This window comes from Mirounga leonina, unplaced genomic scaffold (assembly GCF_011800145.1).
Source record: "Mirounga leonina isolate KUSES-001 unplaced genomic scaffold, KU_Mleo_1.0 Mir_201, whole genome shotgun sequence".
Classification (NCBI taxonomy): domain Eukaryota; kingdom Metazoa; phylum Chordata; class Mammalia; order Carnivora; family Phocidae; genus Mirounga; species Mirounga leonina.
Genome location: NW_023270504.1, coordinates 22,640,902 through 22,770,592, shown reverse-complemented (window position 1 = coordinate 22,770,592; position 129,691 = coordinate 22,640,902). Strand labels below are relative to the sequence as shown.

The 129,691-nt window shown below is 37.2% G+C and overlaps 4 protein-coding genes and 2 pseudogenes across 6 annotated transcripts; 2 read left to right on the top strand and 4 right to left on the bottom strand.

Moving 5' to 3' along the window:
- Nucleotides 1–6,001: 6,001 nt before the first annotated feature.
- Nucleotides 6,002–6,483, bottom strand: LOC118025687 (annotated as a pseudogene).
- A 2,334-nt stretch (nt 6,484–8,817) lies between these two features.
- Nucleotides 8,818–9,500, top strand: LOC118025686 (annotated as a pseudogene).
- A 9,496-nt stretch (nt 9,501–18,996) lies between these two features.
- Nucleotides 18,997–62,683, top strand: LOC118025685. Of its 3 annotated transcripts, XR_004683379.1 has the most exons (6): nt 18,997–20,472; nt 21,143–21,195; nt 21,543–21,641; nt 27,365–27,477; nt 29,967–30,059; nt 34,430–34,464. XR_004683379.1 is itself a non-coding variant. In XM_035028256.1 (4 exons), the coding sequence occupies exon 4, from the start codon at nt 60,826–60,828 to the stop codon at nt 61,618–61,620; it is 795 nt and encodes a 264-aa protein (XP_034884147.1). In that variant the 5' UTR covers nt 26,587–27,477; nt 29,967–30,059; nt 58,993–59,074; nt 60,483–60,825; the 3' UTR covers nt 61,621–62,683. The 3 variants fall into 3 exon arrangements, 2 of the variants coding, with proteins under 2 accessions (XP_034884147.1, XP_034884148.1); XM_035028256.1 differs by lacking the exons at nt 18,997–20,472; nt 21,143–21,195; nt 21,543–21,641; nt 34,430–34,464 and adding exons at nt 58,993–59,074; nt 60,483–62,683 and having other exon boundaries at nt 26,587–27,477; XM_035028257.1 differs by lacking the exons at nt 18,997–20,472; nt 21,143–21,195; nt 21,543–21,641; ... (1 more) ...; nt 29,967–30,059; nt 34,430–34,464 and adding exons at nt 54,823–59,074; nt 60,483–62,683.
- LOC118025438 (C-type lectin domain family 2 member A-like) lies at nt 35,702–44,929 on the bottom strand. The gene is given in 6 exon segments (XM_035027844.1): nt 35,702–35,767; nt 36,846–36,918; nt 37,316–37,383; nt 39,494–39,663; nt 44,071–44,214; nt 44,881–44,929. Coding segments are annotated over 6 exon segments (570 nt in total).
- Nucleotides 62,684–68,571: 5,888 nt separating the features above from the next.
- CLECL1 (C-type lectin like 1) lies at nt 68,572–90,175 on the bottom strand. Its single transcript, XM_035028255.1, has 6 exons — nt 89,846–90,175; nt 84,538–84,624; nt 82,148–82,246; nt 77,079–77,248; nt 70,206–70,318; nt 68,572–69,622 (listed from the first exon to the last, which is right to left on the bottom strand). Exons 1-6 carry the CDS (start codon nt 89,925–89,927, stop codon nt 69,508–69,510), a joined length of 666 nt encoding a protein of 221 aa, XP_034884146.1. The 5' UTR covers nt 89,928–90,175; the 3' UTR covers nt 68,572–69,507.
- Nucleotides 90,176–118,409: 28,234 nt separating this feature from the next.
- Nucleotides 118,410–126,811, bottom strand: LOC118025682 (early activation antigen CD69-like). The gene is made up of 5 exons (XM_035028254.1): nt 126,631–126,811; nt 122,448–122,570; nt 121,317–121,516; nt 120,850–120,953; nt 118,410–119,539 (listed from the first exon to the last, which is right to left on the bottom strand). Exons 1-5 carry the CDS (start codon nt 126,692–126,694, stop codon nt 119,431–119,433), a joined length of 600 nt encoding a protein of 199 aa, XP_034884145.1. The 5' UTR covers nt 126,695–126,811; the 3' UTR covers nt 118,410–119,430.
- Nucleotides 126,812–129,691: the final 2,880 nt, after the last annotated feature.

Genomic DNA, 129,691 nt, shown 5'->3' with positions numbered 1-129,691 from the left:
AAGAAGAAGAAGAAGAAGAAGAAGAAGAAGAAGAAGAAGAAGAAGAAAAAGAAGAAGGAGGAGGAGGGAGGAGAGGAGATGGAGGAGGGGGAGGAGGGGGAGGAGGAGGCGGAAGAGAAAAGAAAAAGAAAGAAAGAAAGAACTAAAACATATAAAATCATAAATGAAAGAGGAGAAATAACAACCAGCATCACAAAAATACAAAAAATTATGAGAATATTATGAAAAGTTATTTGCCAACAAATTTGATAACCTAGAAGAAATGCATAAATTCCTAGACACATATAGCCTCCCAAAACTGAATAAAAAAGAAATGGAAAATTTGAACAGATTACCTGCAAAGTAATTGAGTCAGTAATCTAAAAACTCAACAAAAGTCCAGGACCAGACTTCTAGGTGACTTCTAGGTGACTTCTATCAAACATTTAAAGAAAAGTTAATACCTATACTTCTCAAACCATTCCAAAAATAGAAGAGGAAGGAAAGCTTCCAAGTTCATTCTGTGAGGCCAGCATTACCCTGATTACAGATTAAAATACTACAAAAGAAAGAGAACTACAGGCCAATATCTCTGATGAATATAGATGCAAAAATCCTTAACAAAATATTAGCAAACCAAATCAACAATACATTAAAAAAAAAATCATTCACCATGATCAAGTGGGATTTATTCCTGGGATCCAAGGATGGTTCAATATTCACAAATCAGTGAGTGTGATACATCACCTCAACAAGAGAAAGAGTAAAAACCATATGATCATTTCTAGATGCAGATAAATTACTTGACAAAGTACATATCCATTCATGTTAAAAACTCTCAACAAACTAGATTTAGAGGGAATCTACCTCAACATAATAAAGGTCATATGTGAAAAACCACAACAAACATCATACTCAATGTTGGAAAACTTTTCTTCTAAGATCAGGACCAAGACAAGGATGTCCACTCTCACCATTTTTATTCAGTACAGTACTGAAAGTCCCAGCAACAGCAATCAGGCAAGAAAAAGAAATAACAGGCATCCAAATTTATGGGGGGAAAAGTAAAACTTTTACTATTTGTAGGTGATATAACACTATATACAGAGAACCCTAAAGACTTTGCCAAAAAACTACTAGAACTGGTAAAAATTCAGTAAAGTCACAGGATAAAAAATCAACAGAGAGAAATCTGTAGCATTTCTGTACACTAACAATGATGTAGCAGAAAGAGAATTTAAGATAACAATCTCATTTACAATTACACCAAAAATAACAAAATACCTAGGAATAAACTTAACCAAAGAGGCGAAAGACCTATGCTCTGAAAATTACTAAACACTGATAAAAGAAATTGAAGATGACAAACAAATGGAAAGATATTCCATGCTCATGGGTTGGGAGGACAAATACTGCTAAAAAGATCCATATTACCCAGAGCAGTCTACAGATTAAATGCAATCCCTATCCAAATTCCAATAGCATTTTTTACAGAACTAGAACAAATAATCCTAAAATTTGTATGGAACCACAAAAGACCCCAAAAGGAAGAACAAACCTAGAGGTATCACAATCCCAGATTTCAAGATACAATACAAAGCTGTAGTAATCAAAACAGTATGGTGTCGGCACAAAAACAGACAGACCAATAGAACAGATTAGAGAGCCAGAAATAAACCCACAATTACATGGTCAATTAATCTATGACAAAGGAGGCAAGTATATACAATGGGAAGAAATCTTTTCAACAAATGATGTTTGTAAAACTGGACAGCTACATGCAAAAAAATGGAACTAGACCACTTTCTTACCCAGTACACAAAAATAAACTCAAGATGGATTAAGCACCTAAATGTGAGATTTGAAACCATAAAATTCCTAGAGGAAAATACAGGCACTAATCTTGACATCAGCTGTAGAAATGCTTTTCTAAATGTTTCTCCTTTGGCAAGGAAAACAAAAGGAAAATTGAATGATTGACTCTGTACACCAAAATAAAAAGCTTTTGCACAGAGAAAAAAACCATTAACAAAACAAAAAGACAACCCACTGAATGGGAGAAGATACTTGCAAATGATATATCCAATAAGGTGTTAATATTCAAAACATATAAAGAACTTATACAACTCAACACCAAAAAAACAAATAATCCAATTAAAAATGGGCAGAAGACATGAATAGACATTTTTCCAAAGAAGACATACAGATGGTCAATAAACACATGAAAAGATGCTTAATATCACTCATCATCAGGGAAAAGCAAATCAAAACTACAATGAGGTATCACCTCACACCAGTCAGAATGGCTATAATAAAAAATACAAGAAGTTGTGAGAAAAGGGATCCCCTGTGCCCTGTTGGTGGGAATATGAACTGGTGCAGCTATGGCAAGAAACAGTATGGAGGTTCCTCAAATATTAAAAATAGCATTATCATATGGTCCAGTAATTCTACTACTGGGTATTTTACCAAAGAAAACAAAAAACACTAATTAGAAAAGATACACACCCTGATGTTTATTGCACGTTATTTACAATAGCCAAGATATGGAAGCAACCCAAATGTCCATCAGTAGATGAATGGATAAAGAAGATGTGCTATATATATACAAAGGAATATTACTTGGCTACATAAAGAATGAAATCTTGGCATTTGCAACAACATGGATGGATCTAGAGGATATAATAATAACCAAGTGAAATAAGACAGAGAAAGACAAATACCGTATGATCCACTCATGTGCAGAATTTAAGAAACAAAACAAACAAAGAAAAAAAAGAGACAATTGAAAAAACAGAATCTTAACTCTAGAGAATAAACTGGTGGTTGCCAGACGGGGGGTGGGTGGGAGGATGAGTGAAATAGGTGATGGGGATTAAGAGCACACTTTTGATGATGAGCACCGAGTAATGCATAGAATTGTTGAATCATTATATTGTACACCTGAAACCAATATAACACTGTATGTTAATTATATTGTAAAGTAAAATAAACAAACAAAAATTTTTAAAAAATCAAAATCCACGGTGATCTGATTTCTTGGTTGTGATAAAGGTAAAATTTGGTAGTACCAAAATAAATCTGTTTAGTGAGATTAAAATGTGTTTAATGAGTTAGCTCTTGTTAATAATCATATATTTTCTTTTTTTTTAAAGATTTTATTTATTTATTTGAGAGAGAGAATGAGATAGAGAGAGCATGAGAGAGCATAGGGAGGGTCAGAAGGAGAAGCAGACTCCCCGCTGAGCAAGGAGCCCGATGTGGGACTTGATCCTGGGACTCCAGGATCATGACCTGAGCCGAAGGCAGTCACCCAACCAACTGAGCCACCCAGGTGCCCAATAATCATATATTTTCTGTTAAAAAAATTCCACATTTTAGCAGATAGATGGGGCTTCTAATTCTGTGTTGAACATTAAAATACCAAAGTTATGGTTTAGAAATATCTACTCAGGCACTTGAATTTTCTCAGCAGTCTCTTTGTGTTGTTTTTTGTTTTTTTTTGCATCAACATCTATTCCCAGGTAAGGGTTTACTTAAAAAAAATTCAGGGGGCTCCTGGGTGGCTCAGTTGTTAAGCGTCTGCCTTTGGCTCAGTTCATGATCCCAGGGTCCTGGGATCGAGCCCCACATCGGGCTCCCTGCTCGGTGAGCCTGTTACTCCTTCTCCCTCTGCCTGCTGCTCCCCCCGCTTGTGTTCTCTCTCTTTGTCGGATAAATAAATAAAATCTTTAAAAAAAAAAAGTTAACTTTAAAAAAAAATTCAGTAAGATCATCTTATATTGAACCTGACCAAGGCACTCTAATTTTCCTATATGCCCATTGTGATAGAACGCCTCCACACATTCATTTTGTCCTAGGATCTGATATTTCTTACAAGTGACTCAACATTATATTGTTTTAACAAAGCTTTATTTTAGCTCCATTTTACTTGTTTGTAGAAAACTAATGAGAGAAAAGAGAAGCACAATCATTTTGGGCTTTAGACCTTAGCCCCCTGCTGAAGAAATTATGGATTATTTGTGATACGGTGGTCAGTTATACAGCTTATGGACCAAAGATTTAGTTTCCATTTTCCCCTTCTGTGTATACTCTGTTCAACAGATGTGAATGGGGAATGCCTTCCTCCATTTCTCTCCAGTATCCCTCAGGTTACAGAAAACAACTATTTTCACCAATAATCTTAAGATGTGATGGTGGATTAGTATTTGAAGGAGTCAAATAAAGATTTACACTAGTCTACCTTTCACATTCTTAGTCAAATGGTAGAGACTTTCAAAGGAACCATACTACACGGAAGGTGCCAGAAGCTTAAAGGAGGCATTAGCAAGAGTGCTGGCTTGTAGTTGAGCCTGCTGCAATGGAGAGGGGTCAGCCATCCTGAAATTGCTTCATCAGAAAGTCATCTCATCCCAAGAAAGGAGTTCATATGCGAAATTTACCAAATGTATGAGGAAGATGAACAAAATTATTTGTATCTTAGAAATAGTGCAAATAGAAGAATTTGTAAAAACAAATGGAAAATAATCTCAACCTCCCCCCTTTTAAAATGATTATATTTTTATAATCGTTTAAAATGATTATATTTATTATTCCTGAGGAGATGAAGGAGTAGGGCATAAAATAGGCAAAACAGTCTAAGAAATCTGATCATAATCTTTTTTTTTTTTTTTCTGATAGAGAGAGACACAGCGAGAGAGGGAACAAAAGTAGGGGGAGTGGGAGAGGGAGAAGCAGGCCTCCCTCGGAGCAGGGAGCCCAATGCGGGGCTCGATCCTAGGACCCTGAGATCATGACCTGAGCTGAAGGCAGACGCTTAACCACTGAGCCACCCAGGGGCCCCAAAATCTGATCATAGTCTTGAAAACAAAATTTATTGTTGAAAATACTCAATAGAAAAGCTACATCTACGAAAGGACAAAACAGTGAAGGAGCAGATTGGGTTGAAGATATCACTGAAAAATCAGAATGAAGAGATGAAGAGTTGATGAATATGAAAAATTAAGAGACAGATATGATTCATGAAGAAACTCAAATATTGATCTACTAAGAATGTTAAAAGGGCAGAGCAGAGAAATGAGAACAGAACCATCTGAAGAGCTTACAAGATGCATGTAATACCATCACTGGGCCTGAACCATGGGGTTTTTTGACCAGTGTCGAGGCTCCCATATGACAAGCACAGGCAATATATTTGCTGTGATCCTCAGGAGCCTATTTGAGATAAAAGAAAAAAGGAAAAAAAAAAAAAAAAGAAGAAGAAAAAGAAAAAGTGCATACAATGGTTAGTTTTGTTTTCTGCTATAAATACCTTTGTTAGGTACAAACTGAATCATGGTGAAATAGTAACTTCTGTTTACAGTAGGGGTTTACATGTAGAAATTGAATAGAATAGTATGTAGCCTAAATTCAGAATCATCAGCTACATCCTCTGGAATATGAATGGCCAAGAAAAGATATGACTTCTATGGTTTCACCAGTTTCAAAACATGTACAATTTTATATTTTATGGTTGACTCTAATGGTATAGAAAGGGAATGAGAAACTAGCAAAAATCTTGAGCAATCCCTGATGAACTTGAAATGCTGCATTTTTAGCTTTTGTATACAGATTATAAAACCAGATTATAAAACAGCTAAAATCACATTCAAACTAATTCTGGATTTTCAATATTATATAAAGTGGCACATTGAGGCTGTCTGTATGATCACTAAGTTCAGGCAGTATGGAAGACTAGATATCCCTGATATTTTAGCTCATAATTAAAATATTTTCTTCTCATAGAAGTTTCTCCCTAACAGAGGGTAGTCACTCTCAGTCTGTGCCAGGTATCAGGTTAGTGTCCTATTTACAGTTCATGCTTTCATTACCTCCTCTGCTTTAATGGACTAGACTCTAAGCTTTTTCCTCTTGAAGGGGCACTGCAGCAGGATGGGGCTTCTTCTCTCTGTCTTTATTTATTTATTATTAATTAATTAATTTATTTATTTTATTTATTTTTAATGACTGAAACAAAACAGATCTATAACTGCAGCTTCTGGAAAAACCATTTGTCCTTGCCAGTCTTGTATCTCTCCTTGAACTTGATCTTGGCCTCTTGTTGGGCCTTGCATTTAAGAGCAGGGTCTCTGAAGATATCCTGTTGATGACAGTTTTGTCTAAGGGGATATCCACAGAGTACCTTGTGGGCATGAGGTGACTGTAGTTATAAATTTTCACAAAAGACTCAGTCTTTGACCTCTTGGTGACTTTCTCCTTGCCCATGGCAGCTGTCACTTTGCAGGAATAGTGGCCAATTCCAGCCACCAGAGCATGGCTGGAGGAATGGTCTGAGGTGTCATCATCAATGTTCTTCACAGTGACCACTTTGCATCCGGACTAGCATCCGGTCAGGACCAGCACCATCTTTCCAGGTTTCATGAACTTGCCCATCTTGACACCAGCCACTCGAGTCTACAGCAGAAAGGAAGCAATGGCCAGAGCTTCTCTTCTTGATTCTGATATTTCTGTTTTGTTCTCTTTTTGCTCTTGCTACTCTGGGGCATGAAACTGACACACACCAAAAATGATACTAAACCATCAACAACCCTGTGGTAAAAAACAGAGACAAATGCAAAATTATTTCTGAAGTTGGAATATTATTTAGACATAAAAAAATGAAGTATTGGGGCACCTGAGTGATTCAGTCGGTTAAGCATCTGACTCTTGGTTTCAACTCAGTTCATGATCTCAGCTTCGTGATATGGAGCCTTGCGAGATCGAGCCTCACATTGGGTTCTATGCTCAGTGTGGAGTCTGCTTCAGATTATCTCTCCCTCTGCCCCTCCCCCTGTTCATTCTCTCTCTCAAATAAATAAATAAGTAAATAAATAAATACAATCTTTTTTTAAAAAAATGAAGTATTGACACATGCTACAATGTGGATAATCTTTGAAAATATGATGCTAAGTAAAAGAAACCACACAAAAAAGATCACCCAGTGTGTGATTCCATGTATATGAAATATCCAGAATAGGTGAAAATATAGAAACAGATGCAGATTGGTTGTTGACAGGGGCTATGTGTGGTGATGAGGAATGGGGAACAACTGTTGAATGGGTATGGGAGTTTGTCTTGGATAATCAAAATGTCTCGAAACTAGATAGAGGTGGTGGTTGCACAATATTGTGAGTGTACTCAATGCCACCGAGTTATTCACTTTAAAAGAGTTAATTTTACATTACGCCAATTTTACCTCAATTAAATAAAAAAACTATTCTGGTGTGACACTTCCATGATGTGGGAAAATCCACACCAAAGTTTAGTTCAGAGTAGAAAACCAAAAACACTACCTGGGAGAGTCAACAGAAGTAACAAACAGAAAGATTAGAAAGAGAAGAACACAAAACCATGTAAGTAATGACATGAAACAGTATAGTAGGAAGTGAAGGAAATTATAAGGAAAGAACAAGACTCAAGAACAAGAACATTTTTTTTACATAACTACATAGAACTTTTAGAAATAAAAAAATAGTAATTTTTTTAATGAATTGGACAACTGATTAAGTTAAACTGAAGGGATAATTAATGTAATGGAACTTAGAGCTGGGGATAATAAAAATATTAAAAATATGTAAGACATTTAAAAACTCGGAAGATAGAATGAGAATATTCCAGAACATGTCTAATAAGAAGTCTAGGAAGAAACAAAATAAAAAAAAGAGGCAATATTTGAGGAATCAATGACCAATAATTTTCCATAATTCGCATTATTACCTAATAAAATATGTTATTACAATTACTTTTAAGAAAAATTTATCAATATGTAATAAAATTGAAGAATGTGTATATACTTGCAATCCTACTTGTACTTTTCTGTTGGGCAGAAGTTCTTAGAATACCCACCTGTGCAGTGATGTACCTTGCAGCCTTATTTGTAATAGGGAAAAGATAGAACCTTATTAACTGAATCTTTCCCAGGACGTCTTTGACTCTGCTTTTATACATTAGGAAATCTGCATTTAGTCACTAGAGACTATATACTACTCAAGAATTAAAACATTTGGCTAATTAAATTTTATCTGAGGAAAAAGTCCCGTAATTGAGTTTAAAATAAAATACATAAGGTAATAAATAGAGATGTAAACAGTTTATTAATTTATAAAGGTCTGCTGAAACAATGTGCTCAAAATAAGGCTAATATGTACTATTCAGAAGAGTGTCCCATTAAGATCCTGACTCAAAATCAGTTAGGTAGTTATATTATGCACAATTCTAATGGGTTTGATTATCTGATCAGTTCACAAATTATAAATAGTAGATGAGAAGCGAGGGATGAAAATATGCCTAGAGAGGAACATGAGACTGAGCAGCAAGGGATGCCAACTGGAAGGAAAAAACAGGCAATAAAAAGCAGATGTATTTAACACAAAAATCTTGTCACTTTGAGTCCCTTTTTTGGAGGTGTACAGCCCCATGTATATATTCTTCTTGGAGTCTTCATTATCATGGTATGGTTTTAAAATCCACGTTCAAAGTGGATCATTAGCACAACTTTAATTTTGTTCCATAGGCCCTCTTTAAGACGTAAGTTGAGAAGAATGGGATAGAGTGGGCAGACAATAAACACATGATTGAAGAAAGATAAGGGAGAAGGTTCTTAGTGGTTACACTGAGAGTGTGACCTCAAAGCGTGCTGCTGGGTAGGATAACTTCAGGAGCCATATGCCCTAAATGGGTTGTGATTCTCCCAGAGTAACAGGTACAGGGCAGGGGTGAGATAAAGGAAATTAGCGGTCTGCTCAGCTTTCAAGAAATAAGAAATGACACAGAGGTCAGTGGTGCTGGGAGCCTCGCGGGCGCAGCGCCGTCACGTTACTCGCAGTGGGGCGGCGGCCGCGGCACAGCGCTGAGTGCACATCACGCCTTAGCAGCGGCCCCGGAGGCGCCCCCGCCCTCACTCACAGCCCCTGCGCTGGCGCAGCCACCCTCGCTCCCTCTGCTCTTCTTCCCTTCGCTCGCACCAGCGCTGATCAGTTGACCGAAGAACAGATTGCTGAGTTCAAGGAAGCTTTCTCCCCATTTGACAAAGATGGCGATGGAACCATCACAACAAAGGAACTTGGAACTGTCATGAGGTCACTGGGTCAGAACCCAACAGAAGCCGAATGGCAGGATATGATCAACAAGGTGGATGCTGACGGAAATGGCACCATCGACTTCCCAGAATTTTTGACTGTGATGGCTAGAAAAATGAAAGATACAGACCGTGAAGAAGAAATTCGCGAGGCATTCTGAGTCTTTGACAAGGATGGCAACGGTGACGTCAGTGCGGCGGAGCTACGTCATGTCATGACCAACTTAGGAGAAAAACTAACAGATGAAGAAGTAGATGAAATGATCAGAGAAGCAGATATTGATGGAGTTGGGCAAGTCAACTATGAAGAATTCGTACAGATGATGACTATAAAATGAAGGCCTACTTTCAACTCCTTTCCCCCCTTGTAGAAGAATCAAATTGAATCTTCCTTCTACTTACCTCTTGCAAAAAAAAAAAAAAAAAAGTTCATTTACTCATTCTGTTTCTATATAGCAAAACTGAATGTCAAAAGTACCTTCTGTCCACACACACAAAATCTGCATGTATTGGTTGGTGGTCCTGTCCCCTAAAGATCAAGCTACACGTCAGTTTTACGATATAAATACTTGTACTACCTTAATGATAAGGAAGCACCTAATGGACTCCTTGCAGTTCCATTTGCTCATGATTAATACACTGTTTGGGCTGGCCAGTTTTTCATGCATGCAGCTTGACAGTGGAGCACAGTCAGGCATTTGTATTAAAAACAAAAAATGAAAAAAACAAATTTAAAACTTATTCAAATGGGTTCTAGTTCAATTTTTTAGTATAAATTGTCATAGCTGGTTTACTGAAAACAAAACATTTAAAATTGGTTTAGCTCAGGGTGCTGTGCAGAGAAATGGGTGAAGGATAAACTGTCTAGACGTTGCCCCACTTAGCAGGATGGCCCTCTCGTACTTCTGGGCACCCCCACCCATGGTGACCATGACACTCATCCCGGTGGCATGCCGTGTGTGTTGGTTTAGCATTGTTCCGTCTTGTCCTAGTGTGAAATGGGTGTCAAGCTGTCACCATTCACACAAATTTTTTTTTTTTTAAACAAGAAACCTTTACCAAGAGGGCATCTTGGGACTCTCCCTGAACCATGACTTGATGTATTTTTTTTAAATGGTGTATCCTATGCACTGTGAACCTCTCCTTTAATGAAGCTCCCTATAAATCTTCAGTAACACATGTGTTCTGCTAATGCTTTGGAATGAAGGATTTGTTATGGTGATGAGCCCTGACCAACATGTGGTGACAGTAAAAATTGCCTGCAGGTACAGCTAAGAGCCAAGTTCTGATTAATGCTTTGTCATGGAACTGAGGACATACAGATAGAAGCCCCGGCGTGAAGAGCAGGTCATAGTTCATTTGGGAAACAACAATGAAAAATCTCCTAAACTTGAAAAAAAAAAAAAAAGCAAAATTAAATTATCAGCATTTCCAAAATATATTTGAGCTATTTTCTGACAGTTTCTGAAAGAGAAAATCCTTTACTATCTCTGCTAATTCACCTCATGATGCCTACGAGATAATATTTTATTACAACCCTATCTAATAGATCCATGGAGATACAAAGCCTTTGGCATATATCGGATTTTCTGGAAATGTAAAGGAACAAAGAAGGAGCTATGGGGCAGGAAAAGAGGAATATGCGGGGTCAGGTTATTTGGAAAAGGAGATTATTTGGAAGCTACTTGACTTTTTTCTCCCTGAAAAACCACTTCTATACTCACTTTCTCAGATTTTCTTTCATTGTTATACAACAATAGCTACTTAGATCTGGCCTAGCAATGAGGGAGGTGACCGAAACATAGCTTCCACTACTCAGAAAACCCTCCTCCATTCCCTGCACACCTTCAACCCATCTCCAATTATGCTTTCTGGTTAATACTTCAATTTCATCTCAGGCTTTACCTCCTCAAAGTGGACTCATGCTTACCCACTGTGTGTAGAGGGACCTGTCATGTTTCCCAGGAACAAAAGATGGAGCAACCAGTAGTTGCTCAATGAATGACTCAAAACACCCTTCTGACAACGGGTTATTACTTGTGTTTTGTTATGTCACACAAAGGAATAACATAAAAATATAATTGCAGAGAAAAATTCCTTTTCTAATTAGCTAACTAAAAACTATGGACAGTCCCAGGCACTATTCAAGTCCTCACCTGTTTGTTTGGATCCTGGGTCATGACCACAGCAGTATTCTGTTTAATAATCAGCAGAGCAGATTATTCTGCTCTCCAGCCAGGAGTCATTTTTCTATGAGAACCATTAGCATGTTTCTCGGTAAGGTTTTCTCTCTGATGAACAGAGTAGAGATTTAGAGGCCTGCGGTGGCAAAATGTAAATAAGATAATGAGAAGATTGTCAGCATGGTGTGCCTTGGGAAAGCTCGTGATGAAGAACATTCTGTGGTTTTCTACTGCCGTTCAGCGCTATTCCTTCAGGGCTCTCCTTTCTGGTTCCTAGAATCCACGTGGAAACCTCGATGCTCCAGTCCTGCCTCCTTCATCTGCGACCAGGAATAAAACAATGGTTTTAAGCTAACTAACTGATTTAACTCCTAAATAAGTTAACATAAACCAGGGTCTAGAAAAGCGAAGGATCCTTTGGGGTTAAATGGCTTTAATCACGATTGCATTGTACTGATTACAATTCCCAGCTGTGCTGGTGCATAGCTCTTCAAAAGAATGTCTACAGTCCCCTCTTCACTTCTCTTCCGTTCTCTCTTGAACCCATTCGGGGAAGTCTGTTTGCTTTTTTCTTACCTCTTCACCCAAACTGGCCCTGACCAGGTCACCGGTGGCTTCCAGAGCCGGCATCTCCCTCCCTGGCCTCTAGCCTTCTCGCTGGTCTCGCCAGGCCAGCCCCTCGCTACTTCTGGGGGGCGGTCGGGAGGGCGTGGCACCGGGGCCGGAGCTCGGGGCAGGGAAAAAAGCTGAGGGCGAGCAGAGGCCTCGCAGCCCCCGCCCCCTCCGCCGAGAGCTCCGGGGACCCTGTCACTTCCTCCCCTCCTCCAGTCCCGGCTGCAGAGCGCCACCGCAAGCGCGCGGAACGCGCGGGAGGTCGGGCCAGCGGCGCGCGCCGCACGGCGGGGACACGCGAGCACACGGTGTCCTCGCGCAGCCCGCCCGCCCCCGCCCCCGCCCCCGCCCCCGCCCCCTGCTCCCTGTTCCCTGCAGCCCTTGCAGAGGGAAAAGTAAGTAGTGCACCTTCACCACTTCCTCTAGCTGAGACCGAAGGTGTTTCTTCCGCTGGTGCTGACGATTCTACAGAACCAACTAGTTTCATCATGGAACAGAAAGAAAACAAGATAGAACATAGATTTTTCTTCCTTCCTTCCTTCCTTCCTTCCTTCCTTCCTTCCTTCCTTCCTTCCTTCCTTCCTTCCTTCCTAACTTCCTTCCTTCCTTCCTTCCCTCCCTCCCTCCCTCCCTCCTTCCTTCCTTCCTTCCTTCCTTCCTTCCTTCCTTCCTTCCTTCCTTCCTTCCTTCCATCTTCCTTTCTTCCTCTCTCTCTCTTTCTTTTTTCTTTCACCAGGAATTATATCAAATCTCCCGCTAGTCCTGGCAGTAAGCGTGATGGACTTGTTGGTATTCCTGTATGCACAACAACATTTAATTTTTCCAGCGACACAGTCGATATGTTGTTGGCAGTTGTAAAGAATCTCATTATCTCTCAGGCAAAATACTTTATCTAGAATGTTTATGTGGCGAAGGTAATTTTAAAGCAAACAATTTTGGATTAAGAAAAATAAGCCTACATCTATAATAGGAGAAAACAGCGAGAGGAATGATAAATTATAAGAAAACCCAGAAGTCCTGCATCTGGGTGGGTTGTGGTGGTGGGGGTGGGGGTTGGGGGGGGTGGGGGTGTTACCTCAGGCCAGAAGGGGGCACCTTTTGTAATTCTTCAATTCAGAGGAGATACTTTCATGAAAAGTACCCCTACCCCCTCCATCCCCACCCCAGGGTGCTTTTTCTCCTGTATGTAAAAGATACCACATGGCTAGCAGTGGTTCTCTCAGCTCCTCAGAGTTCACAGGGATTAATCTTGCGGTTAAATTCTCTCCAGTCATATCTGACAAGATAGCTTCAAACCATGGGCTCCATGGGGCTTCCCTGAGGGAAATGCAGCAGCACCTCAAAACCAACCCGGAGGTGAGGGACTGTGGAACCTCAACCTCTTGGGACTGGGAGGGCTCCTCTCACTTTGTGCAGAAGGTGAGTAGCTTTGCCAAGAGCTCCACCATCTAGGCCCCAGATGGTAGTGGTTTGGGATTAGGTGAGTGTAGGAGCCAGGCTGCGTGTGGGAAGCCTTTCCTCTGTGACTCTGGGCAAGTTACTCAACTTCTTTGTAATTCAATTTTACCTTCTAGAGCCATCCTGGCTGAAGTCATAAACATTTAATGCATATTTGTAAAAAAGGTAAGAATCTCCCTGGAATCAGATTTGGCAAGGGGAACATTGTAAATGCTGATTTTCTCTGTAGAAAAGAGTTAGAGCTTGGAATAATTGTGATTTGGGCACTGAGGGAAAATATGACCTGGCATATGACCTAACTAGTGAAGATTGAGATATTTGGGGTAATAAAAATAATAAGATGCTCAATTTTACTTCTCTTTAAGCTATCAATTTCATTTTAGTCAAAGGACATTTATTGAAGTAAAAGGGTCACTTTTTAATAACATATGCAATAATTAATAGAGCAATATTGTATGATAAGAAGAATGCTGGAGGCAGACTCGGTTACACTGTGTACTAGCTTCTTTTTATCACAGTTATCTGGGTGACCAGTTAACACCTTCAGATTTTTTTTCTTTTCTTTTTCAAGAACGAACTATTAGTTTAGATCAATGGCTCCATATTATGATGTGTGTCACAATAATCTGGAGAGTTTTTTGTTTGAAATATATATCCCAGGAGTGCCTGGGTGGCTCAGTTGGTTAAGCGTCAGACTCTTGATTTTGGCTCAGGTCATGATCTCAGGGTCGTGAGATGGAGCCTGGTGTTGGGCTCCTTGCTGAGTGTGGAGCCTGTTTGGGATTCTCTCACTCTCCCTCTCTTCTGACTGCCCCCCCAACTCTCAAACGCTCTGTCTCTCTCTCAAAAAAAAAATTATCTATCTACCGATCTATCTATCTATCATCTATCTTTCTATCTATCTATCTAATCTATCTTCCTATGTACTATCCCAAGTCTGTTGGATTAGAATCTTTTGGGTTGGGGACCAGTAATCTGCACTTTTTAAAAGCTACAATGACAAATTTGGAGCAATGCTTATATCTATAGTTGATTTCAGTTACAAAGTTACAAATGTAGTCCATTTCATTATCTCGTCCCACAATCAAATTCTATGATTTCATTAGTTACAAAAATACTTTTTACAACACTGTAATTATTTCTACATTGTTTCAATCTATATTGCCATCTCAGGGTCAACAACTCAAATTTTTATGTTAACAGATTATTACCAGAGGAGTTATGAGACACAAGCCTAAAAACATGTTTTAGTTCTATTAGTTTAGGATTTATTTTCAATTGTCTTAAGCTTTCATCAACACAAAAAGAACAAAGGAAATTTTTACAATATATGATGAGTCGCTGTGACTAAATCCTGTATAGCTTGTGACTAAGCTCTGCTTTTTCTGACGATCAGGTAGAAATAACAGGTTACATGTGAACAGGAGATGCTATCTTTCCTTTTCACAGAAATTATACTTGACTCTCTGACTAGTGTTTCCTTTCTCTAATATTCCGAAATCAACTCTTTCATTCAGAATTCATATTATTTCAAAAATGGCCATGTCATTATTTTTCATAAATTATTCAGAATATGTAGTAATGAATAGAGAAAACAACTGAGAATATTTGCACTTGTTTGCTCAGAAAAAAACGTAAATTAATAGTTTAAGTACTCATTTCTCACTTGAGACTTATAGACCTTTTTTTTTCTTCAAAGTATAAGACATTGATGAAATGTGTCGAAATGTATCAAGAATCTGAACAAACGTTTTAAGTAAAAAAAAGTGCACATATTTCTGTCTCATCCTTTGTATTTCCTTAGTATAGTCCAGTAATTAAAAGCCGTCATTCTTTCTATTTGTGTGATGTGAGTTAAGATTCATCATGGAAAATAAGTAGCAATATTTTTTTAAAGATTTTATTTATTTGAGAGAGACAGACTGAGAGCATGAGCAGGGGGAGGGGCAGAGGGAGAAGGAGAAGCAGACTCCCCACTGAGCAGGGAACCCGATGCAGGGCTCGATCCCAGGACCCTGGGATCATGACCTGAGCCAAAGGCAGACACTTAACCGACTGAGCGACCCAGGTGCACCACCACACCGCCCCCCCCCGTAGCAAATATTTTTAATAATTTTATAAGAGGAAAGGCATTTCACTATTTCAACTGCTTTATTTATAAGGAATAAAACAATTTTAAGACATAAACAGGTATCAAACACTCTCATATCTGTTTAAAATTCTTAAAAATGAAATAAATGCATGGAACATAATCTCAATGTTGAAACAGTAGTATAATGAATTTTTCAGGTCTCAAATTATAGATAAACCATAATAGAGAGGAGCAATTGGAACTTTAACCTCTGGGTATTCTGACATCTAGTCCAAATTCAGTGATCATCTCAATAAATTTACATTGGCTCACCACATCTTTAATTGATCTGGGCTCCTATCCTATTACTTCTTCTACATAAGCCACCAGTAACAAATTTTGATTTTTGATTCAGAACTAAAACAGTTCGGGGGTATAGCTCAGTGGTAGAGCATTTGACTGCAGAACTAAAACAGTTCTCTAAAGACTTAGGTTATATATCCTTACATTCTGTAAGTCGTTTTTTTTAGTCTCAAGAGCAGCGGATTATTCCCTCCTAGCTTTGTTTTTCCTCCTCTGTGCAGCCGATTTTCCTCATCACAAATATAGACGGGTATCTTTCCCACACTTCTGTGACCTCAAAAAGCATTTATTAGGAGCTTTACTTTGATAGTTATTTCTTTTACGATCTTCTAGATTTGTTCACAGTGCTGACGTTTTCTGATTTTTAAATTGTAATTCAGATCCCACTTCCACTTAAGTTGGAGCAAGAGGAAACCCTCAGATCTAAAAAAAAAAAAAAAAAAAGAATTCAGAACACTATTTTTGAGAGTAAGCATGGTTGATGCACACTTGTTTCATATTATTAAGAGTTTTGACATTTTTTTTTGAACATCACAACTTGTTAATGGTGATGTTGTGTTTATCAAGTTATTTCCTAAAATAGCTGTAAGATTTGGGAATATTTCAAGTGTTCTTATTCAAGGATGAATCTTAAAAACTCTTTGACCTCATGACCTTCATTTTCCAACATGTCACTGATGTCCTCATTGCAGTGGTGTAGTATATTTTTATGTTATCCTACAGGAATGAAATTCCCTTTTGTCTAAGCATGGATGGGAATCAGTCTTGCATTTACAATTTTACTTGTGTGATACTTGGAAGAATTTTCCACAGACCAGGCTATGACTTTGTACATTTCAAATTTTGCCCCCCCCTTTCCTACTTGCTTCTGGTTCTGGGTTCCATAGGATCCAGTCATATCATGATATGACTTCTGGTCTTGCACCTTTATGTTATGATACAAGGTAAGTCTGTACCATGGCAGTTAAGAATATTCCTGGAAGCCAAACTTATGCCCGGAAGGCTAGAAAGAATATTTTTATACCTAAATATACTTAGATATGACAGAAAACTACATATATTCGAATATGCCACTTAACTAGGTTGAAAATGCCACCTCAACTTTCCTTTCAGAAGATTAAAAAAAAAATGTTGGCCACCCCTCCAATGACATCTACACACATGGAAGGAGATGTGATGTGATGGAAAGCAGATCAGAACAGAAAGAGACAGCATTGATTAGTTATATCTTAGGTTTACAAATTTGCAAAAACATACAGCCATGAAGACACACTGCCTACATTCATCCAAAAATGCCTTTGAAGGGACCCAGGCCAGAAAGGAGTTTGAAGCTTCAGCTTTACCAGCTTCGAAGAAGATCCACCTCTGGACACATTCCTGTGCTTTTCAGAGAGTAAGTGCTGAATGAATGGAAGACTTTTTCTCTAAATGTGAAGCCTAAGATGGAAGCTGAGATGACAGATCACTCCAAGAAAGTGGAAGACCTACAGGGGCTCTCTCCTTCATTTGTGCCCCATGTTGCCAGCTCCAGTTCAGAGCAATGCCCAGAACTGAGTGCACTATTCTAGGAGTGATCTAATTCATGCAAGGCAAGCAGAGTAGAAACATGACCTTGCTCATTCCAGACCATTTACCTCTATTAAGCCAGACTAAAGCTGCTTTGTTGTGTTTTTTCCTTTCCTTCTCTTTGGCAACCTTGTTATGACATTGAGGCATACTGAGCTTATAGTGCATGAAAAGCTTTTAATTTTTCACACTTGCTAGACCAGTTTTCTCTCAGGCTGTCACCAGGCAATTTAAGGTGCAGAGATACTTAATTTTGTATGTCAATTTGACTGGGCTAAGGGATGCCCCATAACTGTGTATTTCTGCGGGAGTCTGCAAAGATGTTTCTGGGAGAGGTTAGCATTCATTCTTTTATTTATTTTTGAATTTTATTTATTTATTTGAGAGAGAGAGAGTGAGAGCAATCACAGAGGGAGAGGGAGAAGCAGACTACCTGCTCAGCAGGGAGCCTGATGCGGGTCTCTATCCCAGGACCCTGAGATCATGACCTGAGCTGAAAGCAGATGTTCAATCGACTGAGCCACCCAGGCACACCAAGGTTGGCATTTGAATCAGTAGACTGAGTAAAGAAGATCACCCCCTCATCACTACAGGTGGACATCCAATCTGTTGAAGGACTGAATAGAGTAAAAGGCAGAGGAAGGGTGAATTTGCTCTTTGCTTGAGCTGGGGCATCCATCTTGTCCTGCCTTTAGACATCGGCATTCCTGTCTCTCAGGCCTTTGGACTCAGACTGAATTACACCACCAGCTTTCCTGGTTTTCCAGTTTGCAGATAGCAGATTGCAAGACTTTTTAGCCTCTGTAAATGAATGAGTCTATTGTTATAATAAACAAACAAACAAAGAAACAAACTTCTATTGGTTCTGCTCGTCCCATTTGAAACAACTAAAAAAACAGTCTTTGTAAAAATGGCTTTCAGGAACACTGCACATCAGCAGAGAGTGAGTCATCTCTGAGAAATGGGAAAACAAATGAGGTTTGCTCTGTGATTGTGCTAGCTTACTGACTTGAGGATGTTTCCAGGCTGCAGGGCAGTGTGACTCCAGAGCCCATCCTGGCAGTCTCCCTGAGTTGAAAAGGAGCCTAGAGACCAGAGAAACAAAGGCTGCTGGAATTTGCAGGACAACAAAGAAGAGTGCTGCTATTAAGTTTTTAATATCCACCTTCCTAAGTGGTATCCTAAGCACATCTTTTCGTGTGCTCATTAGCTACTGATAAAACTTCTTAGGTGAAATGTCTATTCCTGTATTTTGAGTATATTTAACTTAGGTTCCTTATTTTCTTATTATTGAACTGTAAGTGTTCTTTATACATTCTGAATAAAAGTCCTTTATCAAATAGATAGTTTACAAATATTTCCCCTAATCTATGATTTGCATTAATTGACATTTATGGAACATTCCACCTGCAGTATACATATGGTTTTCAAGTGCACACAGAATGCTTAACAGGATAGACTATATTCTGGGCCATAAAGCAGGACAAACCTTAATAGATGTAGAATTATTCAAGTTAAATAAAACACGCTGTTAGACCAAAATGGAAATAAATTAGAAATCAACAATGGAAAGATATCTAGGAAATTCCCAAATATTTGTAAACTAAATAATGCATTTATAAATAATCTGTGGATCAAATAATAAATCAGAAAAAAATTAGAACTGTCAAAGTTCCTCAAGGGACAGGACTCAGCCCCATGCAAGCACTTTATAGAGCTAATTCTGCTTCATGTATAGTTCTTTTTCCTGAGTTCCTGGTACAAATATCTGCCTGCCTATTTGACATTTCCCTTTGGATATCTAATAGGCATCTCAAACTTATGTCCAGAATCAGATCATTCTTTCTCCAATTATGTCTCCTCAATCCTTTATTCCCAAGTCTTCTTTATTTCAGTGAAGTACAAGGGATTTAAATTTTAGGACAGTGAATTTATTTGTATGATATTATAATGGTGGATTCATGACATTATGTTTTAGTCAAAACCCACTGAACTTTATGGCGGAAAGAGTGAACCTTAATGTATGCAAATTAAAAAAATAATTTTGGAGGCTATGAACTCATGGGGCCAACTGAAAGAGTTCCTGTGGCCAAAGCTGGAACAATGTGAGCAACAAAATAAAGTAGTATTGGATTGTAACGGAAAATATCAAATAAATACGAATGAGTTTTATTGACATAAATGGTTGATAAAGAAGTAAATGGGAGATTAGACAAAAATCACCTGCAGAAGATTTCTAAATAATTCATGTAGATACTCTGTTGTGAAAGAGAAATGGTATAACTCTCCACTTCTTAAGTGTGGGCTGCACATAGTAACTTCCTTTCAAAGGGTACAGTATGGAAATGGAGAAAAGAGAGTAACTTTTATACTCTTTATAAATTGTGGTAAGAATGGCAATTCATCTCTGTGATCTTCCTCCAAAAACCTTTAACCCAAGTGTAATGATGAGAAAAACATCAGACTACCCCAATTTGAGAATATTCTACAAAATATCTGACCCACTTTTCTCAAAACTGTAAAAAAACAAAAAACAAAACCAAACATCAAAAACAAGGAAAGAATGAGAAACTGTCAGCCAAGATTATCCTAAGAAGACGTGAAGAATAAAGGTACTGTGGTATCCTGAATGTGGTCCTTGCATAGCAAAATGTATTAAGTAAAAACTAAGAAAAGGTTTTAGATGAAAAATGAATTAAGTATAGACTTTAATTAATAATAATGCATGAATATTGATTCATTAATTTTGACTTACCATACTAGTGTAACATGGTAATGATAGGGGAAATTGGGTATGATGTATATGGGAACTTTCTGTACTACTTTCACAATTTTTCTGCCAATCTAAAACTATCTTAAAAGGAATGGTTTACTTAAAAAAAATGAAGTTCAACTCACTCTTAAATCACATCCTTTGTGGTTTTCAGCTATTGGGTTTATTTCAATGCCACAGTTTGTAGAGACTGACTCTGCTTTTGATCAGGTAATGTCTCTCTTTCCATCTCATTCAAATATGGATTATTCTATTTACAGGATGTTTGGACAGAGGCAAAACACAGAGAGATCAATGATGCAGAAGCCAAAAAAGCATCCCTATCATTGCCAACACAAGTGGGCATGCAAAGGTAAGAACCTATGACCCTCCATTAGACCACAGATTGTAATACAGTTAGAATTTTCTGTGTGTCTTTTAATCCTAGACTTTTAATGAGAACTTTTAAGAATTTGAACTAGAATCTGTTAATCAGAAAATGTTTTATCTTACTTTTATTTATTTATTTTATTTTTTATTTTTTTAAAGATTTTATTTATTTATTTGAGACAGAGAGAATGAGAGAGAGAGAGCACATGAGAGGGGGGAGGGTCAGAGGCAGAAGCAGGCTCCCTGCTGAGCAGGGAGCCCGATGCGGGACTCGATCCAGGGACTCCAGGATCATGACCTGAGCCGAAGGCAGTCGCTTAACCAACTGAGCCACCCAGGCGCCCTTTTATCTTACTTTTAAATAATATGTTTATGTAGATCTTATTAAATTGAATGTAATGGATCAGATTTTATTTGACCTGGGTTGAAGATTATGAAAGTGTTATAATGCTATTTTATTAAAGCAAAGTATGTAATTATAAAGGTTAGCATCTGAGATTTGTTTCATGAATTGATATAAATATAAAATTCTTATTTCAAACAACATTTGAGAAGATGGCTACAAAACTCAGTCTTGCTTATATTTCTCTTTTTGACATTCATTTTTATTATTATTCAATCATTCTGGTATTACTTATATTTTGCCTTTCCAGGCTTTAGTCCCACTGAATAATATCTGTGTGATTCAGAAAAGATGTAAATGAAGGTAAGATGACAAATTTTAGTGGCAGTGTTTTGACTAACCAGCTGATCAACTAATATCCACCAATTTGATTGTTTGTGAATTGTAGTTGTTGAATGGAAGTGTTACATAAGAAGGATATTTAATAAATAGTACATGAAACATATTGAACTCAAAATTTAGCATCAATAAACCCAAGTCTTTAAAGATAACTAAGTATGCGTTCATATCGAGATAATTTAAACAGATTGTATATTACGTTCCCTCTCCTTAAGACAATGTGCACCCTCAGAATTTTACATTTCTATGACACATTTTCAAGTTTGTCTTAAATGCCTAAATGTTTCAGAAAGAAAAAATATTTATTACAGATTACCCTAAATATCCCAAGTGGCATCGCACTGTTCTGAGACTGAGCAGCATTGTGCTGGTTATACTCATTGCCACAGTGACAGGACTAACTATTTGGGGTGAGTAAACTGAAAGCTGTATGTTCAACTATAGAGATTAATGTATTTCCTTTGGAGTTTCCCTTTATTTCTCTAACTTTTCCAGAATCATTTTTCACATTTACCTTACATATCCTCTCACTATTACTTAAACTACATTGGTATTAAATGACACAGTTGATAATTCCATTAATAATGAGTATTTTTGTCCCTATACAGAGAAGGCAACAAACTTGTAAATTTAGAAAGCCTATTCTGCTTATAATTTTAATTAATTGGTAAATTGTGTGGGTTTGGCAGTCATAATTCTATGAAGTGAAGTTTTATATTTTGGTAAAAGCACTTAGATTATTTGACCCTTTAAATAAAGCTTTTGGACTTTAGAAGTAGTTTGATATTTTGAAGTTTTGACAAAATTTATTGGCTGTTTGAAAATTTAAGACCAAGTTAAATTTAACTTGAATTATTCCTAAAATGAGCTCTACTTCAAGAAGAGCTATGGGTAATTATATCTGTTATTGTTTCTATTTGTTGTGACCTTCTTTTTTTCTTTTTTCTTTTTTCAAGGTGGGGGAGGTTCAGAGGGAGAGGGAGAGAGAGAATTTTAATCAGGCTCCACACCCAGCGCAAAGCTCTCTATGGGGCTTGATCTCACAACTCTGAGATCATGACCTGAGAGGAAATCAGGAGTCAGACACTTAACTGACTGAGCCACCCAGGTGTCCCTGTTGTGACCCTCTATGTGTTAGAAATTGTGATGAGCATTTTACCTACATCATTTTTTAGTCTTGAGACAGCTCTGTTTGTTAAGCATTTTCCCCTTTTTTATATATGAGTAAACTGAGAAACAGAAAAGCTATGTAAAATTTCAAGATCACACAACATTCTAACCTATCATGCCAAACAGACACAAATTTCAATATATTTTTAATTTTATTTAGATAATTTTTATTGTTTGTTTCTACTTACATTTTCATAAGTGGAAATCTCCTGAGTCTCTAAGTTTATTCATCCTTTGTCAAAATATAGGGTTGAAATACTATAGACAGGTTTCTTAGCCACCAGTGTGCATTCATTTGTAGTTTTGTTTTAACGGGTGATTAAAAGGCACAAGCTTATATTTGTAGAAATCTAATTAGTGTTACTCCTTTCCTTCATTTGTCAGTAAGTCACCTAAGTAGCGAGCACAGAATCAAAGATTGCGATTGTATGAATATTTCTCCCAGGAAACAGCAGGACAATACAAATTTCACAAGTGGTTATATTTCATTGTATTATAGAGGAGGAAAAAATTTCCTCTACCCTCTTAAGTTTGGTACCAGGGGGCCTGTGAATTAAACTGTCAAAAGACCAATTAACAGGAAGAAAAGGTTTATTTGCATTCATGGGAGAGGTAACAAAAGAAGTAGCTAGCTCTGCTCAGTTACAGTGAAAAGGTGTATATACCTAGCTTAGTAGGAGAAAGGTGGGGCAAGAAGTGGCTTCTCAGGGAAAAACAAATACATTTCTTTAGGAAACACAAATGGCCTTTGCAGGAGAACAAACTGGAGATAACAAAGTGAGTAATAGTGTCTGTATACACAAGTGTGTGTAGTCCTTACCTCTTCATAGTCACAAAATTCCTCCAGAAAGGGGATTTATGGTAGAGTTCTTAGTTGTTTTTTTCTGGGAGTAAACCACTCCAAAGAGGAATTTATGACAACCTCCTATCTCAGAAGTTTCTATTTTTAGCCGGATAAGGGAAGCTCAGAGGAGGCTTCTTCCTGCATCTGTTGATTATATTAGGCATATACAAAAGATAGAAAGTCACTAACTCCTAATACCTTCACCAGTTATGGGAGGTTTTCAGGCAAAGCACAGTAAACAGGATATGGTTGTTGTGAAGATTTAAATCCATGCCTTCTCCTTTGATAAGTTTCTAGAGATTTGGTCATCCTCTTCTTCCTGGTACAGAGTGGAAGGACACCCTTACAAATGGAGATTTCCCTTATAACTGTAAATGTCTCTTACAAAAGGATAATTTCTACTAGGTTTTCAGACCTTCTGTGTCTGCAGTTTCTTAAAAACAACCACCTCAGGATAAACCTTATGCCAAGGAAGCATGTTTCGGGGTGGTATATTTTGCTCCCCTTTAGCACTCTTGTGCTTCAGACTCTCTAGTGACTTTCTATAGTCTAAGGACTAAAATCTAAGGACTATAAGCCTAAGCACTTTAACATTGTTTCCCTCTGAGTCTTGATTTCCTACAATAGCAGTCTCATTTCTCATAATGTAACTTTCCTCTTTTCACTCTAGCCTCCAGCAAAACAAACCTCAGTATGGTAATAAAATGCAACATATTCTCTCAAACTCAAGTCTTTGTTCATTGATGATCCAATCCATTTCTTTTGGATATTTATCTCTCTGTTGCAACATCCTACCCTCTGAACCCTTCTAACACACACACACACACACACACACACAGTTCAGACTATAACACTGATATAATCTGATAAAAATACACATAGTTGGTTTTAGTTACATTTCTTATATAATAGGAAATTAAAAATAAAATCACATACATTGGATATTTATATGTTTTTACTCTGTAAACTTCCTGGTTCTCACTTTGTCTTTTTTTTTTTTTTTAAATTAGAGTGTTTATTTTTTTCTTACTCATCAATGCTTGTTGTAGAATAAGATAATTAACCTTTTCTCCCAAGTTACAACTATTTTCTAAGTAAAAAATCTACCCAAACTATAAACTTTTGCATCGTTTAAATATCATGATTTATACCAAAATGTATGTCTAGACCGTAAGTTAAGTTTGGGTAATTAATAAATGCATTCTAATTAAATATTGATGGTCATAGAGAGTGATGGAAAATAGTATGAAAAATATAACTAATGTGCATGTTTATGTTGGCACTTTTCCCTTAAGACTTTAGTCTATATATCACATCTCTGTAATAGGTCAACTCAGTGCTTCTCCATTATGGACATTTCTATAGTGCTCTCCATACATTACTCTTCTAGGCTTCTCTAGACCACTTGGAAGCCTTTCTACCATGGGGGTCTCAGCACTAAAGCACTCAAAAATTATTTGCTATTTTCATCACTTTGTCTTTGGCGTATCACTTGATCTTAAGCCAAAAGGCTGAGAAGCGATATCTTTGGCATATCAACAATAGTCTCTCACATTCTAAATAACTGTACTTTCCAATGGATGAATTTCTTTCCACTTTACCGCACTGACAAGACCCTGGGCTTCTTTATTGCTGTAGTATGTGACTTTTAGGCAAACAAATGGAAGAGTGAAGTGAATAATTCATGTTTTATTTTAGAGGCCAAATGCTACCATGGCAAAGGTCATATCACAGTAAACCTCTAAATAAGCACAAGAGCTTAAGGTCATTTATTTCTGTCAATAATTTACGATATTAAATTTCAGCAAAACCAAAATTTGTCCCCAGCTTTGGTCTGAAGTGTGTTTTGAGGTATTTTCCCTGGCCAGTGCAGTTAAAACCTAGTTCATTAATATACTATTTCAATGCCCATGTTGTTATGACTTATAAAATAAAATGTTCTGGGAAGAGTGTTGTGAAAATCAGGGTACTTTGCTGATTCAAAACAGAAACTTAGTATGTGATATTTTCTCCAAATAATGATTCCTCATACTATCTCTCAAAGAGCTTCACCAGCGATAGCTAACTTTTGTATTTTATAGTTTACATTTTCATGTTCAGCTCGTTTAATATATCAGGCAAGTTTGTACACAATTTGTGGATATTTAAAAAATATACAATACTTAAGATATACAACAGTTTCAATAGAATGCAATCAATACTTATGTACCTACCATGCGGCTTAAAATATAAGAAATTATTAATTTACTTGAAATCTGTGTGTACCTATTTTTGAAGATAGGTTTGTTTTAATACCTATTTCAAATTTTTCCCTTTCAGAGATATGTCTGGTGGTCATTGAGGTTATTGGGGTCATGGTGAAAAATTTGTTTTACAAAGTTACTGATAAAATATATCATGAAATATATATATTTTTTTGTACCAGCAAGGGACTCTGGAAAGGATATATATGTATTTTTTTTTTCCACAGCAGCTTTCACCTTATGCCTTTTAGACTCTGTTTTACTTTGTTTCCCTGTGTCCTACCACTTATTTTATTGGCTGTATTAGTTATAACCTTGAGTAAGTTCCTTAACATTTACATTCGTCTCCCCACTTTATACTTGTTTACTTCTCCTTAACTGTACTACCTTTATTTACAAAATGAGGAACATGAAATTAATAATTTTATGTATCTTATACATTTCTTGTAAGGAAAAACATTTCATATATTCGTGTGCATAAAAAGATAGGAAATTATTTGACATGTGATAATTACTCAATAATTATGAATATTTCTGGCATTTATCTCTTCTAAAGACTATTCATCAGTGGAAAGGGAGTTCTTTTCTTAAAAGTGGGACAAAATCTTTACTTTTAAGGGAAAAGTTTACAAAATTAGTGAAAACATTTTTCTGATATTCAAAACTTGCTCTTCTATTCTTCCTATTTTCCCATTTCAGCAAAACCGAGGCTAAACTTGTGCCCTAATAACTGGCTGCAGAAAAAAGGGAAATGCTATAATTTTTTAAAAACCTTTAAATCATGGACCGATAGTAAAAAATCCTGTTTAATAATGAAATCTCATCTCTTGATGATCCAAGACAAGGCTGAACTGTAAGAGCTAATTTGCCATGAAAATTAGCCCTCCTAAAGCTGCGAGAAATAAGTAGGTTTTTTTTTTAAAGATTTATTTTTTATTTGTTTGAGAAACAACTAGAGTGAGAGAGTGAGCAAGAGAGAGAGAGCTAGAGTGCATGAGCAGGGGGAAGGGCAGAAGGAGAGGAAGAAGCAGACTCCCCACTGAGCAGGGAGCCCAACACAGGGCTCAGTCCCAGGACCCTGGGATCATGACCTGAGCTGAAGGCAGAAGCTTAAGCGACTGAGCCACCCAGGTGCCCCAAAGTAGGTTTTATAATAAAAGAATTGTGGTGCTCATAATTACGGCCATTTATTGAATTCCTAGCAGATGCCAGGCACTGTGGTAGGCATGCTGCAAATGTTATCAAACTTAGTGCTCACAGCAACTTTATGAGATAGGCAATATTTTCCCTACTTCCAGAAGAATCTGCAGAACTTGACAGGTTGTAAAACTTGCCTATTTCACTCAGCATGTGAGTGACAAAGCTGACATATCAATGCGTCCTTCCACAAGACCTCTTGGAAAGAAAGATACGAGCTCTTGGAATATTATCACTATCTGGCAATATCCCTAGTATCTCGGGTAGGGAAGCTGGGCTCTTTAGTTTGGCTCGTGGGTAGTTTTACCATAGGCACAAGTTTTTCCCAATCTGCACAATGGCAACAGCGCTCTGAGAATAGTTCTTGCTCCTTTAAGCAGCCTTATTCATCCCTAGCTTTGTCCTCACATCCTCTTTGAGCCCCCTCAGCAGTCGCTGTTCACATCATCCCCAGGAATCCCCTTAAGCATCCCATGCCTGCACATAATATATATGTCATGTGTTTTGAAAACCTCCTTACATCAGTTTCCTTCCCTAAATATATAGGAAACTGCTTCAGACTTCTTAAGATTTTCCTGAATAGGGAGATCAATATCAAGACTTTCTTAAGTCTGGACAAAAGTCAGAAAATGTTATTTTAATAGGTTTAACTCTGTTTCCTCTGGATCCTTTTGCATAGGGTTTCATGCAGAGTAATATACAAGATGGAATTTACTTTTGGATTGGATTGAACATCACACACCCACAAAAGACATGGACCTGGCTGGATGGCACCCCTTTACATCTACAGCTGTGAGTATTTAGCATTTGAGTTTTTCAGCAGCCAGTCCCTACGGGGGGTTCCCTGAAACTCCAGATAGCCAAATGGTTCCCTAGACTGAAGACTTTGATCTTTGTTAGTAAGTGAGTGATTAGGAAATTTTCCTTAGAGAAATGAAGTCTTCTAAGCTAATTTATTTTCTTATTTGGGCTTTGAGTTTATCTATAATGCTAGAGGTAGACATGGAAAACTGTAGTTTACATAAAATTCTCTAAATTTCATTTCTTTTGAAGTATTTCTTAAAAGTTTACCAAATAATCCTTGTTTTGATTAGTAGGAAGACTTCAATTATTGGGAAATATTAAGGAGTATGTTATGCATAATACAACAAATAGCATTTGACTCTTTTTAAATAGTCTCACCCCAATCAACAATATGTGTGTCTACTTTGATGCACCTCGTTCATTTCTGCTTAAATTCCATGGGTAGAGAGTGCTAAAATCTTTAGACGTTAGACACTAATCCCCAAAACACAGACAGAAGCTCCTGGGAGTCCAGGGTGAAACTTTTTACTCTCAGCATCAAGGTTTCAGGTATCACCAAAGTTAATTACACTTCTTGAAAATGTGGAATTTTGTTGTGTCTCTTAAAGAGATGTGAAGTTAAGGGGATTTAGGAAGACCATAGATGTTCTGGAGTGATAGAGCAGGCCCACCAGACTTGCTGAGGGTAGGGAAAAAAAATGCTCTGAAACAGAGCAATTCACCCTACAAATGAATATTCTTATCCAGAGACTATTTACAATATTTCTTGTTAAAATTTACACTCCATACCTACCCATGCCATCATACTCTCTGTACATCAAACACTAAATTCATTTTAAAAACTTAACTTTGAGTCTTTTTTTTTTTTTTTAAGATTTTATTTATTTATTTGGCAGAGAGAGAGAGAGAGGGAGTGCACAAGCAGGGGGAGTGTCAGGCAGAGGGAGAGGGAGAAGCAGGTTCCCTGCTGAGCAGGACACCTGATGGGGGGCTTGACCCCAGGACCTTGGGATCATGACCTAAGCTGAAGGCAGACCATTAACGGACTGAGCCACCCAGGCACCCTTACCTTTGATTATTTCTAATAGAAATGTATCATCATGTTTTTAAAGTGATGCTCTATCAACCCACTTGCAAACTTGGTTAGAATTACTAATTTGCCAATCTTGTTTTTAAAATTGAGGGTTTTCTTTCTGATTTTTTAGATGCCTTTTGGCTTATTTGTTTAAGACAAGAAAAGTTGGCTTAAAATATCATGGAAGAACAGAACTTAGGGGAATTTTCCTTCTTTCGTGTAAAGGGTAAAGGATTTGGGGACACCCATATACACAGATGCACAGAAATTCCCTTGCTGAGGTGTCCATGTGAGTTTAAAACATTTAAAAGTGGGAAGGTCTTCTCCTCGATCGCTCACTCTTTCACTCCTCCCATTCTGTCTGGGGTTACTGTTGCCACATTTAACATGTAAAGTCTAGATATACCATTCTTTCTTAGGATCTCTTGTAGAAGTAAGGAGGCTTATTATAGGCAAACAGTGAGGCAAGATTTTTGAAAGGTGTGACAATTGGGATTTGGGTCAGGAGAATGACAAGGGTAATAGTTTAATTTTCTACAGAAAATTGGTTTAATACTTTTTGAAAAACATGCATATCTTTAGATGTGTTGATATTTCTAAATTTTAGAATGATAAATATGATACTGTCTGTTATAAAGTTGGTATCATTCCATTGTTGCAGATACTTAAAAAGTTGAATCAGGAATCTTTGGAGTAATAAAATGAATTTTTCTCCTAAAAGGGCAGGACTATCCCCTGTCTTAGTCCTTTTGGGCTACTGTGACAAAATACCACAGCCTGGGTAGCTTACAAGCAACAGAAATTTATTTCTCACTGCTCTGGAAAATGGGACTCCAAGATCAAGGTGTCAGCATGGTCATATTTTGGTGAAGGCCCTCTTCCTGGTTTGTAGCCATGTGAGGACATGGTGGAAGGGGCTAGGGATCTCTCTGGAGTCTTTTTTATAAGGAATGAATGAGGGTTCCACCTCATGAGTTAAGCACCTCCCAAAGGCCCCACTTCCTAATACATCACTTTTATGGGTTAAAATTTTAACATGAATTTTGGGGGGAACACAAGCATTCAGACCATAACAGATAACAGTCCTCTAAGATCTTTATTTTTAATTTTTTTGGTGTGATCACATGGAATTGGGAAACCAGTGCTTCTTATTCACATATTTATTTTAATTCCACATAGCCTTTCCATTTACAAATGACCATTTTTGGTTAAAAAACTATTTGGAGCAACTACCTTCATTAAAGAAGTCATTTTTTAACAGGCATTCCTTGTCTGAAAATTACAGTGTCTTAGATTTCCAGCTTGGAGAATACATCCCTCCTAAGGAGGGAGAAAACATACAAAATATGCACAGTTGTGTTTTTAGCCAAATGAGAACAGGATGTTGCTTTTTCCTCTACAGATTTCAAGTCCTGGGCCAGGATGAAGATAATGCCTGTGCTGTGATAACAAAGAAGGGTGTGTTTTCTGAAAAGTGTTGCAATCAGAGTTACTGGTATGTCAACACGTGATTTCTGCAGACAATGACCTCTAAACTTATCCCAGTTTATCCTTCCTCTTTCACAAGGACTTTTTAATTTATGTATTTTTGTCAAAACACATTATTTTTACAACAAATATTATGGTGATGATGATAATGGTGTTGATTTGTGTCACTCTCAATCCAGACAATCAGCCTCAACTCATCCCCCTGGCTCTATCTGGTCATCGGTGCTGTATTTCTATAGTTATCTCCTATTCATTAGGGTAGCCATTTTAGACAGAAATTGTCCCTTTGTCTGCTCACTAATTCTCTCCCGGGGCGCCTGGGTGGCTCAGCCATTTGTTTAAGCTCAGACTCCTGGTTTCAGCTCAGGTCACGGTATCGAGCCCCGTGCCAGGGGGAGTCTGCTTGGGATTCTTTTCTTTCTCTCTTCTCCCTCTGCCCCTCTTCCCACTATAAACAAACAAACAAACAAACAAACAAATAAATAAATAAATAAAATGTTAAAATAAATTCCCTATACCTCTCATTCACCATTGGGAAAGAAGCCTTTTCTATTTTTTAGCTTTTTTTTTTTTTTTAAAGATTTGATTTATTTGCGAGAGAGAGAACGAGAGACAGAGAGCATGAGAGGGGGAGAGGGTCAGAGGGAGAAGCAGGCTCCCCGCGGAGCAGGGAGCCCGATGCGGGACTCGATCCCGGGACTCCAGGATCATGACCTGAGCCGAAGGCAGTCGCTTAACCAACTGAGCCACCCAGGTGCCCGCCTTTTCTTTTTTTTAAGAGAAGCCATCAGATGATATATTCATGGACTTTCTACTACGGAGTCTACACAATTGTTTGCATCTTACTTATTTCTTTTTCCTCTCCTCCTATTTCCAAAAAAGGAGTATCCCTCCATCTGTCTAAATCAAATCTCTAAGTCTACAGTTGGGATTGTGTCTCTTCATTTTTTCAAGGAGATTCCTTCCTCCATCATCTCCATTCTAACCTCTCTCTTCTTCCACCGCCTTTTCTTTTAGCAATGAAACAGCAAGAGCACAAGAAAAATTTCCCTGAACCACATGTGGCTTCCAGTTTCTGCCCAGTTTCTTCCACATCTTTTAAGTCAAATTTCCTAGAAATTGTTTCTACTTGCTTTTTCCTCTTTTCACCTCCCACTCCAGGTTCTTCTAAAATCTGGTTTCTGCTTTTCCTATTTCACTAAAGTGTTCTCACTACATCACAAACATCTTTCTTCTGGCAAAACACAATGAAGATGTTTTAGCTTTCATTTTAACTCTCAGCAGTGTTGCTCATTATTGACCTATCCTTTCTTCTAGAAATATTCTCTAACCTCAGCATCTATGACCCAATGCTCTCTTAAACCTGTATCTATGTCTCCTGCCATTGCTCCTCAGTTTTTTTCTGAAGCATCTCTTCTCTCTTCTGATTTCTTCAATACTGACATTCCTCAGTGTTTTGGGTGAATTCTTAATCATACACAATTCTTGGCAAACTCAACCACATTGTAAGTTCGATTGTCATCAATTTATTGATAACTCCCAAACTCATATATATTTCTAACCCAGACCTTATTACAGGTGCTTGCCCACTGGACATCTCTATTTGGACATCTCAAAGCCCCTCAGCCTTCACATGTTAAAAATTAGACTCGTTAGCTTAGCAAATGGCAGCAACGTGCCCATTAGTCCAAGCCAGAGTCCCTGGAGTCAACCATGGCTTCTTTCTTTTCACCCTCGATATTCACTCATTTCAATCCCGTCAATTTTACCACATAATTATTTCTGAATCCATCTACATATCTTCAGACCCACCTTATGGTCCTGGATTCCTGCAACAGTTGTTTTGTCTGCTTCTAGCTTTGTCTTCCAAAGTCCATTCTCCATACCATGATCACAATGATTGTCTAAACGTCATATCAGGCCGCATTACTCACTACTTAATTCTTTTTCATTGCTTAAATCTTCGACCATCTCCTCCCAGACCCTTTGTGTCTTGGCTCGCCTTCATTCCTCCCACACCGCCATGCTTGTAATGATGCCGACAACCTAAATTTATTCAGTTTCTCAAACGTGCCATGCTTTCTCTTGCCTCAGATCTAATCATATATTTGCCTCAGCTTGATAGTCTTCCCTTTCATACTCTCCTGTTTAACTCTTGCTTATTTTTCAGATGACCAGTTAAATGCCACTTGGTGGAAATATTTCCTTAACCATTCTCCACTCCAGACTAAATTATATGCATTTGATGTATATTTTCATAGTGTCCTATACTTATTTTAACATTTAATACTCTATTTTTTGACCATCGTTTAATTATTTGTATTTATTAATATACTGTAAGTTCTGGAAGGACATGATCTTCATTATTGTATGGGAGAGACAAGGTGCCTGATGCATGATGGATGATAAATAAGTACTTGTTATGTTGTTAAGATTATTTGTAACATGTTTTATTGTTTCCCCAGCACAAATTTTCCTAGTTGCACAGAACTTCCCTTAGCCTAGATGATCATAATCTGCCTGCAGAGAAATAAACCACTCTGTTTAGTTTTTTTTCAGTAAACCACTCTGTTTAGTTTTGTTTTTTTCCAAGTGTTAGGTGTATGTGGGCTAATAAATGAAATTTTCCAGGTTTATTGTTTGTTTTTATTTTTGACCTAGAACCTACATTGAAACTTGGAGCAGAGACATTATTACATTAATGTTTGTCAGTTAAATATGAAATCACCAATGGGAAACCTACTTTAAAGTCTTAGATCCACTAAGAGAAAAACTTAAAGGTCATACATGAATTTAAAAAAAATCATTGCAAATTGATATGTGTGAACAGAAGTAATTATAGTTTACAAGGAATGAACTATAAGAGCTTCAACTCACTTAAAAAATTAAACACAGAGAACACAAATCCATGTTTATTTAGTATAATGAATGCAGACATATGTACTATTTTTTTAATGTGTACATTTGGGAAATGTGGGAAAAAATGTTAGGAGAGAAGTTGCAGTTAAGGAGAAGGGAGGGAAAAATGATGGAAGATTAAGAGGTCTGTGGATTTTAAAAAAAATTCTTGTTGAAGAATTATTCTTGAAATAATATTTCCCATTAAGTTAGAAAATTTGCATTTGCATCTAAGGAAATATTTTAGTGGTGCAATTTTGATACAAGAATTCTAAAAACTACTGTGAATTGAATTAGCCATGTCTAAAAATCCTTCTAGAAATCAAAGCTTGTCTTATTATCTCCACTATAGATCTACATATATGTATATTTTTAAGGGATTAGATTGCTTGAATCATAACAACTAAAGTTATTTTTAGATTACCCAGTTGTCCAAATTAATATTTTTAATTATACAGTGATTCTAACTGTTGGGAGGGGAGCATTTTAAATGATGTAAATTAGAAGATTCTCAGTGGAAAATCCTTTAGGAATAAATTTATAATTTATGACACTCAGAAGTTTTTATCCTTCAACTTTAGACTTCTTTTGGAATGTTTATAGGTTTATGTGTATGTATGTAGTTGGGGAAAACTATTACTTCATTATTGCTTCACTAAAGACTTTGATGAGACCACGTGCAACTTCCCATTTATACTCCTATTAAGTTGAGGGCTAAGTCTGCCTCCCCTCTCAGGGAAAGGAAGAACGGCTGAGATTCTTCTGCTCCTGAAGTCTTGTTATGTCATTTCCTGCTCCTATTGTTCCTTGGCCCCTTTTCACCTTCTTTGAAAATTTTTATACCATTTAACAATTTTTCACCTTATCTGGGGTATTAACTTTAATAACCAAAAAAGATCTAACATTAGGTAGATAGGAAATGTGGAAAAGAGAAAGGGACCAGTGGTACTGCCCACTTGCCCCCCTCAGCCCCTTTCTCTCTGACATTGTGTTAACACGGTAAGATGCACCTCAGTGCATGCCCCCTTCACACTGGTTTGCTGAGTAGCCAGTTCAGCAGGGTGGACTTGTTGGAACACCCTTAGCAAGGAACTCTTCATACTACTGTTCTTCACTCTTGAGGGCTCCCTTTCTGCCAGTATCATTATTTTCCCACTGAACTTTTTTAATTCCCATAAATCAGTTTATTTCCCAAAAACAAAGATGAAAAAATGGGATTATTTTAATAGTTAAGATGCCCGTTGGATGATATGGCAACTCAAAGGTGGTAGGTCTGAGATATAATGGGTGTGGCCTTAGACCAAACCCAAAGCAGAATTCTCAAGGAGCAAAAAGGGTTGTTCAATAAATGCTTAACAGTAAATTGTTCACATGTATTAAATTACTACCATGGAAACATGCCCATAGATACTGTATAGCTACTGAGTTAGTATTCCCACTTTCAAGTAAGCATTTTTCTTTTCTTTTTTTTTTTTAAAGATTTTATTTATTTATTTGAGAGAGAGAGAATGAGAGACAGAGAGCACGAGAGGGAAGAGGGCAGAGGGAGAAGCAGACCCCCTGCTGAGCAGGGAGCCCGATGCCGGACTCGATCCCGGGACTCCAGGATCATGACCTGAGCCGAAAGCAGTCGCTTAACCAACTGAGCCACCCAGGCGCCCCCAAGTAAGCATTTTTCAAGTCAAATGAAGTATCATATATTCACTCTTATGCAATGATAAGATTATATTCTTAAACATCTTTTTCCCCTCTATTTATCTTCAATTGTTTTGAACTCCCTGGCTTTTCCACTAATCACTGTATAAATTAACATGTTACTTTCATACTTTGTTTATACTTAGTAGATATATTATATATATCATATGTACACTATAAATATATACATACTAAAATATATACCTAGTGGGTCTGTATATATATACATAAAACATATATACATACTTATACTTAAGTGCATATATATTATAATTAAAAGTATAATAAAAATTTTAATCAAATATAAAAATGTTTTATAAGTTGTCTTTCAAAATTTTAGGGATATGCATTTCCAAGCATAATTAATTATTAATTATTTTCTTGCAAGAGAGATGTAAAAATATTTTGATTTTATTTAAAAAACACCAAGGGGCACCTTGATGGCTCAGTCGTTAAGCGTCTGCCTTCGGCTCAGGTCATGATCCCAGGGTCCTGCGATGGAGGCCCATGCTCTGTGTCAGGCTCCCTGCTCGGTGGGTGGCCTGCTTCTCCCTCTCCCACTCCCCCTGCTTGTGTTCCCCCTCTTGCTGTGTCTCTCTCTGTCAAATAAATAAATAAAATCTTAAAAAAAAGAAAAATAAATAAATAACATCAAAACTCTCAATTTGTTTCTAAAGTAACAAGTATTAATTAGTACACTTGAGGCAGACAACTTTAAAATCTATGTCATTAAGTATACTGTAGCCTTAGGTACCATAAAAGCAATGAGTCATTCAAAGGGATTCTTGACATTATTGCTCTATTATTAGAGAGGGCTGATATAATCATATAATTTTTAAAACTATACATTGGAAGGGCAAAGAAACAGTACATTTTTCTACTTGATCTCGGACATGATTCAGTGTTAGAAGTTTTTGCAGATTCAGTATTAGAAGTTCTACAGTTTTGCAGAGTATTTCAGCATCTGTCTTCTAAAAAATATGCCCTTGTCTCATTTAAGACTTCTGTAAATACACATGAACTAATTTATTTGTCTAAAGTTACACTATTGTTTTACTAGTGCTCTTCCGGGCACAGATTCAGCTCTGTGACCAAACCTAAACAACCTAAATTAAAGCTTACCTAAAAAATAAAATGAAAATCAGAAATAAGCACTTATAAGAGATTATTTTTTCATTAACCAAATAATCGCCTGCTCTTTGCTAACCAAGCACTTTGCTCCTTTTGTCATGTCAGCTCACCCCCTCAGACCTCTGCAGCTGTCCATGTCATATATCAGTGAGCATATACATACCCATAGGATGCAGATCACAGATTTCACTTTTAAGAAAAGGCTTATATTTAACAAAGTGATCTTGTTAACCTTCAGTAAACATGAAAATAATATTTCCTGAAAAGTTACACAAGTTACACATTCTGACACAGAACCTAATTTATCGTTTTCTCAACTAGAAGCTTGAGTCGCAAAGTTCAAATTGCTCCCTCACCCATGTGCTTCCCAATTTGTACCATTCATATTGTTCATTATGCAACAGGCTCCTGGCATTCACTACTAGAAAGCTGCTAGTTCAGACTATTCACTCAAAACCTTGATGCCCCTCGCACGATGGTCTGAACATGAAATTTGGTTTTATATTTTGCTGCGAGGTTGGTGTATGAAAGGGATTCATTTAGCTAGGAAATCAACACATTTAAACGCGATGCTGTGTTTAAATTACACTACTTTCATGAGTGGATCTCATAAATCTTGCAAAACTGAAAGAAAATCAACGACTAGTATTGATAATAAAAGTAAGGAGATGGGGCAAAATATTATTAGAGCTCTTAAAAAAACAACTAATTTTAAATGACATTAGTCTGAAATTCATATGAGTAAGTGTCTTAAAATGTCATTTAAATTTTTCATTCATATTTTAATGTATCAGAAATTTTATTCTATAAGAGGTTTGGGGACATATCTTGGGCATATATTTCTTGAATACTAAGAACTTAATAGATGTATAAAAGTGGATTTAGAGATTTGGGAATAAAAAACACCAATGAAAATTTCTAAACATGAATTTCATGTACTTTTACATTAATATAATATATTTCTTTTAAGAGGAATAAAAACTACATTTTGTGTAAAATACCTTAGATCTATGATGTCTTAACTTCTGGGTATACATGTGTCTGGTTTGCTGCAAATCCATTTTCTAACCAAGTGCATACTGGCACTGCGAATCCCAATTTTGTGTAGATAGGCGCATTCTCCGATTCCAATGATTTTAAACCTGAAACAAAACACAGAAGGAAAAATAAAAGGCAACAAATTGGTGAGCACTGATTGGAAGAATTAGAGAAAAAAATTTCTTCTGCTTTGAGTTTTTACTCTAACCCAACATCTTTGAACAGCAAGTAAAGTGGCAATAAATACACCTACTTCCCACAGTTGTTGTGCAGGTCAAATGAGATCATGATTATGAAGCATTGTTTGGAATACTGTAGGTATTAAATACTTTGTACAATAATATTTACATTACCACTTTTTCTCTGGGCTCATTTTATTTTCCACCACAAAGGAAACTTCCAGGAGAATGGTGTGGATGGATTGTAACTCAGATTTCTCTGTGGTGGCAAAGGGCTCAGAGCCCCGGCTTTAGGTGTATAAATTATATACCCAGGACTTACCAACCACTGTATATGGTTCCATCTATCCATTTCCAGGTCTGTCCTGGTTCTCAACTCAGTCCAATCCAATATTGAGAATGGTCAGAATATCATTTCAGGAAATCCTTTAATAGAGTATATTTACAGGATGAATGGCAAATGCTTTATTCGGTTGGATTTTCTTTTGTCTCATTATACTCTTTATAGAAGGGGACAGCATCCTTATCTGGTTCACAGGTTAGTTCATGGGTTGGGTTACTTCTGTAACAATACCATACTAAATTGCATTGGGTAGCTTTCTTTTCTATTTTCCAAAGAGTTTTTATAAGACAGAAATTATCTGTTCTGTGATGGCTTGCTCTAATTTGCCAGTAAATCCTAGGTTTGGTGTCTTTTAGGATGGGAGAATCTTAGCAGTAAAATATATTGAAGAGTTGGTTCGTCCAGGTTTTATATATTTTCATAATTTATTCTGATACATTATATTTTCTGATCTTGTTACCACTAACTAGCTTTTTTGTTTTGTTTGGATTTGGTTAGTTATTGCTTTGCATAACTTTTCCTTTCATTTTCCAACTTGTGTGTGTGTGTGTGTGTGTGTGTGTGTACGCACTTAGGTATGTCTCTGTAAGTAGCACGTTACTGGACTTTGTTGCTTTTTTTTTAAAACCAATCTGATAATTTTTGTTGTTTAAGAAACAAATGAAAACATTCACATTTTATCATGATCACTGTTGTATTTGGATTTATCAATGTTGTGTTTTCTGACTACTAGTTTTTCTTTGTTCTTTTACCTTTTCTGAATTCTATTGGATTGATACTTTTTCTATGTCTTTAATTTATTTGAACACCTTAATTTGTCCAAACATTTTTTTACTCTTTGATACTTACCATTTAATTTTTTTAAAAAACATGCCTGTCTATAAATATCCCAATATAGGTTGTCTAAACAATTGTTTAAATAATTGTTTAGGCAATTATCCATTTCTTCAAAGTTTTCAAATTTATCAACATAAAATTATTTGTAAGATTTTATGCTTTTAAATTGCTACTGTTTGTAATTGTATTTATTAGATGCATATGTCTTTTTCCCTTTTCTGTGATCAATCCTGCCTATGCATAGAACCAGTTTTGCTTTTGTGTATCCTCGTTGTTTTGTTGGACTCTTTTATGTTTATTCCAAAAATTATTCCAATGACTATGCTTTTTAGTTAAAATATTTCTTTTGTTTTGTTTTAATAGTCATAATTTCTCATTTTTTCCCTGCTTTAGTTTTTCTTGATTTATTATTCTATAGAATGGGCTGTATGACTTCATTTATATTTTTCAGCCATCCAAATGTACTTATCTAAAAATCTTTGTCAGAATGATCTACTAAATTAATATCAGTTTGGGACAATCCCTCTTCTGTCATTTCCTGATAGAGTATGTGGTCAATAAATGTTAAATATATCCCTATGCTCCTTGAGGTCTTAACTCTTCTGTCTCTTACCACCTCTGTTGTTTTACATCTCTATTATTTCAGGTTTGGGGAAGTTTGTACTGTGTGATTGGTTTCTCCATTGATCTTTTTCTGTGCCTGAAGCTCCCAGACCTTCTTGGTTATACTGACTCATTTATTAATCCTTTCCAGTATCTCTGACAACAGGTTTGCCATGACTTTCTGTTTATTATTTTTTTTGAATATAGTTCCCCCACAGGCAACTTTAATTTGGTGTAAAATGGTAGGTAATAATAGTTCATTACCAAGGGCTTTATTGGGTCTGAACTTCGTGGGAAGTGGTTTTGGGTTTTCCCTGGATTTTGGTGCTGTATTCCAACTTGAAAATGTAGAGCTGGGTAATATGTAGTTGAACTTCTTTGGACAATAGTTGGGGTCTTTCTGGTGGGTAGTAGTATATAAGTTGCTCTATACTGGGCATAGGGAAAATGCCTATTATGTAGCTTATTTCTAAATACTTTTTACTCCCAGTTGAAAAGTCAAGTGGGGAAGTCATCTCCTAAATGTTGCCTAATAATTTGTACTCTAAGGGTTGCTCTGACCTGATGTGAGCTCTTTCTATGATTAAATTGATGTGGAAAAAAAGGGCTTCTAGGCTGGGTGAGAGGCTCTTTTCTGGCTCTTTTAATTTCCAGTGCCTTCTCCACATCATCTATGACCTCTGAAAACATAACTATAATTCAAAAGAATTGGCTTACCAGTTCTTTTGTGGTGTTGAAGACAGCAAGAGTGGCTGCATGAGATGCACAGAAGTTCTGGCTTGCTGCCCAGGTTCTTGTATTTTCAGAAAAATAGCAACACTTTCCCAGGTAACCAATCCAGCCATTCAACCATGGCATACGTTCAGTGGAAGATTTGTGTTTTTCGACTGAAAAGAATTTAATAATATATTAACTACTGAGGAGGTGGCATGCCCTGAATGTCTGCTCTGAGATACAATAGAATTTAATTTGTTTTAAAACAGTTTTCTTATCCATATAAATGAAATTCACCAAATTAGCTTTGGCCCTTCAATCTGAAGGTTTTGGACTTCATTAATCATTCTTTGTTTTTCTCCAAATGAAGTCAGCTCCTAAATTTTTGTATTTATTTTTCTTGATAAGTTGAAAGAAATCCTTGGCAGATGCCACTCATGTAGATGTTGGTATTGCTCAGATTCAAGGGTTGGTGCTCTTCTCCAGTGACACACTCCACCTAGGAGAACATACTCATTCTCATGGTGTAACTATCATGTTTATACAGATAATTATTAAAGTGATATGTCCCACCCAGGCCTCTCATCAGAAATCTCCCATATACAACTACCTAATGGACACCCATTCATTGAATAACAAAATATTTGTGAGTACATACTATGCTAAGCACTGTTGTTTATGTTTATTAGAGACAAAGTCCCTGCCGTCATTGTGCTAAGAGTATAGTGGGGCAGATAGATATTGAACAAATAATTACAAATTCAAGGAATGGTACAAGAGGAATAGCCATAGGTACTAAGAGAACATAAGTTGAGGGGAGCTGGTCTAGCTCAAGGATGGGGATTGCAGTAGACATTTCAGCTGACACTTTAAGGATGCAGAGAGCTAGCTCGCCAGATGAAGAATGAGGAAAGCACGTTCTCAGCAAAGAGGAAGTGAACGTGTAAAGGCCCTGGAGTGAGTGATCTTTTCACTTAAGAAAGGAAGATCAGTCTGAGTGGAGTATAGAGAGAAAGAAGAGGCATGACAAGAACTGAGGCCAGAAGAATGAACAGGAAGTAGGCGTTACTTACGTACACAGTGAAGATTTTGCACCTTATACTAAAAGGATTGTCTCAAAATTAGAGATAGATGATGATGTATGGACTGGATGGATGGCATGTTGATTCATAAAAATAATTGTCAGAAAAAATCAGATTGGGGGGAAAAAACCAGTGTTCAATTTAAAGTGTATGAAACAACTAAGTGGAATATATCTGATCCAGTTCCACCTATGCTTCCACTATGCTTAGACCATGTTTAAAGTCTAGCTTTTTTTTTATTATTGTTCTAATTTTTAAAAAAGACTTTATTTATTTGAGAGAGAACACAGAAGAAGAGAACACAGAGGGAGAGGGAGAAGCAGAATTCCCATTGAGCAGAGAGCCCAATGGGAGGTTCGATCCCAGGACCCTGAGATCACGACCTGAGCCAAAGGCAGCCACTTAACTGACTGAGCCACCCAGGCACCCCTAACTTTTTTTTTAAACTGTAATGAAAAGTGCATCAGGATTTGATCTTTGTTTACATCTGTAGCTTCATTTCCTCTTATTTTTCTGTAGGCACTTTGTTTCTCTCTTCATTTTCTTGTATACCAAGCTTCTTGTAGTTCCTTATACATGTCATGTTACTTTTAGGTAATATTTGGGCCTTTGTTCATGCTGACCTGTGTTCCCCAATGCCATAGTCCCGCCCTAACTTGCAATAAAAAAATTCCATCCCTGTCCAACTAGAAAGTATCTACTTGTCTTTCAATAATCTATTATGTTAAAGCATAATTTCCTCTATGAATTTCCTCTACTTTATCCCAGTGGAATTGCTCATATTCTCCTTTCCATGCTCTTGGCTTCTAATAGACTATCAGATTTAATACATTATAGTAATGACTATAAATATTGCCTCTTTTTTCTCTATCCCAGCACCTGGAAGTTATGTCACGCCTGTTTGCTGTATAAATAAACAAAATATATGACTGTCATACGCCTCTGAGAAAAATGTATGTAACCATTCTCAAGTATACCTAAGAGAAAGTATGATTTTTACTCTAGACATGATTAGATCTTTGACTTACTGTATTGCAGACTTTTTTTTTTAAAGATTTTATTTATTTGACAGAGAGAGACACAGCGAGAGAGGGAACACAAGCAGGGGGAGTGGGAGAGGGAGAAGGAGGCTTCCCGCGGAGCAGGGAGCCCGATGTGGGGCTCGATCCCAGGACCCCAAGATCATGACCTGAGCTGAAGGCAGACGCTTAACGACTGAGCCACCCAGGCGCCCCGTATTGCAGACTATTTTAACCTAAGTATTAATATCTATTAGGTAGGAGAAGCCTATTTTTATGCCAAAGCACAGAATCAGTCATCTGATCTGGGTCATAGGAGTTTAACATGCTTATCTCCCCTCTCCTAGATTTTGTCAAATAACCCTTATTTTTGCTTAATAACTTTAGGAAATCAGAGAGTTTTAGCATCACAAGCTGCACTAAAAATTATCCAGTCCAGTCCTACGTTGTATAGATAGGGAAGCTGAGATGTTAGACATTGGATGACTTATAACTGATGACAAAACCTGGAGATGGAATGGTCCCACATTGAAATGGTCCCACATTCCAATATCACTGCAGGATTAAAGCATATTAACCTTTATAAACTGTGTATAGTGTTATGTGATCCAGTTTATAAAATAGTCTTTTGAACATAGCTTGAATCAGAGAACAAAATGAAGATCCTTAGGAATTCCATTGAATAAATTCCACTGAGTGAAAATTAGGAGCACCTGGTAAGAATGGCCTGCACGGACTTCAGTAGGTGGCCTGAAAGAAACTGCCTTTCTAAGAACAGGTTGAACATATTTCATCTCCTTTAACAAATTACTGGGTGTTTATTTTATATAGACCCCATAGGAAATAAGCTCATTTAGGAAGAGACAACATTGTAGATATGGTAAAGAACAATATATAAAATTCAGAAGACTTAGATTCAGGTTATAACTTTACTTAGCTGTGTTTAGATAGTCAGCTACTATCTCTGAAGTTCAAAGTCCTTGTGTACAACAAAAGGCAATAAGGAAAATAATACTTCACTACTGCTCTGGGTCACTCAAAAATGCAAATAAAATGTTGTGTATTAAAATATCTTATGAAGCATAAAGTGCTTTGTAAATATATACTTTTATCAAAAAACCTTTTCCTCTTCCTCTTCCTCCAACTTCTCCTCCTCCTCCACCTCTTCATCCTCCTTCCTTTTTCTCCAGTTGAGTAAATTCCATGAGGACAGGAACCATACTTGTCTTGTTTTTCTAGCATAATGCCTAGTTCATATAATAGTTTCTATCTCCATCTCCTTATCTATCTATCTATCATCTATCTATCTATCTATCATCTATCTATCTATCATCTATCTATCATCTATCAATCTTCTATCTATCCATCCATTTATATACATACAGTATATTCACATATTTATATATACATTTCTATCCATATGTAAATATAGTCAAGTATATACACATAATCATGTATATATACAAGGCATAATGCCTACTTGATAGAATACGCTTGATCAATATATCTATACTATATAAACTCATTTATACATACTTATGTGCACATTTATGTATACATGTATGTATAATATATATGCACATTAATTTCTACAAATGACTTTAGACATCCATATATAATATATCCACTTATAATAAATATCCTCATGTGTAAATCATATACATATTTATATATGCACATCTATATGAATATATACTTATGTATATATTTTCAAACATCTTGTTAAAATTGCTTCAAGTTATTTTTAGAATATATGTATATAGTTTACCATCGTAAAGGGGAGATATATCATTCTCAACTTACTTTTAGAGGCTAGGAGTAATCTATAGTTTGGGTAAAAATTATGGTCTTTAGGATGGCAACATTTTTTCTTGTCCAATTCTCTATAACCCATATGTATAGTTGTGAATTATGATTGGGACTTGTAAATCTGACCGTATCATGGGCAGCTGCACAACCAGACAGAGATCAATTGTTTTGCGCCTTGAACTCAGTTTCCTTTCTTGTAAACGATAGTCATTAGCTAGAAGCAGCTTAGAAAAAGATACTGATATTTATGTAAAAGTATAGGGTTTAGTCCATATGTAGATAATGTTCCATAAACTGCCACCAGTCCGCAGGAAGATAAGGATCTCGTGGCACATTGTTAACTAACTGTGTCACCAAATATATTGTGCAGTTCTTTTGATATTTCTTCATAAGGAGACTTTCTTCATGAAGGAATCAGTATAGTGATTTACATTTTACCATGAGCCCCTTACCTTGTAAGGACTATAAGTAATACTGATTTAGAAGGAAGTTTCATATGCATTAAGTTATTATTATCCCCATTTTATAGAAGAAGAAATGTACATTCATCCCATATACAAAGATTTCTGAAATTACCCTTTATCTTGAGCCACTGTATGAAAAGCACACAGATGATGTAATATTTTGTGGAAGAGTTAACATGAGCATATTTGGGAGGTGGGCAACTCACCTGCTAAAATTGTGGCCAGTGTAGTTATCAAAATCACCAGGAAGAAGATGACAGTGGTGATAATTTTAGAGATACAAAGTCTCTTTTTATTCCTTTTTGAGGGTCCTTGTGACTTTCCAGTAAGGTCGAAAGTGATAACATCTCCTATAAAGAAATCAATCAGTTTTTAGTTTCTAGTAAGTGAGTTTAGAATGTTGTAGGAACAAGGTCAGTATATACAAACTGATTATATTTCTTATATGCTAGCAGTGATCAATACAAAATTCAAATATACCACTTACAATAACATAAAATATTGAATGCTTATGGATAAATCTGACAAAAGACATGCAAAACTTGTACACTGAAGGCAAGAAAACATTGTTGAAATAAATTACAGACATAAATACATGGAGAAAGATACCATTTTTGTGAGTCAGAAGACACAATTTTTGTGAAGATATCAATTCAACTCAAATTAATTTATAGCTTCATCACAATCCCAAACAAAATACCCAGCAGGCACTTTGCAGGGAAGGTAGAAATTGGCAGCTGTTTCTAAGCGTTTTAAAGTATGTCAATTTTATCTAATAAAGCTGTTAAAAATTATACAAAAATTAGTTATCCTTTATCCACACAGAGTGGATCTTTATAATATACTTTGGAGAGATAGCTGAAAATAATATGACACAGATAGAAGAAATGAAGAGCACAGAGATACCGCCTCTCTCAGGAAGGTTAGCACTCAGAATTGATAGCAAGTGCCCACCAAATGTAAATTCGTTTACTTTACAAATAGCGCCTAAAGCTTGTCATACATGTACTTCTTACCTGAAGACTGGGAATCTACTGAGTTCGTCAGTGTTGTTTCATCATCCATGTCTCCTTTTCAGCAAAGCGAAAATACAGATTGGTTGTAGGGAATGCACGGGATTCAATATCCCTGCCCACAGCTGGATTTAGTGTCAGTAATATGAAGACAGTCTAAAATGAGAATATAAAGTTAAGGCGATCTAAAATGAGAATATAAAGTTAAAGACAGTCTAAAATGAGAATACAATGTTACAACATCCTAAATTGAGAATACCACATTAATATAAGAATTATGACGAATCGCCTCAGAAGTCTGACCAGTGACATAACTCCTGCCCTTTTGCTACATTGCTGTCCAGAAATCATTCTATCTCACTGCAGTTTGAGGAGCCACTGGAGGTGGTGGGAGACTCTGAAATGATTCTTCGTGGAAAGGAAGTGAGGACCAGTAGTTTATGAAGCCAACAAACTGAGTCTTCACACTATCACCCTGACCTACCAATATTTTTAGTTAATTTTGGCCATTATGGATCCCAGCCATGAGCCAATTCGAAAGGATTTGAGCATAAAATAGCAACTTAGATTGCAGTGAAAAGAACGTCAATTGTCTTTAATAGTAATAATAATAATAGGAACAATCATATCTCCTATTTATTGTGTGCCTACTCTATGGTAGGCCTAGTTCTGAGCTTTTAACTTTTATGATTCAATTTACTCTCATAATCACATGAAATAGGAGTTTATTATTATCTTTAATTTGCAGATGAGACAAATTCCTTAAAGTAACAGAGAGGTAAAAAGCTTTTTCTTAAAGTAACATAGCTAATACGTGGCTGAGCTTAGATATTAGTTGGCTCTGATCATTTAACCACACTGCTCTATTGTCCTGCTTCTGTCCGTTTGGGACCTTGCCGTGAGTGTTCTCATATGCTGAACTCCTACTTCCAGATGTAGAAAGCAGATCTCAAGTTCAACCACAGCAAAAAAAGTATTGTGCTATTAGTGTTGTGCTAAGATCATTGTAGTCATCTATAATCATTTGATGTAGGTGCGGATGAATACATTACAGCCTGTATTTCAAAGTCCCTTCCTTGAGAGACAAACAGAAAGTAATGGGTTGACATTTTTTAAAACTGGATTGTAAGGAATAGAGTTCTCTCTAATTTTGCATGTTGATGTTTTTAATATATGAATATTAATTCACATCTCCAAAAAACCAATTACTTCAGGAGCCATGAGTGTGTGTTAGAGAGAGAGACAGACAGAGAGAGAGAGAGAGCATGCGACAGAGACAGAAACATAGAGACAGAGAGATTGGGGAGATCTCTGGCTAGATTATTTTATTCAAGTCTTTATCTGAAGCAAAAATTATCCCCAAACTCTAAATGCTATTCAAAACCAAAAATTTTGCTTGTGTACCAGTTAGCTATTGCCATATTACTGCTATTTTACAAACCTTATCCCAAACCCTGGCTCACTCACTAGTCTGTGCTGCATTGGCTGAGTCGTTTGGGTTGTCTGGTTGAGGCTCTGCCTCAAGATGTTGAGTCTGTGTCCTTGTGTCTTTGCTATTCTAGGGTCCAGGCTGAAGAGGCAGCAGCTACTCCAGAAGCTCTTCTCACAAAGATGTCAGAGGTGCAAGAGACTAAGCCCATCAGCTCAGCATATTTCAAGTCTCTGGTTGACCTCAAAGTCAGGGAGTGGGGAAGTATACTTCACAACTAGTGAGAGGAATTGCAGAGCAATATATATATCTGCAAGGAGTGAATCAAGGGCCAGTGGTCACAAGCCACAACATGTTGTGGTCCTTCTTGAGGACTTCCGGTCAAATTTTGCCATTGTTTTTTTAAATTTATTTATTTTTGGGATCAATCTCTTAGATCTTATTTGTTTTGTTTTGCTTTTTAAATTAAGAACTTTACCTAAGACTGCTGCTTTCTGCCTCTTCTTCTTTTCCCTTATGGGCAATAGCATCGATATATAAGTCGGGTTGATCTTTTTTTTTCAAAATGAGTTCCACATAAACTTTTCTTATTTCTCCTGTGTATTTTCACTTTCCTTTTTCCTTCACTCCTCTATTATGTTTGCTTCTTGATGATTCTGCTATGTTTTCAAAAAGACATATTGCAGATATGGTAGCCTAATTTTGCAAGGATAAAGTTGTATAGCAATACAAAATTGATACACAACCAGTAGTCATGATTTTACAGATGAAAGGCTGTGTTTCAACCACTGTGTTTTGTAAATGAGGAAAATGAATCAAGCATAAATGAGTAAATTATTCAAGGTATTCAGCTGATTAGTAAAGGCTTCTGATTCTCTGTTTGCCAATTCATTTTCTCTCCAACATCTTTGTCCAACTTTGTAGATAAATTTGCTTGGGATTTGAAAGCCTGTTCTCAACTTTCATAAGACATTCAAACCAGAGACTGAGGACTAATATTCAAATTGTTTAATTTTTTTTACCCACAAATAATATTGGTCACAATTATACATAAAAATCTCTCTATTTTGTATATTTCTTTCCCACTCCAATTTTACTCAATATTTTAGTCCCTTATTATCTCTCAACCAGACATTTATGACAACCTCTAACTAATTACTTCTCCTCCAGGCCAATCTCTTCCTTCTCTTTCAATCCAACATTCACATTACTGTCAAAATCTTTTTTTTCTAGATCACAAATCTATTCATCAGTCTTACCACTTAATTTTTGTCAATTCTTCTCTATCATCTCCAAAATGAAAATTAAGCGCTTTAGAATGACCCTTAGCAATTCAAATGTCAAATTACGTTATCTGGGTCATCTTTTTTCCTTCTTTTCTGTACTGGACTTTGCATCATTTTCCAAACACATTCTTTCACTCTGTTGCCTTCACTCAGGCTCTTACTTTTACCTGATGTGCCTTCCTCCACTTGGCTACTCTGCTTAAGATTTGCCTCTGTTGAAACCAAATTTACAATCAAAAAACAACCTACTCTTAAATCTTTTGGCAGAGTTAGTAAACTTCCCCATGAATCTTATGCTGCCATTTTGGGTTCTAGATAACTGTATTATAGAACTTGTTATATTAAATTATATTTATTTGTTAATATCTATCTTTTCTAAGGGACTATAAGCTCCAAGATGGAAGGGAATCTATTTATTCATCTTTGTATTACCACACAGTGATTGACCGCCCCCCCAAAAAGTGCTGAAACCAGTGTCTATTGGATGAATAAATAAATGTTCTAGATCCTTCTTACAGAGTCTAAGTCAGCATAGTTGGACTCATCTACACTTTCTAAAAACAAGTTTCTTTTCACTAATTACAAAACAAGCATTTGTTCCTCTCCCTGTTGGTTTCTGGCTTTATTTCTTAGCCACTTTCCCTGAGCCACTTAGCTCAGCTAAGTTACTGACAATATTTCCCCAGGAGCCAAAATAATATGACTCTCATTAAAAACAATTGAAATCAAACTAATATGATTTTTCTTTTCCCCCTCTTGCCTGTAGTTTCTCACATGGGCACCTGTGTCTTCCATTAATCTGTTGCTTGCTGCCATCTCCCAAGTTGTATTTCTTTACGAAGAGCCAGAAAATCATCTTTTGTTAAATGATAACCAGAAATACTTAATGATTGGCAGATCACAAGCTTAATTGTATCACTGAATTATCCCACAACATCCATCTGGTTATATGCATTTTGAAATTCTCCCTTATTTATTTATTTATTTTTACTTTGAAATTGTTCGCTAAATAGTCTCTAAGCTCATTCATTCAACTCAGACTTTCGATAATGATCACAGAAAATAGAGGGAAATTCTCTAAAAGAACTTTTTCTTTCAAGTTCTTTCCTTGCCTTGGGGGACCCCATACTCAGAAATTTTCTCTATAGTCCTTCCAGCTCTGTTTACGTTACATCTAGTTCATTGATATCCTTGTAGGTATTCAATACTACTAGGAACGTTTCAGAGCACTGACTCAACCAAAGCAAGATGACTAACCCTGGGAAACTATGTTAGCTCCCCAGGTTAACTCCACATATTCCCTGTCCTCTGTAGGAGCTAGGCCTGAAGCAACAATAAGACATGACCCATGTTTTCAGCCTACTAGGGAATGGAAGGGGTTGAGATCATAACTAGCAGAGCCCGAAAAATTTCAAACCTAACCATGGGTCTGTGTCCATGAGGAAAAAAAACAAAAACAAAAACATAGTCACTTAATTAAAAAAACAAAACAAAACAAAACAAAACAAAACAAACAAAGCAAATGCATGGGTGAGAAATGGGGGGACATAAGGAACTGGCCAAACTGGAAGTACCACGCAAGGCTAAAGCATAACCCTTAAATCTTTTCCATCCTTTTGGGAATTTCATTCTCCCTTCTATTTATTCACATTCTAATCTGCCTTCAAAATAGTTATCCCTTCTCAGACTGTTGATAGAACTTGTTTGGAACTCTTCATCTATACATTTATTACTAGTTATATTTTTATATAAGTAGCCTCCTTTCTTTTATGAAATAAATATTGTTTTAAAGCACCAACATGCTAAATCTTTCAGGATAAAGTATTTTATTACAAGTCAAAGGAAAGGAAAGACCAGAGTTCCTCAAATTCTTGTTCATTGCCCTCTTCCTCTTACAGTTAACCATAAATGTACTAGTTGCTGAAGATGAGAAGTATATTATAAAATATTAGAGGAGGTACTTTTTGCCACTTCAATTACATTACTTTTCATATTTTCTTTTCTTTTTTTTTAAGATTTTATTTATTTATTTGACAGAGAAAGACACAGCGAGAGAGGGAACACAAGCAGGGGGAGTGGGAGAGGGAGAAGCAGGCTCCCCGCAGAGCAGGGACCCTGATGCGGGACTCGATCCCAGGACCCTGGGATCACGACCCGAGCTGAAGGCAGTCGCTTAACCAACTGAGCCACCCAGGCGCCCCTACTTTTCATATTTTCAAAAAAAAACCATGCTTTTGCTCACCATGCCTAGTCACTGCTATTTGAGATTTCTTTTTGTTCATGGAAAAAAAAATGCCATTTATTTTAATATTTCTAATTTATGAGATTAATTTCTTAATTCTACACAGGAATTAAATTCATTAGTGCTGAATATAGAAACTCTAGTCAAGACCAAATTTTTTTTTGAGTCCACACCTCTTAATACTGTACTAGGTGCTGTCATTTTTTTTAAAGGCAAAAGGTACTACACTGAAATATACATTACAAAGTAAGTTCTTGAACTTCAAGGGACTTATGAACCATAGCAAAAATCCGGGATTGTGGGTGTGTATGTGTATGTGTGTGTCTGTTTTTGTACTTTTCTGTGCCATCCTCTTACCAGACCCTTACAGAATGTCATGTAAGAGCTCTTTGTCAGTTGTCCATAGCCTTAGCACCTGGACTTATCTCATCAGTCATCCCTACGTGCCTTTATTTTTAAATTTCTCTTTCTGTTTATCTCTTTAATGTCATACTAAGGCCCTGTACTCCACTTTGTTCCCAGTAAGACACATCCCATCAAATATTCATGCTAGGAGACAGATACATGTAAGATAACTTCCAGGCATTTGACTTGGGTAACCAGAAGGATATGGGGCAGTGGATATTTCTTTGTCATTATTTTCGGATGTACAGCACTTTCCTTTGCTGAAGCTGTTCTTTGCCACATGAGTCCCCATGGCAGGCAAAACCTTCTCCACTGTAGAAGCTAAAAAGCTTTTCACTTTCCCAGCTTCTCCCGGAACTGAGGATGCTGAGGAGCATGTGGGCTATACCCAGTTAGATTCACCCTAGTCAGATCTTGAGTAGGGAGCTATTTATGCTCAAAAGCATTGGAAATGGGGAAGTCAGTCTGGGATAGGGGTGGAATAAGAACATCGTAAATATTTAGATTGCAGTGTATTCACGGAGTCAAAAGTGTTTTCCGTTGGTGCTAGCAGTTTCTTCTTGCTGCAGCTAAGATCAGAAATACAGAAGGAACATATTTAGTTGAATAATAGAACTAGTACATTTTGGGGCACATTGATATTAAAGTTCCTCTGAATGTCTAGGTAAAGTTGTCTAGTAGGCGTTGGTATACAAAATTCCAGATTTTAGGGAAGAGATATAATTAAAGCTAAAGGTTTGAAATTGTCAGTATGTATGAGTCAATAGAAAGCATAGTTGATTTTTGAAAAACATGTTGCAACTGCATTGGTTCACTTATATGTGGAATTTTTTTGATAAATAATACAGTACAATACTGTAAATGTGTTTTCTTTCTCTTATGATTTTCTTTTCTTTTTTTTTTTTTAAAGATTTTATCCATTCATTTGACAGAGAGAGACACAGCGAGAGAGGGAACACAAGCAGGCGGAGTAGGAGAGGGAGAAGCAGGCTTCCCTGCCGAGCAAGGAACCCAATGAGGGGCTCGATCCCAGGACCCTGGGATCATGACCTGAGCGGAAGGCAGGCGCTTAACGACTGAGCCACCCAGGCGCCCCGTTTTTTTGTTTTTTTAAAGTTTTATTTATTTGACAGAGAGAGACAATGAGAGAGGGAACACAAGCAGGGGGAGTGGGAGAGGGAGAAGCAGGCTTCCCGCAGAGCAGGGAGCCCGACTTGGGGCTCGATCCCAGGACCCTGGGATCATGACCTGTGCCGAAGGCAGACGTTCAACGACTGAGCCACCCAGGTGCCCCTCTCTTATGATTTTCTTAATAACATTTTCTTTTCTCTAGCTTGCTTAATTGTGAGAACACAGTATATAATACATATACAAAGTATGTGTTAATCGACTGTTTATCAGTAAGGCTTCTGGTCAACAGCTGGCTAGTAGTAGTTGAGTTTGGGGTGAGTCAAAAGTAAACTGGATTTTTGACTGTGCGGTGGGTCAGTACCCTTTACCCCGCTATTGTCCAAGGGTCAACTGTGCAAACAAATAGTGTATGGAGTAAGAATATATATGAAGTAGGGATAAAATTTTTATATAGGAGTATCATATTATTCACATTATTTTATAATTAGTTCTTTTTTCAAAAACTTTGCTTCATTCTTAAAAGAAAATTCTTTATACACTTTCCCTAATATGTTGCAAAGACTTATTCTTTGGTCTATTTCTCCCCATTCTACCTGTTTTATTAGGCAATGTGGCTTCCTTCTTCCGTGTGAAACCTGGGTCCCAGGCCAGAGCTTACCTCCACTCACAACAATTCAATTCAGTTTAGTTATTTGTACAAGTTGGGTTGCTCTCTATAAATAAATTTAGCCAACTGCTAAGAAGAGCAAATATTGTATTATTACATTTGTATTTGTGGGTGTTGTGGATTCTTTCAAAGCAATAGCGTATGATGAAAGTTTAATCCTCACTGACAAAAGTCAACCACTTTGCAGTATAACAAATATAACATCTCCATTTTGATAGAACATTTGTAATTTTGTGTCTATAACGAAAATTATATTTTTACTTATTAATGTAAAATTAATTATTTGTACATACGAAATTTTTCTAACTTAACTTTTAGATTTAAGAATCAACATATATAAATAAATGTTGGGGCGCCCACGTGGCTCAGTTGTTAAGCGTCTGCCTTTGGCTCAGGTCATGATCCCAGAGTCCTGGGATTGAGCCCCACATCGGGCTCCCTGCTCCGCGGGAGGCCTGCTTCTCCCTCTCCCCCTCCCCCTGCTTGTGTTCCTTCTCTCGCTATCTCTCTCTCTGTCAAATAAATAAATAAAATCTTTAAAAAAAGTAAAAAAAAAAATGTCTCACGTCCAATTTTGTAAAGGTAAGATCTATTGCACTGCATTTCAAACCTCATATAATGTAAAATAATTTATTTTTTCTTTTAGCCTCAAATTTATTTTTATGAACATTAATTATTTTACTTTTTTTTAACTTAGCATTAAGACATTTGATGTGTGGAGGGCTATTTGCTAATTCACTGCCACTAGATTGCTTGATTGATATATTTGAAAACAGACAAAACTAATTTAATTTTTATTTATTTATTTAAAAAAATTAATTAGCTATTTGATTAATTAATTTTAGGGGGGAGAGAGAGAGCTCATGTGTGTGCAAGCAGGGGGAGGGGCAGTAGGAGAGGGAGAAAATTCCAAGCAGACTCCACCCTGAGCACAAGCCCGACAAGGGGCTTGATCTCAGGATGCTGAGATCATGACCTGAGCCAAAATCAAGACTGAATGAGCCATCCAGGTACCCCTAATTTTTATTTTTAACGTGTTTATTTTCTCATTAAAAAGTACACTGGAAGGGGGCGCCTGGGTGGCTCAGTTGTTAAGCATCTGCCTTCGGCTCAGGTCATGATCCCAGGGTCCTGGGTTCGAGCCCCGCATCGGGCTCCCCGCTCTGCGGGAAGCCTGCTTCTCCCTCTCCCACTCCCCCTGCTTGTGTTCCCTCTCTCGCTGTATCTCTCTCTGTCAAATAAATAAAATCTTAAAAAAAAAAAAGTACACTGGAAGTAGATGCTACCTCTTTAGTACAGGTACTGTGCACTCCTTACTTGATAGCGTTGACCTCGGGGTAATCCAGGATCTAAGCTTCTGTTTTTGTGATTGGAGATGCAAGAATGGGGCATAAGAATTCTGAATCATTGTGAGAGCGGGAGGTGTTGTCCACATAAGGGAGTTTGTGTCAGCTGGCATCATTCTACCAAACATACACTGATGGCAAAGAAGATACAGACATATGGGTCCTTCATGAGAAAATAACCAGCATTTTTGTCCTTCTTGCTATTTCCATCACACTGAGCTTCTTCATACCTTGACTCTGGGCTAATGCTGTAGCAGATGAATGTCTTTTCCTTTCCCAGAAGCTGTTTTCACCAATATCTTAGTGTCCCCAAATTCAGGCACTGATTTGCATCTTGGAGGGACAGGCTAGGGTTAAGATACTGCTCCAGTGGGGCCTTCATTTACTGTTTCAGTTTTCCTTTGCTACCCCATTTCTATTTTTTTCCTGAGGGAAGCAGATGCTTGGCCATGGATCACAATGTCTCACCTTCTCTGGAATAATTGCTCTTCTAATCCAGACCTAGGCAAATACCACAGCCCCTTTTGGAATAATTTTTAGAAAACTATGGCTATGTCTTTCTTAATTAACAGAAAAGTGAGAGGTCCAGCTGCAGTGTAGGTTTACATTGAGAAGTGGTAAATAATACGAGAGGGGTAAGATGGTCCAGATGATGATAGGGTTTCCAGGACAGTGAGAAGATTCTTACATCTGCATTTTTTTTCTTTTCTTTTCTTTTTTTTTTCCTTTTGTGAGTTTTGTTTTATTTCTTCCATCTTCCTCTTTTCCAAAAAGGAAGAAAATTTGAGGTCAAAGTGTGGCATGTAACCCAAAACCTAAAAAAATTTGTCAAAGTTTCAGAAAAATATAAATTGTTTTCCCATGCATAGTTGATCCTTACGAAACTTCTGTGTTTTATAAGTAGAACATATTTTATGATACGCATTTTATAGATCAGGAATCAAAAGAGAAAGCTACTCGGTATGACACAGCTAAACATAGGTTGTCCGATTCCCAAACTCATGTTTTTTTCTATTGCATTTCTCTTCAAAACCCACATTCCCTGTTGAATATTTTATATTTCCTTGGGGAAAAAAGTCTCCGATTCAAAAGTTACAACCTGGGTGCCTGGGTGGCTCAGTTGGTTAGGCAACTGCCTTCGGCTCAGGTCATGATCCTGGAGTCCCGAGATCGAGTCTCGCATCAGGCTCCCTGCTCAGCGGGGAGTCTGCTTCTCCCTCTGACCCTCCCCTCTCTCATGCTCTCTCTATCTCATTCTCTCTCTCAAACGAATAAATAATGAGAGTTCTAGAGGGGAGAGGGTGGAGGGATGGGTTAGCCTGGTGATGGGTATTAAAGAGGGCATGTACTGCATGGAGCACTGGGTGTTACACGCAAACAATGAATCATGGAACACTACATCAAAAACTAATGATGTAATGTATGGTGTATGGTGATTAACATAACATAAAAAAAATCTTTAAAAAAAACAAGAAAAAAACAAAACAAAACAAAAAAACAAAGTTACAACCTGGTGACCTAGGGATGGGATTTGTCTTCATATTTCCTTTGTTTGCATAAACAATGTTTCAAAAACACATTTGCCACATTAGATTACATTTGAAAGTCAAGAGCTGTTACACAAAAAGCTAGGTTTCCCGAAATAATGGAATATATCATCATATGGCCTGTAATCGCTTTTAGCAACAATCTCTGTGGGAGCTGAGGGCAAGAATGGAAGATAACAGGGATTCTCAAACTTGAATACATTAGAAACGCTTTGATTTTAAAACACACATGCCTGGGTCCCACTTGTGACCAACTCCATTGTAATCTCTGAATGGAGGCTCAGCCAGAGTAAATTCTATGTGCAAACACCGACATGGGGTATGTGGTGGGGTACATGCTCTTTGGTTTACCACTAAATCAGTCCTCACTTAACTTTCTACAGTCACATGACCTCCTGACCTTTGTAGAAGTTTGAGCTGTCAATTCTGTATTATCACATTCTCAACTCATAACTCATCTGGCAATTTGAGCTTCTGTGTTCAATAATCAAAACTCACTGGCTTTAGTTTTACTTGTACTCAGAATATTGTGTCATTCTCTTTCCAATTTGATACCCCTCTCAAATGATCAATGCATAGTCTAAGAGCCTAAGAATGACAATACATGGACCTTTTTATAATAATTCTCTTTATAATAGGAGCTGCGGAGAAGTGTTTTCTGTTTGTTTTTTGTTTTTGTGGAGGATTGCAAACATGAAACCTGGTTATATCTTGTTTCCAGAATGTATCAATTACACGGAAAGCTCAGGAGAATGCTATCTTATTTTTTATGATATTATTTATTTTATACTTTTCTCCTTCCATGAAATTCTTCCAGAACACCAAAATCTGTATTGTATGATCACTACATCCTAGTCCTCTCCATACTGTTTTGGCAAACCAGGTTTATTTTATGCTGATGTCAGGAAAGCAAGTCATTGTAAAGATAAATAGTTTTGTTCCACTTTATTTCAGAATATTGATGGGCTCTGCAGGGTGCTGTCCTCAGCTGCTAATGCTATAGGATGAGACCTCTGCGGTGAAGCTCACATTCAGTCATTCTCTGAATTAAAGGGTGGATAATATTAAGTTCATGTGCAGATTTGAGGTGAGGGCTTTTCAGACTGAGGACTCTACTATTGACTGAATGGTCCTCTATGAAAGGAGAAGCTGTCTCTCTCAGCGTTTCCCTTTTTGCCCCCATAAGAACAGGCACTTTCCAGAGAAACTGGAAGTTTCTGTCTTCCATGCGAGAAGTGAATTACAAGTTTATGTTTGTCAATGTTTATGTAATTTTCAATATTCAACTACTGAAATTAGAAATCCATCCCTTCAAACATTCCATCCCATCCTATCATTTCCTCTCATTTTGAGCCAACTCTCTGGCTTAATAGATCCTTAAGTTCTTGCTACTCTATCTTATTGCTCCAGGATTAGATAATTGGATCAGTCTAAAAGGACATTATTTTATTTCTTGAATAAAAGAGGAACTGCTTATAATCAATATGCCATTATGTTTTATAAAATTTAGAGGAAGGGTCTTTATTTTATTATACATAAAGTATAAAATGCAGAGTTGTTTCTCAAGTTGTGTGCTATGATCTGAATGTTTGCAGTCCCCAAAATTTGCATGTTGAAATCCTAGCAACCAATGTAATGGTATCAGCAAGTGGGACTTTTGGGAGATGATGAGTTCTTGAGGGTGGGGCCCTCATGAATGGAATTAGTGCCTTGTAAAAAGGACCCCACACAGCTCCTGGCCCTTTCTACCATGTGAGGCTACAGCTAGAAGTCCACAGCCTGGAAAAGCTCCTCACTCGCCAATGCTGGCACCCTGACCTGGACTTCTTCCAGCCTCCAGAACTGTGAGAAATGAATTTCACTCAGACAGTGGTATTTCGTTAACAGCAGCCCTCCCTGACTAAGACACTGTGTCCTGAGACTCTTCTGTGTTCCAAAGGTGTTTCAAGACCACCACGAGCAGAGAGCAAGGAGGAGGAGAAGCCACACCTGGAACATCTTGCAATCTATATCCATTTAAATCAAAGCACTTCTGTTTTTTATGTGTTATACCTATTGGTATTCCACGTGGGATTTTTGTCTCTAAACAGGATCCCATTACTTAAAAAGTTTGAATACCACTGAATCAGAGGGAAATTCTAGAGGTGCTAGAAGTGAAAAAAATGGATCAAGTAAAATTTCAACTGAATTAACTACATTCTTATATCAGGCAGGGTCTAAGCAAGGGACTGGAACCCACAAGACCTTGAATTGAGAAATTTGAATATAAAAATATTAATAGAGGATTAAAGTTTTAGGGTGTTGGTTAAAAGGAGGTAAAGAAAACTCTAAAGAATACAATATTAGACACAGGAAGCAGCCACCCATTAGTGCTTGAACTGGGAGAGAACCCTGGAGGAAGAGCCCCCCGCTCCAATGCCACACTGCAGATTGAAATCCTGACCTCAGCAGAGGACACCAGCATGGCTCAGCACCTAGTGCTGAAACACCAGGTAAGGTGCTGAAACACTAGGTAAGGTGCCAAGTCAGCAGGAATCTGCAAATCTGCCCTCTGGAGTGCTGGGGAAAGTGTCCACAGGAAAGTGCTACAACCAGGAGTTCACTCCAGGGCCACCAGAGCACATAGGAGGGGAAGCCCACCATCAGATTTGCCCTGCTGGTACCACTCAATTATGAAGGCACCTGAAATGGTATCATCACAAGTTTCCCAGGGGCAGGTGCTTCATGCAGCTGGCCTTTGGGTACTGAAGAGAACCCAACTGTGCAACAGCCTGGTGAACAAAGTACATTGGAACCAGGAAGAGAAACTCTTTCCTCTTACAGAGTTCTTCCGGTGCCCTCAACGGACAAAACTTAACTCTGCACCAGCTGGAGTGGCAGGAAAATTTACAGTCCACCTCCATGATAACAGAACAGGTAGTGAATGATAGATCTGGGGTGAAGAGGCAATAAATTGGTAATCGATTGCTAGGCCCATTATTCATGTGAACTCCTAGGACTCTTCTGATAGAAACTTGAGATAAAACTGAATCCTTTGAACTCATAGAATTGCCACCTAGACCCCAAAGAAAGAAGAGTTAGAGACTTAACTGGTGTTTCCAAGCCCTTTGACAATGAAGATGTTGACTTCATTCACTCATTTATTAATTCATTCATTCAAATGCCTACTCTGTTCATAGCATTGGGCTAAGTGGTATGGGAGAGGCAGAATATGTAGTTCCTCAAGGGACAGGAAGCCATGCAGGTAAAATAAGGCTCTTGGTATTCAGTAACCTACTCTCAAATTATTCTGGAAGATATTTTGGTATGAATCCAAATCCAGACATCTACTAAGAGAAGAAATATCCTGGAGTTGCCTCGAACACGATAAATAAAACAAACAAAAAATATATTTATTTCAACCAAAATTTATTTTAGAGTTGATTTATAAAAATATATACACTTAAAGAAATATTCATTTATTAACGGGATCAAAGAAAGGGAGGCAACTTAATATATTGCCATAAAACTGGGTTAAACTTGTGATTATTTAATACTGAATCTAACTCTGAGCTTTCTGATAGCCAGAACTAACTGAGATTTCCAGTAGCTAGAAGTGAGAGGAAAGCGTGTTATTTATATGGTTCTCACTATTAAAATTATGGAACATAACAATTCCTTAGGGGTTGTGAAATTAATTTTTCTAATACTCAAAAGTGTGTCTCTTACATGAACTTTTCTGTATTGAGGTATGTTAGATCACGGGCAAACTTTTATTTGGTTGACACACTGTCACCAAAACACAGGTGGTTCCTTCAGGACTAAGAGAATTAATGATTGATATTGTTAATATTTCTGGGCTAAGACATATGTGTGATGTTTATGATCAAGTTTATATAATGCTGGTCCAAGGCAGACTTCATATCATGGACAGCCAGGGTATTTGGTTTACGATTAGAGGATTTTTGCCACACAGGACGTTTAAATAGAAAATACCAATACTAATTTTGAAGGTCCACTCAAGTTCACCACAGTCCCCATAGCTCTCAACTTTACTCAGCTAACTTTCCTATCTGGCCCTAGGTGCAATATAACTGAATAGTTAAGCATGGACTCTGAAATCAGATTACCTGAGATTAAATTTCCACTCTTCCACTTACTAGAGGTGAGATTTTGTAAAATTTACTCAGATTCTCCAGAATGATATTTCTCCATCTTTAAAATGAGAATCATAACTGTGTCTACCTAGCTTTTTTTTTTTTTTTTTTTTTTAAGATTTGTTTATTTGAGAGTAAGAGAGTGGGGGGTAGGGGGAGAGGGAGAGAGTATCTTTTTTTGTTGTTGTTTTTTGTTTTATTTTTATTTATTTTATATTTTATTTAATTATGTTATGTTAATCACCATATATTACATCACTAGTTTTTGATGTAGTGTTCCATGATTCATTGTTTGTGTATAGCACCCAGTGCTCCATTCAATACGTGCCCTCTTTATTTTTTTATTTTTGTATAGATTTTTTTATTTATTCATTTGAGAAACAGAGATACAGAGAGAGAGAGAGCATAGGGGGAGAAGCAGAGGGAGGGGGAGAAGCAGACTCCCCGCTGAGCAAGGAGCCCGATGCGGGACTCAATCCCAGGACCCTGAGATCATGACCTGAACTGAAGGCAGATGCTTAACCATCTGAGCCACCCAGGCACCCCAACACGTGCCCTCTTTAATACCCATCACTAGGCTAATCCATTCCCATACCCACTTCCCCTCTAGAGCCCTCAGTTTGTTTCTCAGAGTCCATAGTCTCTCTTGGTTCATCTCCCCCTCCAATTTCCCCCCCCCTTCATTTTTCCCTTCCTACTATCTTCTTCTTTTTTTTTTTTTTTTTAGCATATAATGTATTATTTGTTTCAGAGGTACAGGTCTATGATTCAACAGTCTTACACAATTCACAGCACTCACCATAGCACATACCTTCCCCAATGTCTATCACCCAGCCACCCCATCCCTCCCATCCCCCACCACCCCAGCAACCCTCAGTTTGTTTCCTGAGATTAAGAATTCCTCATATCAGTGAGGTCATATGATACATGTCTTTCTCTGGTTGACTTATCTCGCTCAGTGTAATATGTTCCATCCACGTCATTGCAAATGGCAAGATTTCATTCCTTTTGATGGCTGCATAGTATTCCATTGTATATATATATACCACTGAGATGGTGTAGGCTTGTAGACCCCTTGCAGGCCAGGGTCATTTGAGGACTGCACTGAGGTTAAGGTCGGCCAGGCAGGCCTAGGCCAGGAGGAGAAAATGTTCTCTTCCCCTTACCTCATGTCGCAAGGCCTAAATGCCTGGATCAGCAGGAAGTGGCTCTTGCCTAGCTTAAAGTGTATCTTTCTAAACAGAAGTGTTCTTTCTAAAGACAAAGAACATGTTGTCTCCAAAGGAAGGATGGCTAAGAGAATTCTTTATTCTGCAAGCATAAACAGGATGTATTTTGTTCTTATTGCATTTCGTGTATATTTCACTTCACAGATGTTGGCTTGATACATTGTTATGTTTATCTGATCTCTGCAAGTATATAGCTATGTGAGAAATAAACGGCAGTATGCAGTTGCAAGTGCTGCCTTTGCTCTGCATCCCCTGTGTCCTGGTGATTTCGTAGACCCTTACCCAGGGACCCCAACGCACTAGACGTTGACAATTGGCGCCCGAACAGGGACCCTGAAGGACGTACAGGAAGGGTGAGTAACTTAATTAAGTACAGGGTGATGGGACAAGAAACTTCTACTCCTTATGTTCGAATGCTGAAGCATTCTCTTGCTGTCTATGGTATTACTGTCGCTTCTAATGATATTGAGCTGTGCTTGAAGGTGGTTTGAGAATGGAATCCTTGGTTTCCAGAGGAGGGAACTTTAGACATGGATAATTGGCGGCGAGTTCGACATAATGTCGAGAAGGCAATGAGACAGGGAGAAAAAATTCCCGTGCGGTTTTGGTCCATTTGGTCGATTATTTTTACAGTGCTTAAAGCAATGGAGGACGACCGCACGGTCGAAGACTTCCATAAGGAGATGGCTCCTTCTATACAAGACCTCCCTTTAGATACGGATGAGAAAAGGGCGGTAGAGAAAGATACCTTTAAGCTTACTCCATCCCGTGAGCCTAGCGAGTGTGGTAATGAAGAACCAAAACCGAAAGTAAAGTCGGATCTCGAGGTGGAGCGTGTGTGGAAGGTTTTCCAGCAGGTTATGGCTATGACGAAAGAGTCTAAGAAACCCTCTAGGAAGCCCTCTGCTCCGCCTTTGCCGTCTGTACCAGCTCTTTCTTCTAAAAATCCTTTCCTTTCTGCTGCTTTAGCTGAGCTTGATGCGCTAGAGGATAGCGATGATGAGGCTGGCGCAGCTAATTCTGTCTTTGCTTTTCCTGTTATTAGGCCTCCCCCGGTCCAGGGAATGGCACAAGCACCATATTATGAAGGAATAGGTATAGAAGATATTGGTCGCTTGAAAAAGGCAGTGTCTTTATATGGACCTCAATCACATTATGTTAAGAAGCTAGTTAATGGTCTGGCTCGACATTATAACAATTTTTCTCCTGAGGACTGGAGGGTCCTCTGTCGGGCTCTTTTAAAGGAGCCTGAATATCTGCAATGGCAGATGTGGTTTTCTGAACTTTGTATGTATGTACATGTGGTAATAGATACATATTCCTAATTCATTTGGGCCACAGCACAAAGTGGTGAAACTGCACAACATGTTATCACCCATCTCTTAGAAACTTTTGCTGTGATGGGTTTACCATCTATTATTAAAACAGATAATGGACCTGCATATAGCAGTAAAAAATTTCAAACTTTCTGTGAACAATATGGTATCATGCATAAAACAGGCATTGAGTATAATCCTCAAGGGCAAGCTATTGTAGAACGTGCACATAATACTTTAAAGTTGCAAATTAAAAAATTAAAAAGGAGGAAAAAGGACCATATTTTGGCATTCACTCAATCAAATGCACGTTCCATTTTGCAACAAGCTCTGTTCACATTAAATTTCTTGAATCTTCCGCAGGGAGATATCCTCTCCCGTGCAGAGAAACAGTTCATAGAGGGAGAGGTCGCTCCCCCTCCATTAAATGAACATATATGGTTTAGACCAACCGCAGATGCAGAATGGCAACCGGGGCTATTGCTTTATAGAGGGAAGGGTTATGCTTATGTCTCCACAGAGGATGGACGGACCTGTTCCTGGCTCCCCGCGCGATGGATCCGGTCGAGGGCCAATTCGGACGGCACCGTATCCCACCAGGCGACGGATGGGGAATCCAGGCCAAGATGAACTTCCGTTACAGGCCATGGCACATCTGAATTTGGGAGGACGACGTCGCCATCGGCAGATATTTGCTACTGCTTTGCCGACTTGGGGGCAAATTAAAAAGCTTAGTGGGGAGGGGCAAAAAATCCTGCAGCGAACGGGGAAGGCTTGTACGCCTGAAAATTTATTTTTGGCTATGTGTGCCTTGCTTACTGTATCATCTTCTGCCGATTCAGAGTTTGGGGCACACCGCTGGAGGAATGGGACTTGTATTGTTGGTTGTTATCTTATGCTTTATGCTGTTGCATTTTTGCTATCTAAAGCCTTCCCAGAATTCTATGGCCATCCTTTGGAGGGCACTTTTATTAAAACAAAAGAAAAAAGAGGGAATTGAGATGGTGTAGGCTTGTAGACCCCTTGCAGGCCAGGGTCATTTGAGGACTGCACTGAGGTTAAGGTCGGCCAGGCAGGCCTAGGCCAGGAGGAGAAAATGTTCTCTTCCCCTTACCTCATGTTGCAAGGCCTAAATGCCTGGATCAGCAGGAAGTGGCTCTTGCCTAGCTTAAAGTGTATCTTTCTAAACAGAAGTGTTCTTTCTAAAGACAAAGAACATGTTGTCTCCAAAGGAAGGATGGCTAAGAGAATTCTTTATTCTGCAAGCATAAACAGGATGTATTTTGTTCTTATTGCATTTCGTGTATATTTCACTTCACAGATGTTGGCTTGATACATTGTTATGTTTATCTGATCTCTGCGAGTATATAGCTATGTGAGAAATAAACGGCAGTATGCAGTTGCAAGTGCTGCCTTTGCTCTGCATCCCCTGTGTCCTGGTGATTTCGTAGACCCTTACCCAGGGACCCCAACGCACTAGACGTTGACATACCACCTCTTCTTTATCCATTTATCTGTTGATGGACATCTTGGTTCTTTCCATAGTTTGGCTATTGTGGACATGGCTGCTATAAACAGTGGGGTGCACGTACCCCTTCGGATCCCCACATTTGTATCTTTGGGATAAATACCCAGTAGTGCAGTTGCTGGGTCATATGGTAGCTCTATTTTCAACTTTTTGAGGAACCTCCATACTGTTTTCCAGAGTGGCTGCACCAGCTTGCATTCCCACCAACAGTGTAGGAGGGTTCCCCTTTCTCCGCATCCCCGCCAACATCTGTCGTTTCCTGACTTGCTAATTTTAGCCATTCTGACTGGTGTGCGGTGGTATCTCATTGAGGTTTTGATTTGGATTTCCCTGATGCCGAGCGATGTTGAGCACTTTTTCATGTGTCTGTTGGCATTTTGGATGTCTTCTTTGCAAAAATGTCGGTTCATGTCTTCTGCCCATTTCTTGATTGGATCATTTGTTCTGTCAGTGTTGAGTTGGTAAGTTCTTTATAGATTTTGGATACTAGCCCTTTATCTGATAAGTCGTTTGCAAATATCTTCTTCCATTCTGTCGGTTGTCTTTTGGTTTTGTTGACTGTTTCTTTTGCTGTGCAAAAGTTTTTATCTTGATGAAGTCCCAATAGTTCATTTTTGCCCTTGCTTCCCTTGCCTTTGGTGATGTTTCTAGGAGGAAGTTGCTGTGGCTGAGGGCAAAGAGGTTGCTGCCTATGTTCTCCTTTAGGATTTTGATGGACTCCTGTCTCACATTTACGTCTTTCAACCATTTGAGTCTATTTTTGTGTGGTGTAAGGAAATGGTCCAGTTTCATTCTTCTGCATGTGGCTGTCCAATTTTCCCAACACCATTTGTTGAAGAGACGGTCTTTTTCCCATTGGACATTCTTTCCTGCTTTGTCGAAGATTAGCTGACCATAGAGTTGAGGGTCCATTTCTGGGCTCTCTATTCTGTTCCATTGATCTATGTGTCTGTTTTCGTGCCAGTACCATACTATCTTGATGATGACAGCTTTGTAATAGAGCTGGAAGTCCAGATTTGTGATGCCACCAGCTCTGCTTTTCTTTTTCAACATTCCTCTGGTTATTCAGGGTCTTTTCTGGTTCCGTATAAATTTTAGGATTATTTGTTCCATTTCTTTGAAAAAAGTGGATGGTATTTTGATGGGGATTGCATTGAATGTGTAGATTGCTCTAGGTAGCATTGACATCTTCACAATATTTGTTCTTCCAATCCATGAGCATGGAACGCTTTTTCCACTTCTTTGTACCTTCCTCAATTTCTTTCGTGAGTATTTTATAGTTTTCTGAGTACAGATCCTTTGTCTCTTTGGTTAGATTTATTCCTAGGTATCTTATGGTTTTGGGTGCAGTTGCAAATGGGGTCGACTCTTTAATTTCTCCTTCCTCTGTCTTGTTGTTGGTGTATAGGAATGCCACTGATTTCTGTGCATTGATTTTATATCCTGCCGCTTTACTGAATTCCTGTATGAGTTCTAGCAGTTTTGGGGTGGAGTCTTTAAGGTTTTCCACATAAAATATCATATCATCTGCAAAGAGTGAGAGTTTGACTTCTTCTTTGCCCATTTGGATGTCTTTTATTTCTTTTTGTTGTCTGATTGCTGTGGCTAGGATTCTAATACTATGTTGAATAGCAGTGGTGATAGTGGACATCCCTGCAATGTTCCTGACCTTAGGGGGAAATGCTCTCAGTTTTTCCCCATTGAGAATGATATTCACTGGGGCGCCTAGGTGGCTCAGTTGGTTAAGCGACTGCCTTCGGCTCAGGTCATGATCCCGGGGTCCTGGGATCGAGTCCCACATCAGGCTCCCTGCTCGGCGGGAGGCCTGCTTCTCCCTCTCCCACTCCCCCTGCTTGTGTTCCTGCTCTCGCTGTCTCTGTTTCTGTCAAATAAATAAATAAAATCTTGAAAAAAAAAAAGAGAGAATGATATTCACTGTGGGTTTTTCATAGATGGGAGGGAGAGAGTATCTTAAGCAGACTCCGCTCTGAGTGTGGAGCCCAATACGGGGCTCAATCTCACCACCCTGAGATTATGACCTGAGCTGAAATCAAGAGTTGGATACTTAATCGACAGAGCGACACATGTGCCCCTACCTAGCAGATTTTTGATGAGGTTCAAATATATTAAAAATTTTTAAAGCACCTTAGAACTATGTTCAACAAGTAGTACCTACTGTTTAAGTGGAGACTTTTTAGCATTCAAGTAGGGGACCAAAGAGAGTGAGCTGTTTAAAGCAAATTTGGGATTATTTTGCATTTGTTCAATTTACATCAGAGATCCTGTTCATTTCAACTCTTCTAAGCATCCTGATGAAATTAATTTTAACTCATATCTCTGTAGTCAATTTTTTTTTCCACAGAAGCATCCGATTTTTAGTATTCATGTTAATCTTGTAGTGCCCTGATTTTTCTTCCTTATTCCCCCAAATGGTATATTTCAGATTTACTGTCGTGGTTCTGCTGCCACCGTTCTTATCAGACAGTCTGTGTCAGTTTTATGGTTCACTTCTGTATTTAGAGTGGGGTGCTATGATTCTCTGGTTAATGGAAACTGAAAAAATGAGATGTGTTAATAGTGATTTGCTTATATGTTTCTATGCTCCCCCCCCCCCAAAAAAAATTAAGGCTAATTTAACTATTTGATTGGGTTGTACAAGGAATCAAATGCATTGTGGAGATGAACAGTGATCTGATGATTTATTGTGAATCTTCATATAGCTCAGCTTTTAGTTTCTAGGTACAGGTTTTGTTCCAGAGACATCGGTAGACAGCTTGCTTGGCTGCAGGGACCTTAAAATTTCCTTTCAATGCGTCCCACCCTCATTCCCTAGGAATTGCACGCATACTTCCCTCCTGTGATTCCTGAGAATCACCAGAGACCACAAGGTGTCACTAAGCTCTGAAGACAGGTCAGCTCCTACTTGTATGCTCTCGCCTCCATATCAATTTGCCTCTGCTGTGGTCAGGGTTTTCTTTCATTCCCTATGTTTTTTGTATGGTGTCTACTAATTGCACCTTTTTTCTTTTTCCTTTCTTATCAGTAAACTGCAGTAAGTCAGTTACTGATGTTAACAGCTGCTGTCAATATCTCAGAACACCACAAGAAATGCGGCAGTTTTCTAATGAGGTCTTCCTAAGAACACGTTTGTTTAATGGCTCCGTCTGCTGGAGAGAGTCTGAACTGCTTGTTTTTGTTATCAGATAAAATTGTCAGAGACAAGCTAGAAAGTTCCTAGACATAGCTGGACATTTTTCAGGGAATTTGCCCTAAAGATGAAACTGCTGTTAGCAGCATTGTGAGGGACTGAAGACAGGGAAGTTCTGGATTTTCAACATTGCAAAATGTCTTCTGTTAAAGTGAGGGCACCAATTGGGAAGGATTGAGATCTTGAGCACTGGAATGGGGATATATAGGAAGATTCTAATCAAGCTAGGGACATGGAACCCTAAATTTTATTGAGTCTTTTTTGCCAGTAAATGTAGCCCTTCCACCCCCATCTGAGGAGGTTAACCTTGCTTTGCTTGAAGCAACTGTAATTCCCTCCCTTAAATAGATGGGTTCTAGGTTAAGTGAATAGAAGTCTAACCTGAATTCTATACATAAGAGATCATGTTCCTTCAGTTAATTTTCTGACTTGAGCCATTTTACAGACCCAGAATATCTTTAATTCCAAGTGGGGGGCAAGTCTTTGAGAAAGAACTCTTTTAAACAGAAAAAAAATTATATAGCTCATCTTTTCCCCACTCTTCCCTAAAAAGATCTATGACCATTAACATGGATGACTATGCATTGAGGAAAGAGAAATAATAAGACTTTGGAGGAGTTGCTGGGCAGTAGCTCTGAATGGATACTAATTTCAGGAGACCCAAACCGTCATTGTATTATACTGATCAGAGTAGGGGCATAAGGAGGTCAAATGGTGAATGAAGTTGTGGCTTTGTTCTGCCTCACAGGTCTGCCTGTTTACTTCATCCATCAGAGACTTCTCCCTGGGAAGAACCTACAGCTAGGCATGTGGATGTCAATAGCTTCTATCTCCTGAAGACTATAATCCAAGAACTCCTGGATATATATGTAAAAAAAAGAATGGATTTCCAAATTTGAGAGGAGAAAGAAAATAAGAAGGGATCATTTCCAAACCATCTGAGGCAAGATTACCAAACAAATTATTCTGGGACCACCAAGGAATCACTTGCTAGACTCTACCCTAGAATCACATGAGCAGGAAACACCACCAGCCCGTGCCCTTTAGTGAAGGAATGCAAACCAGAGTACCTGCACCGTCATCAGCTGTGTCTGAATTCCAACACCTTTGTAGACCACTTGCAGCACAAAGTGTAAGGTATTTTTTTTTTAAAGATTTTATTTATTTATTTGACAGAGAGAAACACAGCAAGAGAGGGAACACAAGCAGGGGGAGTGGGAGAGGGAGAAGCAGGCTCCCCGCTTAGCAGAGAGCCCGATGTGGGGCTCTCTGCCAGGACCCTGGGATCATGACCTGAGCCGAAGGCAGATGCTTAACGACTGAGCCACCCAGGCGCCCCAAGGTATTTTTTTTATTTTAAGATTTTACTTATTTGAGAGAGAGAGAAGGAGAGGGGACGCACAGAGGGAGAAGCAGACTCCCGCTGAGCAGAAAGCCTAATGTGAGGCTCGTTCCCAGGACCCCAGGATCATGACCTGAGTCAAAGGCAGATGCTTAACAGACTGAGCCACCCAGTGTTAGGTATTTTTGTGTCTATCCCCTGTATACAGCAACTCCTTATTGATTATTGTCCCTCGAGATAGTCTGTGTTTTCAAGTAGTTATTCTGAAAATCAGGCTAATAGATATTCTTATAGTTTTATAAACACTACCGGGCTCATAAAATGAAACTTTTTTTTTTTTTTTTTTGCTGGACTGTGGTGCCAACATGCCATAAGACAAATGCTTTACCCATCAGTTTATATAACTGTCCAACTCAACATACACAAGTTGGTTTGTCATATTATGATATGATGTGCAAGAAAACTTGTAAGGATATGATCACCATAAAGAGGTGAGCATAAACATCACAAAAATAGTTTGTCTCTGAAGCATTTAACACTTCCTATAAACTCCCTTGGCATTTATAGGATTCTCTTTCCAATATCAGTCACCCACACAGAACAATTCTTCAGTTTTCCCCTGGCACTCAATGACCTACCAATTGAGCCTCCATTGTCTGAGTCTGTTTCTTTTGTAGCCTATCTCCCCAGCCACTCATCAGTATTTTACTTCTGTGATCACTTAGAGGAAACTTAATATAGTAAATAATCTTTCGAGTATTTATTATGTGCTAGACACTTTAAAAGGCACTAGAAATACAAAGATAGATATTGAAACTTTATGTAATTTACAGTCAGGTGAGGGTGGAGAACATTAATCAAACATTCACTCAAAGACTGACATATGTAAGACCAAAACTGTGATAAGTGCTTGGGAGGGGACTCTAATGTTGGGATATATGACCTTGTCATGGAGCTCAAGGAAGGGTCCTTAAAAACTCAGCTTATATAGAGAGAATGTTTGAGGGTTCACTTGATGGAGAAGAGAGAAAAGAGAATTCCAGGTATAGGGAAAATGTCTGTAATGCAGTGTGGTAAAATTTTGTATGAGTTCTTGAAGTTTAGTCTAATGTGGTTGTGGTGCTGGGAGTTGGGGTAAGTTTTGTGTAGACAGACACTGACTAAGTAAGCAAGGATTAGACCTGACAAGGGATTTCTAAGCTGTGTTACAGAGTTTGGTGTTATTTTAAGAAAGATGCTAAAGTGTTTTTCAGAAGAAGGGCTGTATTTTTAGTATACATAGTTTTAAATACCTATGACAAGGTTACATGTCAGAGAATAATTGAAATGGGTTAGGAATAGAACAGGAAGACCCTGTTATGGCAGTTATTTAACATTTTAATTCCTTGCTATTAAGATTGTGAAAGTGATGAAGAGAAGAGGTCAGATTTGAGAGATATTTAGTAAAAAAGGTGACAAGACTTGGTTTTGTGAGAGGCAGAGTGGAGAACAGCCCGGAAGTGTGGGCCAGAGAGAGGGTGGTGATGAGACAGCTGGTTTATAGGTTGTGTAATTTCTTGTGTGGCGTGCTATTGACTGAGAGGCCAAGTACTAGAGGGTTGTTCCTTTTGTGAGGAAAGTTAATGAATTATTTTCACACGCTGAGTTTGAAATGCCTTTGAGATTTTAGATTTGATATGTCAAATAAGCACTAGGAAATGTGCGTGTGCCCCCCCCGCCACACACACACAGCCCTCTGGACTTTGATACAGTCTGACATCAAACTTCATGTGGCATCTCTCAGTCAGAAAAATGGAGACCGATTTTCTGCAGCGTGGATTAGAGTTGACAAATCCACTGATCATTTTGCTCACAGTTTTGTCTGGCTACCTTACTACGAGACACCTGGGCACATTTCATGCTCCGGGTTATCCGTTTTTCTTCAACTGAAAACCTATAAGGAAAGAAAATGCTTATCTTTAAATCAGGTTATGTCTAGAGACTAAAGAGGGCCTCAGAAAATACTTTCCAATTTTTAAAATAAAAATATGATCATGGAAACAACTGAAACAATACACACTATGATGGGTAAAGTGATTCTTCCCACCCTCAGTTTTATTTCTCAAGAGAACTTAATAGCTAATGATAATTAGTCAGAGATGTATATGGATGATGCTAAAAGGGCACCTCTGGTTTGCACATTTAAAAAGTATTGAAATGAACAGAAATTTATATTTTGTAAACTGAATTGGGTTCTTATAAGAGATTTTACATTTGTCAATTTACCTCTTAAATAAGATGATCAAATGAAAAGACACTATTGGCAAGCCCTATTTCACACCTAAATCTTCTGAGTGGGTGGAGTGAGATTTCTTTTGTTTCTCAACTTTCCGAGTAGACCGTTCTATACATATATTTATCAGATCAGATGAGTCGGTCAGGAAATTTATACCTGTTTCCAACAACATCAGATGACTCTTTCTTGTCACACAATATGGGATTAAAACTGCAAGAAAGCTGAAATACAATAAACTCACAGATGGGAGTCAAAAGGGTTGTTGTCTACCCAGGTCCATGATTGCCCTCCAGGTGGAATAGTTAAGCCAATCCAGTAAAACACTGAAGTATTTAGGTACCGCCACAGGAAACTCTAAATAGAACAGGAAATGTTACAACAAACAACTGATTCTAACAGATACAAAAATATATATATATATGTATCTCTAGCGAAACTTGTACGTGCTTGGTCCTGAACTAGAAGCAGGGAATGGACAGGTAAGACATACATCACATTCTTCTTTTCTTTTTTTTTCTTCTTATTAAAAGATTTTATCTATCTATTTATTTATTTGGGAGAGAGAGAGAGAGCACGAGCACAAGTTGGAGGGGAGAGGCGGAAGGAGAGGGAGAAGCAGCAGACTTCCCGCTGAGCAGGGACCCTGGGATCATGACCTGAGCCGAAGGCAGATGCCTAAACTACTGAGCCACCCAGGTGCCCCTACTTCATGTTTTTCTAACAGATCACAGCAGAGAGACAAATTACTGCAGTGCAACGTGGTGACAGTCAGGTGGAATTTTGTATGATTGCAGGAGATACTAAGACTGTGAAGTCAAACTTCCAAATTTGAGCCCCTGTTCTAGATTTACCACTGTGCATCTCTGCACAGTTATTAAATCTTTTTACTGCTGTTTTCCCCAATCTCTGCAACTCATTTATTACAGTACCTATTTTAAAGAGCTACTATTGTTTTGCTATTAAATAATATTATTATATAGTGCTTGGCACATAATAAATTCTCATTACATAAATGTTAGTGGTTATTGTAAAAATGAGTATGAAATAATATATAGAAGGAGGGGAATATACAGGGAAAATTAAAGAAAGAAAACAATATCGAGCTGATGTGAGACATACTGTTCATAGTTTCTTAATATCTCTTTTTAATATCTCTTAATATCTTAATTTTCTTAATATCTCTTTTTTCTATAGTAATATAACCCAAGTGATATATATGGCCAGACGTAATGAAGGCTACATTTCCCAGGCTCCCTTTTGGCTAAGTGTGACAATGTGACTGACCTAATTTCTGGCTAATGGATTAGAATGGAAATGATACTGAAATTCTAATCAAGCATTTAAAAGGTAGGGCTATAACTCTAGAAAACAGTATGGAGCCTCCTCAAAAAGTTGAAAATAGAGCTAGCCTATGGCCCAGCAATACCCAAAGATACAAACATAGTGATCCGAAGGGGTACATGCACCCCAATGTTTACAGCAGCAATGTCCACAATAACCAAACTATGGAAAGAGCCAAGATGTCCATCAACAGATGAGTGGATAAAGAAGATGTGGTGTATATATATATATACATATGTATATACATATATATATATACACAATAGAATATTATGCAGCCATCAAAAAACCCCAAAATCTTGCAATTTGCAATGACGTGGAACTAGAGGGTATTATGCTAAGCGAAATAAGTCAATCAGAGAAAGACAAGTATCATATGATCTCACTGATATGAGAAATTCTTAATCTCAGGAAACAAACTGAGGGTTGCTGGAGTGGTGGGGGGTGGGAGGGATGGCGTGGCTGGGTGATAGACATTGGGGAGGGTATGTGTTATGGTGAGCACTGTGAATTGTGTAAGACTGATGAATCACAGACCTGTACCCCTGAAACAAATAATATATGTTAAAAAAAAAAAGATAGTAGGAAGGGAAAATGAAGCGGGGGGAAATCGGAGGGGGAGAAGAACCATGAGAGACTATGGACTCTGAGAAACAAACTGACGATTTTAGAGGGGAGGAGAGCGGGGGAATGGGTTAGCCCGGTGATGGGTTTTAAGGAGGGCACGTATTGAATGGAGCACTGGGTGTTATATGCAAACAATGAATCATGGAACACTACATCAAAAACTAATGATATAAGGTGTGATGACTAACATAACATAATAAAATAAAATTAATAAAAGAAAGATAGGGTTATATCTTCTATTCGTCATTTCCCTCTTTTCTGATGGCTAGAATGTGGACATAGTGGTGAATCAACCGGAAATAGGTAGACACAGACAGTACCCTACTGATGAGACCAGAAATCCATAGCTGTATGGATCACAGTGTGAGTGACACGACCTATTGCATATATGAATAGACAGATTTTTCTCCTATTTTAATGCTTTGGAATTGGAAACATCAATCTATAGCTTGTAGCAGTTTAATTGGGAGCTTTGTTTTCGCTTTTTAATTGTACTGATGCTTTTAAGTGTACTGTTACATCTTATAATTAAAAGTGTTTTAGATTCAATAAACAAAGTACACATCTACCTTGTATAAGCTACAGTGGGTTTGGTTCTCCCTCACCTGCAGCCAAACTCATATGCTGAATATCATAACTGTTTGTAGGAACATAAATAGTCATTAGGCATACAAGAGAGAGAATAATGTTTTTCCATTGAGTTATCTTGGCACTGTGGCCAGAAAAATCAGTTGACTAAATTTTGCAGGCCTATTTCTGGCATCTTGATTCAGTTTCACTGATCTACATATCTCTCTTCTGCCAATTTTACACCATATGAACTAATTTTGCTTTATTGTAAGACTTGACATTTAGTAACGTACATCTTCCATTTTTCTGCTTGCTTTGGGTCTAGTTTGCTCTTGTTCTAGTCTTTTTTTTTTTTTTTTAAAGAGAAGCTTAGATGATTGATTCTACATTACCTTCTTTTCAAATGTAATCACTCAGGGTTATAAGTTTCCCTCTAAGCTCTGCTTAAGCTGAAACCTGTGAATTTTGACATTAAATGTTGTTTTCATTCAATTCATAATATAGTTTTAAAATTTTCTTCTGACCACTTCTTCTTTGACCCATACATTATTTAGAAGTATGTTGTTTAATTTTCAAATATTTGGGAATTTTCCAAGTACTACTCTGTTCCTAACTTCCAGTTTAATTTTGTTATGGTCTGAGACATGTTTTGTATAATATCTTATCTGTATTTGTAATTTTTAAAAGTTTATTAGGTCTCCAAATATGGTCTGTCTTCATGAAAGTTCCAGGTGTATTGAAAAAAAAAATGTGTATTCTACTTTTGTTGGATACAGTTTTCTATAAGATTAATTCGGTCGAATTGGTTGATAGTATTGTTCAGGTTAATTATTTATTTATTGGACTTGTTTTACTCAAAGAGGAGTGTTGACAACTCCAACTGTAATTGTGAATTTCTCCATTTCCCTTTTTAGTTCTATCAGTGTTAACCTTGTTGCATATACATATATAATTGACCCCCGTTACGAGATTCAGGGGCTAGAGAGTGGAATATTATGAACCGAATTGTGTCTCTCCAAAATTCATATGTCGCAGTCTTAACTGCCAGTACTTCAAAATATAACTGCATTTGAAGTTGGAGGCTTTAAAGAGGTCATTACGCTAAAGGAGGGCTATTAGAATGGGTCTTAATTCAATCTGATTGGTGTCCTTATAAGAAAATTTGGACACACAGAGAGACACAGATGCACGTACACAGAAGAAAGACCATGTGAGGACACAGTAAAAAGGTGGTCAGCTGAAAGCCAAGGAGAGAGTCATCATGAGAAACAAAACCTGCCAATACCTTGATCTTGGACTTGCAGCCTTCAGAACCACAAGAAATTAATCTCTGTTGCTTAAATCATTAAACTTGTGGTACTTTGTTATGGCAGCCCTGGCAAACTCAACAATGCCTTCATCATTGTGCAATAGTCCTCCTTGTTCTTGGGAGTGTCTTGTTTCTTCTTCTTCTTTTTTTTTTTTTACCTCGTACTTGATTGTTGAAAGCTGTCTAGCATGTAGCGACTGGGTTAAATAGTTTTGTGGATAGAAATGAACACAGAGTTCCTTCTCCTGGGTCTTTAATGTGAGGTTTAAGTTAATCATTATGGGGGTGAGTTTGCGATTTATCGTTGCTCTGGTTACCCTCAATGCCCCACAGGTTTCAAATTCTGTAATGATATCTCGTGTTTTGTGTTTTGTGGTTTTTGTTTGTATGTTTACCAGAGACATGTCTCCTTGACCTGAGTGTTTTGGTTCCCCTCTGCACCATGCCTCGGAGAAGATCTCTGCACACATTCTTCTTCCTCCCCTGTCCCTCTCCCAGCAGTGTTCTTGACTTCTTATCTGAAACTTGTTAGCGTGACAGTGAAAGGCAGCGGAGGTGGTGGTCTTGCTTGTTCTGATTGTGCCTCAGTGTTAGGCAGCCTCTCATCCCTGTGTCTTCTCCATGCTTTCTCCCTTCTGCTTCCCCTACCCTGCCTGTAGCTGTGGTCCCATTGTGTGTTGGTGCCCCTCCCACAGGAGTATCTTTTGTCCCTAATGCTCTTTCGCACCTGCAGTGATGTTTCACCAGTTCCCTAAGGGCACCTGTCCTTCTCACCAACACACACATGAAAGCTGTTGCTGCATAGTGCAGAGAGCAGACAGGGGACAAGGATCTAGGTGGGATTCCTTGCCACTTCTGCATCATTGCTGTTTTCTTCTCCCAGGTCTGCACCACAATGGACACTTTCTCAGGGTTCTTTCCTCTCTTGAGAACCAGGGGCATTTCCAGAAAAAAAAAAAAAAAAAGCCTTCAAAGGACTGTAGAATTCCCCAATTCCTGCAGGGCTCAGGAGAACTGTTTTGCCCACTTACACTCAGACTTAACTCATTTTTCACTTACTCTGACAGAACTCTTCTTTCTGATGTCTGGTGTCTGATTTGTGTGTCCCAAGTAAGTGGGGATGTGTCTTCTCTCTCCCACAGGTACCTGTTTCAACATAGATTTTGGTTCTGCAAACTTAACTCTCCAATAGATTTGAAACAAGTTGGCAATTTAAAGCTAATGCCGCTCCTTCTCATTTGAAAGTTGTAGTAACTTTTCTTCAAGATCTTTGCATCATGGAATGAAAGCTATAAACCTTGTTTTTGTTTTTTTTTTCTTTCTGTTTTTGTTGTTTAAATACCTCTTTTTCTCACTCTCTTCTTCTTCTTCCCCTTCCTCCTCCTCTTTCTCCTTCCTCTTTCTACTTTCTTTTCTTTTTTGCCATATGGTGACACATGGGAATTCTAGGACTAATAATTCTCTTTTTTTCATTTTATCTTAACTTATTTGAGAGCTGGAAAAGTATTTGCTAGAAAATTATTCTCTGTTTCTTGGACTAATTATTCTTCTATAATATATATTTTATCTGAGTTTTACTTGTCTTTTTTGGAAAAGTTTGGAAACCGAAATACGTATGCATAAATCCTATGCTGATTTCTTTCAGATTCTTATTTATCCATGAAAGAGAATGATTACATTAGCTCATTCATTTGTTTAGGAAAAATGTGAGAGAGGTAATCTAAACAGGAAGAGGAAAGTTTCTAAACAAACAGGGTTGCTGGAGGGGAGGTGGGTGGGGGGATGGGTAACTGGGTGATGGGCATTAAGGAGGGCACTTGATGTAATGAGTGCTGGGTGTTATATGCAACTGATAAATCACTAAATTCTATCCCTGAAACTAATAATATACTGTATGTTGACTTAATTGAATTTAAATAAAAAAAATTTTAAAAATGTTGTCTTAGTCTACTGGTCTCCCTAGTCTGGTTTATCAATCGCCTAGAAGACGTGTCTTTTCTGCCTTTCAGCATCCTTCCCTTTGATGGTGAGCAGGAAATAGATGAGTTTCTGAGTGAAATCTTTTATTGCACGATTTCTCCATGCAATGATTATCCCTTTCAGAGCATTCTCATGAGATGCTTTCCAGTTGATACCTGCTTCCCCTTTCTTGTCTTAAAATTGACCTCTTGGAGAAGAAAACAGATCTCTTCAGCTCTTAACCTATCCTGGATTTGGATCATATTTGAATCAATTTGAACTGCATCTGATAGTCTTACAGTTTGAGATTTGGGGTTACACTGGTTACAGCAAGAAGACAGTTCACTTCTGTTTTTGTTTTTCTTGTTGTGGTGGATTCTTGTGAAACTCAGAAGACTTTTTTTCTCTTCAGAAGTTTCAACAGCTGTGCTGTTCCCTCAGATGGTTTGACTCAAACAGAATTGTAAAACACTGCTGGTCATTGGGTTTTCAGAAATGGAACCTTTGACATAACTTGTCATTCCAATATACTAATCCTCATGCTGAATACCCTTATTTGATACTTGCAAATTAACATTTATATTGGCTTTATTAATTAAATGTTTAGTGTCCAACATTCATGTAGTAAAATTTCAATTTAAATTAAACCAGAGTTAGTGAAGTATTCTGCTCAAGGGAGAATGAAATGTTAATGAGGACTATTCTGTACTTCCTTTTTTTTCAGTATCATCTTAATTTTAGCTACCATGGTATCTGACCGTAGCCTTCAGGAACATTGCAATAAACATGAGTGATGAGGTAAGATATTAACAGTCGTACATTTTAAAATGGAATCTAGTAAACAGTAGGGATCCCTTATGGAGAAAAACTTCGACGTACAATACCAAATGAACTCATCCAATCCATAGTGCCCCCCTCAAAAAGCCTAAAATAATCCTGTAATTCAATGGTTCATTCAACCAACATTTGTGTAGTTAATAGCAATGAAGTTTAAAATTTATTTCATAGAAATTTTCAAATATGTGGGACATCTCGATGGCTCAGTCAGTTAAGCATCTGCCTTTGGCTCAGGTCATGATCCCAGGGTCCTGGGATCGAGTCCTGCATGGGGTTCCTTGCTGAGTGCGGAGCTTGCTTCTCCCTTTGCCTGCTCTGCCCGTCTGCCTGCCGTTCCCCCTGCTTGTGCTCTCTCCCTGACAAATAAATAAATAAATAATCTTAAAAAAAAAAAGAAATTTTCAAATATGTAGCACAACAACTGCATTGAAAATGTGAAGGATGCTATAATCTCTAAGTTTGATATCTCACCATATCAATGAGGTCTTGAATCACCATGAGGTGTGAATTTTTCATGGCACAGTCATTTTTGCTTTCATCCCAAGATTTCTTATCCTCAGCAATCCAGTAACATTTTCCCCCATGTAGTGTCCAGTTTTTAGAGGGGCATGATTTATGAACAGTGGAAAAGTTGAAAGAAACTGGAAGGAAAGAGGTAAGTAATTAAAAGAAACTCAGAACTGTATCCCTAATACCATATACTGATGAAAGCCTCTCAAAATTTGTTAAGTTATGGTCTAAAGCTTTTTTTTTTTAGATTTTATTTATTTATTTGAGAGAAAGAGAGAGAGAGAGAGCACAAGCAGGGCAAAAGGATAGGGAGAAGCAGACTCCCCTGCTGAGCAGGGAGCCTGACACAGGGCTGGATCCCAGGACCCCGGGATCACAACCTGAGCTGAAGGCAGATGCTTAACCAACTGAACCACTCAGGCACCCTTGTCTAAAGCTTTTTTTGACAAAAGTATGTGATTTTCTCAAGGTGGATTTGGAAAAAATAAAAATTAACAGACTTGCGACCATGCGTATATTCATTCTTTCTTCCTTTCTTTCTCTGTTTAAATTATTCACTTAAAAATATATCATGTTCTGGAACACTACATCAAAAACTAATGATGTAATGTATGGTGATTAACATAATATAATAAAAAAATATATCATGTTCCCTATCAGCAAAACAATGTACCATGCACTAAGATCAATAAGTGAACATCCAAGTTTCAGGGAGATAAAAATTTTAAAGGAAAAGTAGAAATTAGAGATTTTAATTAGTGATCCACCAATGAACCAGACATTTTGGGAATTATATATCACACTGGAATAATTCTTCTTTGGCAAAAATTGTGCAATAGGTGGCCCCCAAAACTCAAGAAAGATTGATCCTTCCATACTCAAAAGGATCTTGACATCCAAAAATGTGCTTGTAATAGGTTGTTTTTAATTTATAGTATTTGCCAATAAATTTAAATGATGACACATAGGCATCCTGTATATACCAAAACTTTACTGTCCCTCAAATAAATATCCTTTAAAAACACACACATACCTATTCACACACAATGACCCGAAGCCACTGAATCGTGAACAAAAGCAGGCAGATTTTGGAGGGAAAGTGACACTTGAAATAGGTGTAGCAAAGCAAAAGTTTCTCATTTTTACACATTTTAGCTTAAGATAGACCAATGTTGGAGGCCATGTAGAGTGAATAGAACTTCAATAGCCAATCTGCAGTCTTTCTAGCCTAAAATACCAGAGAACAGAGTTTGGGGCAACCACAGATGCTAAAAATGAAGGGTGAATCCCTTAAATGAGAAAACATAAAGGATGTGCACCAAGTTCTATGGCTAAAATTTTTCCAAGTTCCTGGCTGATGCATGTGAAAGTTACATTCCAGCTAAGGATTAAAGAACTGATCTGAGATTAGAGCTGCTGCCCAAAAGAAATTAAAATTTGAGTTCAACTATACCAACTTCCTGCTAAAATAGGAAAAATCAACATTTTTTTGGAGAAGTACATCAGAATCCTTAGATTTCTTAGCATCACTTTCACAATGTCCAGGGCACAATCTCAAATCACTTAATGTAAGAAAAACCAGGAAAATATGACTAATTCAAAAGAGAAGGGATTCAATGCAGCCCAACAGGAAATGATGCAGATATTAGAATTATCCCCAAATATTCTAAAGCAGCTGTTCTAACGACGCTCAAGTACATAAAAGGAAATATGCTTGCAATTAAAAGATACTTCCAAGAAATAGAGAATTTTGAATTTCATTAAGAAATGAAATTTATAATTGAGAGATACATGATATGAAAATTTCATTAGATTGGCTTAAAAGCAGAGAATTAGAAGAAAAAGTGGTTAGTGAACTTGAAATTGTCCAATATAAAAAACAAGGAAAAAAAGTTGGAAAAAATGTAGAGTCTCAAAGATTTGCAGGGCAATATAAAAATATCTAACATATATGAAATCGAAGTCCTAGGGATGTCTAGGTGGCTCAGCCAGTTAAGCATCTGCTTTTGGCTCAGGTCATGATCCTAGGGTCCTGGGATTGAGTCCTACATCGGGCTCCTTGCTCAACGGGGGACCTGCTTCTCCCTCTGCCTGCCGCTCCCCCTGCTTGTGCTCTCTCTCTCTGACAAATAAATAAATAAAATCTCTAAAAAAATACAGGGAAAAAGGAAAGAAATTGAAGTCCTAGAACCAGAGGGAAGAGAAAATAAGGGAAAAAAAGGATAACAACTAAAATTTCTCCAAATTATTTAAATTTATAAATTTATACTTTCAAGAAGCTTATCAAACCCTAAGCAGGATAAATATGAAGACAATTATATGTAAAAATGAAATAAACTGCTGAAAACCAAAGATAGAGAAAAATCTTGAAAGCAGAGAAAAATTGCATGCCATTTACAGGGATATGATTATTTAAAAAAACCCTCATTCTCATCATGAATTATGGGGGGACAGAATATAGTGAAAAATATCTTTAAATTGTTGAAGGGAACTAAGAAACAGACTCTTAACTATAGAGGACAAACTGATGGTTACCAGAAGGGAGGTGGGTAGGGGGATGAGCGAAGTAGGTGATAGAGAATAAAGCACCGGGTACTGTATGGAATTGTTAAATCACTGTATTGTATACCCAAAACTAATACTACACTGTACTTTGACTAACCGGAATTTAAATAAAAACTTAAAAAAATTGTTTAAGGGAAAAAAATAACTGTCAACAAAATATTCTATATCCAATGAAAATATCTTTTTAAAATCATGGCAAATTTAAGACACTTTCAGATAAAAGAAAACTAAAAGGATTCATTATCAAATAGTCAGTACAATGAATGTTAAAGGAAGTTCTTCAGGCTGATGGGAAATGTTTATAAATGGAAACTTTGATATTGAAGAAAGAACAACATCAGAAATGGCAAACATACGGGTAAAAATAAAAGCATAAGGTGAGCAATGTACATTCAAAAGATCTTTGTTCTTGCTTTCAATATTAAGTCCACACACTTGTCTCGTTTGTACAGTTCTTCTTTAGATTGATATAATACAACCAAATCCAAACCTTTCCAGACAATAATGCCAAAGATATGCTGTAATTATAACTAAAGACCCAGGAACAATGCAACCGAGACTTTCAAGAACATATTTAATAAGAAACTACTATATTTTCACTTCTATATTTCTGATAGTAGCTACTTTGACTAGATAGTACCAACCATTTTTGTATCATGGAATATTAAAAAAACTTTCTAAAGTATAGCAAGATAAATAAATAAAGTCTACAGTCTACCAATTAACCACCTGGATCTTTATAGCTCAAGAACCTTAATACATACCAATGTTAGGGCACACTGTTGAAAAAACTCTCTTCTGAAGATAGTTTTGCTATAAGATAATTAGATCCTAAAAGAATTAGATTAAAAAATATTGCTTAGCTTGTAATAAATAAGGGAAATAGCTAAAGGGAGGTACTTAGCTAGAGGTGGAATGGGGAAGTGTTTCCATAAGTGAGTTCATAAGGCAAGGTTCCCCTCAAGGCTAATGATTTATATCAGTGCTAGGGTCATAAGACTAAGCCTTGGATTCACCAAAAGGTGATGGAGTGAGTCAGTGAGACTGATTAGTTCAGGGTCTTCAAAAGTGCCTCAAGTCATCTAATCATTAGCTCCTCATTGCCTCCCTGCAGATGAAAATGTAAATAATTTTTGCAAGAAAATATCTTTATTTTTTTAGCAATTACATCAACTGAAATCATTCAAATTAAAGTAAAAATATACCAAATACTTTTAAAAACATGCAACATAGCAGGAAATACAAACAGCAGATGTGGTCATGAAAGACTTTAGGTATTTAAAAAATCATATGTATCATAAATAATAATGTTTTAAATTATTTAAAAAATAAAAGAATAAGTAAAAAAAGAACAGATAATAGGACACTATCAAGAGCTAACAGGCTCTTAGGATTGAAAACTCTGATCATTGGGGGTGCCTAGGTGGCTCAGTCGGTTAAGCCTCGGACTCCTGGTTTCAGCTCAGGTCATGATCTCAGGATCGTGAGATCGAGCCCTAGGTCCAGCTCTGCTTGGAGTCCGCTTGAGGATTCTCTCCCTCTGCCTGCCGCTCCCCCTGCTTGTTTGAGCTCTCTCTCTCTGACAAATAAATAAATAAAATCTTTAAAAAAAACCCAGCTTGACAGAACTTAAAGCTAGAGTTTTATTTAATACCACTACTACCATCTCTGTAGTAGGTACAGTACACTGCAACCTTTTGCTTTGGGGATAATGTCTCACAAAATTTGCCCTCATAGTCACACAAGTTGAAAAAAATGAACAGACGTTGTATCAGGTAGGTTTTAGAATGTGCTCAAGGGGGCTTGGAAATATCAAATCCAATTTAATGTTTTAATGAATTCCCAGAATTTGTATGTACTCTACATTATGGGCTGGTAAGTCTTTCTAATAGAATTACACCTGGATGTTCAAAAGAAGAATGGTATATAGTTTTTCATATGGAATTAAGAACTAAATTAACAGATTTAAAAATGTAATAAAAACCACTGGAAAAAAAAGAGAGGAGGAAGGCCAAATAATTGTTTTCTTGACTTTTAAAAGTGTGCAAATATGAGAGAGCAAGAGAAAGATTAACATAAGATTACCATTTACAATTGTTTTGCATGTAATAACATTACCTGGTAAGAAAAAAAAGATAGTATAATCATGAACTTTAAGAATGAAAATATTCTGACTATATTCTGCACTTGCACATGCCCCAATAGAAATAAAAATAATAAAATGCAATTATTTCAATGAAATACCTTTTCAAAAATCTAGGACTCTTTATAAGCTCATTTTTTTCATTTGCCTTGGATCGTTGAATATTTTTGTCATGGACTATAATGGGTCCATAAAAAACAACGATCTAAACCATCCCTCTGTAGTGGTAGAGGAATCTCTCTTTTCAGATATATTACAGTAAAACCAATGCTACTGTACATGTCTGGTTACTCAGGAATCAGACAATATAAAATAATGTTACCTGTTGAGGTGATTGTTCTAGATTTATTTTCCCCAGTACAGAATTTCTCTTTTGATTCATTTTCCACTGTATTATGTCTTGCAGATTTGAACTGGGTAACTGATGAAAGAAGAAACATATTTTCCTAATTAAATAAAAAAGCATAAAACCATTGGGTTCTAGTGACTCTCTAAAGTTCAATAATGTAGAAATTCTATAGTAAGTTAAATAATTAAAAATTTAAGGGGGAAAAACAACACTATTTTTCCAAGATTTGAACTTTCCTTTGCATTCTTGTTAATTTTATTAATGTCAGCTTCAGCAAAAATGAAAAAAAAATATGATCTGGGACCAGTGGGATATTCGCCTAATTTTTCTCCTGGAGTTTTCATATTCATTTTAATAAACACAAAATAGCCAGCTGTGGACATAAGCTTCATTTGGATAGTTTGTGCTTAGTGAGATATTGTTAAATTATATCCAGTGTCACCTGATTCAGGGGGAAGATTTTATATGCTTTGGTTTGTTTCATAATTCTGTTTCTTTCAAGATTCTGCATGTAAATGCTGCATATAGAAGGGTTGTGTGAGCCCAGAGTACTTTCTCTCCAAAGAGGAAAGTATCTTTTTTTATGAGTATCTTTTTTTATAATTTTAACTGAAATTACCTTTGGTAACTTTTAATTTCAAAATAGGGTGTATTAGGTAATTGAATCTTTAAAATGTATTTTGGTAATGGATGTATTAGTGACAAACAAATATATTTTATTAAAAAACTGTCATTTTAGTAACAAACAAATCTATTACCTTAACAAAAAATATATAGAAGAGATTTTTCATTCTAATTATTTTTGCTTCCCTCTCCCTTAATTGTATAGCTGCAATTAGACAATAGGTTATGTTAAACTAGTCAAATAACTTATCTTTCTGGGGCTTAGGGTGTTCATCTCAACTAGAGGTTTGACCTGGACTTCTAGCTCTTTCTAGTTCTAGAATTCTACCACAGTGCCTATTTATTTGTAACTTCCAATGCCATTCATATTTTTAAAATTAATTAATTAATTTTTAAATTAACATATAATGCATTATTTTTTTCAGGGGTACAGGTCTGTGACTCATCAGTCTTACACAATTCACAGCGCTCACCATAGCACATACCTTCCCCAATGTCCATCACCCAGCTACCCCATCCCTCCCACCCTCCTCTACCCCAGCAACCCTCAGTTTGTTTCCTGAGATTAAGAGTCTCTTATGGTAAAAAAAAAAAAAAAAAAAGTCTCTTATGGTTTGTCTCCTCGGATTTCATCTTGTTTCACTTTTCCCTCCCTTCACCTTGTTTCTCAAATTCCACATATCAGTGAAATCATATGATAATTGTCTTTCTCCGATTGACTTATTTCGCTTAGCATAATACCCTCTAGTTCTATCCATGTCATTGCAAATGGCAAGATTTCATTTTTTTGATGGCTGCCTAAAATTCCGTTGTATATATATACCACATCTTCTTTATCCATTCATCTGTTGATGGACATCTAGGCTCTTTCCATAGTTTGGCTATTGTGGACATTGCTGCTATAAACATTGGGGTGCAGGTGCCCCTTTAGATCACTATGTTTGTATCCTTTGGATAAATACCTAGTAGTGCAATTGCTGGGTCATAGGGTAGCTCTATTTTCAACTTTTTGAGGAGCCTCCATACTGTTTTCCAGAGTGGCTGCACCAGCTTGCATTCTCACAATGCCATTCATAACTGCTAATATCATTCACAAGGGTTCTTTGACATAAGCAGGTATGCATTGGCCTGTTCTAGGGTTTCATCTGGAAACCTGAATTCCTTGGAATATATACAATCTGTATATGACCTTTGTTCTATAGATATATGTGAAGAACTTTTCTCCAAACATTTATTCAATAATTAAAATATTTGCTATCTGAATATTGGATTATGCTGTTATGTCCAAAGTACATGAGTACAATTTTTAAATGCTGCATTTAGCTGATTAATTATAGGCAAGTTTCTCACCTATTGATACAAGATTGATAGTATCCAGTAGTAGCTAATATGAATAAACTTACACAGAAATATACTACATAATTTCATTTCCTTTCATCTGAATGTAGTTTTAGAGAAGCTTATATTTAGCTCACTATCAAACTGCATTGTGTGATTTTGACCATAAAATATAAACATAGTCCTGACTTCTCTTTCCTTTATCAGTTCATTTGAATCCATAATGACATCACATGCTGAAGTTCTATGGAAATATCTCTAATTTTAATTTTTTCAAATTTCATACATTTTGTGAAGTTGTCCTGTATTGTTCAAGAACCACTTGAACAGCAAACACAATTACAACAGGTCATTAGAGAAAAATGCTTCAGGATAAATGAATAATTTTGATAATTACTTACCCAAAATGCTCAGCACAATTACTGTTACAAAGAGGATGATGATCATTGCACATCCAACTTTCAGGAAAATTCCATGATGGTGAGGATCTACAAAATTGGATAAATTGGACAGATAAAATTGGATAGTAAGCCCAGCAGGTAATTCCTTATATGGTTAGAGATAAGAAGGAGCTGAATAAGCTTTCTTGGTTATCATGCTTCTAAGTTAATTTCCTTTGAAATACATAGACCCAGCTTCTTTTTGCTCACATGCACACACACACAAAGAACATATTTGGCTTTCTGGTTTGTGAAGAGGGGACTTATAAAACTGAGTGGATATGAATTTTTGTTTGTTGGTTCATCATATGTGTTCCACAGCATTAATCTTACAATGATCTACTCTCTACAGTCCTAAGTTTTTATATAAGACTGAAACCCTCCAGATTCTCTAATAAGTTTATTGACAACACCCACCTATTTGGATTGATCCATTCTTTTCTCTTTTATGTAATGCACCTACTTAAATAGTGATACATAACTATAATTTCATACATTTCATTCATTTTTATTTTAAAATAAAAGTACTCTTAGGGATTACCTTGTCCAACATCTACAAATTTATGGGAATATTCAAGTCCACAATCACACAGTTATTTGATGACAGAGCTGAGATTAGGCCTCAGCCCTCTTGACTACCAAATGAGTGGCTGGTTTGCTATCCATACTATCTCATTGCCTTTTATTACTCAAAAGATAATAATAAATCAGAAAAAGAAGCAAGAATTATTAGCTTTGGCTGATAGTTAAACCAACAATCTCTAATCCAAAATAATTGCAGTGTATCAATTCCACTATATATATGATATATACAAACATACATACAATACACTGAGCAAGTAATAAAATAATTGATGTTGAAATACAACCAATTATAAAGTCAAGCATCAAGACCAATTAACCTAATGCTAATCTATTATTATAGAGTACTTGTTCTATGTTCAAATTATTACTGTTAGTAAATAAAACATCTTTCATGGAAGCTTATTAATTCTCAGAACATAAAATATCCATGTATTTTCATTATCATGTAAAACAATGCAAATTGTGCCAGTTAAGGTAATTGTAAGAAGAAGATGATGGTATCCCTACATATGTTTTTAATATAAACAACTAAGTTTACAGACCTAAAAACTTACAGAATAAAATTTCAGATTTCATTAAAAGACTGACTTAAGGGATATTAGGTCATTCTTTTAGGCCCCAATGTAAGATTTATGAAAAGCATGAATTTCTCAGTGTTAACCTGGGTATTCTCAGTGGAATCACACATTCCCACTGATAATCTGCTCAATTTCATCATGACAGCCTTCTCTGTTTTATCTTAGAGAACCAATGAACCTATAATATCTATTGAGTATTTCATGAGATCCATTTATTTATTTATCCATTTATACATTCATCCATTTACTAAGCATCTTCTGATTGCCTTCTATATACTTGGTACTGTGTGAGATTTGGAAATATGAAGATTAAGAGATTAGGGAAACCGTCTCAGCACATATGAGGCTCTGAAGTGGTAAGGAATATGGTAACTTCAAGGAGCAAAGAGGACAATAGCCAGAGCAAAGTAAGACAGACATAGGGAGTTAGAAGAGGAAGATGAGGGTCATGTCATAGTGTATGTAGGGCTCTGTAGGACATGACAATTTGGTGTATCAAATAATTCTTTCCCTCTACAGTGATATGACACATGAAAATGGAAGTTTTATTTATCCAGCCTTAGGGATATGCAATGAAAGAGTAAAAAAATATTTGACTTCTTGTCACCAGCACCATTGTGGGTAATCCCCAAATCTCTAAACCAGGAAGGAAGTAAAGTTCTATCTGTAAACAAAAAGTAAATCAATCAACTTTTTTCAAAGAAATGGAACAAATATTCCTAAAATTTGTATGGAACCAAAAAAGACCCTGAATAACCAGAGGAATGTTGAAAAAGAAAAGGAAAGCTGGCGGCATCACAATTCCGGACTTCAAGCTCTATTACAAAGCGGTAATCATCAAGACAGTATGGTACTGGCACAAAAACAGACACAGAGATCAATGGAACAGAATAGACAGCCCAGAAATGAACCCTCAACTCTATGGTCAACTAATCTTCGACAAAGCAGGAAAGAATGTCCAATGGAAAAAAGACAGTCTCTTCAACAAATGGTGTTGGGAAAATTGGACAGCCACATGCAGAAGAATGAAACTGGACCATTTCCTTACACCACACACAAAAATAGACTCCAAATGGATGAAAGACCTAAATGTGAGACAGAAGTCCATCAAAATCCTAGAGGAGAACACAGGCAGCAACCTCTTTGCCCTCAGCCGCAGCAACTTCTTCCTAGAAACATCGCCAAAGGCAAGGGAAGCAAGGGCAAAAATGAACTATTGGGACTTCAAGATAAGAAGCTTTTGCACAGCAAAAGAAACAGTCAACAAAACCAAAAGACAACCAACGGAATGGGGGAAGATATTTGCAAAAGATATTTGCAGATAAAGGGCTAGTATCCAAAATCGATAAAGAACTTATCAAACTCAACACCAAAAGAACAAATGATCCAATCAAGAAATGAGCAGAAGACATGAACAGACATTTTTCCAAAGAAGACATCCAAATGGCCAACAGACACATGAAAAAGTGCTCAACATCGCTCGGCATCAGGGAAATCCAAATCAAAACTTCAATGAGATACCACCGCACACCAGTCAGAATGGCTAAAATTAGCGAGTCAGGAAATGACCGATATTGGCAGGGATGCGGAGAAAGGGAAACCCTCCTACACTGTGGGTGGGAATGCAAGCTGGTGCAGCCACTCTGCAAAACAGTATGGAGGTTCCTCAAAAAGTTGAAAATAGAGCTACCATACGATCCAGCAACTGCACTACTGGGTATTTATCCCAAAGATACAAATGTAGGGATCTGAAGGGGTACGTGCACCCCGATGTTTATAGCAGCAATGTCCACAATAGCCAAACTGTGGGAAGAACCAAGATGTCCATCGACAGATGAATGGATAAAGAAGATGTGGTACATACAATGGAATATTATACAGCCATCAAGGGGAATGAAATCATGCCATTTGCAACAACATGGATGGAACTGGAGGGTATTATGCTGAATGAAATAAGTCAATCAGAGAAAGACATGTATCATATGATTTCACTGATATGAGGAATTCTTAATCTCAGGAAACAAACTGAGGGTTGCTGGATTGGTGGGGGATGGGAGGGATGGGGTGGCTGGGTGATAGACTCTGGGAGGGTATGTGCTATGGTGAGCACTGTGAATTGTGTAAGACTGATGAATCACAGACCTGTACCTCTGAAACAAATAATACATTATATGTTAAAAAAAAAAAAGAAGAAGAAGAAGAAGATAGCAGGACGGGAAAAATGAAGCGGGGGGAAATCGGAGGGGGAGACTAACCATGAGAGACTATGGACCCTGAGAAACAAACTGAGGGTTCTAGAGGGGAGTGGGGTGGGGGGATGGGTTAGCCTGGTGATGGGTATTTAGGAGGGCACGTACTGAATGGAGCAGTGGGTGTTATACGCAAACAATGAATCATGGAACACTACATCAAAACCTAAATGATGTAATGTATGGTGATTAACATAACATAATAAAAAAAAAAGGAAATCAAAACCTGGAATGCAGAATTGAAAATACTAGTTTTGTTGCTTGAAGTGAGCTAAAATAACTTCTAGGAAATTAGACTAATAGTATGAGAGTTTTTATGGGTGAGAATAAGAAAACAACTCTAGTCCACATTATTTTCAAATTAAGTTCTTTCTTCTCATAGAAAATGAGGGGCGCCTGAGTGGCTCAGTCGTTAAGCATCTGCCTACAGCCCAGGTCATGATCCTTGGATCCTGGGATCAAGCCCCGCATTGGGCTCCCTGCTTGGCGGGAGGCCTGCTTCTCCCTCTTTCACTCCCCCTGTTTGTGTTCCCTCTCTCGCTGTCTCTCTTTCGCTGTCAAATAAATAAAATCTTTAAAAAAAAAATAAAAGAAAATGAAAGCACCCAGTCTAGGGAGAAAAGAAAGTGGATGAGCTTTTATTGGGCAAAGTCAGAGAGGTAATGTTTAAAAATAAGGAATAATATGCTTTTGCAGCCAGAGAAAACCACACCGCAGATTCATTTGGTAACTGCAAACTAAAAAATATAAAAGAAGAAATACATTCTTTGGAAATACAGAAAAGCAAAACATTATATTCATTCCACAAGGGCAAATGCAATGAGGAGATTTAAATTATGTAAACATTTTATATAAACTTTATAATATAAAAAACTCTTATCCTAGAGAAAAGAAGAGAAATGCAACATGAAAATTTCCCTAATACTTTAAAGGATAAAAACCACACTGAATATGAAAACCTATCATCCTTGAGGTTGCTTGTGTTTAAGGTACAATGTTATCTTTAGCTATATGCCTTTTTCTTTGTATTTCACAAATATTCCATTACCCAGACGTTCATTAATTCTAAACTTCATGAAATAAAATACTAGCATTTCATGTCTCCTTAGTTTGGTTTAACATTGTTATCCTATCAATATGCAAATTTCAAAAAGATAATTAACAAGGTGAATTATAGCCAAGTGCTTTTTTCCTTTGTGTAAGTGAATTTATCATATTATATTAAAAGGAAATATATAATCAGGGGTACATAAAGCTGTAAAGAAAGGGGTCATAAATATAGATGTCACTGTATGAGTATAAGTAGTCACTGTAAGAAATAAAAAGAATAGAAAGGCTATGAAAATCAAAAGCATAGTTCAACTTATCCCCCTGCTCACCTCCCCTCCAGTAACCCTCAGTTTGTTCTCTATAGTTAAGAGTCTGTTTTCTGGTTTGCCTCTCTCTTCTTCCCCCACTATGTTCATTTGTTTTGTTTTTTAAATTCCACATATGAGTGAAATCACATGGTATTTGTCTTTCTCTGACTGACTTATTCTGCTTAGCATAATACTCTCTAGCTGCATCCACAGTGTTGTATGTAAGTGATAAATTACTAAATTCTACACCTGAAACTAATATTACACTGTATTTAAGTAGCTGAAATTTAAATAAAAACTTGAAAAAGAAAAGAAGAAAATAAAATTATAATTAACTTTGTTTCATTAAAAAATTCACTCTTATTTTTGCATTCAATCAATTTTTCTTAGAATCTAGTCTTCTAACTATTTTTAGTAAGACATAAACGAATGCAGGATAGAAATAAAGGAGATTAAAGGTAAAATATTAAATTTTAAAGGACCTCTAAAGCCAACTTACCAGATTTCTGAAGTGAGGATGAATTTTCTAAAGAAAAATTCCCATCAATTTTAATATCAGCATAGACTATATCTCCAGCCATTGCACATATTAAAAAGAGAGAGAAGACCAAAAATGATGTTCTACTGAAGGGAGTCTCAGTTCTGCAAATAAACTTCTGGTGAAGTCAAATAATCTGCTCTCCCAAATTTGGTGGATTTCCTCTATGAATATAGGACAAAAGCAATGTGTTCAGTCTTACCAATCAAGGTAATAGATTTTTGAACACTTCATGATATGGAAGAAAACTATGATTCATCCAGCAGTTTCTTGCTCTACAGTTTGTTTTCTAGGTTTGGAATAATTTTAACGTTTAATACCACAGAAGATATCATACCGCTTTTTTCTTCTATAAACTACTTCCTCTTTTAGTTCAGACATATATTCTCTGGTAGAAACTCTGATCATTCAGCATTTTCTCCAAAGTGGAATAGCAATTTGGAAGGGAGGACAAAGAAAAGGGATTTTATTATGGAGGTGATAGAAATGCATCTTCTCATCTTGAAATGCATTGCATTTACCTAGGTATTACCTTTTTTTTTTTTAACCTAGGTAAAAATTCCCTTAAACCTCTTTCTTCTCTCATGTGGTTTGTAATATTAACATCAAACTGAGTCAAAGCATGGATCCTGCAGAGGATTTCCAAGCTGAAAAATTATATTTGAGACAGAAATAAACTCTCTGTCAAAATAACTCAAGGTTGTGTCATAAAAAAGAAATCTTATGTTTAAATAAGGTTCATAGAATTTTCCTCTTGAGTGCAATATAGAAAACAATAAATTTTAATCTCCGGGCTCTTCTAAAGCTCCATTAATATTATATTAAAGGAATAAAAATTTAGAAGTCTAAAACAATAATGAAAAAGAAGTGAATTCTAGACAGATAAGGAAAAAAAATCAGCCACTTCCCAAAAGATAGAGATATGATAACTGATGAAACAAAGCAGGAGAAAGTGAAGTCAAAAATAAGCAGAGGGAAATACCTGAGGAGGGACCAGCCACCCATGAAACCCTCATAAGACTCAGAGCTCAGAAATGTCAGATATGAAAAATGACAGGATGCATTAGTTTATAACTAGTAGATTAATTGAAATTCTGCACATGAAAGAGTTGATTTCCTCAACATTCATCCAAATACATTGCATAGAATTATTTAAACTGCAGTCATCCTTACCCCCGCAGATCCAAGGAATTTTATCTATGTTAATCAAATAGCTAGAGAACAGACCTTGGTTTACTGGCATCAAGTGTTCCCTCAGTATAATGGCTAAACCCACTAGGCTTCTGACATGGATGGGCTATGTATGGGTTGACCTCTGTCTCTCAAGACTGCTATGGCACTTTTTCTTCCCTGGGTTGTTCTAACACTTTATATGTTGATCTACATTTTATACATGAAAAACTGACTTTGAGAGGTTATATGCAAATAGTTGCATAACCAGTACATTTTCAGAGTGAGGATTTGAACTCATATCAAACAGTCCAAAGCCCACACTATGATGCGATAATGCTTTCTAGATTTTGAGAGCGATCATCACATTTTCTTCTTCTTCTTTGTTATATCCATCCCTCAATCTATGCCTGAAACATAACAGACACTTAGTAATTATGTGTTGGATTACCAAAACAGTTAATGCTACGTTGAATTTTATGACTGTACTCTTAATATTTTTCCAGAATGAAAGCAATCATTTTTGACTAAAAAGTAGACTTCTCTTCATATGAAAAATATTATTGAAGGTTTAACCATAAAAACCAAAAGAAATAGTAGCATGTAGAGAATCTATTTAAGTTAGGTAATAAATCCTTGGGATCTACACATTTAATATTAATAATCTGTCTCCTCTCTATGTCCAAAATAAGTAACCAAGGTATGAGTTATGAAGTAATCTCTAACTTTGTTGAGATTTAACTTTGATTGTCATTATTCTTGTAGGTTGGGCTCACTTAGCCAGAAAAACCATTTTATAGACGGTCAACTTGTGGATTAGTTAAATAATGGGATATTAAAAGTAGTTGTGCCTTTGCAATGTGTGTCACTAAATAATAGAAATAAAATATGTCCAGAAACAAAATAGAGCTGTTCAGCTAAGTACTCTAGATTCATCTAATATTCATCAGGAAAGGCATGAAAGAATAACAGCTTAAAATGATCTCAAACTTGGTGGCAACTTTCCTAGTCTATAACTTTTTTGAATGTTGAGTTCAATTAAGCATTAATGATTAAAATATGTGGTGTTCAGTTATCATTATTGATGGATACCAGATCTAAGTAATTAAATATTATACATTTGAAATGTGCCTTATTATTGTCCTAACTTTAATTATTTTATTAATCATGGTTCTGTGCATGGATTCCAAATGGAATCCTCAATCTTGGCCTATTTTCTGGAGTACAAGTTCTCAATTCCAACTGCCTTCCAACACCTCAAAATCAAAATAATCAAAAATAATCCAACTTCACCTCTCCTTCCACTGGGTCATCCCTTTCTTTTGGTTGCCCCATTACCTTTGCAGAAACTCAGGCTTAATATCTCTCCTTTGTATACACCTCTTGTCACATTTCAAAAAGTATGTGTGGGTGAGTGATGGACCGTAACATATAATAATTTATTCATTTGAGATGGAGTCCTTTTCAATTTAACAAATTTAACAAACTGAGGGTTGATGGAGTGGAGGTGGGTGGGAGGGATGGGGGGGCTGGGTGATGGACGTTGGGGAGGGTACGTGCTATGGTGAGCACTGTGAATTGTGTAAGACTGATGAATCACAGACCTGTACCTCTGAAACAAATAATACATTATATGTTAAAAAAAAAAAAAAAAGAAGAAGATAGCAGGACGGGAAAAATGAAAGGGGAGAAATCGGAGGGGGAGACGAACCATGAGAGACGATGGACTCTGAAAAACAAACTGAGGGTTCTAGAGAGGAGAGGGGTGGGAGGATGGGTTAGCCTGGTGATGGGTATTAAAGAGGGCACGTATTGAATGGAGCAGTGGGTGTTATACGCAAACAATGAATCATGGAACACTACATCAAAAAAAAATAGGAAAAAAAAGAAGATGTGACATTTGCAACAACACGGATAAACCTAATGGGTATTTGCTAAGCGAAATAACCAAGAAAAAGAAAGACGACTACCATATGATTTCACTTATATGTGGAATCTAAAGAACAAAACAAAACAAAAAAAAAATGAAAAGCAGAAACATATCCATAAGTACAGAGAGCAAACTTATGTTTCCAGAGGGGAGGGAGTTGGAGAATGGGCAAAATGGGTGCAGGGGAGTGGAAGATATAGGCTTTCAGTTATGGAATGAGTAAGTCACGGGCATGAAAGGCACATTATAGGGAATATAGTCAGTGGTATTGTAATAGTGTTCTATGGCAACAGATGGTGGCTACACTTATGGTGGTGAGCACAGCATAATGCATAGACTTGTCAAATTACCGTTGTACACTGGAAATGTAACATTGTGTGTTAACTATACTCCAATAAAAAATAAATTGAAATAAAAATAAATTTAAAGATAAATAAAAATTAATAAAAGTTATCGTCAAAAAGCCTTCAATCTACTCTACTCCTATTAGTAAAATGAGAAATAAAAATAAGACAAGAAAGAAAGAAGAATAAAGAAGTCATAGGGATGTAATGCACAGCATGGTGATTACAGTGATAATACTGTATTGCATATTTGAAAGTTGCTAGGATAGTTGATCTTAAAAGTTCTCCTCACAAGAAAAACAATTTCTGTTACTATGTATGGTAATGATGTTAACTAGACTTATTGTGATTATTTTCCGATATATACAATACTCGATCATTCTGTTGCCCACCTGAAACTAATATAACATTATATGTCGATTATACCTTAATAAGAATATTTTTAAAAGAAAAAAAATGATGTGTGGACTTTACATGAGGAATTTTGATTTTCATTTGGGTTGTGTCCTGTACATCAGAATTTTTAAAATCTTTATATATGATTCCATATGTAGTCAAGGTTGAAAACTGTCAAGCTATCACATGTGAGTTTGGAGTGAGGTACAGATTTTGCAACAAGAAAAAGAAAAAATCAGACAGCCGTGACAGAAGCAGAAATAGCAGCACCACTGACACAGAAGAGACTGGGTTCCTACACACCAAAGCACCAAAGAAAACAAGGTCTACTATGTTCCACAAATCAGTGAAACTCCTTAGTAGTAGAGGCCAAACCCGAGGAAAACATATGACTCTCATAAGTTAGCTTTGACTTCTTTTTTAAAACAGAGTCCATGACTCAGTGTGAGCTAAATGAAATGCATCCATGGATTGCTTTTGATCATGGGCCTCCCCCAGTTGTCTTTATGCCCTATAGAATGCTATCTCAGAAATAAAACAACTAAGAGAGTGTGTGGAAATAACCCTTTGCCTTCTAGCAGAGGAAAAGTAGATAGGTGTTTGAGGATCTGCCTTGCACGAATGGATTTGAGAGGTATGATGTTGCATGTTACTGCCCCTATTCCTAAGTTTGCATATTCTAAATTTAGCGGGAGTGCTGAATAGTCAGCATTCTCTTATTCTAGCCACCACCAATTCGTGTTCTGTTGTAGCAAAGCATCTTTTTTGGAGGTATCTGATGAGCTGCTTACTTGCACGGAGACTTAAGGACCAGAAGAATTCAGACGTTTTAAGTGTTGCTTGTATCTGGAGGACTTCACTATGATCCCCAAATAATGGAAGGCAAAAAAACCAGCTCAGCCTCCTTAAAAGAAGAGAGGAAATATAGAAGTCATCTAAGAGATGTATCTGCCTGCAGCTAGAAATTCTTACATTCATTAAAACAGAAGGAACAAAGTTCTGACAAGAAAAAAGTTGGTTGGAACAAAGAAAAGGAGGCAATAAATGAGGGCCAGGGCACCGAGAGAAAATTCATTCTTTCAGATATTTCCCAAATATCTTTTATTGTGTATGTTCTGCTTGAAAAAGTAATTATTTACCTTAGACACAGAAAACAAAAAGACTTCAAAAGAACAGGGTACTTAGCTTTGGTTTTCAACACAAGAAATTCCCAGAAGTCAAATAGAACTGTAGATGTCTGAAGTTTTAAATGCATTTTTCCGTAAAAATTGGGAGCCAGGTGAACAAAGAGTCTGTGGCCCCCTAATGATTAAAGTATTCCCTAGTCCAGAATCTGCAACAAGAAATGTGGCTACTAATTCCAGGTAGGAAATATGAAGATTTAGAACAACGGACAAGGAAATTCCTCCCAGGGGAAAATTACTGGGGGCAGCCAGTTGGATTATTTTTATGGAACATTTTTATATTGATATAATTTTTATAACATGCCTATTCTGGACATTTCATATATGGCCTTTTGTTTCTGGCTGTTTCATTGAATGTTCTCAAAGTTCATTGAGGTTATGGCATGTATTAGTACTTCATTTCCTTTTATGGAAGAATACTATTCCATTGTGTGGAGTATCACATTTTGTGGATACATTCATCAGTTAATGGGCATTTGGGTTGTTACCACTTTTTGGCTTTTATTAATAATGCTTCAGTGAACATTCATGCAGAAGTTTTGGTGTAAATGTGTGTTCAGTTCTTTTAGGTATATACCTCAATTGTTGAGTCATTTGGTAATTCCATTTTCAAACTTTTGAAAAATTGCTAAACTGTCTTCTACAGAAGGCTGTACCATTCTATTTTCTTTTCTTTTCTTTTTTTAAAGATCTTATTTATTTATTTGACAGAGAGAGACACAGCGAGAGAGGGAACACAAGCAGGGGGGTGGGGGAGGGAGAAGCAGGCTTCCTGCAGAGCAGGGAGCCTGATGCGGGGCTCGATCCCAGGACCCTGAGATCATGACCTGAGCCGAAGGCAGACGCTTAACGACTGAGCCACCCAGGCGCCCCATCTATTTTCTCATCATCAGTGTGTGAGTATTCAATTTCCTCCATATTCTCAGGGACACTTGTTACTTTTCACCTTTTTGATTATAGCCATTCTACTGGTATAACTTACATTTCTTTTATTAAATTTATTCTTAAGTATTTTATTCTTTTTGGTGCTATTGTAGATAAAAACTGTTTTAAAATTTTATTTCTGGATTATTCATTGCTAGGGTATAGAAATACAATTGAGTTTTGTATATTGATTTTGTGTCCTGTAATCTTGTGGAACTTGTTTTTTTAGCTCTAATTGTTTTTGTGGATTCCTTAGCATTTTCTCTGTATAAGATCATGTCAACTGCAAATAGATAATTTTTCTTCTTCTTTTCCTACTTGAGTGTACTGTTTTCCTTTCTTTTCTTTTTTTCCTTCCTTCCTCCTTCTCCTCCCTCCCTTTCTTCCTCCCTCCCTCCCTTCCTTCCTTTCTCTCCCCCCCATCTTCTCTCTCCCTCACTGCCCCAGCAAGAACCCTCAGTACAGTGTTGAGTAGAAAAGGTGAGAACAAACTAAGTCCATCATTCTTGCCAATATTACCACCAGGTTGAATTATTAAAGGTTTGCATTCAGCATCAGGGCAAGGAGTCATTATTATATACAATATAGAGACTTAGTCTATGGATTGGAAACCACTAAAGTTTGTTTCTATTTTTTTATTTTTATTTTTTTAAGATTTTATTTATTTATTTGACAGAAAGAGGGAGAGAGGAAGAGAGCACAAGCAGGGGGAGTGGCAGGCAGAGGGAGAGGGAGAAGCAGGCTCCCCACTGAACAGGAGCCCAGTGTGGGGCTGGAACCCAGTACTCTGGGACCATGACCTGAGCTGAAGGCAGATGCTTAACTGACTGAGGCACCCCTAAAGTTTGTTTCTAAACAGCTCTTTAGATATGAGTTTTTACCAAGGTCATTCTATTTATTTTCTCTTGGTGCTAGAAGTGCTTAAATTACAATTTAAATATACATCGATGGCCCACAAGTCATACACAAATCTGACTTGGAGACATATACATAGTTTTGACGCCCTGGAGGTGAAGATAAATACAGTAATTGCATGGAACTCTTTCTCATAATGGAAGGGCTATACACTTTATGATGTGTACATTTCCATTTGTGGTTGTGACATTCCTTTTTATGGCATGAAATACTATTCTTTGTGTAGACAGATGACGTTTTGTTTATACATTCATCAGTTGATGGACACTTGGGTTGTTAGTTAAATTTTGAAAGGGAGGATTTTTATGGTTAGTACAAAAAGAAGAATGTGCTTACATTGCCCAAATATTTGAATGTGGTTATAATAGTTATTTGAACAATTTTGTATGCTAGGTGCATCATTTGTCATTTCAGAATCCGGTTTTATTTACATAGTTGTTACTGTTTACATTTCCTGTTTCTTGGCATGTTAGATAATCTCTGATTAGATGTCGGGTTGTGACTTTATGTTTATGATTGTCTGGTTTTCTGGTCTTTGTTTAAAGAATGTCAGGTTTCTTGGGGCACCTGGGTGGCTGTGGGTTGAGTGCCCAACTCTGGGTTTCAGCTCAGGGCATGATCTCAGGGGTCGTGAGATAGAGCCCAGGATGGGCTCCACACTAAGCAAAGAGCCTGCTTGAAGATTTTCTCTCTCCCTCTGCCCTTCCCCCTATTGCATGCACATGCTCGCTCACTCTCTCTCTCTAAAATAAGTCTTAAAAAAAAAAAGTTAGGTTTCTTGTCTTCATTTAAAGAATGTCAGACAGTTAAGCTACCTGCAGATACGTTAACCATTTTGAAACTTGTGCCTTCACTGCTGGGATAGTTTATTCCTACCACTAAGGTCTGATGCTTCTGTAGTGATGGTGGATACTAATGGCTCTCCATTTTGGCTAGTGAGAGCTTGAATGTCTCCCCACCCTGTTTGGGATCTGAGAATTGGTCTGCAGGTAACTACTTTGTTGTTATTTGCCCAGCTTTGTGCATTTTTATTCTATGTATAAGCATTGTAGTATTCAGCAGAATCAAGGGAGCTTCTTTTTTGAAATTCTGCCCACAACTTCAGCTGTCCCAAACTCCTAAAATTTTTCTTTGTCTCAATTTCAGTGAAGCTGTTAGCTTCCTTTGGATGCTCCTTCCTGTTCCTGCTTTGTGGAAAATTATTCCCAGTAAAATCTGGGGTCGCCTTAGTGTCCACCTTACTTGTTTCCCTTCTCTGAAGGGTCACAGTCCTGAGCTGTCCATTGTATAACTTCTGAAATAATTTTTCGATATATCTGTTGAATTTTCTAGTTGATTATAATGGGAGGTTAAGAACGATTCTTGTTAATCCATCATGGCTAGTGGAGCTGTTCATTTTAAACATATTGTCATTCATATTATATTCTATAATCAAATATTTTCCAAAGCTGAATATTATATTGCTAATGGTTTTGGTTTCACTTTTTTCTATATTATTTGGTTTTGAGTTTCCATCATAACCATTATAAGACTACTGAATTTGGAATGCAAAACACGTGGGCTTGAATCCTGACTTCAAAGTGTAGTACCTAGACAACTTTGGGCAAATTTATCTTTTTAATGGCAGTGTTCCAATTTACAACAGATATACAATAATATTAAAGCACTACTGCAAGATATGGGACACTGTAACCTTTAATAAACTATACAACTATTGTTGTTTATCTCTTGCTTACCACTGTGAGGAAGGAAAAATTTTCCTCTACCTTTAAGCATCTTCCAGCTAGTCTAAGAATTAAATTGACTTGAGACAGTTTAACAAGAGAGTAAAACCCCAAAGTTTTTTTTTTTTTTTTTTTAAAGATTTTATTTACTTATTTGCGAGAAAGAGAGAGAGCATGAGCCGAGAGAGGGGCAGAGGGAGAGGGAGAAGCAGACTCCCGGCCAAGCAGGGAGGCTGATGTGGGGCTCGATCCCAGGACCATGGGATCATGACCAGACCTGAAGGCAGATGTTTAACCAACTGAGCCACCCAGGCGCCCCTAAAGCCCCAAAGTGTAATTACATGCACACAGAAGCTCAATAGTGAAATTGAGACCCAAAGAAATGACCAAAGCAGGAAGTTTTGATACATTTTAGACAAAGAGAAAATAAATTTGTGAAGAATTGACAGGACAAAGAGTGTTATGTTTGGGAGCTTCAATTAATAAGGAATTCTAAACAGAATTTGGACTAAGTAAATTAATAAAAAGTAACAAGGTTTGTTTACACAGTTTTCCTAGCTCTAAATCCCCTAGCTGGTGATAAGGATGTCTCTTAACCTCCTGATACAGGGAAGGTACCCTTCACATGAAAAATTTATTTCCTGTTTTCAATGAGGCAAAAGAATGTCAGCGTGTCTTTGTTGCACTGGCGTTTCTTCAATAGCTTTAATTCGAAGTAATCAATATGCCATTGTGGCAAATTTTAGAGCTGCCTGCCCCGAGTCCTTACAACTGACTTTCTGTGACATTTACTCTAGTAGTTTTTTAAAGCCCTTTCTCAAGCCCTGGGGTTTTATTTCATTTTGCCTGCTCCATTAATCTGGTGTTTTCAAGGAGGGATTTTTGTGTTTAGAAAAAAGACTGAATATAGTAATGCTTAAGGAAAAATAGTTATTTAATAAAAAATTGTACACATTCTTAAGAATTTGTAAAGTTCCCTTTCTCCACCAATGTCATTAAAGTACAAAGCAGAAATATAAGATACAACATTGCAATAAAAGATTAGTCAATAGTGCTACAATGTAAAAAACATAGAACAGAAAAATAGTGTGTTAGGTAATAAACCACACTTAGGGGGGGAAGTCTGAGAAAAGAGAAGTTGTGAGATAAGGAGTGTTCGTTACAAAAAGAGGAAATATGTTCTGAAATAAAGAGTAAAATTTTAGCTTAAGAGAAATCATAGAGTCACAAAATCATTAATTTCAACTGCAGATAAAGAAATTAGGTTTAATCAAAAGTGGAGGGACCGATATTCTCTAACTAGTAAGTGATGCCAAAAGTAACTCAGAGACATTTACGTATCAGCACAGAAATTTGTTCACATTAGGGTTAAGAGATTTTTGTCCAGTATGAGACATATATATATATGAAGGAGAGAGTGATTACAGTTTTCAGTAATTTGTCTGAAATGGATTTTTATTATCTTATGAACTTGAAATATAGTTTGGATATAAAGTTAAGATTAGTAATCATGAATTTTAATGGAACTTTCTGTCAGATGATGTATTGTTATTAAAAAATACATTATGATTCCAATTTCTGATTCTGTGTCTGTGGCCTAACTTTTCTATTTGGAAACTTTTTTTTTTTTTTTTAAAGATTTTATTTATTTATTCGACAGAGAGAAAGAGAGAGCACAAGTAGGTAGAGAGGCAGGCAGAGGGAGAGGGAGAAGCAGACTCTCCACTGAGCAGGGAGCCCGACGCGGGGCTCAATCCCAGGACCCCGGGATCATGACCTGAGCCGAAGGCAGCCGCTTAACCGACTGAGCCACCCAGGCGCCCCTCTATTTGGAAACTTTAAGAATCTTTATTTTCTTCCTTGAATTCTGAAATTCTGGACTCTTAAAAACAACAACTACAACAAAAAGAACTCATGGATACAGAGGATAGATTGGTGGTTGCCCAAGCTGGGGGTTCAGAGTGGAAATAATAGGTGAAGGTGATCAAACGGTACAAACTTCCAGTTATAAAATAAGTCTTGACAATGTAATTTACTACTTAATGACTATAGTTAATAATCCTGTATTGTATATTTGAATGTTGCTAAGATAGATCTTAAAAGTTTTCATTACAAGAAGAAAGGTACTGTGTGTGGAAAGGAATATCAACTAGACACTGTGATGATTTCACAATATATACATATATCAAATCATTGTGTAAACCTAAAAATAATATAATGTTACGTGTCAATTATACCTCAATGAAAAACAAAAAAGAACAATTCTCTGGTTTTCAGCCAGGCTACCTGAAGCCAGGCTCTTAAGGATTTTGAAGCTAATTAAAATATAGTCAAAGAGTCTCTGATTTCATTAATCATAATTCCAATTAATTTCTCTCTTTTTAATAAAATGCTTCCTCCTTTAGCCTTTCCTAAAGACTCCCAACCTGAATTCAGATTTTTTTTTTTTGGTTTAGTCATGCCAGCCAGTAAACTTCCAATTTTTTACAGAGATGTCAATTTGCAGTTTGGTTGTTCAAGGTGGAAAGGATCTCAAGAGATTAAAATGTTCTTTATATATATTTTGAATGAATACTACAGTTTTTCCCGATGTTTTCTCTCTATTGTATTAGTTTTCTATTTCTGACCAACAAATTACCATACATTTAGTGGTTTAAAATAATTTCATTTATTATCTCACTTTGTGTGTGCTAGGAGTCTAGGCAGGACATATATATATATATATATATATATAAATTCCATTACATCTTAGGAATAACATAGAAATATTACTCTTTTTATATATTTATTTTTATATATTATATTACATATGTAATATATATTTTTGAATGTATGTATTATATGTATTTTTTACATGCACATATTATATGTATTTTTATTATATATTATATTATTATGCATTATATGTATTTTATATTATATGTATTTATATTTATATGTATAACACATTATATGTATTATGTATTATATGTATTACATATTTATATGTATATGCATTATATGTATAATATATTATTATACATTATATGTATTTTTATATGTATGCATTATATGTATTTTTTATAATATATATATATATAAAGAGTAATGGATTTTTTTTGTTGAACAAAGATTACTTAAAAATTCAGTAGGGAACTTTCAGGTGCCCTTGTAATATTGAATAGCTGTATTTGTTTGTGCTTTCTTCAAAAACTCCATCAAAACAATATTCATTGAAAAATAAATTTAATGGAACAAAAAGGATTAGGAGGAAATGAACACAAAAGGTAAATGTTCACACATTTTATAATATGTCAAGTGACTTAAGCCATAGAACTCCAGATGCTAAGGAATTAGAGAAAGTATGCACCTCTGAAGCTGGGTGTGGTGGAAAAAATGTATGATGGCCACACAACCTCTCTCTGTTCTGGTCCTCGTGCCCTTGTATGATCCCCTCTCCTTAAGTGTGGGTGGGACCCATGACTTGCTTCTAACCCATAAAATGCAGGAAAGATAATACATTATCTCCAATGTTATTATTGTTGCCTCTGGAAGCAAAACAATTGTTTTGGACAAACACCTACAGGAATTAGGGAAAGACTAGATGGTTTTTTTACCAAGTCTGATTTGAAGATGACTAGGCAAGCTTTAGCAAGCTGGTGAAAGCTGGAGGAGGAGGAGATGTTCTGCCAGTAGGGGGCCCTATGTGATTAATTTTAGCAGCAATGAAACTTGCTCTTCAGATTGAAACATTCCGTATTTTTATATGCCAAAATAAGTCGTGTTTTCCCAAAGTGTCAGATTGCCTCAATCTAAAATTTTAAGGCCTGAGCAAAGAACTTACTTTCTTTGTAACTTGGTGTCCTTATATATGAAGCAAGATATTAGCAACCCCTAAGTCATAGGGCTGTTGTGAGGATTCAATAAATTATCTGTAAAGTGTTTAGTCTCTGACATATGGAAGCACTATGTAGTGTTGATTATAATTATTGCTATATTTTATTATCCTTTTCAATAATCATATCATCATTCAATACAAACTTTTGTTACATTTATTTATTTATTTATTTATTTATTTATTTATTTATTTATTTTTGGTGCTTTGGATAATACAGGGAGCAAATGTCCTCACATTTAGCAAAGTAGTATGGATTGAAAGCTATACCATGTGGAGTAGGTATAAATCAGCACAATGTGAATAATGGAGCAGCCTAGAGAAACAGTTAAGGGGGAGAGGTATTAAGCAACAAAAAACTTTTAAGGACTTCCTCAGTCTGAGCAGTATCAGAAGAGATTTCTTAAAGGCAGGATGAGAATTCAAGTACCTTTACCTGGCTATTCAAAAAGAACATGGATAATCACTCACTAGCTAATACCAACCCTCTCTCCACCAAGGACTACCTGTAAAGCCAGCAAAATATTTGAAACATATTAAAGGCACTGGCGAGGGGCGCCTGGGTGGCTCAGTTGGTTAGGTGTCCGACACTTGATTTTGACTCAGGTCATGATCTTGGAGTTGTGAGATCGAACCCCATGATGGGCTCCACTATCAGCTTGGGGTTCTCGCTCTCGCTTTGTACCTCCCCCCTGTTCAGATGCTGTCTCTCTCTCTCTCAAAATAAAAATAAATAAATAAATAAAGGCATTGATGAGATAACAAATTAGTGAATGATACAATGCAAGTCCAAAAGAAAGCTGAAACCCAGAAAGAAGAGTTGCATTTCCTATACAAGATTCTCAAAGACAGATGGAGAAACTGAGGAGCAGAGCAGGGCTTTTGGCAGATTAAGAACTAGGGTGGTTCCAGTCCTCAAGCAGAGATAAGGAGACTGAAAGATCAGTGTATCTGGTTGGTTCATGAAAAAGTTACACACCAGGACAAGATTTTCCAACCTTGACAATATTGACGTTTTGAGTCAGATTATTCTCTGTTGTTGGGAGCTGTCCTGTGTGCATTGTATAGTTTAGAAGCATCTCTTACTTCTACCTTCTAGATGCCAGTATCAAGCCTTCCCCCATGTTGACTGCCCACCATGTTGGACAACCAAAAATATCTCTAAACACTGCTAAATATCCTTTGAGGGGCAAAAACATCCCAGGTTGAAAAACACTGCCCAAGGAGTAAGGCTGAGGGAAGAGTGGACCAGTCTTTGAAGGAGATGAATTCAAACTTTTCAGTTGCTAAAATTGAAGGGAAATGATCCCAGGTTGCTAATGTTGAGGAAGGAGAAATTTCCTTCTTCCCTCTCTCCCAGGGTTCTTCTCGATAGTTATGAATTAAATTGATATGAAACAGATTAATAGGAGAAAAAAAGGACAAAGTTTTATGACATGCACATGGAGACCCAATAATGAAATTGAGACCCAAAGAAATGACCAAGGCAGGCAGTTTTGATACATTGTAGACAGAGATAATAAATTTGTGAGGAATTGACAGGAGCTTTGGGAGCTTTAATTAGTAAGGAATTCTTTTTTTTCTGAATAAATTATTTTTTATTTTTTTAATTTTATTATGTTATGCTAATCACCATACATTACATCATTTAGGTTTTGATGTAGTGTTCCATGATTCATTGTTTGCATATAACACCCAGTGCTCCATTCAGTACATGCCCTCTTTAATACCCATCACCAGGCTAACCCATCCCCCCAACCCCCACCCTCTAGAACCCTCACTTTGTTTCTCAGAGTCCATAGTTTCAAATGGTTCGTCTCCCCTTCCAATTTCCCCCACTTCATTTTTTCCCTTCCTACTATCTTCTTCCTTTTTTTTTTTTTTTAACATATATAATGTATTATTTGTTTCAGAGGTACAGGTCTGCGATTCAACAGTCTCACACAATTCACAGCGCTCACCATAGCACATACCCTCCCCAGTGTCTATCACCCAGCCACCCCAACCCTCCCACCCCCCACCACTCCAGGAAACCTTCAATTTGTTTCCTGAGATTAAGAATTCCTCATATCAGTGAGATCATATGATACATGACTTTGATTGACTTATTTCGCTCAGCATAATACCCTCCAGTTCCAACCACATCATTGCAAATGGCAAGATTTCATTCCTTTTGATGGCTGCATAATATTCCATATATATATATATATATATATACACACCACATCTTCTTTATCCATTCATCTGTCGATGGACATCTTGGCTCTTTCAATAGTTTGGCTATTGTGGACATTGCTGCTATAAACATTGGGGGGCACATACTCTTTGGATCCCTCCATTTGTATCTTTGGGGTAAATACCCAGTAGTGCAATTGCTGGGTCATAGGGTAGCTCTATTTTCAACTTTTTGAGGAACCTTGATACTGTTTTCCAGAGTGGCTGCACCAACTTTCATTCCCACCAACAGTATAGGAGGGTTCCCATTTCTCCAAATCCCCACCAATGTCTATCATTTCCTGAATTGTTAATTTTAGCCATTCTGACTGGTGTGAGGGGGTATCTCACTGAGGTTTTGATTTGGATTTCCCTGATGCCGAGCGATGTTGAACACTTTTTCATGTGTCTGTTGGCCATTTGGATGTCTTCTTTGGAAAAATGTCTGTTCATGTCTTCTGCCCATTTCTTGATTGGATCATTTGTTCTTTGGGTGTTGAGTATGATAAATTCTTTATCGATTTTGGATACTAGCCCTTTATCTGCAAATGTCTTTTGCAAATATCTTCTCCCATTTGCAAATATCTTCTCCCATTCTGTTGGTTGTCTTTTGGTTTTGTTGACTGCTTCCTTTGCTGTGCAAAAGCTTCTTATCCCGATGAAGTCCCACTACTTCATTTTTGCCCTTGCTTCCCTTGCCTTTGGCAATGTTTCTAGGAAGAAGCTGCTGTGGCTGAGGGCGAAGAGGTTGCTGCCTGTGTTCTCCTCTAGGATTTTGATGGACTCCGGTCTCACATTTAGGCCTTTCATCCATTTTGAGTCTATTTTTGTGTGTGGTGTAAAGAAATGGTCCAGTTTCATTCTTCTGCATGTGGCTGTCCAATTTTCCCACCACCATTTGTTGAAGAGACTGTCTTTTTTCCATTGGACATTCTTTCTGCTTTGTTGAAGATTAGCTGACCATAGAGCTGTGGGTCCATTTCTGGGCTCTCTATTCTGTTCCATTGATCTATGTGTCGGTTTTGTCTTGATGATGACAGCTTTGTAATAGAGCTTGAAGTCCGGAATTGTGATGCTGCCGGCTTTCCTTTTCTTTTTCAACATTCCTCTGGCTATTCGGGGTCTTTTCTGGTTCCATACAAATTTTAGGATTATTTGTTCCATTTCTTTGAAAAAAGTGAATGGTATTTTGATAGGGATTGCATTGAATGTGTAGGTTGCTCTAGGTAGCATTGACATCTTCACAATATTTGTTCTTCCGATCCATGAACATGGAACATTTTTCCATTTCTTTGTGTCTTCCTCAATATCTTTCCTGAGTGTTCTATAGTTTTCTGAGTACAGATCCTTTGCCTCTTGGGTTAGATTTATTCCTAGGTATCTTATGGTTTTGGGTGTAACTGTAAATGGGATTGACTCCTTAATTTCTCTTTTTTCTGTCTTGTTGTTGGTGTATAGGAATGCCACTGACTTCTGTGCATTGATTTTATATCCTGCCACTTTACTGAATTCCTATATGAGTTCTAGCAGTTTTGGGGCAGAGTCTTTTGGGTTTTCCACATAAAGTATCATATCATCTGCAAAGAGTGAGAGTTTGACTTCTTCTTTGCTGATTCGAATGCCTTTTATTTCTTTTTGTTGTCTGATTATTGTGGCTAGGACTTCTAATCATGTTGAATAGCAGTGGTAATAGTGGACATCTCTGCCGTGTGTCTGACCTTAGGGGGAAAGCTCTGTTTTCCCCCATTTGAGAATGATATTTGCGGGGCGCCTGGGTGGCTCAGTTGGTTAAGCGACTGCCTTCGGCTCAGGTCATGATCCTGGAGTCCCAGGATCGAGTCCCACATTGGGCTCCCTGCTCAGCAGGGAGTTTGCTTCTCCTTCTGATCCTCCCTCTCTTATGCTCTCTGTCTCCCATTCTCTCTCTCAGATAAATAAATAAAATTAAAAAAAAGAGAGAGAATGATATTTGCTGTGGGTTTTTCATAGATGGCTTTTATGATATAGAGGTATGTACCCTCTATGCCTATACTCTGAAGAGTTTTAATCAAGAAAGGATGCTGTACTTTGTCAAATGATTTTTCTGCATCTATTGAGAGGCTCATATGGTCTTGTTCTTTCTTTTGTTGATGTATTGTCTCACATCAATTGATTTGTGGATGTTGAAACAACCTTGCAGCCCAGGGATAAATCCCACTTGGTCCTGGGGAATAATCCTTTTAATGTACTGTTGAATAATATTGGCTAGTATTTTGATGAGAATTTTTGCATCCATGTTCATCAAGGATATTGGTCTATAATTCTCCTTCTTGATGGGGTCTTTGTCTGGTTTGGGGATCAGGGTAATGGTGGCCTCATAAAATGAGTTTGGAAGTTTTCCTTCCATTTCTATTTTTTGGAACAGTTTCAGAAAAATAGGTATTAATTCTCCTTTAAATGTTTGGTAGAATTCCCCTGGAAGCCATTTGACCCTGGACTCTTGTTTTTTGGGAGATTTTTGATGATTGCCTCAATTTCCTTAGTGGTTATAGGTCTGTTCAGGTTTTCTATTTCTTCCTGGTTCAGTTTTGGTAGTTGATACATCTCTAGGAATGCATCTATTTCTTCCAGATTATCTAATTCGCTGGCATAGAGTTACTCATAATATGTTCTTAAAATTGTTTGTGTTTCTTTGGTGTTGGTTGTGATCTCTCCTCTTTCATTCATGATTTTATTTATTTGGGTCCTTTCTCTTTTCTTTTTGATAAATCTGGCCAGGGGTTTATCAATCTTGTTAATTCTTTCAAAGAACCAGCTCCTAGTTTTGTTGATCTGTTCTACTGTTCTTTTGGTTTCTAGTTCATTGATTTCTGCTCTGATCTTTATTATTTCTCTTCTCCTGCTGGGTTAGGCTTTATTTGCTGTTCTTTCTCCAGCTCCTTTAGTGTAGGGTTAGGTTGTGTATTTGAGACCTTTCTTGTTTCTTGAGAAAAGCTTGTATTGCTATACAAGAGAGGGAGAAGCAGGCTCCCCACTGAGCAGAGAGTCTGACTCAGGGCTCAATCCCAGGATCCTGGGATTATGACCTGAGCTGAAGGCAGACACTTAACCGACTGAGACACCCAGGTGCCCCATTGAGCTTAGTTTTGTCACCTAGCCAAGCAAGTCCAGATTTTGGTCCACTCAAATACAGCCTGTGCTACTGGGCAATTTGACAAGCTGGGCAGCCCATGTCATACAAGGTTGACCTGTAAAACATTTGGCAACTTGGCAAACCTCTATGGTAGAAATGTTTTTAATCTCCTTGCCACATTTGGGAATGCCATTTTCAACATCAGACTTCAGGGTTTTGTTGCAATACAGTCCTGGTATATCTCTCAGGAGAAGTCCAGTGGCATGTCTGGTTCCAATGAAAGGGAAATTTTTTTCAGCTATTGTTTTTGTGATAGTGATGGAGTCAGAGTGACAGAGGGACTTTTTTCTGGTTGTGGATACCATACCTTTTTGTCCCTCTATCTTCCATGCTCAGTCTACTGGGTGTTCACACCTGTGGGAACAAAGAACAGCTCAGGTTCTTTTGCATTATCTAGATGTTAACATAGCCATCAGTCAGACAATTAGTTAACATGGGTTTGTGAACCTGGCATAAAGGGGTGTTTGGTCTATGCCCACCCTGTTGGAGAAGAGCAGGTTAGTAAAAGCAAAACATAGGTTGAACAAGAGCCTATAGTAGAGAATGCTGGAGATGCCTGAGTGTGGCAGAGCTCCCAGGTATTGGAGCGGGGAAGCCGGCTGCAGAGACAGAGCCAAGGAGTGGGCTCTCAGCTTGGGGTTGCCATAAACTGGGATCCATGGCAGTCGGGCCACTGCTCTTCCAGCAGGGACCCAACAAGCAGCAGATCCAGGGAGACTCCCCTTCCTCCCCTGGGAGGAGTGGCATGGGAGCTCACCAGAGGGATCTGCTGGGTTTGGAGGCTCCACACAGGTCATGTGCCAGAGATAGAAACACTCAGTCACAGGCTGGGTGAGCATGGAATGCGGCCAGAGACCAGGGAGATGGGAGTGAGTGACTGCTTTTCTCTGGGGGCTCAATAAGGAGTGGGGCCCCGAGTTCTCGGCTTCTCTGGGGTGGAGATTGGGGGGCCACCATTTCCCTCCAAACCTGTATGGAAAGCTTGCAGGGAACAAAAGCTCCCGAGAACAAACCCGAGCAGATTACTTACCCTGGACCGGCAAGGGCGGGACAATTCCACCTCCGGCAAAGACATCTGAGAACCACAGCAACAGGCCCCTCCCCTAGAAGATCAGCAAGAACAGCCAGCAAAGACCAAGTTTACTGATCAATGAGAATGGTAGAACTCCAGCACTGGGGGAGTACTGCATATAGAATTCATGGCTTTTTTACCATGATTCTTTAGTCTTTCAAAGTTAATTTAATTTTCTTTTGCTATTTGTTTTTGAATTTTTCTTTTTCCCTTTTTCAACCAACATCTTATCAATCCCTTTTTTAAAAAATCTTTTTTATTTTTTGTTTTTAGAGTCATTCTATCCCTTCATAGTAGTTAACCTTATTTTTGGTATATATATAGTTGTTCTCTTTTTAAAATTTTGGGATACAGTTTCTTCTAACAGACCAAAATATACCCTAAATCTCTACTGTATGGCTTTGTTCTAGTCTCCTGCCTGATCACATTAGCTCCCTTTTTTTTTTTTTTAAATTTCTCTTCTTTTTTTTTTCAACCAACTTCTTATCAATTCCTTTAATAAAATGTTTTATAACTTTCATCTTTACAGTCATATTCCATCCCTTCATTGTATTTACCCTTATTTTTGTACATGTACAAATTTTCCTTTCTTTAAAATTTTGGGAGGCACTTTCTTCTAACAGACCAAAATACATCCAAAATCTAGTGTGTGGTGTTGATCTATTCACCAGCCTGATCATATTTGATCATATTTTTTTTTTTCTTTCTTTCTTTCCCTTTCTTTCCCCCCCGCCCCACCCCGGTTTTGGGTCTCTTCTGATTTGTTTAGTGTATATTTTTCTGGGGGCGTTGTTACCCTGTTACCATTTTGTTCTCTTGCTCATCTATTCTCTGGACAAAATGACAAGATGGAAAAACTCACCTCAAAAAAAAAACAAGATGCAGTACCTACTGCCAGGTACCTAATCAATACGGATATTAGTAAGATGTCAGAACTAGAGTTCAGAATAACAAAGATAAAGTTACTAGCTGGGCTTGAAAAAAGCATGGAAGATATTAGAGAACCTTTCTGGAGAAATAAAAGAACTAAAATCTAACCAAGTCGAAATCCAAAGGTTATTAATGAGGTGCAGTCAAAAATGGAGGCTCTAACTGTTAGGATAAGTGAGGCATAAGAGAGAATTAGTGATCTAGAACACCAAATGATGGAGAATAAAGAAGCTGAGAAAAAAAGAGAGAAACAACTACTGGATTATGAGGGCAGAATTCGAGAGATAAGTGATACCATAAGATGAAACAATATTAGAATAATTGGGATCCCAGAAGAAAAAGAAAGAGAGAGAGTGGGAGAAGGTATAGAGGAGCAAATTATAGCAGAGAACTTCCTTAATTTGGGGAAGGAAACAGGCATCAAAATCCAGGAAGCACAGAGAACCCCCCTCAAAATCAATAAAAATAGGTCAACACCCTGACATCTAATAGTAAAACTTACAAGTCTCAGAGACAAGGAGAAAATCCTGAAAGCAGCTCAGGAGAAGAGGTCTGTAACCTACAATGGTAGAAACATTAGATTGACAAAAGACCTATCCACAGAGACCTGGCAGGCCAGAAAGGACTGGCAAGATATATTCAGAGCACTAAATGAGAAAAATATGCAGCCAAGAATACTATATCCAGCTAGGTTGTCATTGAAAATAGAAGGAGAGATAAAAAGCTTCCAGGACAAACAAAAACTAAAAGAATTTGCAAACGCAGAACCAGCCCTACAAGAAATCTTGAAAGGGGTCCTCTAAGCAAAGAGAGAGCCTAAAAGTATCATAAACCAGAAAGGAACACAGACAATATACAGTAACAGTCACCTTACAAGCAATACAATGGCACTAAATTCATATCTTTCAATAGTTACCCTGAATGTAAATGGGCTAAATCCACCAATCAAAAGACACAGGATATCAGATTGGATAAAAAAACAAGACCCATTGATATGCTGCTTGCAAGAGACTCATTTTAGACCCAAAGACACCTCCAGATTGAAAGTGAGGGGGTGGAAAACCATTTACCATGCTAATGGACACCAAAAGAAAGCTGGGGTGGCAATCCTTATATCAGACAAATTAGATTTTAAACCAAAGACTGTAATAAGAGATGAAGAAGGACACTATATCCTACTTAAAGGGTCTATCCAACAAGAAGATCTAACAATTGTAAATATCTATGCCCCTAACATGGGAGCAGCAATTTATATGAGCCAATTAATAACAAAAGCAAAGAAACACATTGACAACAATACAATAATAATGGGGGAATTTAACAGCCCCCTCAATGAAATGGACAGATCATCTAAGCAAAAGATCAACAAGGAAATACTTAAAAGATTTTATTTATTTGAGAGAAAGAGAGACAGAGAGCATGAGAGAGAAGAGGGTCAGAGGGAGAAGCAGATTCCCCGCTGAGCAGGGAGCCCAATGCGGGACTCGATCCCGGGACTCCAGGATCATGACCTGAGCCGAAGGCAGTCGCTTACCCAACTGAGCCACCCAGGTGCCCAACAAGGAAATACTTTAAATGACACACTGGACCAAATAGACTTCACAGATCTATTCAGAACATTCCATCCCAAAGCAACTGAATACACATTCTTCTCTAGTGCCCATGGAACATTCTCCAGAATAGATCACATCCTACTTCACAAATCAGGTCTCAACCAGTCCCAAAAGATTGGGATCATTCCCTGCATATTTTCAGACCACAATGCTTTGAAACTAGAACTCAGTCATAAGAGGAAGGTTGGAAAGAACTCAAATACATGGAGGCTAAAGAGCATCCCCCGAAGGAATGAATGGGTCAACCAGGATATTAGAGAAGAATTTAAAAAATTCATGGAGACAAAGGAAAATGAAAACACAAGTGTCCAAAATCTTTGGGATGCAGCAAAGGCAGTCCTAAGAGGAAAGTATATAGCAATACAAGCCTTTCTCAAGAAACAAGAAAGGTCTCAAATACACAACCTAACCCTACACCTAAAGGAGCTGGAGAAAGAACAGCAAATAAAGCCTAACCCAGCAGGAGAAGAGAAATAATAAAGATCAGAGCAGAAATCAATGAACTAGAAACCAAAAGAACAGTAGAACAGATCAACAAAACTAGGAGCTGGTTCTTTGAAAGAATTAACAAGATTGATAAACCCCTGGCCAGATTTAGCCAAAAGAAAAGAGAAAGGACCCAAATAAATAAAATCATGAATGAAAGAGGAGAGATCACAACTAACACCAAAGAAATACAACAATTATAAGAACATATTATGAGCAACTCTATGCCAGCAAATTAGATAATCTGGAAGAAATGGATGCATTCTTAGAGATGTATCAACTACCAAAACTGAACCAGGAAGAAATAGAAAACCTGAACGGACCTGTAACCACTAAGGAAATTGAAGCAGTCACCAAAAATCTCCCTACAAACAAGAGTCCAGGGCCAGATGGCTTCCCATGGGAATTCTATCAAACATTTCAAAAAGAATTAATACTTATTCTTCTGAAGCTGTTTCAAAGAATAGAAATGGAAGGAAAACTTCCAAACTCATTTTACAAACCCAGCATTACCCTGATCCCAAAACCAGGCAAAGGCCCCATTAATAAAGAGAACTACAGACCAATATCCCTGATGAACATGGATGCAAAAATTCTCACCAAAATTCTAGCCAATAGGATCCAACAGTACATTAAAAGGATTATTCACCACGACCAAGGGGATTTATTTCTAGGCTGCAAGCTTGGTTCAACATTCGTAAATCAATCAATGTGATACAGTACATTAATAAAAGAAAACAAGAACCATATGATCCTCTCAATAGATGCAGAAAAAGCATTTGATAAAGTATAGCATCCTTTCTTGATCAAACTCTTCAGGATGTAGGGATAGAGGGTGCATACCTCAATATCATAAAAGCCATCTATGAAAAACCCAAAACAAATATCATTCTTTTTTTTTTTTAAAGATTTTATTTATTTATTCATGAGAGACAGAGACAGAGAGAGAGAGGCAGAGGGAGAAGCAGGCTCCCAAGGAGCAGGAAGCCCGATGCGGGACTCGATTCCAGGACCCCGAGATCATGACCTGAGCCGAAGGCAGACGCTTACCATCTGAGCCACCCAGGCGCCCCCAAATATCATTCTTAATGGGGAAAAACTGAGAGCTTTCCCACTAAGGTCAGGAACGCGGCAGGAATGTCCACTATCACCACTGCTATTCAACATAGGATTAGAAGTCCTAGCCACAGCAATCAGACAACAAAAAGAAATAACGGCATCCGAATCGGCAACACTTTTTTCAATGAAATGGAACAAATAATCCTAAAATTTGTATGGAACCAAAAAAGACCCCGAATAGCCAGAGGAATGTTGAAAAAGAAAAGCAAAGTCGGCGGCATCACAATTCCGGACTTCAAGCTCTATTACAAAGCTGTCATCATCAAGACAGTACGGTACTGGCACAAAAACAGACACAGAGATCAATGGAACAGAATAGAGAGCCCAGAAATGGACAGTCAACTCTATGGTCAACTCATCTTCGAACAAAGCAGGAAAGAATGTCCAATGGCAAAAAGACAGTCTCTTCAACAAATGGTGTTGGGAAAATTGGACAGCCACATGCAGAAGAATGAAACTGGACCATTGCCTTACACCGCATACACAAATAGACTCAAAATGGTTGAAAGACCTAAATGTGAGACAGGAGTCCATCAAAATCCTAAAGGAGAACACAGGCAACAACCTCTTCCACCTCAACCGCAGCAGCTTCTTCCTAGAAACATCACCAAAGGCAAGGGAAGCAAGGGCAAAAATGAACTATTGGGACTTCATCAAGATAAGAAACTTTTGCACAGCAAAGGAAACAGTCAACAAAACCAAAAGACAACTGACAGAGTGGGAGAAGATATTTGCAAAAGATATTTGCAGATAAAGGGCTAGTATCCAAAATCTATAAAGAACTTATCAAACTCAACACCCAATGAACAAGTGATCCAATCAAAACATGGGCAGAAGATATGAACAGATATTTTTGCAAAGAAGACATTCAAATGGCCAACAGACACATGAAACAGTACTCAACATTGCTCAGCATCAGGGAAATTCAAATCAAAACCTCAATGAGATACCCCCTCACACCAGTCAGAATGGCTAAAATTAACAAGTCAGGAAATGACCGATGTTGGTGAGGATGTGAAGAAAGGGAAACCCTCCTACACTGTTGGTGGGAATGCAAGCTGGTGCAGCCACTCTGGAAAATAGTACAGAGGTTCCTCAAAACGTTGAAAATAGATCTACTGTAAAATCCAGCAATTGCACTACTGGGTATTTACCCCAAAGACACATATGTAGTGATCCAAAGGGGTACATGCACCCCAATGTTATAGCAGCGATGTCCACAATAGCCAAACTATGGAAAGAGTCAAGATGTCCATCAAGAGATGAATGTATAAAGAAGATGTGGTATATATACACAATTGAATATTATACAGCCATCAAAAAAAGAAATTTGCCATTTGCAACAATGTGGATGGAACTAGAGGGTATTATGCTAAGCGAAATAAGTCAGAGAAAGACACATATCATATAATTTCACTGATATGAGGAATTCTTTTTTTTTTTTTTAAGATTATTTATTTATTTATTTGACAGAGAGATAGACAGAAGAGCACAAGCAGAGGGAGTGGCAGAGGGAGAGGGAGAAGCAGGCTCTGCACTGAGCAGGGAACCCGATGAGGGACTCGATCCCAGGACCCTGAGATCATGACCTGAGCCGAAGGCAGACGCTTAACCATCTGAGCCACCCAGGCGCCCTGATATGAGGAATTATTAATCTCAGGAAACAGGGTTGCTAGAGTGGTGGGGGGAGGAGGGATGGGGTGGCTGGGGGGTGATAGACATTGGGGAGGGCATGTGCTAAGATGAGTGCTGTGAATTGTGTAAGACTGTTGAATCACAGACCTGTACCTCTGAAACAAATAATACATTATATATGTTAAAAAAAAAAAAAGAAGATAGTAGGAAAGGAAAAATGAAGGGGGTGGAAATCAGTGGGGGAGACAAACCATGAGAGACTATGGACTCTGAGAAACAAACTGAGGGTTCTAGAGGGGAGCGGGGTGGGGGGATGGGTTAGCCCAGTGATGGGTATTAAAGAGGGCACGTTCTGCATGGAGCACTGGGTGTTATGCACAAACAATGAATCATGGAACACTACATCAAAAACTAATGCTGTAATGTACGGTGATTAACATACCATAATAATAAAAAGAAAAAGGGAAAAGAAAGTAGATGCAGTGTCTTTCTAATGAAACACATTAACCCGATTACATTACCCATGAACTTTAAACTGTACTTAAACTGTTGAAAAGAAAAACAAAACTATAATTTTTCTCAGTTTAAGTATATCTCCTGGACCAAGAAACCAAACCAAACCAAACTGCAGTGATTTTATCCAGCCACTAGATGACCCTGAAGCTTGTGGATGCCCATAAAACTGGGGGGACTTGAGTTACTTTAGGGTAGAGGAGATTCTTGAAACAAACTGATTTTGTTTTTTTATTTCTTGAAATATAGTGTCAACTATATTATCATTAGTTTCAGGTGTACAACATAGTGTTTTGATAACTCAGTACCTTATGCTGGGCTCACAAGTGTAGCTCCCATCTGTCACCATACAGCGCTAGCACAGTATCGCTGACCATACTCCCTATGCTGTACCTTTCCTCCCTGTGACTTATCCATTCCATAAATGAAAACCTGTAACTCCCACTGCCCTTCACCCATTTTTCCCATCCCACTGCCCCCTCCCCTCTGCAATCATTAGTTTGTTCTCTGTATTGATGGGTCTGCTTCAAAGCAAACTAATTTTTAATATATGTAATTGGTCACTAGAAATTAGAGCTGTGCTTTAAATAATAAAATGACTACTTTACTGATACTATATTTAAAATATAAATTTATTTTAATGATACTATATTAAAATATAAATTTTTCTTATAGAATATCTTGAAACTATAAAGAAACATAAGAAAAGAAAAGTTATCTTTACTCCTATTACTCAGGGAAAATCATTGTGCTTACCTTTGTGGTTTTCTCTCTTCAAGCATATAGAAACAAAGCAAATGTATTTCTGTTCAATATTTAACAGGATAGAATCTTACTGGCTGTATTATTTTGCCTGGCTTAACAATAATAGTGTGCATATTTCCCCATACTCCTCAACATTCTTTTTTATTGTTATTTTTCATTGTCAGATTATTTCATCATGTAGTAGAATCATACTTATTTAACCAAATCTTTAATTTTGAACCATTAAGTGGTTTCCGATTTATCACTAGTAAAAATAGTTCTTTGATAAACATTTTTGTGGTTATGTCTTGAACATCAGAGATTATTCCTTTAAAGTCCTCCACCCCAAAAATTGTCACATCAAAAGAAACATGGAATCTTTTAGGGCTTTTGATGAGTATTTTAAAACCGTTTTCCAAAGGTCAAACTATACCAATTGATGTGATCATCCACAATCTTTCTGGTCATATATTTTCCAATATTTTCTCTAGAATTTTGTTAGCATTTTAATCTCAGTTGTGATCGATTTTCATGTGTTAAAATCTAGTCAAAATTATGAAAATTGAGAACAAGCATAGAAAGATAATTTCTATATCAATACTATATTAATACTAAAAGTTTTGAATCAGTTCAATACTGACTATAGGACCTAACATTTCAGTGCCATTCAATCATTTAAAAAATACTTTTAATTTTATTGAATCCCTATATTTATGTGAAATAAGCAGGTGAACTGTTATTACCCTTTTTAGAGGAGGGAATTGCAATTATGTTGCAAAAGCCAAATAAAACACAGATAACTGGTAGTTACCTTCAGTACATATTAACATAATTATCTGGGTGAATATAGCCTATAAATTCAACATTTTAAAAATTAGCTAAAAGCTTGAACACGGGAGCAAATCAAGTATATATCTGTAATATACTTCCACAGCACCCTACACTTTCTCTACTATACGCTTCATCACTACCCTAATGTAATTGTTTACTTTATTGTTTTACAAATAACCCCTTCAAAAAGAAAGACGGGCTATGTAGACGTACACATAATATGTAGCAATGCTGCTTTATGCCAATACTGGAAATTTAATGACATAATGTTCCCATTTATAACAATCATTACTAGAAGTTAATACATCACTGTGAGCCAGGTACTATTCTAAACTCATTTTCATGTATTAACTAATTTAATTTCTACCCAATTTGGGGGAAATTTCTAACTAATGCTAACTAAAACAGTTGGGCAACTAGCAGGTGGCAGAGATGAAACAGGCAGCATTTCTCCTGTGCTCTGGCTTTTAGCAATACTTTCCATTTACACATTTCTTTTTTTTTTTTTTTAAGATTTTATTTATTTATTTGACAGAGAGAGAGAGCACAAATAGACAGAACAGCAGGGAGAGGGAGAAGCAGGCTCTCGGCTGAGCAGGGAGCCCCACGCCGGGCTCGATCCCGGCATTCTGGGATCATGACCTGAGCCGAAGGCAGACACTTAACAGACTGAGCCACCCAGGCGCCCCCCATTTACACATTTCATAACACACGAATTACAAGACATTGTTTTCTCACGTGACCCAGGCGCATATTGTTGTTACTAATGATAGGATATTAGAGTCTGAAGGCCATTTGTTTCCTTTTATAGCTGTGAGAACTGAAGGACATGGAGATGAAGGAACCTCTATATTTTTTATCACTAAGCAATGTCTGGAATTCACATTTCTTTTCAATATGCTATACTCATGATAACAGTTTAGAGATATCACAATAGCACTCAGAGACGTTTTCAGAGAAGAATATTATGAAATACATTCACAAAACAATTTTGAAGGTAACAGAATTTTTCCTGACTGAAGTATCTCATAGAGATTAACGTAGTGCCTTGTTTCTACTTCATGGATTACTTTGTGTAAATAACTAAAATATGCCTAGCACTTCAGAATTGAACAAGATGCTTTCAGAGCATCAGTTGTGAGGACCAGTTATCCTTTTATTGGAGAGAAGATGAGCTATAAACAACAGGTCCTCCCAAGATGACTCTAGGGGTCTCCTAATTTCCTATGCCTCTTCAGTATGAGGGTGATGAATAATAACAGAAAGGAAGAAAATAGAGCCAAAAAACCTTAAATGAGGGCGCCTGGGTGGCTCAGTTGGTTAAGCGACTGCCTTTGGCTCAGGTCATGATCCTGGAGTCCCGGGATTGAGTCCCGCATCTGGCTCCCTGCTCGGCGGGGAGTCTGCTTCTCCCTCTGACCCTCCCCCCTCTCATGTGCTCTCTCTCTCATTCTCTCTGTCAAATAAATAAATAAAATCTTAAAAAAAAAAAAAACCTTAAATGACATATATTCCTCCCAAGTCAATTAGAATATTTACTGAGCATCTGCTGTACAGAAAAATATTTATAGCTCTTTTGGAAATATATATGAAAGCAATTCTAAAAGTACAAATTTATAAAGCTAAGTTTTTACTATAGATAAGTTTAAAAATGTTATAGTATTCTGTTTTCTGATTTCTAGTATGACATATAATTTTTAGTATATTTCAAGAAATGAACACTTCTTAGAAACCATTTTGTCGATTCTACTTTTATTTTTTTATGGTTGATTCTACTTTTATTTTAACATACATAAAATCAGCTTATAATGGCACTGAATACAAAAGACAAAGAAACACTATTGCACTCGGAAAATACTTCATAAGAAGCATTGCACATGATAGAATTGATTAGGAAAGGTACACATTTATAGTCAGATAAGACCATTATTATTCCAAGTTTGACAATACAGAAGTTTTCCTGATAGGAATTTGCCACATCACATATTGCACATTTTCCAATACTTTATCTGTTTCACAAATATTCCTCATATTTGTTTTTGTCCATATCTCTGTAAAATGCTACATGTAAGATTCTTAAGACAGTGAATTATGTAACATTGAAAAAGATGAATTACACAGAAGAAGTAAAAACAACAACAACAATATAAATACATGATCATACCACTCTTTTGGTGGGAAAATGACAACGTAACCTGGCAAACTTCTCTAAAAAGAGAGAAATATTACAAAGCTTAGTTTCATAAGCATTTGTCCACTTATACATGTTCTCTGATTTAAAAAAAAAAGCATTTAGACTAAATGTCTGTGCTGCCAGTTAAAATTTCTTGTTTACATTCGGTTTTTAATACCACCACCTAACGTTTTCAAATAGTGCAAATACATGAAGCACACTCAGTTTTGGTAGTCATTCAACAATAAATAATAACTCTAAGCCTAGTTATTTTATTATTTTTAATTCTAAAAAATATAAAGTGCATCCATAAGGTTTAAAGTCATTCTTCTCATTCTTGGGTGTAACGATCAGTCAACCTGTGACTTTTTCCGCTCACGGCAAGAGTGTTCCACAATGCAGATATTCCTGGAATTTCGCTACCTTTCTTCCCATAGTCTTGTTTGGAAGAAGGTTTCCAAAATAAGACAAAGTTTTTTCAGAAAGTCTTTGTGGAAAATTTCTGACCGTAGAGCAGCATCGATCAACACAAATTTCCTTGAGTTCCATGGTATAACAGTCTAAAAGCAAATATGTTTCCTCATTATTTAGCGGGTTTGCTACATATCGAATATAAATTCTTTCCACATGCTGTGCTGCTGACCCCTGTACCATTCAGAAATGCACAGTTCTCAGATCCTGGGAGGCTGAACCTGTCAAACGATAAAGAAACAGAATGATTTTGAGTTCATTATTTCCATTCAGTTACATGAAAATGAACTTTGCGAGGGTAGCGTCAGATTTTTTTTTTTTTTTTTTTTTTTTTTTGCTTGATAGGAGTTCATGAAGCAAGTCATCTGGTCAAGTGACCATAAACCAATTTGTAGAGACAGTAGACAAGAATTGCAAAAAAGGGTCTGTGGAAGGAAGATAAAAAGGTAAGAGCAAAGTGTTCCATTTATCTGGTTGGCATGCCACCAGAGGAGTGAGTGACTCTTGGTTGTTTCTCAGTTAAACTCCTGGAGAAATAATTCCCAGAAAGTATACACATTCAACAATCAGGCATACAATTTAAGAGGGTGGGTGGTCCCTGAAGCCAATCTGTGTGTAAAGTACCATAGGACACATATTAAAAATGCCTTTTCTAAAAATTTAAATTTATTTTCCATATCAGTAATTATCATAAAACTGTTTAGAAGGCTAGAGTGCCTGGGTGGCTCAGTCGTTAAGCGTCTGCCTTCGGCTCAGGTCATGATCCCAGGGTCCTGGGATCGAGCCCTGCATCGGGCTCCCTGCTCCGCGGGAAGCCTGCTTCCCCCTCCTGCTCCCCCTGCTTGTGTTCCCTCTCTCACTGTGTCTCTCTCTGTCAAATAAATAAATAAATAAATAAATAAATAAATAAATAAATAAATAAATCTTCAAAAAAACCTAGAAGGCTAGAAATTTATTCAGTTCTGAGTTTTCAGATGGCAAAGATTAATACTAACTATATAAAATGTCCTTCAAACTTCAAAATGTACATCAATTACAGGTAATAAAGTCAACATCTTCCATTCTGGGGCAAGTTTTCTGTCAGGTTCATAGAAGCCTCTAATTTGCTATTAGAAATATTGTGCTTTATCCTTGTGGGGATGACAACTGGGAAAGAGTAAAAGGGAATTATTTTCTAAAAAGTCAGCTTATCAGGAAAATATATATATGAGATTGGCAATGTTGGATTTTTCTTTTTGCATCATCGTAATTATTTCTGGAATATGTCTGAGTCTATCACTCACACTAAAATTTGCTGAGATAAAATTACTAGAAGCATTTATTGTATGACTTCCAAGTAGGTAAAAGGAAAAAATGGCAATATTAAAACCCTTCTTTAAAGAATGTGAAAGAGTATAAGCATACATAACAGATTATTGATAAAGCTCTGCTCATAAAGGGCACAACCATCATATACAACAGTGCTTTGAAAGGAAAATGGCTTCCCTGAGCTGCCATTCTGGAGAGGATAAAGAGACATCTTGCAACTTACCAGTTGTTAAATTCTTTGCCATCTGACCATTTCCATGTCTGACCATCTTCAGTTTTCAGCCCAATCCAATGATTAGTTATACCCACATACTGTTTTAAAAAGCTCTTGAAGAAAGCACAAAGGAGGTGTGTGTTAAACAACCCCTCTGGGTAAGTACATAATTAATCCTATTTTTCAGAAGCTGCAATTCAAGGCATGATATCTAAGCTGATCACTTATTAGCTCTATTTAGGACAAGCTCATTTGTATTTTTGGCCTTTGACATTAAGTAATCAAGGCAAATTTACAAGATTAAACTGAACCCTGATTGGGACCTCAGACTGATCAAAGGGCTTTCTGTAACTAAATTTTCCCACAAGGGAGATAGGCACAATGTCTTCACTTAGCAGGAGACAGAAAGAAATCACAGATTATCTATATTAAAAAATGGCAATATTTTAAGAAATTGTTTTTGAATACTATCTTACCATGTCCTTTTCAGAATCAATGAACGCAAGAGTAGCACCCTGTTCATAGCAAAAGTTTTGGGCCGGCATCCAGCCCCTCTTTTCAGTGGAAATAAAATAGCATTTCTTCTGGTATCCAATCCAATCATCAGAGCATGAAGACACATGGCTATTTGATGGCAATGGGGACATATATTGGCCTGGACAATTGTATTGGCCCACTGTGAACAGGAAAGTGGTTTGTTTTAGTAACAAAAGAAAGTAAATACCCACAGTATGCAAAATCAGTTCAGGAGGTGCTGAGCAGTGCTAGGTGACAACCTTATATAATTTCCTGTTGTGCCTAATCATTATTGTCAGGATATAAGAAATAAGAGGGTGTCTTTCGAGCCATAATCTCAGAAAGGGGCAGGAAAATAGAAAAATCTTGCAAGTAGTCTTCGGACTAGAAAGGGGACAGGGCATTATAAATTACAATGCAGTTAATATAACACTGTATTGGGAGATGAAGGACGGAAAAATTTACAGGGAAGTAATTCAGAATACGGAAAGATCTCTGACTGAGGATGTTTCATAAAGTTGTAAAATTTCATGTTTGTAAAGACACAAATGTATCTTGGTATTGCTATATGTTTTGAATACCATATCACAGTTGACTCTTTGGAAGATTCTAGATATATTTTAAATTATCCATAACCACCATTCTGTGCCCTTGGAGATAAAAGACAAAAGACTGATCAATTCCTGATTAATCTATGGCTTAGATACTATTTTTTCTATCAACAGTGAATGTGAAGCCCACATTTTTTTTTCTAACTAAATGTCTATTTATTTAGAATCTAAATCAGTCCCTTTCATTTCAGATTTTAAAATATGCTCAAATGTAATTTTCTCCCACAATAATTTATAAACCATAGACACTTTTAATACCTGTAAAGAAGCTCTAGAAAACTCAGAAAGCACTGTATTGATCATCTAAGGAATATGGAATTATATTTAGTATTCTTTAAGAAATCAACCATATATAATAATTGGGATAATTCTAAATTAATCAGAATTTCTCATTAATTAGACCAAGTAATCCCTGTTGATTTCAGCTGGACATGAATGCTAACAGCAGAGACTCAATGAATTCATGAAGTACAGACCCACCTGACATAGCGATGAGAGCTATGATTAAAACAGTGATGAGGACCACATTCACAACAGCACATGGGATAGGAACTTGAAGGGACCCTTCATGCTGTGTTGCAAAATGAGGGCTGGCAGCATTACCTGAAGAGAGAAAGTTGATGATGAATTTAGGCAGACTGTAGAAGTAAAAAAGGGACATTCGATATTCTCCTGAGGCATTTACATTTTAATTCTTCCTTATCTTGTTATATGAAATTTATAAGCTAATTTCCCCCAAATTTCGAGTGAATTAGGATAGTGAAACAATTCAGGAATAATAATGAAATCATAAAATATCTCCCCAATCTATGCACTTAGTAGCTACAAAAATTCTAACTATATCATAATTTTACTGTTTGAATCACAAGAACATTTATTAAATCTCTGATTATCCTAGAAGATATATAAAAGAGACATCCTAAGCACAATACCTTTACCTCTCTGTAGTTACTGTTTAAGAGAGATGACATAAATGCAATAATGTGGATAATGAATAAAAAATACTGAACTGATATATATAAATAGCTACAACTAGCATGACTGAAAATTTAAAAAAAAAGACTGATGGTACTTTTTGGTGAAGTTGGTACAGATGTGAAGCAATTGAAATTTTCATATATTACTCATGGGAGAGTAAAATGGAAAAATAATTTGGAAAGCTCTTTTTTTATACAATTAAATATACACCCACCCTATGATCCAGCAATTTAACTTGTACAAAACAAGAATGTTCATAGCAGCTTTATTCTTAAGAGCCAAGTCTTAGAAATAACCCACATATCCATTAATAAGAATATGGATGAACAAATTATGGTATATCTGAATACTATTCAGCAATTAAAAAAACTGATAAATGCAACAAAATGCATGAATCTCAAAAAAATGTTGAGTAAAGAAAATGCAGTTATAACTATATATTGTATATTTCCATTTATATGACATTCGAGAATTGCTGAACTATAAGTGAAATAAGTCAGACTGAGAAAGACAAATACCATATGATTTCACTCACATGTGGAATTTAAAAACAAAACAAATGAAGGAACAAACAATAAAAAGAATCAGACTTATAAATACAGAAAACAAAATGATAGTTGCCAGAGGGGAGGAGGATGAGGGAATAGGTAAGATGGGTGAAGGGGGGTGGAAGATACAGGCTTCCAGTTATGGAATGAATAAGTCATGGGGATGAAATGCACAGCGTAAGAATTATGGTCAATGATACCGTAGTAGCATTGTATGGTGACAGATAGTAGCTACATTTACGGTGAGCATAGCATAACATAAAGGGATGTAGCATTACTATGCTGTACACCAGAAAATAACATAATAATACATGCTAACTATACTTAAAAATAAAAAGAATAGTTGAACTAAACTATGGTGATAGAAATCAGAAAAGTGATTGCTTTTATGTGTGTAGGAAAAGTAATTCGACCAGAAAGAAACACAGGGGAACTTTCTAGGGTGATAGAAAATTTCAAATGTTGATTGGAGTTTTTGTTATAATTCATTAAACTGCATACTTATGATTTGTGCATCCCTTGTATGTAAATTATACCTCAATTAAAAATGATATGTGGATGAAGAGTCAAATATTTGAATTTTTCAAGAGAAGTTAAAATAATAGAAGAAATACAACAATATTAACAAATGTTAGGTGGAAGTTGATTATTTCATTTGCCTTCCATATAGTGCTGAAACAAAGTAAAAATTTGATTTCACCAGTAAGAAATATTTTTGTGGAATATGAATATGATGTGAATGATGATTCTTAGTTTAAAAAAAAAAAACTAGAAGAATATCTATCTTAGAATATAAATAAATAATTGAGGAAGAAGAGAAGGGGATTTTGTGTCCAGAGATTGAATTTGATTTTTGCTAGGATGAGCTCTCGAGATTTTAAAAATCTAGCCTCACAAGAAATCTGTATTTCCCTATTATGTTCTCAAAACCTGAAATGTAAAATGGCCACTTGCATGATATTAGAGTTTACCATGCAAAATAGCCTCAAATGCAAACATATCTTGTTTTTCAATGTGTATGACTTTCATAATTAACAGGATGTTAACAGAGAACATATTTTGAAATTTTTGTATTTCTATTCCTTGAAACATTTCTCTAAAGTCAAACTGAACAAAGACATGTGCTTTCTTTCATTGTTTACTGGTTGCCAACATCAGCTTTTGCTGCTGGGGATTGTTTTTCCCAGCGGAGGTCTGCACTCAGATTTTGCAAGAGAAGCCTTTACTGAGCTCCTATCTAGTTCTATTTCTCACAGCTTCTCAAAGCAAGTCTTCTTTTTTTTCACCAGTAGATCACCGGAAGCAGCCTTTGGTAGGTAGGGTGGTGAGTTCAGAGCTCTCTGTCTAGTTTCACTTCTTCCCATGTGAGAGTCAATCTTGCCGCTTAGACTCAATGAAGCAACAGTTCTGGTTCCTTAGCAAACACTAACTCATCCAGATAGCTCATGGACTCAGAGCCTAGCTCAGTCTATTGGCTTATCCAGTGGGCAAACTGTGGAGATAATTCTCAGACTGTACATTTGTTTTCCATTGGTGAAGGCTATTGTTACTCACAGTTTGATTTATCACCTAGGTGACAAAACACTCCCCCAACAGCATACTCCGCTCTGATTATGGGCCTTGTTCATTAATGAAGAAACTGAAAATAAATCCACAATTATATACTGAGACATCCAAAGGTGATGCCCAAGGATTGTTCATACTAATAAAGCAACCACAAGGGCAGCATAAACTAAACATTCAACAGAAAATTGGATGAACTCAGAAAAAGCTGAGGATTCCTGAATTAGGTCCTTCTTCTTTCAACTATGCTCTCTACTTACTGAGTAGTTTTGTTATTATATACATTTCTTCTTTTCAGCAGCTCAACTGGGCCATAAAAGTATGGTTACCTAGCCACCAGAAATCTGTGTGGCATGCACTTGTTATCTACACTTGATTTTGTGTTCTTAGGTGAAAGATGGGTTTATCAGAAGTGACTGATACCTTTTTAACGTAAACCAGTCTAATAGACACACACTCAGAAAGCAATCCCTTCCTCCAGATTGTTCAGCTCTGCTGTTCATAACACACCCCTTTATTACTGGATAACTTTGTTTATAAGTAAATTGTCCCTCCCACATGCTAGTGCTTTGGAGCACCTCATTAGTTAGAGAGGAAGAGGGATATATGGAAAAACTCAAGAAAACCTCACAGAAACACATTATAGGAAAAACAATGGGAGCATCCCAGTAATAGGAAATAGAATAGGTCTGTGGACAGAATACATAAATAGAAGAGAGGAAAAGGTAAATAGCTAAGATGACCATATATTGATGTATTTTGATGAAAAACAAAAGAAAGGAAGAACCATGTATGATTCATGTAGAATTTGAAGCCTGTGATTGAAAGGGGGAATCAGAATGATGAAATGAAGAGTTCCATGAAGAGTAGAAGTAGAAGTTCATATTTTCAAGAATTTTTCATGACATTCTCCTAAGAAATTACCTCCAGGCCTGGTAAATGTTCAGATATGTTCAGATACAGCTATTCTTTCAAAGATTGGAAACCTTCATTCCCAGCAACTGGAGGATGCTGTCATGAGAACACAAGCTGAAGCAAACAGAAAGCATACAAAGACACAGGTGAAGACAATAAAGAATGTAACTCATTATGGGGAAAACAGAATTGCTATAAAGAGAGGCAATGCATCCCGAAGCATGTACAGATGGAGACGGAAAAACGGTGGTGAATGCACTGGGCCAGTGCAGGGAGTTTTCTAGTTAAATCTGAAGAATTGATATCATATAAACTGAAACAAAAGACAGATCTCTAACGATCTTCAGAAATCCACCTTTGTGGTTTCCTCTCAAGTCTCAGGTATCCTGTCTTCTCATGGATAGAGAAATATTTACTTGTTCTCATTTTCTCCTTTACCTGGACTGAAGTAAAATGTAATCAAGTGTTTCTAAGACAAAGGCTCATTTTTTAAAATACTGCTAATATCAGAGGATAGAGAGATAGAAGATAGATGATAGATAGAAAGATGATAGATAGATGTGTGTGTGTGAGAGAGAGAGAAAGAGAGAGATGATAGGTAGATGTGTGTGAGAGAAAGATGAGTTTTGTTACCAGTATATAACAAAGGTCTGACTTACCTTGTTGTCCACCCTCTGGATGCAAGGAGCTGTTCTCTGTTATGGAACAATGTTCAGAATTCATCTTTGTTCTAGTGAAGATTCCCTGGCTAATCCCAGGTCAAGCCAATCTATAGCAAAATTCTTTGTCAAAGCTCTTGTTCAGTCTCTGAGTCTGTGAGGTATCTCAGCGTTTATATTCGGTTGTATTGTCTCCACCCCCTTCCTCCTGCCTCCTAACCACTCAACTTCATCAGTTCTCTTTAATTTATGCTCCAGCAGCCCAGACAATTTACAATGTGTTATTGTGGTGAGCTGTGGGTTTTCCCTGTTGTCTGAAATGTGCTTTCTCACAACTGTAGGTGTAGCATGAAGAGACAAGCGGGATTTTCCTAGAATCTGAGACATCTTTCTTTAAATCTGTGAAAAACACAAATAACTTAGGAGACAGCATATTTAAGTAAAGAATGAAAAGTTCAGGATTCCTAACTTTGAGGTGGAAATAATTTAGAGAGTAATATTTCCCTTAGAACCTCATTCATTTAATTAACAACTAATATTTATTGAGCATGCACTTTGAACCTGACACTGTTTGGGGCTAGAGAGTTTATTGTTAAATAAGAATTTTAAGACCTCTGTCCTTATGGATCTCTCTCCACTCTGGAAGAATTTTACTTAGGAAGCTATATACTGGCTGTCGGAAGGGTATCATTCACTTCTTTCCTGGGGACTAGTTCTTTTAAGGTATCATTTAGTATGTACTTGTTTTAAGGAAATAGAAACCTTGTGGTCTGGAACTTCCTTTCTATGTTCTAAAATTGTTTATCTTAAATTATCTTTCATTTATCTCTTGTTAATTTTTTGGTCATATTTTACTTTCGTATAGATTGCCCTAATTTCTCCTAATATCTTATTCTTCTCTAAATTTCCCCTATTTTAGATTATTTTCCTGTATCCCTGAGGTGTCAGACATTTGGAGTATGATTATTATAAAAAACATATTACCATGGTATCAATACCATCCCAGTGAGCTAGGAAGGCAGAATGTCTGTGTATGGGGATTTAAGGAGGGGATCAAAATACCACTCTGGTTACTAATCTTTTTGCCATAATTTTTATCATTAGTATCACCTCTTTAAAGACTATGTGTTTTCAGAATAAAACATTTGTGGAAATATTATGCCTAGGTAGGTTCAGAATTATCATCTACCATAGCTTTGTTGGGCCAACGTATTTATTTGTTAACTTAAGACATGAAGAGGTGCATGTTGGTCTTAAGGGCTGTCTGCTTCCACTCCACTTTTTCAGTCAATTTCCTACTATGTTTTCCACATAACAGCAAGAAGGGTTGTTTTACAATTAAGTCATATCACTTTGGTGAGATGTTCATGCCCCCCCTCTACCCTCAAAGGCTTCTTTTCAAAATTACCATAAAATCCAAAGACCTTCTTATAGTTGAGAAGGTCCATGATCTGACCCCTGGCTACCTCTCCGGCCATTTTCCCAATTAGTCACTGTCTTCTCCAGCTGTAACCTCTGTTATACCACAAAAATGTCAAGCATACCCCCACTACAGAATCTTTGTATTTTCTCTAAAAGGTTCTTCTTCCACCTCCTTGCAAGTCTTGGTCTCCCTTCAACTCATTTTATTCACTATTCAACTGTGATCCACCCAGGAAGGTCTTCACTTACCTTCTTTATGTAAAAAGATTCTCATGCTCTATGCCACCATATACCTTTATCTTTCTTTATATCACTTGGTGATATCTGATATCATACCATTGTTTATTGTCTACTTTCCTTACTAGACTGTAAGCTGCTTGGGGGCAAGAACTTTTTCTGGTTTGCCCCTTCTGTGCCTCTAACACCTGACATAGTAACTGGAAACTGGTCTGTAGGCAGTACATACAGTACATACTTGTTGAATGCATGAATAAATAAATATGAACTAATGAAAGAATATGTATAAAAAACATAAAAAGTTTTAAACTACAGCGTGTTATTCGAGGAGGTGTGTGGGCTTGTAGATTACCACTGGATAGCAAGTGCACGCTTGAATATTGTGGATGAGTGACGGAAGGGTCAAGTTGGGTACTTAAGGGAAACAGCTGATGCTTTTGCTAATTTCTTTGGGTGAAAGCAACTTAGATCAGATCGTCTGTTTATTTTTCTAAACTTGGGAGATCTGAGTTAATGTCCACATTCTGATACTAATTACATACCCTATAATGTGAAGAATGCATGGGATTGAGAGAGTATAGGAAAAGCAAGAGGGACTTAATTCCTGTAAGGCCACAGGTCTGAGGCAAAAGTCTGAGGTTAAAAGTTTCCATACTCTTAGAGACAAATACCTCCTGGGAAAGCAAACAAATGAGAGATAACAGCTGTTAGGGATTAATGGTCGTCTGAGCAAAATTAGAAGTCACAATTTAAAGTCTGCTGTACAAGTATTTATACGTTCCAGGAGCCCTAGAAGAATGTCGACCATGGAGAAGGGCATCCTGTAATTGTCTCATGTCCACTGAAAAGTAACGACCAAAGATAATGACCGTGGGACTGAAGGATGCTTCCTCACTCCCAGCCCCTTGCCCTTTGGAAGAGTGACTTTATAAGCCTTGCACACTACCCCTTTGGGGAGCAACATTCCTCTTTCTTGTTGATTCCCTTGTATACAATCTATCTCTCATAAACTCTGCCTGGCTTTCTTTCTCTTGCGTTCAGTGTTCATTTCTATGACATTAAGGCTCAAGAACGGTCCTGGGGGTCCAGTAACAGGATAATATAGCAGTTTTAAATCTGCAACAGTATTTGAACTCTTCTAAGTCTGTGGGGTATAAAGAGAGAGAAAGAAAATATCTTTACGCACACTGATAATCCTTGCCGTGTGTGTTCTCCATATGCCAAGCAGTTTTCAATAGCTCATTGAACTATCCTAGAAATCGTGGTCCGGTTTAACCACTTACTAATGTGACTTTTCCCCTCTGATGACTCCCATATTCGTGTGAAAAACATAACTTTCTTAGTTGGACACCAACTATTTTTGAAATTATATATTCCAGAACAGTTAGGCTAATTAACATTA

Coding starts and splice junctions, on each gene's coding strand:
- LOC118025682 (XM_035028254.1), bottom strand. CDS start 126,694: ATGAATTCTGAACATTGTTCCATAACAGAGAACAGCTCCTTGCATCCA. Junction 122,571..126,630: donor TCCAGAGGGTGGACAACAAG/GTAAGTCAGACC, acceptor TTCTCTCTTCAG/GTAATGCTGCCAGCCCTCAT. Junction 121,517..122,447: donor AGCTCTCATCGCTATGTCAG/GTGGGTCTGTAC, acceptor TCCTGTTCACAG/TGGGCCAATACAATTGTCCA.
- CLECL1 (XM_035028255.1), bottom strand. CDS start 89,927: ATGGCTGGAGATATAGTCTATGCTGATATTAAAATTGATGGGAATTTT. Junction 84,625..89,845: donor ATCCTCACTTCAGAAATCTG/GTAAGTTGGCTT, acceptor CCAATTTTGTAG/ATCCTCACCATCATGGAATT. Junction 70,319..77,078: donor TTCAAGACCTCATTGATATG/GTGAGATATCAA, acceptor TGTTCTATTTAG/AGTTTCCTGTGGCGGTACCT.
- LOC118025685 (XM_035028256.1), top strand. CDS start 60,826: ATGGATAATTGGCGGCGAGTTCGACATAATGTCGAGAAGGCAATGAGA.